This window comes from Cheilinus undulatus, linkage group 8 (assembly GCF_018320785.1).
Source record: "Cheilinus undulatus linkage group 8, ASM1832078v1, whole genome shotgun sequence".
Taxonomy (NCBI): Eukaryota; Metazoa; Chordata; class Actinopteri; order Labriformes; family Labridae; genus Cheilinus; species Cheilinus undulatus.
This window is the reverse complement of record NC_054872.1, coordinates 32,608,844-32,727,950: the sequence shown is the minus strand read 5'-3', so window position 1 is coordinate 32,727,950 and position 119,107 is coordinate 32,608,844. Positions and strand designations below refer to the sequence as shown.

General features: G+C 38.3%; 8 protein-coding genes across 11 annotated transcripts; 5 read left to right on the top strand and 3 right to left on the bottom strand.

Annotated features, from left to right (window-relative positions):
- The first annotated feature begins 4,991 nt into the window (after nucleotides 1-4,991).
- On the top strand, nucleotides 4,992-39,359 carry ptpn6 (protein tyrosine phosphatase non-receptor type 6). Of its 3 annotated transcripts, XM_041792396.1 has the most exons (17): nucleotides 5,221-5,264; nucleotides 5,561-5,630; nucleotides 7,081-7,203; nucleotides 9,368-9,562; nucleotides 19,889-20,072; nucleotides 21,152-21,268; nucleotides 23,817-23,945; nucleotides 26,637-26,733; nucleotides 26,872-26,951; nucleotides 27,050-27,196; nucleotides 29,080-29,211; nucleotides 29,306-29,460; nucleotides 33,974-34,041; nucleotides 34,150-34,301; nucleotides 34,622-34,686; nucleotides 38,494-38,614; nucleotides 38,993-39,359. In XM_041792396.1, exons 2-16 carry the CDS (start codon nucleotides 5,623-5,625, stop codon nucleotides 38,588-38,590), a joined length of 1,749 nt encoding a protein of 582 aa, XP_041648330.1. In that variant the 5' UTR covers nucleotides 5,221-5,264; nucleotides 5,561-5,622; the 3' UTR covers nucleotides 38,591-38,614; nucleotides 38,993-39,359. The 3 variants fall into 3 exon arrangements, with proteins under 3 accessions (XP_041648331.1, XP_041648330.1, XP_041648329.1); XM_041792397.1 differs by lacking the exon at nucleotides 38,993-39,359 and having other exon boundaries at nucleotides 4,992-5,228; nucleotides 38,494-38,774; XM_041792395.1 differs by lacking the exon at nucleotides 38,993-39,359 and having other exon boundaries at nucleotides 38,494-38,774.
- An 834-nt stretch (nucleotides 39,360-40,193) lies between these two features.
- rbp5 (retinol binding protein 1a, cellular) lies at nucleotides 40,194-46,187 on the top strand. Its single transcript, XM_041793632.1, has 4 exons — nucleotides 40,194-41,707; nucleotides 42,274-42,458; nucleotides 43,171-43,272; nucleotides 45,867-46,187. The coding sequence occupies exons 1-4, from the start codon at nucleotides 41,632-41,634 to the stop codon at nucleotides 45,918-45,920; spliced, it is 417 nt and encodes a 138-aa protein (XP_041649566.1). The 5' UTR covers nucleotides 40,194-41,631; the 3' UTR covers nucleotides 45,921-46,187.
- Nucleotides 46,188-48,473: 2,286 nt separating this feature from the next.
- On the bottom strand, nucleotides 48,474-65,310 carry LOC121513648 (tumor necrosis factor receptor superfamily member 5). Its single transcript, XM_041793531.1, has 8 exons — nucleotides 64,910-65,310; nucleotides 64,612-64,737; nucleotides 58,561-58,707; nucleotides 58,388-58,481; nucleotides 57,988-58,064; nucleotides 54,320-54,427; nucleotides 50,043-50,192; nucleotides 48,474-49,517 (listed from the first exon to the last, which is right to left on the bottom strand). Exons 1-8 carry the CDS (start codon nucleotides 64,974-64,976, stop codon nucleotides 49,327-49,329), a joined length of 960 nt encoding a protein of 319 aa, XP_041649465.1. The 5' UTR covers nucleotides 64,977-65,310; the 3' UTR covers nucleotides 48,474-49,326.
- Nucleotides 65,311-67,029: 1,719 nt separating this feature from the next.
- c1s.2 (complement component 1, s subcomponent .2) lies at nucleotides 67,030-69,866 on the top strand. The gene is given in 7 exon segments (XM_041793532.1): nucleotides 67,030-67,097; nucleotides 67,401-67,444; nucleotides 67,951-68,019; nucleotides 68,750-68,961; nucleotides 69,035-69,249; nucleotides 69,440-69,513; nucleotides 69,516-69,866. Coding segments are annotated over 7 exon segments (915 nt in total). The 5' UTR covers nucleotides 67,030-67,071; the 3' UTR covers nucleotides 69,791-69,866.
- A 2,375-nt stretch (nucleotides 69,867-72,241) lies between these two features.
- LOC121514155 lies at nucleotides 72,242-91,760 on the top strand. Its single transcript, XM_041794252.1, has 24 exons — nucleotides 72,242-72,359; nucleotides 75,116-75,314; nucleotides 75,392-75,572; nucleotides 76,362-76,487; nucleotides 76,713-76,906; nucleotides 78,550-78,700; nucleotides 78,787-78,899; nucleotides 78,993-79,065; nucleotides 79,175-79,309; nucleotides 79,405-79,479; nucleotides 79,562-80,340; nucleotides 82,545-82,612; nucleotides 82,951-83,164; nucleotides 85,827-86,010; nucleotides 86,096-86,230; nucleotides 86,686-86,891; nucleotides 87,006-87,153; nucleotides 88,961-89,079; nucleotides 89,192-89,270; nucleotides 89,397-89,531; nucleotides 89,766-89,840; nucleotides 90,636-90,847; nucleotides 90,921-91,135; nucleotides 91,314-91,760. Exons 1-24 carry the CDS (start codon nucleotides 72,343-72,345, stop codon nucleotides 91,678-91,680), a joined length of 4,200 nt encoding a protein of 1,399 aa, XP_041650186.1. The 5' UTR covers nucleotides 72,242-72,342; the 3' UTR covers nucleotides 91,681-91,760.
- A 961-nt stretch (nucleotides 91,761-92,721) lies between these two features.
- Nucleotides 92,722-101,788, top strand: tapbpl (TAP binding protein like). The gene is made up of 8 exons (XM_041793414.1): nucleotides 92,722-93,657; nucleotides 94,009-94,215; nucleotides 94,293-94,562; nucleotides 94,660-94,860; nucleotides 95,961-96,128; nucleotides 96,211-96,308; nucleotides 96,812-97,037; nucleotides 97,596-101,788. Exons 1-8 carry the CDS (start codon nucleotides 93,606-93,608, stop codon nucleotides 97,661-97,663), a joined length of 1,290 nt encoding a protein of 429 aa, XP_041649348.1. The 5' UTR covers nucleotides 92,722-93,605; the 3' UTR covers nucleotides 97,664-101,788.
- Nucleotides 101,789-102,381: 593 nt separating this feature from the next.
- LOC121513588 (synaptobrevin-like) lies at nucleotides 102,382-109,271 on the bottom strand. The gene is made up of 5 exons (XM_041793415.1): nucleotides 108,623-109,271; nucleotides 107,507-107,654; nucleotides 107,018-107,176; nucleotides 106,520-106,571; nucleotides 102,382-103,452 (listed from the first exon to the last, which is right to left on the bottom strand). Coding segments are annotated over exons 1-5 (378 nt in total). The 5' UTR covers nucleotides 108,625-109,271; the 3' UTR covers nucleotides 102,382-103,435.
- A 2,360-nt stretch (nucleotides 109,272-111,631) lies between these two features.
- mrpl51 (mitochondrial ribosomal protein L51) lies at nucleotides 111,632-115,657 on the bottom strand. 2 transcript variants are annotated; one of them, XM_041793895.1, is made up of 4 exons: nucleotides 115,399-115,657; nucleotides 115,181-115,277; nucleotides 112,851-112,958; nucleotides 111,632-111,966 (listed from the first exon to the last, which is right to left on the bottom strand). In XM_041793895.1, exons 2-4 carry the CDS (start codon nucleotides 115,263-115,265, stop codon nucleotides 111,770-111,772), a joined length of 390 nt encoding a protein of 129 aa, XP_041649829.1. In that variant the 5' UTR covers nucleotides 115,266-115,277; nucleotides 115,399-115,657; the 3' UTR covers nucleotides 111,632-111,769. The 2 variants fall into 2 exon arrangements, with proteins under 2 accessions (XP_041649829.1, XP_041649828.1); XM_041793894.1 differs by having other exon boundaries at nucleotides 115,489-115,657.
- Nucleotides 115,658-119,107: the final 3,450 nt, after the last annotated feature.

Here is a 119,107-nt window from a genome sequence, read left to right as displayed (position 1 = left end):
CATTAGTTTTATTCCTGTCAAAGCATCCAAAGAACTCTGAAGTGTTAAAAGTGTGTGATACAGTTTGAATGCCAACCATGATGTAATTTACATGGATGTAAATGTTGATTTTGTAGGTCAGTGAGTCTTTGCAGATGGAAGAGTTTTGGAGAAGAAGAACAAGGCAAGAAGAGGAGAAGAAAGGAAGGAACAGCCACATTTTGGCCAGTAGATGGGTCAGATAATTAAGAAAATTGTAGTAAATTGCAGGGCGGGAGGCTGGTAATGAAGCCTGATCTCTTATCAAAAGAGTTAGAAGCTAACCAGGAGTGAGGCAGAGAGGAAGTGAACTTCGAAAGTAGGAAAAAGAAGAGCAAACTTGGAGTTGATGTCAATGTAACCTGACTCTTTGTATGTTTGAACTAAACATCCTGACAGACAGCAGAAAGGACGAGAGACTAGATTCAACCTGTCACATTGTCCGGTGTAGGAACGCCAAGATTGCCTGAGAGCACCTAAAACAGGAGTCCTTATCATGTCTTGTGGGTGAGTATAAACTTATTTTACAGGTTTTGTAACCAATTTTGGAGTAAATTATGAGATGCAGAGTTAATACTTACATTTCCCTAAATTATAGCACCTGTGAGGAGGTTTGAACTGTTAAAAAAACAGCTGAAATAAAACGAACACCTCGGTATGACCTACAAAAGCAAATGAGACTTTAGGAGACTTTAGCAAATGAGCCCCCCTGCATCAGTGTAGAACTCAGACAAGGAGATTAACAGCACCAAAGAATCTTTGTCAACTAAACACAAGACATACCAATTTAAAAAATGGATGTGATTTTTATTGTACCAGTTATAGGACAAGATCAGCAAAGGAAGCATCCTGCTATGCTCATTAGTGGATTGTAGTGCTAGTAAAAATAAAACCAAAATTTACATATCTAATTAGATGTCATGGCAATAAAAGCATAAGTCCAGTGTTGTGTAATTTCTTGTTTTTAATTACCAAAAATCCAACAGAAAAACAATGTCTTTTGCGTTTTAGACAGTATGAGGTTGCTTGCCTGCATTTTTTGATGGACTCTCTCTTGTCCAGTTCACCTTTCTTATAGACAATGGGGTATTATTTTTTTTTTTTTGTAGGGATGTCAAAAAACAAAAACATTTTTTTGATAAATACCAGGATGTATGTAGTTAATCACAATTATCTTTTTGTTGAAGTTGGGATATCACTAGTTTGAATTTAAAAGTTTTTGATTCATTGAATATTTTTGTGCCATCTTTAATTATGTACAATTGACTCCTTGTTTTAAGACCTGCTTTTATTTTGAAGGAAATAAGGTGATAGGCAGATCAAAGGCTGTTAACCTTGGAGAAACATGCTTTTTATAGACTGAAATGGAAACCAAAGGAACAATAAGTAAGTATCGGTACTTTTGAAACCATTTTTACTAAACAGCAGTGATTTTTTTTTTACAAATGTGAAAAAAGTATTCAAGTATCAAGAATTCTGACAGACATATAATCCACAGGGGGAGCTAGAATTGACGAAACCGGGAAGTTCCTCATTGGAGCTTTACAAGACTTAGCTTGTTTTAAGACTGTTGGAAACTTTTAAACAGTATTTTTCAATATCCCTACATATTTTTCTTTATATTTGATAATGTCTACTGTTTTCCCCTAACAAAAAATTGTTATATTCTCAATAAAGGAAGCTATACTTTAAAACAGTCATGATCAGCAGGCATAAATATGGCTATAAAGGTTGAGCCTTCCCTTTCTTGCACAATGAACCTCAATCCAGCACACCAATTTAGCAACTCTTAACTGAAGAAAAAAATACAGTGATGTGCAGAATTTTTAGGCATGTTTGGGCCTGAAATTAAGGCTGAAAATATGCCTGTAATGGCAAGTAAGCCCGCCTGAGGGCACCATCAAGTGGGATGGAGGATTGACACAACCCAGGTCTGACTCTTGTTGTCTTCGCATATTACCAGGGGCATGGGAAAATAATCTGTTGGAAAATAACAACAATGAACACCTTAAGGGTGGAGTAAGGGGTAGATGTGACAAGTAAGCATGGCCCTGGTTACCATCCAGACGGGTGGTAGGATTATCACGAGCCCCTGAAGGTGCTGTAGACCGGAAAACCCCCAGCAGTCTCTGAGTGTCAACAGGGCTGAAAAGGCCAAGACAAAAGAAATGCCACTGAGCTTGACCTTAGCCATCGAGTGACACTCGTGTGTCGACATGTGGAGCTTGACCCCCCCCATCAGGCCCCATGTAGACTCCTTTGTGCCCTACATGCCTAAAAGTTATGCACATGGATGTATTTTGGACCCTTATGTTCCTTGGAAAAAAGAGGGCTTCCTAAGTATTAAAAATGAAGTAAAATGTTAATTCTTTAAGCCCAGTCATAGCAATTTCCATTATTGGTTAGCATCAAGCTAACAAACTACAATGAAGATTTTTGCTAGCAGAAAGTGGTCCCTCCCCTGGAGAATAATGCAATAGACACTACTGATGACAAGCCAGTTCAATTCATTGTTATTCTGAGCAAACCATGCTCAGAATAACATTTTGGAGAAGTGCAACTCAAACAGTTTCCAAGATGCTAAAACACCCTCACATAGCTGCTAATAAATTTATAGATAAAAAGAAAGAAGCAGCAGATTGTCATATTTAAGGAACTGTAAGCACTGAACATGAACATTTCTTATTATTTCTGGACCCTGTGTAGAGTCACTGTAAATAAGCATCTCTCTGCAGCTGTTGTTATTTAAGCTTCCATCTTTGACACCCTCTTTACATGTTGTTTATGTTCAGTCCTGTTATTTCCAATGCTGGCATGATTAACATTAATAAAATGTTGTGGCACAGACAAAATAAGGAATCATTTCTGGTCCACGCCCTGATGAAGACCCTGTCTTTTATTAGATATGCCCTGAAAAATTAAAGAGAGTGAACGTGCCTGAAGATAGCCTGGTGGCTTTTCCCTTTTTCAACAAAGAAAAATCGTTGCCTCTGTGATCAGTGAAAAAAAAAATGTGTGAGCGTATGGCTGTGCTTTTCATGAGAAAGGAGCTGCATTTGAATGGCAGAGAAGGAAAACCAGATTTAACTGTTAAACATGTCAGTGTGCTGCTGTGTAGAGTCGAATGCAAGCTGCTGTTGCTGCTGTTAACCACGATGAATTGACACCTGCAGTGTTGCGTTTGTGTGTGCATCAGTGTTGGAGTGCACTGTAAAAACTCATTTCATAGCTGGTGTACTTGTGCAATTTCTTGTCTAGAATATTTAATTACACAAGTTTAAATTCAAATCTTATTATAAGTTATGTAACACCAAAAAATCAGACCTGCAGAGGTTGTAATAAGTAAAAACATCTGCCAATAGGGGGAGAAAGTTTTACATTAGTGCATTAATTTATTTGGATGAGTGTATATTTTAGTTCCAGCACAAGGATTGTTACTGTGCTCATTCTGTAAACAAACATTTTGACAGGACAGTTTACTTATGTGACAACACTGTAAATTATCTGGTACATGGTGTGCCATTGTCATTCTTATCTGGGCAAAGTCAGCAGTACTTTTTATTTATCAGTTAATATATTGAACTTCATATCAATATCACAATACTGTAAAATGGTATTGCACATTACATTTTTCCACATACAGTGCAGGCTTAATGTAAAAATAAACTAGAAGTAGAACAAATTTAAATGTTAAATACAAATGTTATTGCCCATTTAAAGGCTATGGAAACTTGCTGTTTTTGAAACAACTTCCTCTTTGTTCATATCCCAAAATCTATTACAGAAAAAATAAATATTGCAGGGTCATTTTTTCCAGCAGCCTGTTGTACAGCTCTTGTATGAACACTGTGTGGAGCTAAAGTTTGCTGTGTATATTTTTGGATGTAAACCTGAGAAAGTATTCAGTTCCCATTCATTTTTTTTGGTTTTATGTTGCAGCCTGATGCTACAGTCGAAAAAAATTTTATTTACATAAATCTACACTCAGTACCCCATCATGACAAAGTTAAAATATAAGATTCTGTTTTCACTTTGTCGTGATTGGGTATAGAGTGTAGATTAATGAGGGTTTTTTTTTCTACTGCAGAAACAGGCAGCAACATAAGAAAACTAAAAAAGTGAAGAGGGTCTGACTATTTTCTGAATGAACTGCATCCTTTTCAGCTTGAAAGATCTTCTATTCCTTTACCCTAAAAAATGCCAAGCTTAAAACTCTTTTCAGCTCTTTAGAACATGTTGGGCTGTGGTAGCTCAAACATAGCCTTATTATCAAGACACATTTCCAATGTAAATGCGTTTGTTGCTGTTTATAGGTTGTAAAATGTTCAAACTTTTGCAGCATAGCCCTGCATGCTTCCTTATTGTATAGTGGAATTGTGTTGCATTGTGGGTAAACAAGTGTCTCCTGCAAGCCTCTACATGCTTCTTATGATATCAAAGTGAGAAAGCTTGCATGATTTGAAAGATTCATACCTAAGAACGGTCTATATGCAGTAGGTTAGCGTTTCTTCCTCGGTAATGTGATAATGAGTTCACAGTTGGAAATGGCTTACCAGCTGAAGCTGCACTCACTCACACAAACGTGCACACGCATGTATATATAGAGTGGGGAAGACTAAAGTGCAAATAAGGAAGTGTTGTGTGACTTTGACCTTTTTGTGTGAGCTCCAAACGCACACAAAGAGACACATACACACCTGGAAGTAGAGAGCAAACAGACAGTAGTAGCAGACAGGTGGGCAGATAGAGGGTAACGATTTGCATGAGCTGACTCAGACACAGTGTGGGCTTGTTTATGAAGACGGTTTTACATTTTGTGGATTTTTTTTATCTTTAAAGATGGTGGAAGTCCAGGACGTATGCTCTCGTTCATGATTCACCGCATCATTGAGTCATTTGAACCCTCTCAGCTGCATCATTCTTTGAGGATTTGCATAGAAAAGTGCGTGATGGAGCATCAGAAGACAAGCAACTAGCATTTACATGCACCCTGTTCTTTAATCTGAAGAGTTGGATGCAGGTCATTTTTTAAAAACAGCAACAAAACTCTGATTGTGTATCTGAGGAATTCCGGCCCTGTCAGCTATTTTGGTTCCTGTCTCGCTTTCACTATTTTGTGAAAGGAGACGTAAAAAGGAAGGAAGAGGAGAGAGAGAGAGAGAGAGAGAGAGAGGAGGACGCAGACGAATACAGTCAGAGCATCTCAACTGGTGAGTGTCAGTTGTTTTCAGAAGCAGCTGAGAAGAGTAAGTGTGAGCCTGCTTTTCTACTGGGACTTATAGTAGAGAGGGGTTGGATAGGAGGGTTGGGTGGAGGGAGGGAGAGTTTGACAGTTGTTTTGTTGATGTGAACAGATAAAGCTGAAGGTTTACATATTAGATGAATGCAAGTGAGAGTAAGAGGTAGAGTTTGTGTATTAAAGGGGAAAATGAAAGTAGGTTACTTTGTAAGTATATGGCTGTAAAATGAGATAGAAAAGAGGAACTGGTTGTTTCTGTTTAAAATTCAGAATAAAAATGCTTATACCTGTTAATGTGTGCAGGTAGAAGTGACCCGCACCGATCACTCTCCTCGCTTTGGTCCCTGAAGAAGTGAAGAGACGACATGGTTCGGTGAGTCAAGCCCTAAGCCGTACGACTGCAAGCTCCATTAGTCAACTCTTATTGTGTACGCTTTTTGTGCAAGCCGTGATGACAACTTCTCTGTTTCCATTCCTCCTTCTCTTTCTTTCCCCAGCTGTTGACTTGTCCTGCTCTCTTCCTCTTATCATGTGATTTCTGATGTGGTCCTCTGTGTCTGTTTGCGTCAGGAAAATGTGTCATAAATGATGTCTTGAATCTACGAATAAGTTTATGTACATGCTCTTTTAAGGTTCTTAACCTTCACTCTGTTCTTCTGTTGGATGAGGATGAACCTTAATTCCTTTTTGGATCTCTGCTGCTCCAAAATAAGGGCACATTCAAAAGCAACCTTTGCTTTCCTGCTGTTTTCCTTGCTCTTCCCAAAGTTAAAGCTTTGTATTATTTATAAACCCTGAAACTGCAAGAAAAACAGAAAATGCCAATTATTCATGCAGGTTTTTTAAAATAATAAAATGAGATATAAGAAGTAGAAGGAGTTGTAAGATGTAGGTGATGTTTCTTGTGTCAGTGGCACACTGCAGACTTATAATGCTTTTCTTTTTGGCCACAGAGATTGTTAGTGAAGCTTCACTATAGCAGGATTTTTCCATTCTCATAGAGCGCCACACAATGATAAAACAGCAATAACTCAGTCTAAACTGTCTCAATCATGTCACTGTAAGTCTGCCGTTTGAAGACTGTGGCTCAGATTTTCTTCTGAAAGTTTTTTTTTTACTCTTTTATGTTAAAGTTGTGAAGATATACATACAAAGTAGGGTATTTTCAAAGTACTGGACTCAGACTTGAAGACTGTCTTTGAATGAGCGGGAAAGGCGTTGATCAAGAAGTTATTGTAAGAGTTGATCAATTTTTTTATGGTAAAAGTGAACTAAAGAACATTTTAGAGGGCTATGGTTGATGCAATGAAGGATGCAGTTGTCCTAACTTTTGAAGAAAAATAATGACTGAAATGTTTCAATAAAGCAAAATGTTCATGAGAATTTAAAGACCACATGAATGTGTCCAAACTAACTTCTATAGTTTTCAAAAATCTGAAGAATGTAAAAAATAAAAATCAGTATTTACTTACAGTTTTTAACATAGATTATAAGTAGTAAGATATATAAGAATTGTAAATTCTACAGCCAGCTGTTAAAAAGATGAATGAATAAGATGATGGTTAAACGTGCCTCCCCTGTGACAAAGATTATATTTTTAACTAACAAGTTATTGTTATGAAACTGCAGATCAACTTTATTTTTTCCATTAAATAACTTTGCGTCCTAGTTCACTCATCTCAGTGTGTGGAAATAATCTTAGGTGTGTATAAGGGTGTTTCCTATCTGACATAAGTCTTATCTGTCGGTGAACTTAGTGGATACGTTGTGCACATATAATCAGATTGAGTTTATTTTTATTCTGCACATGTGTGCTGCTGCAGGTGGTTCCACAGAGACATCACAGGCCTGCAGGCCGAGGAGATGCTGAAGAATCGAGGCACTCATGGCAGCTTTTTAGCTCGACCCAGCAAGAAGAATGTTGGAGATTTCTCGCTTTCTGTCAGGTAATTCTGTCTACAAAAAACGCCTAAAAACTAACCGTCCTAACCCCACCACTAAGAAGAAATCACGCTTTATTCCTTTTAATTTGTGGTCTTGGCCCAACCAATTCTCCTCCACTTTAAAGCAGAACAAAATGACAAAGGATGGGTACAGATCAATTCTGGTAGCTTGTTTATATCTTGTTTAATGTTTTTCTCCTACATTAAAATTAAAATGAGTTTATTACAAAACTATTCTGCCGCTTCTGTCTCACTGTGCAGACGGAAATCAAACTTTCCACTGCACCTTGCACGTATGACTCTGCTTTTTAAAACATGTTATTGCTTTTCTTAAAGTTATTATATTTAAAAATGTAATTATTTTTCATTAATATGCAAAAATGGTGGTTGTTATTCAAAACCGAAATAAATGGAAATTGAAAGGATTTTTGCATAGATACAGTTTGTGCCGTTCACTTAAAACAACAGATATGATGTCTTTTGAACTTGCTGTTTGTCTTCTGTCAAAAATATCTCTATACTGCAGTCTGGACTTGAAGAGTTAGATGGTAGATATGTAAATGTGCTTCATCTGTACTTCTTAATTTAGCTCAATTGAAATATCTCAGCTAGATCTTTTACTGACATGTCATTTTTTAACCAGTGCACCACAAAGATAAACGTGCAAAATCTATTTAGTGAAACTGAGGTAACAATTTGCACTGTTACATTTATCCAATATTTTGAGTAATAAACAAGGGATATATACTCACATAAAATGGATATAATTTACCACCCGCAAAAATCCTTTTTTAGTGTACAGTAAAGTATAATACTTTATTTGTGCTAATACAGCTTTTTTGTTGTATATTTGTTACATTTAAATGCTAACATGAAAACAATAAGAGATGTCTACTTGTAACAAAATAATACTCACAATGAGTTAACGATTATTATGCTCTGATTTTCATATTTTTATGTCCCAAAGACATACATGTAAAGTAGACTAGAGCAGTGGTTCTCAACCTGGGGGTCTAGACCCACTCACGGGTCACAAGAAAATGAGAGATACCTTCAGAAAACTATTTCAGATTATATATAGTATATGCATAGAATTAAATGTTTACTATAGAAACATGGTCATTTGGTGAGATCTATGCTGATACAAAAGTAATGTTAGAAAAATCCTTAAAATGTAAGTCTGCACACAACTATTTTCGAATGTACACGGCTTTGTTCCATTATGCTTCAACCACCTGCAGGTACAGTGAGAGTCCACAGACTGGTATTGTTTTGGGGGTCTTTCGCTGAAAAGTTCTATAAACTCTGGACTAGAGCAGTGGTTCTCAACCCATATGTGGGTCATGAATGTGTGACTGGGAAAAAAAAATCTTGCAAAGAGACTATGGTTTACGTAAACCCTAAAATGATTTACAACCTTGCATTTTATTTTACAGGTTTTTTTCCATGAGTAAATTTGGGTGATTTTTTTCAAGATTTTGTGTAACTTTGTTATTTTTGGAAAACAAAGCTAATTTCCCAATAATAAGCATAAATTTCTCAAAATCTCAAAACAACAAACAACAAAAAATCTATGTTTGCTTTGTTCCGTCTCTTTGTTCAAAACTGCAAAATTTTTCTTTAAATATGTTTGAGTGAATGAAAATTTCTATGAATTTGGATCACAATGTGTCATTAAGGAGTAGGTGGTGGGTGCTAAGGCTAGACCGCTTGACAACCACTTCACAAGAGGATTTCAAGCGCTTCATTGTCTTAGTTAGCTGTATTAGCTTTAAACACCTCTGACATTTTCTCTTAAACTAAACAAACTAAAAAAAAGACCTAGACTAATTGTGACTCCTTTAGGTTTCCATGTACATTACTTGAATATTAGTAAGCTTACATAGATGTGTCTTGAACAAGTAAAGCCTCTTTAATCGAACAGTTTCTGTATACTCAGAGCAAAGCTGCATAATTTTTGAAACTAAAATAATACAGAATAATCAGCTCATTCATGTCCAACAACTAAAAAGTTTCATTCTCTCTCTTTTGAGGAAAAATACCAAAGTTAAGAAACATTATTGTGATGTTGAATCTTAACCTCCTCGGATGGAGATGATCTGTCATCAGGATGGTTAGTCAGGGAAATTTTGACTATTGGTGTGACTTTGTTGTTTTATCCCCTCAGGGTGGGCGAGCTGGTGACCCACATTCGCATCCAGAACACAGGAGACTACTATGACCTGTATGGCGGGGAGAAGTTTGCCACTCTGTCAGAGCTGGTGGACTACTACACAGCAGAGAATGGCATCCTTCAGGACAAGGACGGCACTATCATCGAGCTGAGATACCCCCTGAACTGCTCTGACCCCACCACAGAGAGGTGTGTACACTCTCATTACACACACACACACACACACACAATCATAAAGGGAATTCGATTAGGCGGTTGAATGAACTATAATCAGCTTTTTGACAATCATTATTTCCTCTTACAGGATGTTTCCTGGGGTAAATTAGTCTTATTTGTAGGTTTGATATTCCGCCATGTTTTAACATTTTCCTCTGGGGGAACTCTATTTTCATTTGAAACTGCTTTTTAATAATTGTGTCTCAAAGCATCTTTGTCGAGAGTGAGTCAGTGAATACAAACACCCACATTCAAGGCAAAAGGAGCCCACAGCTGTCGAGGCTTCAATCCGGTCTACCTCTGCTGTAGCCTGTGGTTTTCTTGGAGGTTTACATTTTGTTTGTATATATATTTTTAGTCTGCATTATTGACTGATTTTTTAGTGTAAATCAAAGTGAGAAAATTGACCTCTAAACACAATATTTATGCTGGAAAAAGCAGCTGGAAAAGATATTTTTGGCCTTTTTTACGCCTTTATTTCTAGAGAGGAGGACAGTGCATAGAGTCAGAAACAGGGAAGAGAGAGTGAGGAAGAGACGTGCGGGAAATAAGCCACAGGCTCCCCACGTACATAAGGACAACTGGTGTCAGAGAAGTCAGAGAACTTTTCAGCTAAGTAGCTTTAGTGGATTTAGACCAGCAAAAAGTAGGGATGCACCGATACCGATCCTGTTATCAGGTATCGGCCCGATCCAGCCCCTCAAAGCTGGATCGGGTATCGGTGGGAAAGGGCCGATCCGTGGTGCCGATCTAGGCAACCAGCTCTGAGCCTTTTGTACAAGGTTGTTTGCACTATTTTCTCACGGAATTGTCACTTTGTTTTACAATATGTGGTTAAAAACACTTGTGTAATACAGTTTTGTACTGGAATGTTACCTCTGATGCACTTTCTTTGTTTTTTGCTGCATTACCAGCCTACAGGGTATAAAAGTTTACAATTGAATAGTAATTTCTGTAAGTTCCATAGCATTGTTTTTACCAAACTACTGGTAAACATTTAAACACTTCATAGTTTAAATAAATATCAAATTCAGTAATCTATATGTACTCATTTTTTGCCTTTTAGCCAAAACAATTACCAGTCTTATCTTACAGTAGGGCATGCAGGTTATTCTTTTAACGCTGGTATCGGATCAGTATCGGTATCAGTTGATACCCAGAGCCCAGGTATCAGAATCGGTATCGGGACCAGAAAAGGTGGATCGGTGCATCCCTACCAAAAAGTGAGTTCTGTGTTTTTGGGGCAGAGCGAAACAGGGGGCTCAGGGGCACCCTGGGGTTCCTCAGCATAACCCTGCCCTCCCAGTACTACATCAACTTAAACACATTGAAAACCATATAGTTTTTAGCTAATTCTGCTCTCATTCTGCAAGACCCTCATTCCTGGATGCCAGAATTTGAAGGATTTGACACATTTTTGATGGATTAGAGAAGTCTTTCCTGGTAGTGGATGTGGTTTGGGTGGAAACAGCTATATCATCCCAGAGCAGAGATTACTGACATCATTAACGATTTTTAAACTTAGATCAACCGACCTAAACAATCCTTTATACCTTAAATTTAGCCATGTATTTATAAAACCCTCTTGTTTTATGAAGCTGCTATTCATGAGACGAAACATTTGGCCATTTCAGACAGGATGCATGACAGATGTAATGGCAGTGTCATGGCTTGATTTTTATTTTGCTGTGCATGTTAACAAGTCAGGGCTGTTAGACTTCCTGCATCAGTGCTGCGTCTATGATGCCAAGAATCTAGGGAATAGAGGGCTCTCATGTTGTTTTGAACAGTGCGTGTCTCGGCCAAAACAGCTAATAAATGATGGTCATATTTACCACGTTTGAGCAGAAATGTATTACAACGTTAGTAAAATATGTCTGTGTTTCTTGATGACCCTGACAAGGCGATAAGTCGAAACGTATCAACAGCATATGTTACATGGCAGATAAACATAATACAGTGGTGTGGCAAGGCACCAATGTTTCTTGAGGCAAGTCTTTGCATGATGTGGTAATTTGCACACCCATACATTGTTACTACAACAGTAATGAAAATGATTATTTTACACCTGTTTTGATGAAGAGAAGACCAATAGTTTTTAAACTGGAGACACTGAGAAGGGTTGAGATTGGCAGACATTTTTCTATTTAACATTGCTAATTATTGTCAAAAAAGGCATTAGAACAGAAAATACAGTGGACTATTGAGAACAACAATGGCAAATTTGAAGTTATGCAAAACCAGTCAATGGATCTTTGTGGATGTATTTGTGTTTTAAGACTAATAAGTGACTGGATTTAGATTGTGTGGACTCTTTCCGATGCAGCAGGTCACAATCCTGAGAATCAGAGCTTTCTGGTGGTGTAATTATGAGCAATCATTTTGTAAATAACTGAATAGGTGAGAAAAAAATCTGCTGAACCCCTGGTGGGCTCCTGGATTATTCAAACTAAAATGAGTAATGTTGCTTGTAGACATATATTGAGGCGAAACCTAAAAAGAAAGAAAGATCTGCGCAGCAGTGCACCATGGTGTGAATCATGCGCCGCAGCCATTAAACACAGAACATGCAGCCAGTCTGAAGCAGGTGTGAGTCTTTTACACCTTATTGAATTGGCAAAAGTGACTTGTCTGCTCCAGTTTCTGCTGTCTGTTGAACCATCTTTTAAAACACACTTCTGTTGCATAACAACAAAAACCTACTGGATCTGCTTTCCCCTTGTTGAAAAATCACAAAGCAAAGAAAATTCAAATATTGCCTATTTAAGAAGTTAAGCTGCCTAACACTGACAATGAGCAATTGCAACCTCAATTTCATAAACATTTTAATGAAAAATGGGGCAGTTTGAACCTGACATGGAACAAAAGGTGTAATGGAGCTGAGAGATGCAAAGTTTCCTTCAAATAAAATAAACATGATAGACTTTTTTGCCATGTTTCTTCCCATGCATTCATCAGCAACCCACTGGAAATGGCTTTGTGATCCACTTTTGGGACACAGCCACCAGTTGAGAACTAAAGCTTTAGAAAAGTGGATTTATCTATCATAGTGTGGATTTAAGATTTTTATTTTAATATCACACGCTCATACAGGCTGTGAAATGCCATGAAATGAAATACTCAAATATTACTCTAAAAGAATCATTGTTGTAAATGCAATATTTAACTTTTCTTTATTAAAGGGTACTGTAAAACACAGTCAACACAACCAGTTTCAAAAAAAGACAATGAGCATTAGAAAAGCAAGGCTCCAGTAAGAAAGTCCTTGACAAAGATAGAGGTAGAATAAAGGAGGAGCTGGGGTGGAGGAGGGTTGTAAAATACAGATTGCAGAGGGAGTAGCAAAGTGTAGACAGGCCTTAGATATGGCAGCCCAAGTACAATTTGCCAATAGCATGCCTAGAGTGCATAACATGCCATCAGCTGATGAGGACTTTCATTAGATCAGCTGATCTCAATTATATGGCGGCCTGCCTGAACTAACACTATATGCTTTACTGTAACATGTAAGAGGCTATTTTGTAAAGATATGGTTGTGGTGTGCCTTGAAATGTTGGTTTGCTCTAAGGTGTGCCTTCGGCAAAGAAAGATTGAAAACCACTGGTCTAAGACACAAGAGGTCACAGGAAATAAGTTACGGTGGCAAACAAGTAAACTGGAAGGCTAAGATTTGTTCACACTGTGAAACCGCAGGCAGGTAAATCAGTTATTGAGATTTTATGATTATATTGAATATTTCAGAATATGTAAATGAAAATATAAAAGACTGAAAAGGTGATGATGTGCACTATATCAAAGTGTGTGTGTGTGTGTGTGTGTGTGGGGGGGGGGGGGGGGGTGTAACATCCCCTGTGTTCAACTGGACTTGAAGAAGCTTGCGGCATTTACTAATGTCGTCCCCTCCTGTCAGTATCTTTGCTTGTGATGTGCTTACTCTCAGATAGTCATCACTTTGCACAACAGTATCTGCAAATGAAAATATAACTTTTATGACATTGTTAGCAATAACACTTTAATAAGGTAGCACATTTTCACTGAGAGTATTTTAAAAAAGAGTTTCTGTAATATTTCCATTTTCTGACACTATAGAAGAATTTTATTAATTATTATGCAACTAAAAAACTAAATTCTTTGCTTTTAAATCAACATATGCAAACAGTAAGATCAGTTTAAAATATTTTCAGTTATAATTCACTCTTGGTTCTTCTTTTAATAGCGCGATAAGTACTTGTGTCTCTGTTTGGTAAATGTAGCAGCATTGTCGCTAGATAATTTTATAAATATTGCCTAATGTCTGTTTTTGCATGCCGAGCCTCCCCACTTTTAAGTCTGCTGCTATGAATATGATCAAAATCTACTTTCTGTTTGTCAAAAGCGTGTTTTAAAATAATGTTTGAAGTTTCCAGCTTTATGTATCTTCTTGCACAGCTGCTGTAGGTGTTGTTGTGTTGATGAAGATGATGTCCCATCTGGAAACATTGTCCTTCTGTAGGCTGCTTTAAGTGGGTTAATGTCCAACTAGCAGTGATGAGTAGAGTTTTACTGTTACTCCTTTCCTTTGAGTCAAGGAGGGCACTACTTTCTACCGTATGTGCGTGAGTGCGTGTGTGTACTTCACTCTAGCTGTAGGCTCTGCCCCCCCCCCCCCCGTCCTTTTCTCTCTGTCAGTTGTCTAACTTCCCTTTTGTTGCTGCGGTTGGAAACTTTAAGTTTTGACACTTTTGAAAGCACTGGCCAGACCCTTCTCATCTTCCTCTATTGCACACTCCATCGTGTTCTTGCTCACTTGTTGTCTTCCTCATCTTGCCCTAATCTGACTGTAATCTCACTGTCGCAGCTTGGTAGTCAACACCTCAGCAGGTCAGCCTTTGGCACGCTGATCTTTGAAGTTGTTCATGTTTCTGACAGCTTATCTGTTCTCACAAAGAGATGAATATTCTCAGGTCATAAGGTTCTTTGCATGTTGGTTTATCTTAGGCATGCTTATATATATATATATATATATATATATATATATATATATATATATATATATATATGCATGCATAACCTTTTCAAAGCTTCTGAAAATCTGCAAGAACGCCACATTGTTAGCTGCTTTGCTTTGAGCAACCTATTGTAATTAAAAACCATCACATGTCAAATTTCGGCTAACTTCGCTTATGCTATTACACACACTTTATGCATTGCAATGAAAGCGTAAACTGCAGTTTAACAAGTAAATAAAACTAAGATAAACTCATGCACTCAAAAGTGCATGCAAAAGTCTTAACCAGAAGAGTATGTGGTGGAGGGAAAGGAGGGGAGGAGTCAGTGGTTCAGGGGGTATCTGGGTGGTGCATATAGAAGGGGGAGGTGAGGGGAGGGTTGGGCAGGCTATAAATACTTTGTCCTCTTCAGCCACGAAATCTGTCATCAGAAATTTTCCAACCGCAAAGCAGGAAGTTCAGCAGAAGAAATCGAGAACTGTGCCTAAAATTAAGTCACAGCCCAACCCCGTAAAAGGCTGCGTTCACTAACTCACACACAAACGCATTTGCACACAGACATGAACAGATAGACATATCACCTGAATGTCACTGCAACATCTTTACATGCTGTTTTTAACTGTTTCACTAATGCGCCTGATTTAGCTGTGGCTTTCTATCTCTGCTCACTGTTGAGTTCACACAGAAGTCCGCGTAGTGGCAGTGCACCACATCAGTGAGTGTCCAACAACCGCCTGATTCATTCATTAAAAGCTTTAACAGTAATTAGGGTCCTCGCCTGCCCTCCGGGCAAGGACCCTATTGTATCTGGTCCGTTTCTTTCTTCTTCTTATTATTCCCACGCCTCTTTGAACCTTAATTTGACCCCCTAAACATGCTCAAAAACTCACCAAAATTGGCACACACCTCAGATTCGGCGAAAATTTTGATAAAATGAAAAAATTAACCCCAAAAATGCCAAAATGTGCTCTCTAGCGCCACCTAGGCACACTAAAACGGCCCTCATGGCCAGTAGGAATGTCGTAGAGAGATCAAACCAACGTTGAAACGTTCGTCTCATCGAGACCCACAAATCACGCGCTGACACCCCTAACCTATCTCAAACAGGAAGCCGGCAATTTGCCTTTCAAAATAAAATTTTCCAGGAAAAAAGGGCTCCGAACAAAATCTATCTTCTCCTAGGCCGTAAATGGTATCGGCTTGAAATTCGCAGAGAAGACACACTAGACAATGCTGAACAAAAGTTCTGAAGGAATTTGTTGTTTCTCAAACGGTTTTCGAATTACAAGCCCTCAAAGTTGGTCAACCCCAAAGAAGCCCTCCCTGCTGCTCCCATTCAAATGAATGGGGTGACGAAAAATCTGATCCACATAAGCTGCAACGGTTGGGCCTCTACACAAAAAACCAAAGGTCTTACAGCTTTAAAAATGACATGGTTGGATTCCTGACAAAATTTACTACAAAACTATCTTATTTTTACAGAGATTTGGTCCAAATTGTGGCATCTGTGAGGGGAGATTCAAAAAAATTTCAGTCAATTTCACTCCTGATCAAGAGAGCAGTTAGGGATGATGTCATTCACTGATTGACAGATGAAAGCACCCGGAATGCAGGCATTAGTTACCATGGCAACCAGGGGAAGCCCCTTAATGAGCTCTGATCATGCACACACATGGAGCTGTTCCAATAAAGCAGCCCATTTAAACAAAGCTCTGGTCAAAAAGGGATGAAACCCTCAAAGTGGAGGTCAAACGGGCATGAGGGACATGCGACACGCCGAGGACCCGTCCAATGCTGCTTGCAGCTTTAATGTGATTTAATACAGTAAGTCAGATGCAGCAGAAAAGGAATTCAAGTATTTTGTGTGATTTTAGTTCTGTGTTAAAGCACCACATAGAAATATCTGTTCTGAACTCAAACAAACTCAAACTGACTTATGAACAGAGAGGATTTTTCTATTAGGGGCAACTTTTTTACACCAAAAAGCTGAGTTTAGTGTTATGTTGTTGAGAAAACCTGACAAGAGACAAAGTTCCAAATGATTATGCAAATGACATTTTTCTCTTATTTCCCTGAATATTAATGCAAATGACAGAATATTTTACAAGTCATCAGCCGTTAGAGCATAATTCAAATGTTTTTGAACAAACTTCATAATGATAACAATTTTCTTTTTTTAAATAACAACCTCAAATTCACTGTTCCACATTATTAAGCACAACAGAGTTTTAAAAGATTTTATAGGTTGTAAAGAACTGAAAATAGTCATTTGCTGAATTTGCAGCATTAGGAGGTCATATTTACTGAAATCAAAGGCTATTTTAATCAAAAACATCAAAACAGGCCAAGTTACAGTATATGTTAACATAGGAGCCCTTCTTTGATATCACCTTCACAATTCTTGCATCCATTGAACTTGTGAGTTTTTGGAGAGTTTCTGCTTGAATTTCTTTGCAAGATGTCATAATAGGCTGCCAGAGCTGCTGTTTTGATGTGAACTGCATCCCACCCTCATAGATCTTTAGCTTGAGGATGCCCCAAAGGTTCTCAATAGGGTTGAGGTCAGGGGATAATGGGGCCACACCATGAGTTTCTCTCCTTTTATGCCCATAGCAGCCAATGGCACAGAGCTATTCTTTGCAAATTGAGATGGAGCATTGTCATGCATGAAGAAAATTTTGCTACAGAAGGCACAGTTCTTTTTGTACCATGGAAGAAAGTGGTCAGTCACTTTTTGTACCATGGAAGAAAGCAGTCAGTCAGAAACTCTATATACTTTGCCGAGGTCATTTTCACACCTTCAGGGACCCTAAGGGGCCTACCAGCTCTCTTCTCATGAATCCGACCCAGAACATGACTCTGCCACCTCCTTGCTGACGTCATCCCCTTGTTGGGACATGGTGGCCATCCACCAAACATCCACTACTCCTCCATCTGCCACATCCAGGGTTGCACAGCACTCATCAGTAAACAAGACTATTTGAAAATGAGTCTTCATGTATTTCTGGGCCCACTACAACCATTTCTGCTTGTGAGCATTGGTTAGGGGGGGCTGAATAGTAGGTTTATGCATGACCGCAAGCCTCTGGAGGATCCTACACCTTGAGGTTGGTGGGAATCCAGAGGCACCAGCAGCTTCAAATACCTGTTTGCTGCTTTGTAATGGAATTTTAGCATCTGCTCTCTTAATCCAATGAATTTGTCCATCAGAAACCTTCCTGAATATGCCTTTATCTGCATTAACCCGTCTGTGCTCTGAATCAGCCACAAATTTCTTCACAGTACGATGATCACGCTTAATTTTTCATGAAATACCTAATGTTTTCACCGCTTATCTGAGGCATTCCACTATTTGATACTTTTCGGCAGCAGAGAGATCCTTTTTCTTTGCTAAATTGCTTGAAACCTGTGGCCTGCTTAATAATGTGGAACAGTGCATTTTAAGGTTTTTATTTTTTTTTAAATAATGGTTATCATTATGAGGTTTGTTCAAAAACATTTGAATTATGCTCTGACGGCTGATGACTGATGACTTGCCTAGGCTTATCGGCAATTGCCATTCCTAGATTGGATTTTTAAAACACACAAAACAAAATTCACATGACACAGTAATAACAGTAATAATAATAATAATAATAATAATAATAACAATAATAATAATAATTGTAATAAGAATAAAAGTAGTAATAATAATAGTGATCGTAATAATAATAATAGTAATATAGTAATAGTAGTAATAATAATTATTATTATTAATATAATAAATGTTATTTATGGGCACCTTAAACTTAAGGTCACCTCACAACAGCTCTATATCAGGTCTTGCTTAACATCAAGCAATAAAGGGAACAATCTACAGTAGATGGCAACAGTATACAGAGCAATAAAAGGAGGTAAAGGGCAATGCTACAATAAATAGGCAGTTCTACAAGGAAGGGTTTTCAGGAAGCATTTCATAGTATTGTGGATTGCTTGTAAGAGAGCGTCCCATAGACTAGAGGCTGCAAGGCTAAATGCTCAAGACCCCATTGTGTTTAAGCAGGAGGAGAAACAGTGAAGTGCATGGGAAATCAGGTGGCACAAGATCATACATGACAGTAAGACTGAGCCCTTTTTAAAAACCAGTTCAAGTTCTGTAGATCTTCCACCCATTAATCTTCTGAATAATTTGACAGTCAAGATGTATGCAACAGCATTGAACAGTCTGTTGGACGGTCCACATATGGCAAAGCCTGATCATCTCAGAGGAACTACAGTGTTACAGAGCACCTAAAAAACCTGATGATTTAAACATTTACTGGCAGATAAGGCAGCAAACAGATGAAAAGGATCCCGAAGGTAACAGGAGTCTAATCTGGTAATGACTGATTTAAGATAAGTGGGATTGGACATACATTTCTGGTAGATGAAAAAGAATCTGAGAAGTAATGCAACAATAGGACTGATTTATGTTTTTTTTTTTTTTTCATTTAATCAATCATATTATCAACATGCATAAAATAAATTTTAAAAACATTGATACAGACATTATTTATGTTTTTCTATATTTATTCATAAGTTTTCTTTATAGCTCAATAGACTGAACTTCAGTGTACACATGCAAGTGATAAGATGACTTAACATTAATATGTAAACAAAGAAAAAAAAACAAATAACACAATATATGGATGGCATAATCATTTGGAAGTACCGTAAATAACTTAAAGAAATGTGCAGGAGAAGCCAAAGAAGCCCATGTGTGCTTGCTGAGTGGCCCTTCTTAAAATGTGACACCGTGATTGACAATTTAAATAGTAAAATTGATGTTATAAATTATTAGAAATATGGAGTTCCGAACTTATTCACTGTTGAAAAATATCAAGGATATTTTTCTTTTGAACTGACAAGTTCCTTCTCCTCCTCCTCCTTGATTCCTCACTCCACAAAAGAAGTTTCCACTGCTCCACAGTCCAGTGTCAGAGTGCTTTACACCACTCCTTCTGATGCTTGAGGTTTCCACACAGCTGCTCAACCAAGGAAACTCATTCCATCAAGCTCCGGTTGCACTGTTCTTGTATTTACATTAATGTCAGCGGAAGTCCAGAACTCTTCAGCTACAGAATCAGCAGAGTGTTGGCAACTTTAACGCACCATGCGCCTTAGCAGTCGTTCACCCTGCTCTTTGATTTTATGAGGCCTTCAGTTTTGTGGCCGAGTTGCTGTTGTCCCCAAACTTTCTAATATCACTTACAGCTGATTATGGAATATCCAGCGTGGATGAAATTTCACAAAGCCACCTGCTTACCTACCCCTATGTATTTCTGTGTCTCAGGTGGTACCATGGCCACCTGTCAGGGCCAAACGCAGAGAAGATGCTCACTGCTCGAGACGAGTCGGGGACCTTCCTGGTCAGGGAGTCTCTGTCCAAACCTGGAGACTTTGTTCTGTCGTGTTTGACAGACGAGAAGAGCAAAAATGGAGGAAAGAGGGTCTCCCACATCAAGATCATGTGTCAGGTAGGCCTGCTACTGTTTCAGTGAGCCTGCATGTGTTCACAACTTATTTAAACATTAAATAAAAGGTTTGTTTTTGGTCTTTGATTACGTGAATTCAGCTTCCTGAAACAGATTCACATCATGGAGAAATACACAGGGGTATTCCCAAAGTTGTGATGTTGCATACTTTGAAAGGTTAAAGTCGCATTTCCTATGACTTATGCAATAGAAGACTGTTTCAGCTATTGTTCACAGCTTCACACATTGCTCTTTATTTTGAAATAAAGCCTTTATTTAAATCAGATAGTCAAAGATCTGAAACCAGAATCATCCTGCTGATGTTATGAGGTATTTATCCACACTGTAAGTGGGTGTTGAACAGCATCAGCCCTCTCTCATTTTCATAGACATCATCCCAGTGTTTGCATTTTTATTTTTAGCAGCAGTTCACCTCACAGAAAACACAGCTCAGGCCCCATTTAAACTGAGCCATTGTTTTTGTGCAGAAGATTAATGTGAGATTACTGGAAGGGTCACAAAGGCCTTTTTATGAGCACGTGGCAAAGATCAGGTGAGCCCCTGTACTCAGCGCTGGTTTCAGTCTGTTTACTGCTGCTGCCTCCAAAATAAACTAGACAGTATCACTTTATATTCACTCTAGTTACATGCAAGACATTAATTTTGTGGTCATTTTATTTGATACAAGTTTGAGAAAGCAGTTAACTTGGTATTACAATTTTAGCCTTTTTCCTCACACTGACTAATTTTTGTCAGCTTTTGTGTTGTTTTACACTACAAGAAGATAAATGAAGTCTCACAAAGCTGTCCAAGATGTGACTAACAGAATGCTCATCCAATCACACTCCACGTTTTTTTCAAAGGCTCTGCCCTTTCCCAAATGCCTATTATTAAAGGTTTTTCAGATGGATGTGTTTCACACATCCATCTGGTGTGTCAGGTTAGTCCAGCTTAATATGCTAAACAAAATGCATGTTAACCTTTGTCTGATCCTTATCTGTCTTGTACTTTTTTTCTAGGTTCTTAATTCAGAAAATTGTGCTCTGTCTCTTGACCTAATGATGTTTATTTTTTATTCTCAGAACGACAGGTACACGGTGGGATGTTCAGAGATGTTCGACACGCTGACAGACTTGGTCGAGTTCTACAAACGTAAAGGCATCGAGGAGATGTCGGGGAACTGGGTGTTTTTAAAACAGGTGAGCTGGATTATGTTTGCCAAAGATGTAACTCAGGAGCGTCCAAACTTTTTTCACAGATGGCCACAAACAGACAAATAAAAGCATGAGTCGGCCACCTTGATGCATATCATCTGGAGTTTGTTGAAGTTATTAAATCCAGTGTGCTAAAATATACTTAGTAATTTAATATACAGATCATATAAAAGCTTTCCATTAATGGGTAACAAGGTAATTAGCCAGTCATTGTCCAGGCTTTTGGCTTAGGCAACCAGATTTCGGGGGGGGGCTTGGGTCTGCCCACCACTAGATCCACCCCTGCCTGGTCAGGGTTAACATCATGCTCCATTCTGCCAAGAAGGTGAAATGCTAACAGCTCATCTCCACATTCAGACCCAAAACTAGTAATGCTCCTATTAATAATTTTACATCCAATTACTGCAAATGAAGATTAAAATCAGCCATCTCGTCTAACGTCAAGTGAACACATGCTATAAACCAACTCTACACTGTACTCTACAGTCAAGTTTCATATGTAGTGGTTTGAGGAAGACGAGGCGGCAGCTACGAGTGGGTTTGGCTGGCTGCCATTAGTGCAGCGATTATCTTGGTTGTAGCCAAGTATGGCAGCAGTTTTATCAGAGCTGGTCTACATTTAAGGAGAAAAAAACAGCTCTGAAAGATTTTTATGAAGGAAATATGTTTTGTTTTTTAGAGTTTGCGACCGTTACAGGTAGGCTTTGCCGGTCTATACAATGGCTACTGCTGTAGTAGCTTTTAGCAGGATGTAGCTCTTTAAGTCTACTGGACCACATTTCTTTATTAAAACAAGAGTGAAGAGCCAAATTTAAAGCTTGTCTTGGCAGAGAAGATGTTTTGACTTTTGACTTTGCCAAAACTCTGCCGCTCGTATACTACGGCAGCACTGGCCTGTAGCGCTCGGGTTTCAACTGCAGATGCGCATGCCTGACTGTCTCATTTTATCTTGTAGCTCTGATTGGCCCATAATGAATGGGATGGATAGAATGTTTGTCCAATCACCTGCTGAGAATTTTTTTTAAAGGTTTGTTTTAGGGCTTTTTGTGCCTTTATCGATAGAGAAGGACAGTAACCTGACACGCCAGATGGATTTGTTTCACAGATCCATCTGGGAAAGCTTTAATAGGAAACGTTTAAGAAAAGTCAGAGGCTTTGAAAAATCCTTGGAGTATTATTGGGTGAACGTTCTGTCCGTCACATCTCTACGGGCCAATCAGAGCAACAAAGCACGTGACGTAGCCGCTGAGAAAATGTTCCAACCCTAGGTGGAGCTGCACCCCTGAGAATTTTTTTTAAGTCCTGTGCTTCCCAAACGCTTTGTATGGCAGGTTTCCCAGATAAATGTGAAATATATGAGACGGTCTGTAAGCCTTACACAGCCTCTAGACGGCTTAATCCCTGTTTTCTGGATCAAAATTATTTTAAACTGCACTGTTACAATGAGCTGCTATCAGTTCACCGTTGTTTATGTCTGTTTATAGAGCTTTTTAGGAGCTAGGTAGTAGTCATTGAGCGAGCTACTGTGGCTACTAGTGGCAGAGAGCTGTGTGAATTAGATTAACCAACTCCTAATTCTAGTGACGACTACCAAGGGATCTAAATTTAACTGTAAATATCCCTACACAATACAAAAGTGGACTGCACAAAGCAGGCAAACTTTATAGGAGCATTGGCGCTTGTAAATGATAATTGTGATATGTTTCGTGAATTGGACTTTGATACAGAGCAGATAGAACAAATTTGTGTTGCTTTTTACGATTGCAACTCTTTTGTCGTTAGTTGTCAGGGTGTAATGAATCGAGATATAATTATTTTTATTGTTAAAATTTTTATCAAGTATGTTTTCGTCGTAATATTAGATATGACATAAAGCACATCAACAAATGTTTCTTGTCAAAATGTTTACAAATGAACACAGCAGCACCGCCTAGCATTGGAACAAAGAAGTACAATACAGTCAAGCACAAGCTACATTTTCGAATACCGACCATATTGAAAAGGTTATCCATGGACTGCAGTTGGCCCGTTGGCCATAGTTTGGAGACCTCTAATGTTTCTCTTTTGTTTACTTATTTATAACACTAACCTCTAATCTAATTGTTCATGCCACCTGTAATCAGACTACTTAGTCTTTTATCTTTTTACCCTCAGAGATGATACTTTATTGATTTTTTTTTAAATGTATAAGTTAGCTTTATTTATATCATTTTAGGTCCTGTTTTTATTTTCAGCTAACATACATTGTTACTGTCTGGATTAACAGAAAAGTTATTTAAATTGATTGATTGAGTTGATGTAATTAAAGTATGTCTGGCAAATTTTTAGAAAGTTAAAAATAAAATTCAGTCATTTTTCAAAAGACAAGCAGAACAACACACAGAGAGGAAATTTGCCATTCCTGAGTGTCTCTTAATGTGGGATTGGGATGTAGGGATTATTATGTGAATTCACTCACTGGGCTTTCCTCTTCTTTCATCTCAAACTTCAGATTTTCCCATTTTTAATATCTTGTTTTCTGTCCACTCTGCAGCCATATTACTCAACGAGAGTGAACGCAGCAGATATCGACAGCAGAGTGAAACAGCTGGATCAGACCATGCAGCAGCAGCAGGAGGGCGAGGGAGAGAAGAGCAAGGCCGGCTTTTGGGAAGAGTTTGACGTAAGATTTGACCAGCAGCCTTGTTTGTTTCCACCAAGGCTGTTTCTAATCACAATGATATCTTTGACTGTGGTCTTCTTATTACTAAATTATGTTTCAATATTCTCATTACTAACAAGTTTACATGTCCAGAAAGCTTTAAACTTCTTACTTTGGTAAAAACTGGAGGGAAGTACACCACCATGTGGTGGTGGAAAACTGAATGTCACACTTTGGTATGTTAACTTAAAAACATTCTTAGTAATGAAATTTAACATTTAATTTAATATATTTGCTATTTTTTTGACTTGGACGACTAGAATTCTGTTCGTACAACACAATTTAATTCAATGTACCTTCATTCAAAAGACAAGATAAAATCAAAAATAGATATGACAGCAAAATAAAAACCCACACAGCCTAAGAAATCAAAGAAATAAAACATGGGTAAATTGAAAATAAATCCTTAAATATAGATATTGCACAAACAACATTAAACATATGGACTCAGCTACATCACTGAGACACCTATGTTGCTATATATGAAGGGAGCAAGTGCAACCACCAGAGTATGCACACACACTCACACATACACACAATTCACCTACACAAAGACTCAGAAAACCATTAGTGGGGAAGAAACAGTGAAATATAAAAATACTAAAAGTAATCTGCAAAGGAAACTTGCAGGCATTGAGAAAAAAAATACAAGTTGATATTGAGATCTATGAAATTTGAGATCTGAAAAAAAAAAACCATTTCATTTCCTGAGAGTTGCATGTATCTTCAAACTTCCTTTTTTCCACCTGATCTGAATGTCCAACTAAAAATTTAATATTTTGTAAATAAGTATAACAACTATAATTCATAAATAACTTGCAGAAATTGTTGCATAGTTGTGGCTGCTTCTTGATACTATGAACAAAATCTGTTGAACCATTTAGAATGTATGCAGATGTAAAATCTGTTTATATTATATATGTTTATGTTATATTTTTCCTTAAATAAGGAGCTCTAATAATGGTATTAGATGATGTAGTGTGAGTTGGCCTATCTCGAGTGCACGTCACCTCAGGCGTTGGTACGGTCTTAATTACAAAACCATTCTGGGAAAAGTTCCCACCTACTTATCATGTTTCTTAATCTTAAAAGATGGAAATCAAACCTCTGTTCTCTGAATGTTGTGCAATTCCTTTTTTCTAAAATCTGTTCTGCATTAGGAAAGAAATCTTAAGCTTTTCTGTACCTACTGTAAGGAGCAATCTCTAGACTTACACTGCAATTGAAAAAAAATAATTCCCAAATATATGAAATCAGTGGTTAAATCTACGGATTTGTGGCTGTCTGAACATATGTTTATCTGACTGTTTAAATGTTACTTTAACTTTGGTATGCGCTTTGTAGTTTAAAAGAGTTAAAATCAAAAAGCAATGACAGCAGCAGAATACAAACAGGAAATAATCTGCATGTGTAGAACTGTGGGAACATGGTCTGCGTGGTGGTTCCTGTTCTGAACCAGTGTGGCTTCTTTATTAAAGAAGCTAAAACTGGTTCATGCCTGCAATGTCAGTGATATAGCACAAATAAACAGCACCATTCTTTAACTTTACAGCGACCACTGTATGCTTGTTTTATGCCACTGAAACGTTGCAAAGAAAGAACCCTCAGAATCACAAAGCTGGGGCTAGTGATTGGTTTTAACTTTTGACTTTTTAAGAATGGCTGAAATAATCAGTCATTGAAATCATTTTAACAAAAATATCTTTTGATCAAGTGATCAATAATCAAGGAGTTTCCTTTCCTTTAGTTATGACACAGCCCTAGAATTTCATTGCATTTTATATATCAGGTGTTTTACTTGTCGTTTGATCTAATGTCTTATTTTTTCAAGTACTTCAGTATAATACTTTTATTATTGCTCCAGTCTCCCGCTACTGGTTTATTTCCTTGTGTAGTATACATGGTTGAAAGTTAAATTCAATTACATTGCCTTTACTGAGTACTGCCCCATTTTATTGCCTTTATCTTGTTTTACTCTTTCAATTCCTGTCACTGCTCTCCTTTTATCATAGTGATTAACCTTTATATTACTTGTATATGTTTTTATTTGATTTTATGCCTCTCTGTCGTTCTTATCTCTCTTGTTTGCTAAATCTTCTTACATCCTCTGCTCCTCCTGGTGTCAGGTCATTGGCTCTTGTGTTGTCTGGGCTCTTGTTGGTTCTTATGATGGCTGTTGTGATGGTTGGGTTAATTATGGCAGTTAGGTTTTTTTTGTACGGGCTCTCTTGCTGTTTTTATGTTGCGTTCTTTTTTGTTTGGGTGTTCTTCTTTGTTGCTTTAACTTGTAACCTGCATGTCCAAGCATTATATATATATATATATATATATATATATATATATATATATATTTTTTTTTTTTTTTTTTTTTTTTTTAAGTTTATGTATTTTATTTTAATGAAGCTAAGGATTAGATCCTCCATGACATGGAAGTCATTGCCCACCCGTGATCAGCTGATGGCTAGCTGGTCCCAGTTATTGCTTCCCAGCTCCCAGAGCCAATCACAGCTCCTTCTCTCAACACAGTTGTCCATTTAAATACAACATCCTTCTCACTAACCCCTGCTTGCATTAAAGCTGCAGTTAATGATTTTTTTTAATTTGATATATGGACACAGCATTTATCACGCAGCTGTTTATCTCTGCACTCAGGCTCTTCAAAAGATGGAGGCAAAGGTGAAAAAGAGCCGAGAGGAGGGTCAGAGGCCTGAGAACAAGAGCAAAAACAGATACAAGAACATTCTTCCATGTGAGTATTTTTATCCTAAATCTTCTAAACAACCAAATCCAATGAACGATCAAACTTTTGATTAGACAGACTTAAACATTATGTTTATTTTCTGCCTCTCTCCCATGCTTTATCGCTCTGTCCTCTCGTTTCCTCCAGTCAATGACACCCGGGTCATCCTGCAGGACGCTGATCCAGATGTTGTGGGTTCAGATTACATCAATGCAAACTATGTCAGAGTGAGTCTGCAGAGTCCCTTCATAAACACAGAAAATTATCCAAATACAACATTTAACTCACTGTTTTTCATACAACTATCATTGCTGTGTGTTTGTAGAACACCCTGCGGGAAACTGGAGGTCCCAAAGTTTACATTGCCACCCAGGGGTGCCTTGCAACAACCGTCAACGATTTCTGGCAAATGGTTTGGCAAGAGAACACAAGAGTGATCGTTATGACTACCAGAGAGGTGGAGAAAGGGCGGGTCAGTATCAAAACAGGAGCAATAACAGCAGCTCTGAATGCTCAGTGTTTTATTTTTTGTAATAACCTAAGCTCATCTTAAAATGTCAAAAGAATGTCAAAATATTACCGTTCTTATTTAACACCTTTAACGACATTTCAGCCTGAGATAACTTCCTTCTTTAAAGAGTCACACGGTTGTTGTCTCAGTCGATTTAGGGGTAATGTCTACCCCGTAGTTCCCTGTAGTATTTGATTTGGGTCTACTATAAATATCAGACTGTCCGTCTCTATATGTCACTGCACGTTCTTCCACAAAACATCAGAGCTGACATTAAGGCCTTCTTCTCTGAAAAGCTTCAAATGGCTCCCACCCACGGTTTATATTTACATAATTACAGTTAAAAAAGACAAATTAAGAAGTAGCAAAGCTCTGATCATCTACTGCTTTACTATTCAGAGGAAGTAGATGGTAACATGTTAGCAACATGAATGTCAGCTTTTAACCTTTCATGTCAGAGCCAGATTACTTCTGTACAAATGTCAATCCTACCAAGTGGGGGGGGGGGGTCTTTTTGCGCTTTATAGATTTATTTTGTGCCTTTGTGTGGAAAGGACGGTGACAGTGAGTAGATTAGGAAATCAGGGAGTGATAGCAGGAAAGGAGCAGACCTGAGTCTAGGCTTTTGTTTGTATCCCATGAAAGCAGACATTTAAGGAAAAAGGGATTTACCATGATATGAAGCATTGCTGCCCAACAACCCAACCGTTTGGAGCGGTGTTTTCCTTGGAGCCCCCCTTACATGTACCTAAAAAAAAAAATGGAGCCCCCCAGGACCCAAGAGGGAAGAAAAAGGGATACATTGCTGCCAGAAATCAACATAAATTTTAATTGTTTCACTGATAAAACCCTTAAAAAGGCCTATGTGTGTTTTTCTTATCAAAAGATGGTTTAGAGCAGTGGTTCTCAAGTGGTCCAGCCTCAGGACCCACCATTATCTTTGAGGAAAAATCATGACCCAAGTTTTCACCAATAAATAACATCAATGCATGTTTAGTAAGACAAATGTTGCACTTAAGCTCTTGGAGGAACAGAATTTATGATAGGAAAAAGACACACGGCAAAACTGACATGTTTAACACTCCTACCTATTTTCCAGAGATCTTGAGAAATGAGTTCATTGTCTTGGTAAAAACAACTCTTTTATTGCAAGAAAAGGAAATAAATGAGTCTAAATGTTAATGAAACATTTACATTTACCCATTATCAGAGTAAAACAGAGTAAAAGTAAAGATATGGATACATGTTCTTTGCCACCATTTTTTTCCAGACACAGGGTCGTGATTTTTTTTCATGACCCAGGAAAACCTCCCTGCGACCCACGTTTGGGTCCCGACCCACCACTTGAGAACCACTGGTTTAGAGAATGGAAAAGAGCCACCTTGAACAGCTCTAAATGCAGGAATTATGCTTGTAATTGAGTGTTTCAATATCATAGTATTGTTTTTTTTTTTTTTTTGCTAAAATAAGTTTAAAAAAAAAGAAGGAATGAATATATGAATATTTTCTACAAATCTGATGCCTGAACCTGCCTGAAAAAATGAGATGGACCTTCAGAGTTTACTTTTATAGTTTACATTGCTGTAAAGTTAGTTGCATTTCAGTAAACAAGCTTGCTCCACTACAACATTCATCTTTATGAGTGTAACTTAAGAGTACAAACGGGAAAATATCCAACAGAATATAAACATGTTGATATGAATCTATAGGCAATGTGAATTAAAATGTTGTAAATTAGAGGTTAAAGCCAAAGAAAAAATAAGGGAGGCAGTGTTCAGACATTTGTGCACATGCAGAAGATCTAGCAGATAAGTTAAAAATTTCTTCTTTTTTCTTCTGAGCAGAATAAATGTGTGCCATACTGGCCGGATCCTCAGGCCTCCAAAGAATGTGGTCAGTACATAGTGACGTCTGAGTCAGAGAGAGAGGCGACTGATTACAAAGTCCGAGTTCTGGAGATCGCTCCTAAGGACAAGGTAACCTTCAAGCCACCTCTCAAATCACAGCTCTGTCATCTTTAACCAGGAGTTTTCTCATTTAGTTCTCTTGTGTTTTTGTTCTCTCCCATAGCCCAAACTTTCTCGAACCATTTGGCACTATCAGTACCTGAGCTGGCCTGATCACGGAGTTCCTCAGGAACCAGGTGGTGTCCTCAGCTTCCTCACTCAAGTCAACAGCAAACAGGCCGAACATCCTGATGGTGGACCAATGATCATCCACTGCAGGTATTCACATGGCACCGATTACCCATGGGACAGGAAGGGCACATCACTGAACAAAACAGATTGTTGATACTTCTTTGATCCCATCTTTTACTTAGAAGTTTTCAAAGGTACAGAAACTAGTAGTTAAAACCCTCTCACAATCAGTCTTCTGTTTTTTTTTAATATTGATCAGGCAATCAATAAGATGTCTTAGAAAAGTGGAAGATTATCCAATTCAAATGGCTTATTTAGTCAGAGTAACAGCAAAATCCAAAGGATATTAAAAAAAATCAGAAAAGTATTTTCCTCCAGAGGCTTCAGCACAAAAATATTAAGGTTTTTTATCCTTCTCTCACCCAGGCTGCTTGATCAGGGAAGAAAATCATATTCACAAATATTTTGATTGCTACTGAGATAACTTGTATTAAACACCATTAATTATTGATTTGACACCTTAATCACATGTATATATTAAACTTAAATACTGAATAAATTCATGGAAAAAAGTAAACATTGTGACAAATAGCTAACTAGAACCCAGAGGCAGAGCACAAGCCAATGTTGAAGGTAAAAAATGACTGCCCAGTACTCCTGCCCCCCCAACAAGCTTTCAGTGAGAGGAAATAAACAAAGAGCCTCCTCTACAACAACAACAAAAAACAAGAAAATTTTAAAATCTTAAAACCACAGGAGATCAGACATGACAAATGTATGAAAATGATAACATGGGTAATTATTAAATGAATAGAAACAGATAAAATGTGTTCATCGGTAATTGCTTAATCTCAATCGTTTAGTTTTCACGATGTGGGGAACAAAAGTTATACTTAAAATAAAAGTTTGATGAATTTCCCAGCATGCTATTCAATGCAACACCTACACGTGAACAGTAAACTGTCACAGTTTAAGTTAAAGCAGATGGTTCATTGTGGATGGGGGGCTTTTTCACTTTGACGATATGTTTCCCAGACGGTGCCTCTCTCCTCGTGTCAGGGCTCGTAAATCCTGATGTCGTTCTTGGGAAAAACATTCATTTTAGTGTTGATGCTCAAAATAACAACATGCTTAGGTTTCATAATCACAAGTTAGGTGATAACTCTCAGACGTTTCAGATTAAAATGATCATATTTTCAGGATTAAGATTAGTAGAAGCTGAACAAAAGCTTTAAAGTTAACCGACAGGTTATCCTTTTGGAATTTGTCCCGTGTGATGTGAGGGAGTCTGAGGATGTGTGTGCTTTTTATAATAGTTGTTGGTTGATGTTTACATCCTGGTTGTTTGAGCATTTATGGTATGTAAACATGTTCACAAAGCTGCAGAACGAAAATATATTCTCACAGGCTTTCCCTTAGCATAACTCCTGTTAAGACATTTGGCATTTGACCCCAGTTTTAACTTACAACCAAACATCACAGGGCTCACATGTCTGAGCAATATTTTCATTCATCCTTTATTTTAGCAGGGAAAACCCACTGAGACCGAGGTCTCTTTTTCAGGGGTTCCCTGTAGCAATACAATAAAACACTGGTTTCCAAACATTTTTTTCCTGGAGACCCCCTCCTTATATCTAAGAAAAGCCAAGCCTCCCCAAGACCCACACAAACTAAAAAGTGATCAGTTACTGTAAAAAATCAACATCAGTTTTAATGTTTCATTGACAAAACCCAAAGAGAGTAGGTTTAAATATAATCATACTATCAAAAAACATCTGTATAAACTATTTAAGTTAAGTTTTGATCTTAGATAATATATGCCAATCTAATCTTGACAATCTCAGAGCAGACAAAGCCTCACACTCCCCCTGAGATCCCCCCACCCCTACCCCAGTGGGTCGTGGAACCCGGGTTGGGAACCAGTGCAATGAAAAGACACAATAGAAAAAAAATGTATTTTAACACGATTCACATTTTAAATAATATGTAATCACCCCACTTATATAGCTCAGTATAACATCTTTAAAATTCCGTATGATTTCAGAGAGGGCGATCTAGATGTAATCATTCGACATGATGGGTGCAGCAACACTAATAATAAGCAGAAGGATGTGATTTTCATTTAACTATCCTTTTTAGACCTTCTGTTACTATGTGATATCAGTCCGTTAAAAAGCACCAAAATAAATAAATAAGTAAATAAATCTTTATTTATTTATTATTTATTTTAGTCTCATACTCACACCCCATTAAATTTACAGAAATCTTCATAATGGGCAGCATGTGTGAATTCAAACAAATTTTTTCCCCAACTTTATCTGGAATTTTTCCTGCCCACCCCCTCATAAAATTTCTGCACAAAGTTGGGAAGAGCCAACATATAAATACAGCAGAAAATATTCTTGAAAATTCATTGCAAGTGAATGGACAGGGTTTATATTGCTGGACGTCTACACAAGTGTTCTGTCACTGCTGCATGTGATAAACCAGTCTCAAACTCTTCTCTGCTTGACAGTTTGTTTATATTTTCCATTTTATTTATACTGTAAATATGTCTAAGAACATGTAGCATAAATGTAAAGGCAAATATTATCTTATCATCAGACATTTTTGATGTGTCCACCATGTCTGCCACAGTATCCTTTTTACATAATGTCAAGCTTCACCTGATTTCAAATGTTCAGGTCTAAATGGGTGAAAAAATCCCTTGTTTCTAATCTTTTAATCATCTAATGAGCGCTCAGAGAGAGCTCTGTGCTACAGCAGCATGGTTAGCTTTGCTGTTAGTGTCCTAAAACAAAACTAGTTTGGTTGCTGTGTAATGTTGTGGTAAAATCATTATCTCCAAGAGGACAAACCTGAATGAAGTTATCGGTTTCAGACTTCTCCTTCTCTGAGGGTCACCATGAAATTCACATTTGTTTGAACTTTTTCCAAATTTCCATAAACTATATTTCCCTGTTTTGCTACTTTTTATCCATTCCAATCATCAGACCTAAATCTGTTTTTTAATCTATTGAATATCTGGAAATCAGATTCAGACCTACTTCATTTATCCCCAGGCGGACATTTGAGCATTGTAGTTGCATCTATACAGAATATGACATGAAGATATGAAATCTAAAAATAAATGAGACTGGAGCGACATGCAGGAAAGGAGCTGCAGAATGAATTTGAAACCAGATCCCCTGCTTAAAAGACTATGGCCTCTGTATGCAGAGTGTGATCCAAAAATAGTCGGAACATAAGAAATAAGAGCTAAAAGCAATTAGTACAAAAAGCAGAGAGTACTGCACAGTTGAGATATAAACTTATGGGTGAACTTTGTTTTCTTTTCTGTAAATGGACGGTTAAAAGCATATTAAAATTATAGCTTAATTTTGTAAACATGGCAAATACTGCATCTGCTTTACATCATTATTAGCATTTTTATGCCTGGTCTCTGAGACCAGAGAGGAGTCAGTCTACAAGTTTTTTGGGCAATTTCAGTTGTTCATACATAAAAATCTGACTGGAGTTGTTGCAAATTCCAAAAAATTTGTATATATCAAACATGTTTTTATATGTGGAGGTGGAAATGTTTGCACAACAAAGGAAAGAGGACACACAATTATTTAATAATCGATGACTTGTCTAAATAACACACTTAAGTTGTCACATGGGGCTGTCACAAGAACTTGTCCAAGAGCACATAGGATTAGAAATGTTTAAAAACTGTAGTTCCTCAGATAAACCCTCCTTCATTTTGCTAATCTCTTCTCTTGCTTCCAAAGGCAGTCTTCCTGCAGGCCCTTCATCTCTGACAGACACTCACACAGACAGTTCATCTGAGATGCTCTTTATCTCAAAACGGAAATACACGCTAAAACCTTTGAAATAAATAGGATTAAACCTCCATTTCGGGTTAAGGGAAAGGGTTAAGGTAATGCTTAGAATACCAAAAAAATCTGAGCTGCAAAACTTAATAACAAAAACTTTATGAAGCCGAGTAAACAGCCTGCTTACAGGAAAAGCTCAGACCCCATGAAAACACTCCCGCGTAGAAAACTTAAATTACATACAGTAGCTTCATTTGCTTCCTACACTACGTAGAAAGCATAGCTACATAGCTGATGTTGCTAAATCTAAGCTCAAAAAGCAGCTATTTAAGCTATGCATCTAAGTAGCTAAGTTAGCTGTAGCTATGTTTGTTAAAGCTCACATTGCTGAAGCTAACCTAGCTACATTGGCTCTGCTCTAGCTAGTGTAGCTATATTAGCTTGAGCTAAAACTAATGAAGCTTGATCAAGCCACTGTTGGTGTAACTACTTCTTAAACAGGTCTATACTTTTTTTTCTGTTTTATTTTGAAATGTTGTTTTGTCTGTAATGTTTACAATGTGGTTATTTCATGAGTGTTACTGCCAGACTTTGTTTATGAATAAAGCTGATTTTTAAAAAAAATTATATTCATTAGCATTCAGCACAGCCTGACAGACTCAGACTCTACTGCTGCCTGGCCATACACTTTTAGTTTGATTAGAACCTTTTATGATGTTCTCATAAGGTTTTTGACATGCAGACAGCTGAAATAACTGAGTTTTCTGTGTGTATCTGTGCAGTGCTGGGATTGGTCGAACAGGCACCATCGTGGTCATTGACATGATCATCGAGACTATTGACACAATTGGTAACAACTCTTTGTTTTCTATTTTAGATATAGAATAAATAAAACAAAACCTTTCCAAAAACAGAGTAATCTAAGGTGTTGTGATCTGATGTTTACTTCTCTCTGCAGGTCTGGACTGTGACGTTGACATCCCCAAATACATCCAGATGGTGCGAGAGCAGCGCTCTGGTATGGTGCAGACAGAGGCTCAGTACAAGTTCATCTATCTGGCTGTGTCTCAGTACATTCAGACTACCAAGGCCAAAGACTGCGCCTACATGGTAAGGTGGACAAATTGAAACATAAATAGAATAAGTCTTTTTTTGTCTAAAATATAGATTAAAACAGACAAAACAGGAAGATGTTTAAAGAAAACAAACAGAGATATGTATGTCAATAGGCCTTTGCACTTTTGATTGCTGATCTGAACACCAGAGCCACCTTGTTCAATGCTAACAGAATGATATGTTATCAGACAGCAGCCTGTGAAAGATGAACATTGACCCAGGGACAAAAAAACAAGAACCTGCAAGTAGACTAAACCAGCCATGTGACCTTGCTCTGTGTTTGAGAAGTTATCTCTTTTTCTGTCTTTTCTCAGGAAACCGACACAGAGTATGGAAATCTGCAGCTCAAACATCAACCAGCCAGCAGGAAGGTCTCAAAGTGAGTGAACTGCTTTGTGCGAAAGGGCCTTTATATAAAAATGCGTGTGTATGTGTGTCCATAAACATTCACAACACTCCTCTAAACTTCACACAGCTGCCCTACTTTCTTTTAAGAAATATGGCTTAGTCAGCGTCTTCATTCTCTTGTCAGCAGACGTTTTGAAGATAGAGGGAGCATGAACTCAAGCTACAGCTAGGCTTCATTTAAGTCTCCTTTTAAAGACCTAAATTTAAGAAAGCTAAATCATCTTGACATGTTTTGCTGTTTAATTAGGTCTTAAATAACATTTCTAATAAGCAGATTCCACCTTTAGACTCCCGGCACCAAAGAAAAAAACACATCTAACCTGAATCAATCCAAACTGTTGCATAAAATCAGATTACTGTAAGAACCACAGTTTTTGCCGCACTTTATGAAGGAACCAGTTTGTACAATTTCTTTTTCTTTACAGGAAACCTAATAAGCAAATTATTCAGAATGTTTAAGTAGTAGTGCCATAACGATAGCAGAAATTTAACCTTCAATACAGTATTAGTAGAACTTAAACTTTAACAATACTGTTGTAATTTACTGAAACACATCTGCCCTGTTTAAGAGTGGCCTGACCAATCAGCATCATTTAAGGTGAATGAGGTGGTAGCTATAGGAAAGGTTTAGTTGCCCAGTCTATGCTTTGGGTCATTGTCTTGCTAGAAAATAAATCTCCTCCTAAATCAGCTTTCTCTTGCAGACTGCAGAAGATTGTCCTGTAGCATTTCCCTTTATTTTGCTGCCTTCATTTTACCCTCTATCTTCACAAGCCTTATTTGGCTGGCTACAGAGAAGCATCCCCACCGCATGATGCTGCCACCAATCTTCACAGTAGGGATGGTGTATTTGTGGTGATGTGCAGTGTTTGGTGTCCGCCAAACAGTGTCTTGTCTGATGGCCAAAAAGCACCATTTAGTCATATCAGACTGAAGACCTTTCTTCCACTTGACCATGGAGTCTCCCACCTGCCTTTTGGTGAACTGTAGTCAAGATTCCTCAACAGTGGCTTTTCTCTTTGCCACTCTCCCGTAAAGCTCTTACTGGTGAAGTACCCAGGTAACAGTCTCTGTATGCAGAGTCTCCCCCATCTCAGCTGCTGAAGCTTGTAACTCCTTCTGAATAGTCATAGGTGTCTTGGTTGCCTCTCTTACTAGACCCCTTCATGCATGATCACTCTGTAGGTGAGGATGGCCTGGTCTAGGCAGATTTACACATGTACCATATTCCTTCCATTTCTTAATGATGGATTTAACTGAATTCTAGGAGATGTTCAGTGCCTTGGAATTTTTTGCATGCAACCCATGACTTGTACTTTTTCTCCGAGTTGCCAATTGTGTTCTTTTGTCTTCATGGTGTAACGGTAGCCAGAAATACTGATTAGCCAGTGACTGGAACTTCTAGACATTTTACCAAACATATTACATAAATACATCTGTTTTCACTTTGACATTAAGGCATTTTTTGTGTTTTTTTTTTTATCAGAAAAGCCAAATGATATTGACCATGACTGATTTATAATTTCAATAACAGGGTAAGAAGATGAACACTATGAATGAATTAATGTGTTGTACGGGCTGTTGCCCCGATGGATGTAAAATACATCTCATGTAATGGATATGAGAAATAGTCTATCTGGTATATCAGGTTATTCTTCATTGCCACTCTAACATAAATTGAAGTTCAAGAATTTTCTTGTTTTCAGTTACAAAAAAAATCTCCAGGTAAACTTTGGTCTATCATACATACATCTGTTGTATTTTTGTCCTGTTTAGACAGTGTTTGGTAATGGAAGTATAATTGATGAGCTGTACTTTTGAAAGTTGTTTGATTTAATTGAGAATTTAAAAAACAGATTGTATTGTTTTGAAATGCAGCATCCAAAATAATCAAAATACCAAAAAAAGACCGACACATCATCAAACAAAATGTAGTCTGTGTACTCTGAATCCAAACCCAGCACAGGTTTATTTATTTCTTTATTTTCAAAGTACATTATTCAGCATTTCTGTTAATATGCCAGTGTAAGCCAGCTGACAGAGTTTCCACTACAGACCTTTGTCCCGATGTTTTGAAACCAGTAAGGTGCTTAGGCTCACATGTATTGGTCCAGGACAGCAGGGCATCTGAGGCAATCTGAGCGTTTATCTTTCTATGGCAACTCTCAGCCCTGGTGAAGAGTTTGAATTACTCCAGAGGCAGAGTGGGGAAATGTATTGTTTCTTTGATGGCAATAAATCAGTGCTATAGTGAGTTATTATGAGACTTCAATAAATATGGATGACTCATTCATAAGAAAAAGATTTAGTCCTGTAATAAAGTTCTGCTGGTAGTCCTGCTGCCTTTGTACTTTAAAACTGGACAAATGAAGAGATCATGCTGCTTTAATAGTAAGTAATTTTTTTGCAGTCCTACTTTTTGGTAGCAAAAGAGGCAACACATGCAAACAAACAGTCTGACCTTCACACACTCACAGGGTGGTTCCTCCTGTCCTGCTGACTTTTGCCTCTGAACTCTATGAATCTTCTTAGATTTTGATTTTATTTTTGTAATTTGTAATTTATCTTACAAGGTAGCTTCAGTGAGATTAAAAATCTATTTTACTGCCTTTGTATCAGCCATTAAATCACAGACACATTAAGAAAATTGAAGTAACACAACAATAAAAGTTGTGAAAACAACTACAACTGGCTTCATCACTACTTTTCAATGGCATTGGCACCCACAGAAGGCTAGGGGGGTCCTAGAAACTTTGAGGGAAGTGAAGAGAAAATGGACTATTAACATTGTTTGTGACACATAAATTTTAATATTTGTCTTGTTAGATGTTATTTATCACTGCCTGTAAAAGATATGTGGTCTTTTGTTCTATGACAATCCTTTAATTCAAAGTAGTACACACCACTCTAGCCAATCAGAAGGAGGTAGGAGCTTCAAGTCACATGGATATGTCAGAAAGTTTTTGTACCAATGAAAACTAGCATCTTAACCTCAACTTTTAAAAGGAGAAAGCTAGGCCACCAGACAGAGCATGACTCAGCTATAAAGCAGCTGGATTGGGCTGTTGAATCCCATGTTAAAGAATGAAATGTACTTACCTGTGACTTAAGTGTTTGTTTGGTACATTTTATGGATCTGTAATTATCATAGCAAAGCTTGATCAAAAGCAGTCTTTCTATTTGGTGTCCAAATCTTTGCCACAACTGTCAGTGTTGATTTCCAATGTCTCGATGCAGATGTCCAAGCTGATTTATTTTTTCAACACCTCATTTTGGAGACAAATCTTTGCCAGAAAAGCCAGACACCTTGTTATTACCAGTTATTCCTTTTGGATAAGATCTTCCCAGAGAAAATAGGTAATCTGAAATATAGATATCTCTGATATTCTTTAATGAAAGTAGAGGAGGATAGATATTTTTGAGTAAATGAGAGAAACTCAAGACCTCTCCTGACTCTGGTTTCTGTTTGTAAAATGTTGTTGTAACCTTTGAGCCAGGACACCCCTCAAATGAAGCAGTCAGCAGAGATAAAACACTGGACAATTCCAACATTGTAAACTTTGACCCACTTGTAGGCCTGAATAATTGTCCACCAGCTTTGAGTGACTGATTTCCGCTCTATTGGTCTGTTTAAATCGTTCTGGAGCAGATGGCTCGTTCATTAACCCCCACAGTGTCTGTGATTCACTTTTAGCTAAACTGTGTCTAATTAATGATGACTGCTTTATAATGAAACACAGGAGAGATAAAAGCACTAATCAGCCTTTTCTATTTCCAGAAACAAAGAGGACGTGTACGAGAATCTGTCAAAGGGAAAGAAAGATGTGAAGAAGCAGAAGCCGGACAAGAAAAGTGGCTCAGTGAGGAAGAAATAGAAGAGATGGAGAAGTTTTACCTAAGTATGTCATGTTGTTATATTTATACAGGCACTGTTTTTGGAGGATTTTTACTCTAGTGGAAAACAGTAATAGGTTGTAAAATCAGAGTCACAGTAATGTTATGACACCAGATATGTCACATGAATGTTCTGATAGTTTGTTAAAAATAAAGCCAAAATAAGTGTCAACTCTTTAAACTGAGTGATTGTCTTTTTTATCTTAAGTTGTTTAGTCTTCTAATCTAAATTGTCAAATTTAGCATGGATTAGCCCCCCCTTTAGCAGCTATAACAGCCTCCACTCTTCTTGGAAGGCTTTCCACAGGATTTTGGAGTGGTTTTGCATAAATTTGTGGTCATTCATTCTGTAGAGCATTTATGATGTTGAATTTCTGTTCCAGATCATCCCAAAGGTGCTAGATGGGGTTGAGGTAAAAGCCAGTCAAGTTCTTCCACACTGAACTCATCAAACCATGTCTTTATAGTCCTTCCTTTGTGCACATGGGCACCGTTGAAATAGAAAAGGGCCTCCCCTAAACGGTTGCCACACAGTCGGAAGCATAGCATTGTCCAAAATTTCTTGGTATGCTGAAACATTATGATTGCCCTTTATTGGAGACCCATAACAGCCCCATACCATTATCCCTCCTCCACCAAACTTCACAGTTGGCACAATGCAGTCGGGCAGATAACGTTCTCTTGGCATTCACAAAACCCAGACTCACCCATCTGACTGCCACACAGAGCTCCACAGCCCAGTGTCAGTGTGCTTTACACCGCTCCCTCCGATGCTTGGCATTGGACTTGGTGATGTGAGGCTTGCATGCTGCTGCTCTGCCATGGTGCTTACATTAATGCCAGTGGAAGTTTGGAACTGTTCAGCAGAGCATTGGTGACTTTGACGCACCATGCACCTTAGCAGTCGTTGACCCTGATCTGTGATTTTATGTGTTCTCCTGCTTTGTGGCTGTTGTTCCTAAATGCGTCCTCTTACAGTTGATCATGGCATTTCTATGTTTAACAAACTGTCTTATTGCAAAAGTGGCATCCATCACAGTACCACGTTTGAAGCCACTGAGCTCTTCAGAACGACCCATGATGCATCACAAATGTTTGAGACTGCATGGCTGTGTGCTTTATTTATACACCTGGGTCAACGGGTCTGATTGAAACACCTGAACTCAATAAGTAACAAGATATTTTTTTCCGTATGTGTGTAAAACCTGTGAAGAACCTTCTCCTGCCTCTCCTAGCGACCAAATCGCTTACTGCCAAACGTTCCTGTTAAATGTAAACAAAGGCTCCTCTGTTTTGTGGCAGTAAATCCCTTCATCTGGATCAGACCTGATTACAGCACTGACAGCCATGAACTATTTTTTGCTCTTGGAGGTCTTACAGAGGCATCAGAATTAGATTGAGACTGTTTCATAACCAGTTTAAGACTTCACAAAGCAGGTTTAAGAACTTCAAAACGGACATGAATGTGCATGTGTTTACATCTGGAAATATGCTGTACCGGCCAATTACTGATCTGCGGGGGTGGGGGAGGGGTGGGGTGGGGGGGGGTCTGAGATCTACAGTTTGTATCCAGACTGTCTTGAAGGATCTTTAGATGAATGACTTTATCAGTGATTTATCATGATTTTAGTTAACACATGCAAATCTTATCTTGACAACCTCAGAACACACAAAGCCTCACACACCCTGCCCCAAGGGGGTCCCAGACCGCAGGCTAGAAGCTAATGCCTTAGGTCAGGAGTGTCCAAACTATGGCCTGGGGGCCAAATGTAGCCCTCGGCCCATATTTAATTGGCACTCTGCAAATTCTAAAACAAAAATTAAAATGTTTTCTTATTGACAGGCGAGTATAGTTTTATGTTACCTTGGGGGCTCGTCCGGCAAGGTAACATAAAACTATACTCGGCTGTCAATTAGAAAACATTATAGTTTGTGAAGATAGAATGAATTTATTTGGATTTGCGTATGTTTTACTTTCAGCTCTAGGCCACACTACTGTGCTGATTCTGTAAACAAACATTTTGACACAACAATTCATTGATGTCCTTTTTTTCATGACTTAACTTTAACACATATCAAATCACTTAGTGTGTCTTTTCCTAAATTGGACTGGATTGACTTACTTTGATGTCATAAAGGGGAGGTATATGAAAGTGGTCCCACCATCCTTGAAATTTTCTGTATGTGGCCCTCTACGGAAAAAGTTTGGACACCCCTGCCTTAGGTGGACACATTGTTTTAATTCTGTTTTGAATAAGTAGAGGGGTTTCTCCCCCAAATCCTTCTCCTCCAGCCATTTTTAGCAGTTCACATATGCAGTTAATCATTTCCCCTGACACATAACCCGCAGCAGTCATGTCAGGCTTTATAACAATACTCAGTATAAACAATCAGTCATGTCAATGATGGTTTTGTTTGCTTGAGTAAGTCATAAAGAGGCATCACCATTCATTTCAGTCTGCTTCATAACCATGTAAAAACTCCCAAGAGGAGCTTTAATATCCCTTTAAGTGCAGGACAGTAAACACAGCATGTAAGGAGTTAAACGTAGAGGGATTGTTGTCACAAAGGGAAGCGATCATATAATATGAACACTATAACACGGCTGTATTATGTTTGCATTTAATCTTCCACATCTTCAACCCCACCCTCCACATGTTTCATTGTCCTGAATTCCCGCCCCTCCTGCAACTGATCCCTGTGAGTAAACCATCAGAGATGCCTGATCCTCCCCCTGCATGCTCTCCTGCAGAAAAACTGGGAGCCACACTGACTCACAGCTGACTGGAAACGCTCTCACAAACTCAGTGTGGAGGTTCCACCAGAGAAGAAGGAACAGAGAGCTAACGAGCCTCAGAAAGCGAGCAGATTAAGACGCAGGCTCGTTTAACGCTCATTGTCTGAAGAAGTTGCGTAAGTGCAACAAATACCAAGGCAGGCGGCAGCAGATCTCTGGGGATTCAGACTGGACTCGAAGAAAAAGTTCAAATTTCAGCCTGCTTGGAGTTTTGATAGGCTCAAAATGTCGAAACCGAATTTCACCGGCACGTATCATATGGTGGAGCAGGAGAACATGGACGCATACCTGTCTGCTTTAGGTAAGACTGCACACACAGCTGACACTACAAAGAGGGAACTGTTGGACCTACTTAAAAATGCTTTGGTGGTTAAGTTTTTTTGTGAAATTGTTTTCCTGCAGAATTAAGTGGATTTAATGCTAAGTAGGTGTCAAAAGCAAATAAGTTGTGTTTTGGGGTTTTTGTAGCAACACTATGAAACAGAGTGAAAACATTACTATAATATGCATATTTTATACAGCATGAGTATGCTGTATTCTTTCATAAGACGCATGAGTGTTCTTCATAAGACATCCAGATTTTCCTTTCCCTTCATTTTGAGTTGCCTTTCCTCTGATTTGCATCTTTTAAGTTATTGTAAAGTAATCTTCAATCACTGATGTCATGCTGTGGGACATCCTCTCCTGCAGCTGCACATTAGACTGAATGAAATCACCACCTTGTCCTTTGCATGACCCCAAACACCCACACTCATGGGAGTATTCACTCTGCCTGCACTCAGTGGGATACCCTTTATATGCAGACATTTCAAAGCCCAGCACATTTATGTTCATACTTTTGCTGTTTTTGATTTTTTTTTTTTTAAGATATAAATTTTGCTTTGAGGAAGATTGTGTGTCTGTTGAAGCCCACCAAAGAGATCACCCATGACCCGAGCACGGGGTCCATGAGGATCCGCACCATCACCACCTTTAAGAACTTCAACATGGATTTCACCATTGGGAAAGAGTTTACTGAAGATCTGGGGCCGGTGGACGGCCGAACCTGTCAGGTATGAACTTTTGTTTTGGCCGCTTAATTAATGCAGGAATTGAAACCTTCATAATGATGGAAGCAAAAGTCAAATTGCATACAAACTCCTGCACATTGTCCAAGTTGCACAAAAAACTTGAAGCATTTAGTACCAAAATAGTACCCATATTTCTTTGTCGTTTACACAGTGTGCACAGTTTGCCTGCAAATTCTGATGGATTAATTCCTCCCTCAAATCCCTGTCTTATGATAAAGATGTTTCTAAATATAAGAGATTGTGACATTCTAAACAATTGGTATTAAAAAGTATCATCGTGTTTAAAATTTAGTTAACCTTGCTTGCTTGGACCTGCATGTTTCTTCTGATATAAGATATCAAAACTTGTTGCACAAGTTTGCTTTCTGCATGCCAAGAAAGCAGACCCTCCCGCTGCTGTGATTGTGTGTCTGTACCCAACCTCCTGTTGCTTGATCAAACAATAACCCATGTTTGTGAGAAAAAGAAAGCAAGGAACACATTAAGACCTCTTAAAGAGCAGGAATCCAAATTAGTAACTTCATCCTGACGTGTATACAAAGAAAAACTCAGGAGAAGGAAGCAAAAAAGTGGTTCCCTGAACTCATAGCCAGCCTTTTGTGCTCCACAAAGCCTGTGTGCTCGTACTTGAGCGCTACTTTACATACTAATGGTCTCACATGGTGATGCAGCATCCCTGTGCCTTTTTCTGCAGACAACAGTGAGCTGGGATGGAGCGAACCTGGTTTGTGTACAGCGAGGAGAGAAAGAGGGACGAGGCTGGACTCACTGGCTGGAGGGCAACAAGCTGCATTTGGTAAGGATGTGTGCCGAGGGAGGAAAATGGAGCAAAAAGGTGGGTGGGGTGGGGGGGGGGGGGGGGGTAGAAGAAGTGGAAGAGGGAAAATGGAAACATGAAGAGGGAAAGATGATAAAATAGAAATGCTAAGTGAAGGAAATCATGCAAATCAGAGGGTTTGATCATTTTCATTGGCTTAAATGGTTACACTTTGTGGCCTTTATGAGCGGAAGTTATCTTGAAGAGTAAAAAAGTCCCAAACAAAAATAGTGAATATGGAAGCCCTGAGCCTGGAATGTCCGGACTCTACATCCCACGGTACATTTTTGATTGGCAAATTCTAAAAAGAAAATTAAATATGGTCCAAATTAATTTATGAAGCTTGTGCTTGACTGTGTTGCTCTTAGTTTCAGCACCAAGCAATGATACAGTTTTAATTCTGTAAAAAAACATTTTGACAAGGGGAATTTATTGATGTACTTATTTTGTGACAAAATTGAGGCAACACTGTAAACAGCAAAATATTGCCAACCAAAATAATAAGGATTTCTTGATTTATAATGCACTTATTGATTATGGCAGCATATATCAGTACCAGCAGTGTTCCAGAGGCAGAGCTTGGATTTACTAACTTTAATATCCTCTATATGTGGCCCTTAATAGAAAAAGTTTGGACACCTTGCATTTTATTTTCCTCCATTTTCTCATGATATTGAGTGTTATTTTCTCAAGATCTCGGTTTAGTTAAATAATTTCCTGGATAACAGTGCTGGTTTTCTATGAGTTACTGTAAAATCAGGAAGTTAAGCTGTCCTGGTGTATAAATCGCAGTCTGATTTTTGGCTTTTCCCAAAGGAAAAAAAAGCTTTAAATTGTTCTTGCATTTCATTCTGTGTAGTTTCTGTGCAGCTGTGCCACTCTCTTTAGTACCATCCTTATGTAGTTTGCACTTCTATTAGCTATTATACAGTACTTTAGCTCTCAGGCTGCAGTAATTGTTGTGAGAAACACTCGAAGCCCTCAAGTCACTCTGCCCACTTTCACCTGAGACTTTGTCACCTTGAGGAGGGTTGTCAGTCACACCAGTGCTCCATGTTTTTTTTTTTTTAACGCAACTCTAAACTCCCTGTATTCTGTAAATGTGTTTTGACATAACAAGCAGTCAAAAAGTGGTGCCAACCCTTGTTGGTCTGGTGTCTGTCATTATAGATTCCAGCTAGGGATATTTCCAAATGTATGCACACCTTTTTTAATGTCAAAAACAATGAGTGTTTCCTGTGCAGAGAGGCTGGGTTGAGAGGGGTGGGGAAGTTAACAGTCTGGTAGATGTGTTATATTTGGGGCTTCATTCATAAAGTTGGGAGCTCACGGTGAGCTAGCTTAAGTGTGCGGCACCCTTTGCGACCATCTACATCTGATGGTACAGTTGTACATTTTTCCAATATATGATTTGTTCTGCCGATGTTTACAGTCAATATGTCAGCTGTAAATGTTGGTATAAATTTCCACTGCACTCATTTTAGCTTTTTAGACTGATCTACTGGTCGCATCTGTATATAAGCCTCAGCCAGCTGTCTAGATGGAAAATAGGTTCCTAAAGTGTAGCTTATACACCAGGTTTTATGGTAATTTTTCGAGATCTCAGTATAAACTAGAAAAGCACTCAGAGAGCGCAGACCTCCACGATCAGCCCTATCTCCCAATAGTAAAGAATCCTTTAAAAAAATTCCTGGATCAGACGGTGATCCGGATCAGTCCCAAAATCTAATCAGTTATTCCTTATGCCATTTCTGACATTTCCTGAAAATTTAATGAAAATCCATCCATAACTTTTTGAGTTATGTTGCTAACAATCTAACAAACAAACAAACCCTGCCGATAACATAACCTCCTTGGCGGAGGTAAAAAGCAGTTAAAGTGATCTCCGTTGAGATCTCTTGCAAACTACCCAAATATACTTCTAATTAGAGGAAAATTTAGTGAAATAAATTACATTGGTGTATGTCTGCTTAGGGCTTCCGTATCAGAGAACTCCTGAATGTTCGTTTTTATAATGAAGTGTTACCAGACCTCAGGACCAAAGGAGAAAGGATTTGCTCCCCTCGTTTAGGTTGTAAAAGAGCTTATAGATTAGTTTGTCAATGCTGATTAAGATTTGAAACAATCAGTATTGTTCCACTAAAGCGCTCTGGCGGGATTTTTCTAATTCCTCTGTGGCACCCCGGACAAAGAGACGCGTTGTCAATGTCCACATTCAGGAGACTATTGGGAAAGAAATGCCAGCGAGGATCAGGCTTCAACAAGGTGGGGTTTTTTTTTCCAAAGGTTGCACAAAAGCACAGGGAGGCTAACGAGGAATGAGTGAGAGGGGGGAGTTAGAAGAAGAGAAGAGGGGAGGGAGAGGGGGAGACGAATGACGAGGTCAAAGGCGGAGAAACTGGATTATGTTTTGGATACAATTCCAGGTTTGTGTATCACTCATTGAACTCTCCTTTGATGTGACAGACTCCATTATTGATTCTCACTCTTCAGTTATGTCCTCTCCTCCTCCTCTTCTTCCTCCCCTTTTTTTCTTTCTCTCCCCCTTCTCCCCTTTCCTTTCTTCTCCGCAGGAGCTGAGAGCTCAAGGCATCGTTGCCAAGCAAGTCTTCAAGAAGGCTGAGTGAAGCATCTGAACGTGCTTTTTAATGAAGACCCTCAATTTATTCTGAATAGAATATATCTGAGAAACTGGCTAAAGCTTTGATTTATGTGTATAATTTTTTTTTATTATAATCAGCATTATTTTGACTGAATTTCTGTACATTATTAATTGTTTCCATCTGATGGTACTAACTGAGAAAAGACCACAGAGACTGTGTAAACATCCCCAGCGTACATCCTTATATTGCACTATCTATCTCCAATATGTCATAAACAAATCATATCCCGTTCTGCTGGGCGTCTTTGCTGCATCATTACTACACCATGTTCCAGATGTTCGTGGCAAGTTGGTGGTTTTTCTACTGTTAATCGGTGGATTTAGTTTTTAAGGGTATTTTCACACATTTAGTTCAGTTTATCTGGTCTAAATTATGGATCAATTGTTGCTCTATATTTGCACAGAGAAATATGCAAGTGGGGAAAATGCTCTCTAATTGATTGGAATTTCTTGCAGATTATGAAAACAAATACAAAGTAAATTGGTGTGCAACTTTGTGCAACCACAAATGCATCATATAATATACCGGATAAATTTGAGGAATAAAATTCCATGAACTAAACAACAGCAGAAGATGCCACTAGATAGGAGAGCTCAAAAACAACCAGTACACTTGTACAAGAAACTTTGAGCACAAGCATTTTCAGGTCTGCCTGTGGTTTTAACACATATTTGTCTTCTACAGTAGCTCAGTGCTGCCTGAATAAGGTCAGATCAAGCTTGGTTCATGTTCTCACTACAAACAAACTACACCAGAGTATTAAAGTAGACAGAGACCTGCTTTTTTGAGCAGTCTCAGTCCAGTTGTTTGGTTTGAATTCAGTTGACAGCTTTCACACCGGCACTGACTACAGCAAGGTTGGCCACATACTTGATGATTTTTAGATTACAAAGACCATTTTAAATGATTTGATTTTATAATCCTCTGATCAACACAATAGGCAAGACCGTCTTAACACACATCTGCCGTCTGGCAGTGAAGAGTTCTCACAGAAACCTGCATGATCACATGTGACTTCAGGAGAAAACATGGAGGATGGTTGAAATCCTCAGCTGGCTGTTCAGATAGGAGGAAAAAAACGTGGGTGAAATCCAGGCTGAGATGAAGGTCGGCCTGTAGTTGTGTTTATGATTATGAGCTATAAAAGTACTGAACATCGATTTGGTTACACTGCTTGGTCTGTTTGCTCTCATTAATTGTTGTGAATTTTCCTTCAAAAGCAGTCAAATCTAAAATCATAAATATAAAACATGTTTGCAAATCTGGCCTGGAGTTGGGCTTGAAAATCCTGTCGGGAATGGCCAGCCAAACTCAGCAAATTGACAGGTTAGGTGTGTGAGCACATTAAATACCAGTGTGTCATGAGCAAAACTTGCACTAGGATGGAGTTAGAAAGTAGAGATTCTCTGACAATTTTTAAAAAGTTTTTTGTACTTGTATTTATAGAGGACGGCAGTGGATAGAGGTGGAACCAAGGTTGAAAGAGTAGGGAGGAGATGTGGAAAAGGAGCCACAGGCCAAACCTAAACACAGGTGGCCCGGGTACATGGGGCGTCCTAACCACTAGGCCATATTCACCCCAGTGTTTGAGTTTTAATAATTATTGAACATTAGTAAAGTCAAAATGTAATTTACTATTACAGGTGCATTGTTTACACTGTAATAATGATTGTTGACCAATGCAATGAATTGTCCAACAGCCCAGTATGTTTACAGGGTACTAAAAAGTTAATTTGTCATTTTTTTTTGTCTGTAAATAACTAGACTTTCAAAATTCATGTAAACATGTTAGTCTGAAATCATAACTACCAGTTACCGGTTGCGTTAGTTTTTTGGTTTCCAACACCCCTAGGGGGATGCCAAAGATATCAGAGCCATGTCTGCTCTGACACTGTCAAATTTAGATGTACAAATATTCTTTTATACAATGATTAGGAACATATGACAGGGTATTAGGGCCACTCTAAAAGATTAAAAGAATAAAAAGAGAATGTTAATTTTTTAAAGAAAAAAATCTATATTTCTGAGATTATAAAGTTGTGTATTTACAAGAAACCAAACTCAGAATTCCTGTTTAAAAAGTGATAAATCTATGGGCAAAACTCAATTTTATTTTAAAAGTCACAGATTATAATATTAAGTCAAAATTCCATTTTAAGTCACAAATTTTTGACATTGTAACATTAAAAATGATGAGAAACCAGACTGAAAACAGCAGTTAGATAACCCCAGTTTACAGAAATGTCTATTCTAAGTCAAGAAGATTCTGGGCTAAAATCACAAGAACTTTATTATTGATCAGTCCCAGTCAAAAGTATAATTTGATTAGGCTCTCGACTGCAGGACTTGTGGGAGAAAAACGGCTTCATCCTTTCCTATCCTTTACTTTACAATCTCAAAAATGTTAAGTTTTGTTTGAGAACCACTGGTCTAGAGAAGAGTTTCTCATCTTCTGTGGTCTTAGAACCAAACACCTCCTTTATGAGAAATTGTGACCAAAACTTCCAAAAATGTCCATACACTGAAAGCTGTTTAATGAAAATATTTCAGATTGGATCTTAGATTGAACAAAAACACGATCAAACAAGGGACGAGACAAAACCAACCGTTTTAAAAGTGCCTCATTACAGACATGCATGTATGTTTTATTTTACTCAGTGTTGCTGTGATAATATGTAAATTCTGGTTATTTTCTAGAGCTCTCAAGTAAAGTTCACATTATGTTGATAAAGGCAGCTTTGTTATTCTGAAATAATTGGATAAAGAAGCTGAGATCTCAAGTTAAAAGCCAAAATTTACAAATGGTCACTGGCAAGTGGAGTTATATTACTCTGTATGGATGCATGGCATCTTAGGGTTTCCGTACATTGTAAACTATTAAAATGTTTTATTTTCCAGGCTCTCTTCTGAGGCCCACTGAAAACAGCTGTTTGTTTTACCAGCTGAGAAGCACTGCTATGTAGGAACAAGCTACATCTGGCTGCTTAGACATACACACATCTATGTAATATTTGTTAAAAACGGTAAAAAAAAAATAGATATGAAAACAAAAGACATGCAGCCACATATGACAGACACATGAACAATTCCCTTTTACAGGGGATTCTTCTGATTCTATCTCACATCAGAAGAAAAGGCATAAATACTGGACATTTTCATGTCTATTTTTTAACTGTAAGGTACATTGTAAATATAGAATAATATGAGCTGAAATTCCATTTATCATCCTGGAGGGGGCAGCAAACTTTATTCCACCATTTTGCTCCCAAAACAGAACTTGAACCTCTCCACTTAGAGAAACTTTCTTTTATAGTATAAATAAGTTCAGTTTAAAGATTAAAAAGTCTCCAGAGAGGGACTCTGAGCTCTGTTACGACACTTCTGTCCCACACCACTCATCCTCCTGTGGCTCTGAGGGCGTCCTGAGGAAGTTTCCAGGACCGTACCCCACATTCCCATTGACTTGGATCGGTTCAGCGAAAGAGACCGAAGCCTTCAGTGGAGTTATAGGAAGGCTGCTGCTCACACTGTCTTCTGTGCAGACGTTGACCACATTATCATCTGAGGAGGAGAATAAAATCAATGATCAGTGTGACCATCCTTCAAATTAATGTTTAACTCAACATGCATTTTGCCCTCTGTGAGGCCTACTTAGTGGAGCTGAAGCTTTTAGTGCGCTAATAAAGACCAAAAAGGGAATATATTCATCACACGTAATACACAGTTTACAGAAAAATCCAATATAAAATGTCTCAGCTCACAGTAAGGCTGCCACAATCTGCTAGAACAGCTTCAGAACTGATTCTCAGAAATATCTAAAGCTAACAACAGTTTTTATCCTTTATTATCAATCTGTACACTTCATTTCTTCATTATCTAGTATGGTAGCAGAAGAGAACAAACAGAGCACCCATGTATGTTTAAATATATGTTTTGGGATACTTCTGTTGCATTTAAAAGTGCGTGTTTTGGCTTTAAATATCATCAGCATAGAAATGCCAAATATCACTGAAACTCAAAAACATGACATTTAATAGTTTAAGGCTGGTCTTTGCCAGCATGCAGCAGAGTTTAAAGATTCTTTACCTGGAGTAAACAGCGGTAACTTGCAGCTCTCCTCCAGACAGCTCTCTGTACAGTGACCGTTCTGCTCTTTGGATGGTAACGGCAGCTCGAAAGGACAGGGAGGTTCTGCTGGAGTCATGTCAATAAATCTGACAGGGACTGTGGGACTGGCTGTATCAAACACAAGATATCAGAGAGGGTCAGAAATTATATTCTAGTGTGATAGTTACATCAAGGATCAGGCTTAACAACTTAGATTAATTATTCTGGAGTGACCTCTTTGCGGTGATTTTTTTGTTTGGCCTGTAGGTGGCAGTAAAGCCTCTAAAAACCTGCATATTCGGCACCGTCAGTCAAATCTGACATGTCATCTTGATAAATTGCTGTGCTGGACACGCCTTGCAACTTTGTGTTGAGGAGACAATGTTCATACCATATTAACCCTATATAGGGCACATGTTGAAAAAGGGGGAGGCCACAAAGGATGTTGACTGAAGTGACCATATATGGTCCCGTGTCCCATAAATGGTTTACAGCAATACCACAGCTCAGTTTAGGTTAAAAATAACAATGTGATACTCCTCCCTAAATATATTTTTCTGGTGTAAATACCTCACCTTTACAAAGGAGCTATCAAAATACATTTCGTCTTTGTTCAGATTTGACTCAGCAGTGAAAACATCTCTCACTGGTGTCATTTCTTAAAGTCCTATAACAAGCCAAGCAATTTCCAAACAAATGTTTAATTAACAAAGTACAAACAAATACTAAAAAAAGATTCTTTAGATGTCCTGGAGGTCCACATGGGCATAGCGGTTACCAGCGCCTGGCTGGTTATCCAGTACCTCTCTACATAGGTCTGCCAGGCTGATATGACATATAGCAGTACAGAGGAAGAGAGTTTGACGTCAGTTAGATTCATGATGGTTCCAAAAGTGGAAGTACAGACAGTGAAGAGGTGAATCACACTGTAGAGGTTGACTTTTTTTTCCACCTTAACTTCAAGGTGTGCCCTGCGTCACAGCATCATTGTCCGACTTGTCCCTGATCCCTGTAAATGCCTTGTTAGGCCTTTTTAAAATATTTTTTGTGGGCTGTTTTCCCTTATTGTGATAGGATATTTGATAAGACACAGAAAATATGGGGAAAGAGAGTAGGGGGAGACATGCACCAAGGATATTCCAAGATCAGAAGTTCAATTCTGCAACTTGTGTGTTGAGGACTGTAGTCTCAGTGTATGGGTGCTGAGCTAAACCAGCACACTGTTGAGACTTGTCTGAATATAATGGAATCAAAAGTCATTTCTGTTTGTAAAACTTGTAGCCATTTTAAAACTGTTTTCTCAGTTTTAGCTATAGGCTTTAGAGTTCCTGTAAGGACTTTTTTTTTTAGCTTGTTATGAAACTTAAATGTTAAAAGCTATGGTTTTCTATGATCTTTAAACATGACCTTCAGTATTAGATTTACAATTTCCATTAAGAAATTTCAGTGCTTGTAAACGCTGCTTTAGGGCACATTTCTGGCAAGGAGAGCAGAAACTTTGTGGTTGGAAAATGAGGTGTACAAAAAACTGCAGATCCAAAAGTGTCTACTCGAGGCTGCATAAACACCAGGGGTCACATTCACACCCATGTTAAATTCAGATTTTTAAAGTAGAAATAAACACATTTACAGCCTGATGGGCATGGGCATCTACAAAATTAAATATATATGTTCTAATCCAGTATTAATGTCTTAAAATGTATGTTGTTTCATAGTTACGTTAATGCAGCATAGTTGAATGCTTAGTGGAGGGTCACCAGTTAATTCAGCACCATTTAAACCACAACACCCATTCTGTGCATCAGATAAAATAAATGATTTAAAGGGACATTCATTTTAAATATTCTGGATGTGTTTTTTTGCTTCATGGACATGTAATCAAGTATTTTATCATCTTTTAAAAGTTCATTTTAATTTTCAAAAATATGTTATAGGTTTATGTAACGTATAAGGCCTCTCAGACCCACACTTTGGGAAGCACTGCTTTAGGGGAACAAATTTTTAATCTATCTGCTTTGGTTTTTAAATGGTACAAGTTATGCATAATTAAGGGTATAGCTGATAAGACTGCAAGCCTCCATGGAGTAGCTGTTTATCAGGAGGCTTAGACCAGCCTCAGCTTCATCTCTTGGTATGGTTCTAGACTGACCCAAAGTTAATTTGAGACATATATATAACCTTATAATCCTATACGGGTTATTGGTGGGCTGCAAATATGGATCCCGTGTGAGTTTGTCTGCAGGTTTTATGGTTGTCTCACCTGTGATTGCCTTTAAGTGGTATCAACTTGGGGTTTGGGTGGGGCATTTTATAGAGACCCATGTAGGTCCCATCTCTAGAGAGCCCAGGTAGATCCCACTTGAAGTCCACATCTGCAATCACAAGTGAGGCCACCCTAGAACCTGCAGACAAGCCCACGTGGGAAAGCCATACACCAGGGGTCATCAGCTCCATTCACACAAGGTCCAGCTTTTTCTTGACAGATGCTGGGGAGCTGGGCATTGAAATAATCTAAATTACAATCAATATTTTTTTCTAATTAGCATATTCTTCTAATAATATTATTTATTTTTAAAATGAATGTAACTTTAAGCTTTTAACAGTGAGGTAATATCCTTGTCACCTCTTATATACTTATCAACTACACTGCAGCCAGCCACAAGGGGGCGATTGAGATATTTTAGCAACATATTTTTGGAGCCCTCTTGATGTCTATGCTAATAAGCTGTGCCGTGATCAGTCAAATACACTTGAAAGAAACAGATCTTTTGCCAGTAGATTCTCAGAAAGGAAATCTGCACTCAACGAGCCTTAAAATATATAGCTTTAATCAAGACGGGAATGATAAGTATTTCATTACCATGCCAGATTACTGAAATACAAAACCTATCTAAACTTTAAGAAAAAAAAAAGTTACACAATAGCATGCCATATTTTTTCCTTCTGAAATTTTCTGAATTTAATTATCCTCTAGGGGCCGGATGGGAAGCCATGGGGGGCCTGATGTGGCCCCTCAGCCTCCAGTAGATGATCACTGCCATACACTAATGGGCATTGTGGCTGGGCATGGATTGGCTTCAAAAGCCCCCTTCTGTAGCCAAATGTCTAACGTCAACCAGACTACAGATACTAAACATTTTTAAAGACTGACATGTTTTTGAGGGGTGTAATCAGAGGTTCAGCCTTGTCAACAGGGATCGCCCAAATCAATCCGTACTGAAAATTCTTCATAGGGAGCTTAAATCAGTACAAACTTGTGATAATATGCTGCACAAACCAGCATTTATTTAGCTCTCTTTGTGTTGATATTATGGGGAAAAAACTCTTTTACACTGATTCAAACCTCAGCCAAGAAAATTGAAACTTTGCCAATGAACTCCAGTGGCTCTTGAAATCTAGACATACAAGTTGATGGTAATATAATTCCAGCTAATGAGCTGAGGATAAATGCTCACACAATATCTTCGGGAATTTACAAAAATGATCATTTGCTGCAAATGAAACCAGAATTCTCAGAAACTGTCTCTAAAAAAACCACCACCTGTTCTGAGGCACACATCTACCTATGAGGTTAGCAAAGCAAAAATGTTCTTCCAACCCAATCTTCTCAGCAGTTGTATTTCATGTGTAAATTCCAGTATCTGTATGTAGATTCACTGGAAAAACAGTAAATGATAGTGAAATTCAACACGTCAGACAAAACAATCATTTATGGGACAATGTTGCACACGTAACACTGGTTTCTCAGTATGACTTAGATACCTCTGAATTGTGCGTCACATCAGACCATGTAAGTGTGTCAGTCTGAATATGTGCAGGATGTGGTTTCCTCAGTTTGTCATTTGCTGGTGAAGCATTACACAACTTAGCTGCTTATGTTAACTGGTTTGCCGAAAATTTTCATTAATTTTCAATTTTCTGACCAAAAAAAAAAGAAAATACAGAAATGACCAGTGAATTTTGCTCAATCTAAACAAATCTGAATTAAAGATATTTTTTTTAATCTCATTGTAACGGAAACAGTGGGAGGGTATGACTGAAAGTGATAAGCTGTGACCTTTAACTGTATGACTTCAAAGCTTTAAGCGTCTGTTGTGGCGAAAAGCATGCATGGTTATCATTGAGTAGGCATGCCTGAGCGTTGCTTCGTCGCCTCTACAGGAAGATTTTTTCAAAAGTTGAGAACAAGTTTCAGAGAACTAACAAGAGTGAAAAACAGTGATGACACACACCTTTAAATGTCACGTCACACTCACCTGTTCTGGATGACTTGCGTTTCGTCCTCCAGCAGATGAGACCAAACAGGATGAGTGCAGTCAACACCAGTCCTGACCACAGGCCCGCAGGAATGATCCAGTGACAATCTGATCAACAGAGAGAGACATCCAAATACATTTTAATAAGGCTTTAACACAAGTAGCTTTTGGGAAATGAGGGAGATTCACTTTATGCACTGATAGTACTACAAAGACAATGAGTTTAGCCCCTGACGACAGCTTTGTGAGTCAATACGCATTTGTTTTTTTATGATTTTATTTGTGAAATATGTTCAAACGACAAAGCAGCTACATTTAGTATCTACAGGGAGAGGGTAACTTTAAATCCATAGTGTACAATGTTGCAAGAGCAGATCATTAAGATCATCCATTGATCTGCTGCATTTACTGCATATCTAACAGTGTAAGCCCAAAATGGAAGTCCTGTAGCATCCTACATTCAATCTTAAACAGTTAATTATCTTTTTAACTGTTCAATCTTGATATACATTTATAAGCAAAACTTTAAAGATTGCTACAAAAAACTTTATTCTTGTTAATGTTGTTTTAGCCATGTAAGGATTCACTATGGGCCCAATGTGCCACAGCCTGGAGCTGGAGGAAGTGGGGGGTCAAGGTTGACACAGGTCCTCACACATATTTGTCAAGGTCAAGCTCAACGGCCTCTCTTTTCAGGTATACGCCTGGAGACTGCCAGTAGTTTTCAGGCCCTTGGGACATCCAAAGCACAGCCAGGGGCTCATGGCAACCCTACTACCTGCCCAGACAGTACCCTAGGCCAGTGGTGCCCAACCTTTTTTCCATTGAGCCCCCCTTCACATATCTAAGAAGAGCTGTGGCCCTCCACGAAGAAGTGACTTATTAATATTCGCCAAAAAAAAAAAAAAAAACCCAATTTGAACTGTTTTCATCATTTAATGCCAAACAAAACAGTGTTATTATTGTATGATTGATCATGATTGTAGATTGTTTGAATGACCCTAATTTTAACAACCTCAGAGCGGATAGACTCTTTTATTTGAGCACAAGTCTTACCTTATCACTGTGGTATTGTTCAAAAATTGCATTCATTTTATGCATATATTTTTACAAAAAAGAAAAAAAGTAAAATATGTACAGTTTGAAATAATTATAGGCTATAAGAGATATGGGTTTGTTTCAGTCACTGAGACAAACTGCAGTAGGTCTTTAAACCTTTAGAACATATGAAAGCTGGAAATGTCTATCTTTTACAAAAAATTGAAGAACTGGAAAAGTAACTTGTAGAGAACTTTTGCAACAAAGTCCAAAATCAATGCAGTCGTTCAATTTAAGTGTGAACTTTTTGGGGAGCTTGAGGTGTTGCAAACAGTTGGCGTGGGACCACTTCCTGCCAATACTTCAATTTTACAGAATGGCAACAAACATTTAGTGTGCGATTAAAGCTGAAGATAAATGATGGAGTGGGGGGGGGGGGTTAGCTTTTAACATGGTTAGCTTCATTTGCAAATAGCTGTGTACAAAGATTAACTGAATCCAAGATGGAGTAATGCCCAAAATGCTCCACTTTTTTCGTTCCTCACTGACTGTTTCTTCATTGAAAAATATGCTGAATGTGAAATGGAAATATCTCCTGGAGTAGGAATTTTTGGATGCCTTGAAAACGTAAGTCTAATATTTTCTCTCTTTTTGCTCTGTTTGGTATTTGTTGAATTATTAGAGAAGACTTTGCCTCTTAAATGTGTACGATATAAAATTTAGCATTTAATTGGCAGTACATTTCTAAATTAATTGTTGCACCTTAATCTCTGTTGTTGAAATGGACACGTCTACTCTGCGGTAAAGTGAGAGGGCTTATGCCATGCTAGCCTCAGCTTCAAAATTTATGTGTCAATTTTAGGAATCGTGGTACAAAATCACTTCATGTTTCAGCAACTGGTTAACAGTTTTTTTTTAATGTTTGATCAGATACTTTAAATGCATTTTTATTTTCACTTGCTCTGGACCTGTAGATTTAAGGAAAAATTTACTATCTTGTTTTTTAGAAAATGCAAAGGAAATGTTCTCAAAATGCATTAGAATATTTTGTTAATAGAATCATATTATTTGAAAAATTCTAAATAGGTAACAATAATGTGTTTTAAAAGATTTAAACAGGGTCAGAGAATGAGGGGCATGTAGAATGAAAGTCTTGAGAAAAAAAACAATTTGGCATTTTTCAAAATAAGATGTTAAACATGTCAAAGCATTCACATGTCACATTTGTGCAGATTTTCTCTTTACTTTTCTTAAAAATAATACGGTAAATTCTCATGAAAGTTGGCATGGAATGAGCTAATGAGATGTGGAATAAGAACTGATTGAAACATTTTTGTCACCTTTCAGCAAATTTAAAACATACAAATTAAGATATAACCATATTATCAGGATGTTTTAATGCAATTTGAGCAAATTCTCCCTATTTTTCTAAAAGGCGATAGTAGGATCATCACAGAAATGCCAGGATCAGAGCCAGCAACAGGAAATATTCCCACCACCAATTGAAAAGCATCGAAAAAGAATTTTAAATCTGAATAGATTATCCAATGCAGTTTGAGCAGAATTTCCCTTTGATTTTTCAGCAAGATTATAGAGAATCTTCTCAGAGCCAGGGGCATGTAGAATTCGAGTCCTCTGCATGTAACTATTTCAGATACAAGGATTTCTCTTTGAATTTTTTTTTAAGTATGAAATAAAATCATATTAGAATAAAAATAAATACAAATGAATTTTTAAAGTTTTGCAATCCAATTTCTGTAGTTTGACTTGAAATTTTCCCAACTACTTCATATACAAAACGAAATTAGCAGTTTTTACACTCATTCACTCAGGTGATTCCCAACTACCTTTCAATGTCAGTGGCAGAATTTACATACTATTTGTTTAAGTGGCTCCTTTTCTGCACTCAGGTAGAGTTTCTACATTCACTCAGGGGTAAAGGAGCTATCCTTTTGCTGTTTTGACTGAAAATAGCAAGTGCATTTAGTTAGGACTGTAAACTGACCCTCTCCTTCACTAAAAGCTAAACTCAGAAAACAGAATTCTGCCATGAAAGCAAGGTTTTTATACAACCAATCTACAAATGCAATCAAAATTTACCTTAAAATAAAAGCTGAATGAAAAAAAAGTGTATGCCCACTCACAAGCTGAAGATTTAGCCGTAGTGTTAACAATGGGAGCACATTTAAAATCATTTAACACTCAAGTTTAAATGAAATGGCTCACCAAAAAGCCACAAATTTCATATGGACTACATAAAGCCTCAGGCAGCAGGCTTCTGTTCTCTTCAAGTGAGTCCTTCACGTTCCCCCGTTGTTTTTGGCGTCATTCGATTTATATAAAAATATAAGTCAACATAGACTTTTAGAAATACTCTAAGTGAAATTACATATTGCAGCTCGTAGCTCAGTCACTAAACTAATCACTTCTCCTGTATTTTAAACATGTTTTTCATCCTTTTGAAAGATTTCCTGTCAGCACTTCCTTTACTTCCTCTCTTAATATCCTGAATATTCAAAAACAAAACCTGACGATCAGCAGGATTTCACTGAGCCAGTCAGAAAGAGTAAAGGGATTTGGGATAAAATGAGTCTGAAACAAAAGCCATGAAAGTAAAGATGAAGTCTCACATGATTTGAAATCACCACAGACGGCGTCTGCTGTCCGTGTTCCTGGAGTTTTCACCAACCTTCCCAAATCTTCACATCTGAAAACAAAGACAGACAACAAATCATCCGCACACTGCGTATTTAAAGTAGATTAAAAACAGAAGTTCACTGATGTTTATATGCACAGGCTACTGAATAGGATGTTTCAAAAATTAAAGGCCTGAAAAAATTCCCTACAGTGTGGATGAAACAGACATAGAAAGTGTGATGTGAGAGGTTTCAAGTTTGCAGATGGAGGATCGCGAAGGAAAGCTCATATTATCTGCTTGTGTAGAGGAATGACTAATAAAGATGGTTTCGTCACATTTGATGGTGTAGCATCTTCATTGGGCTTTTGAAAGATAGAGGAAAACAATCTGACCTTGTGTGAGTTTGACACGGAGAGTGGAAATCTGTCACGTTGCTGAACGTCCCCTCTTCACAAACGCCACAGACTGTGTCATTTGTGCGAGTGGCTGCAAGGAGAAATAAGGTATTTACAGATTCCACTTTATTCTGGTGATTATCTATTTTTATTCTATTATGATAGCCTACCTTGTTTTTTGACCCCTTGACCAAGGCTGCAGAACTTCACTTTCTGGCAGTGGTCACACTGTGTGTTACTACAGATGAAACCAGGCACACACTCACACACTGTGTCCTCCTGAGCCATACAGTCCATCACTTTCCTCTGGTTCTTATCTGAAAGAGTCAAAGAGACAGTTTCTGTTATCTCATGTTGATACATCTGTCCCTCCCGTTACCAGAACTTAAACTGATTAAGCATTTCAAATTATTCACTCTAGTGTGGGACTGGCTTTTTATTTCATGTAGGTTTGTTGCCTGTAAATTCTGCCACAAGGCTGCACAGTGGTACAGTGGTTAGTGCTGCTGCATCAAAGCTAAGCTACTTCTACACTTCCTCCCACAGACCAAAGACCTGTTTGTTAGGCTAATTACATACTTTAAATCTATGATAAGTTGCAGGTCTTTGCGTCTAGATCAAAGTATTTTCAAAGGGAGACATTATCAGCACTAATGGTTAACCCATCAGTTTACCTCAGACATCATGTTGTTTATTGATTTATTTTTTAAAATCTCAAAACTTGCTGTATAAACATTCATCACAGTGTTAACTGTGTTGACTAAAATGATTATTTGTAACCTTTATTCCACTAAGGAGGCCGGACAATAAGGAGCTAAAAATCAGATGGAACAGAAAGCAATAGAATAGTTTTCCTCAAGAAGACTGAAGGAGGCTAAAACATGAGAAACATGTGAATTTGCCACTGTGTATATAATCAGAACATGTAATGTCAAAACACATGGAGAGATTAGGTAGAAAGCATTCAACGTATGTCAGTATTTTCACCTGTTTATTTCAAAGCAAGCAAAGTTTTGGTTGTGCATAGAATTCTGGGTAAAATTAGTCAAAAACACCTGACCAGGAACACCATAATTAAGCTTAATGCTGTGTTTGAACTATTTGGATTACAAGCACAAACACTGTGTCTTTAGAAAAGTAACACTCTGAAGTTTCGTTCTCACCTGTCAGACTCACTGTAGCTGCTACTGGTACTGAGTAATACAACAACAAAAAAATATCCCCATCTGAATTTGTACTATAAAATAAAGGCCTGAATATGACTATAGCTATTAGCTGGGAAACTCAACTGGACCAAAACAGCCTAGCCATAGCTAGTTCAGGTTTAAAGTTTATAACAATAGAACTGAAAATGAGTATTTTACGCTTGTTTTTATGAGGAAGTGACCAAGTGTTTTCAAACTTACGACTTCAAAAAGGATTGAGGTTGGCAGTTTCTATATTGCATTGCTAACAGTTGCCTTGAAAAAGACATTATAGCAAATACAAGGGACTACTGAGAACAACAGAAAATCTGAAATAATACAAAAATAGTCTCTTGATCTTTGAAGATGTAATCATGTTTTTGGACTAAAATGTGACTGGATTTACATTTATGGGAATCTTTCTGATGCAGCAGGACTGTTATGATTGGGAGAGTACAGGAGAGCTTCTAATGGGGAGCTGTGTCACTTTTATCATCGTTTGTTTGTAGCCTGACAAATGCATTGATTGTGGCTGCCATAGGGTTTTATCCTGGAATTGTTAACATGGTCATAATCCTGAGAATCAGAGCTTTTCTGGTGGTGTATAACATGCGTTATTGTTACAGATAGGTTTGGGGTCTTTTCTCTTTCTCACTTTTTTTTCCCCCTGAAACGGTATTAAACAGAGATGCAGCAGCCGTGTGTAAATATACTGTCAGGTAAAGCCTGGGAAATAAAGACTAAAAATCCCAGCAACACAGGTCGGTGTTGGGAGACGTCACTTCCGGTCTGTGCGTTTGAAAACCAGTTGATTGTGAAATTGGGGACACCTGTACATAGAGCAGCAGGGATTTGCAGAAGTGGCAGAGCCATGATAGAGACGCCATAAAGAACTACTTCCCTCTTACATCTGATGGACAAACATGTGAAGTTGTGTGGTTCAGCCCGCACTGTGCTGACTTAGCTGCATGAGTTTAGCCCACGCGTTTTTAAACCTGCACCACCGTTTCCACCACAACACAACAAAACCTGAATGAAACCAACCAGACGGGGCTGGCAGCTCGTGGGAGCCAAAGACTGTGCTTGTCGGGTAATCGAGGGAGGACACTGTGGGCGAGGTCCAGTCTTCACACCAGGTACACTCAGCTGCCATTTATTCGCCTCTGGTTTACTGCTCAGCTCATGGTTGTGTTTTCACATTTGGATGCAGTGACCGCAACTCCATTAATTGGGGTTGTCTAAGTTGCATTAGCATTAGTCATTTTGTAAATAACTGAGTAGTATAAATAAAATCTGCCAGTCTTCCAGTTGGCCCTCATATAATGACTAAAATGTGACTAAAAATAAAGAAAATTTTTTATCTAAAGTGTGAGAGTGAATTTAAAATAGATGCCAAAATTAACACTGATTTATCAGTTCTTGCAGGGGGAACCAAACCTCCTGTCCATCAAACTAAACCAACATGCACCAGTATCTTCTGACTATCTTTGAGTCAAAAACATCTTCATCAATTCCAGCTGCTGCAGAGACAGTTATTCTCCTCACAAAGCAGCTGTAGTGAGCACTCCTACAACTTTATGGCTAGTTCTCATTTATACCAGCTTTTGTCACGATACTCTGAACAGTAGGTGGTCTGTGTTTAACTCCACGAAATCAACGTTGTAAACTCTTCAGCTGACCTCAGAGCAACAGTGTTAATTTTGGCAGCTATTTTCAATTTTAGTCTTAGTTTTAGTCACATTTAAGTCATTTCTATCCCTTTCAGTTTTAGTCTTGGTTTTAGTTTACATAAACTCAAAACATTTTAGTCTAGTGTTAGTACATAAGAAGTCCTCACATTTTAGTCTTTACTTTTAGTCCAAGCATTTATTTTCTTGCCTAAATCTGGTACCAAATCATGGTAGTGTGTTCTGTGCACTCTGCCAAACCTGGGGTCCCTGCTTTGTACAGCTGAAAGACAGAAGAGATACAGCTGCATTGTTTTTTGACAGACTACCCACAGTGGAGAAATATCACGGATTTTGAACGTTCTACAAAAACTATAAACTTAGTTCCTGTCAGTCATCACAGATCTATTTTTGTTAGTTTTAGTCTAGTTTTCGTCATGGAAAAAAGGCTGTCGACAAACATTTTTAGTCATAGTTTTAGTCGACAAAATTAATACTAGAGAGCAGCAGGTAAACACAACAGTCATGGTAATAGTAGATGACAATTTTGCCTCTTTTAAGTTTAACAGTCAGACATGCAGCTAGTGTTTCAATAACAGACAGCTGGACCTCTGACGAGCACGGCTCATCTAAAAAACAGCGTTAAACTCGTCTTCTCTTTGACATACTGGGAGAAAATAATGCTGAGGTTCTGAAGTCTGCTATTACTGAATGGGGGCTTGACAGGGAAAATCGCGGCTATTGTCATCACTAACGCACTGTGAATGTTGCTGAGAGTTAGCCGAACTGGCTCATCTAGTGTTGCCTGCACTCTTAATTCGGCCACCCAGGCCGGTCTGCGTGAATGCCGCATCAGTAGTTTACTTGGACGTGTGAGGCAAGAAGCAGCTTTCTACAAACAGCTCAGCAGCCACTGCTGTACTTACATCCAGCATCCAAACAGAAATGTTATTGCCCTCCCGCAAGCTAATCATGAATGTAGCAACGCGTTGTGTAGTGGAGCTGTCCACTCAGGTGGAGAGAAAATTCTGCTTTACCAGAAACTTCTGTCTCAAGTAATAGAATTTATTTAACTGCAGAGGACATTGTGACTGGTAAGACGTGTCAGCTTCTGCTTGTGTATATAGATATGCTGATAAAATGTGTAAATTCCAAACCAGGAAAATAAGCTCTACTGCTGCTATTTAATGGGAATTATAGGACAGTTACCTTATATATTGCTTTACTTTTTATTTAACCTTTGTTTAACCAGGAGAAAAACCTCAGTGAGATTAAAAATCTCCTTTTCAAGAGTGTCCTGGTCAAGACTGCAGCAGCAAATGAAGTTCCAGACAGACTAAAAAAAGAGTCATATACAAACAACATAATACAAGATATGTAGTCCATATGCATGAAAGGTACACACACAACTATTTAAGCAGCAACTATCTACCAGAATCAGCCATATTTGTGAATTAATCAAAGCATCTGCAGCCAGATGTGTCTGCCTCCAAGTCTCTCAACTTTCTCTTAAAAGTGTTCAACAGGATCCGTTCATTATGTTATTTTAAACTCTTTTTGTAGATCACTCCATGCAGAGGGATCAGCAAATTTAAATGCTTTTTTTCTCCATTTCAGTTCTGACCTTGGGGACAGACAGTAAGTAAAGATCCTGTGGACAATGATTATAAGTTCCTGTACTCTTCTGACTGATGTAGGTCTGAAGGTGGGAGGGAAAAAGGCCAAGATTAGCCTTGTAGACAAGAATATGCCAGTGTTTTAGTCTATGTGTAGACAATGAAAACCACCCCACACGATCAAATGAAAAACATTTGGGAACTGTTTCAAATGATTTTTTTTTGTATTTTAAAAGAGACATTCTTAGTTTAACTACCTCCAAGGTAATAAATACAAAACATTTGCAGGTTTGGGGGTTTTAGAATCAGAGAGTAAAGTTAGAAATTAAAAAAGACTAATTTGTTAAAAACAAACAAACAAACAAAAAACATTTTAATACAGCACCCCTAATACCAGTTATATTAAAATGTATTATCATTTCATGTTTCAAACAAACAATTGAAAAGGATCCTATAGAGGTGCACAAATATTTTTTTTCCAGACCAAATATGAGTACTTACATTTGGGTACTCCCTGATACCAAGTATAAACATTTGTACTTAATAATACCATGACTGGTCATGAAGTTATTGTAAAAGTTTGTTGTATTTTCATCAGAAGTTCCTCATCTCTCCTCATGACACATTATTGATGCATAGTTTTCATTCTCTTCTTTTTTCATCTTTATTTATGTTAAAATATCAACAAACTGCAGACATGGCTCAAACTTTGACAACATTATCACATAATGAGAGGCAAACATGCTTTAAAGTAATATTGATACAGTATCTGTAATGTTTTATAAGTAAGAGTAATTTAGCTTTGTATCAGCACTGATACCTGATACCGGCATCGGTATCTGTGCACCCCTAGTGGCATCAAAAAACAGGACTCGATTTCAAGGAGAATCAGCAATTTCAACAAACACCATGCTTTTTATTCCTCAAGGAAGTATAATTACTTTTCCTATTGTTGAATGCAGGTTGTTTTCAGGAAAGAAACTGAAGTTTTTGGATCGTGGCTCTTGTACAGTATCTTTTGTCAATGTGGCTCCTGAGTTGGGCAAGATTAAAAACCCCTGCTCTAAATGGTCTGTAGGTGTGACTGTAGGTCTGAATGCTTGTTTGTCATCCTTGTGATGACTGGCGACTAGTCCAGGGTTTACCTTTTTTCTAACCCACTGGCAGTGTCTCTAGCTTCAGTACCAAAACTTTGTCACTGTATTCATGCAGTTTAGACAGTGCCCTCTACCTTTTGTAAGCGACAAATGTGTTACTTTATCTTCTTTAACTAACCCCTAACTTACTAAAGAAACACCTACTGTATATTTACTGATCTGAGGAATTTTAAAGGACCATAGCTGCTGTCTCATGTTTCTCTTTATATATTGTTGAAGCTTTTTTAGTCAGATCATTCAGATAACAGAGATTGTATTGTAAAACGTGATTTTAAAAGTATCAGTGTGTCAAGTATTTTGGCAAACTAGCTTAGACAATACCCTAGATCTCGGGTGACACATTGCATCATTCAAAACTTAAAAGACTTATAAATGATGCTCAAGAGGGTCTGAAAATAAGTCTGGCTGCAAAACATGACTTGCATAGTGACAGATCTAACAGTAATTTTATGGGTTAGATGTAAAAAGAGAAATATCTTACAGATTTATGATTGTACAGACTATCAAAACTGTGTCTCTAACGAAAAAGCAGTGGAGAGAAGAGGAAGGAACTGCGCCTGCTGAACAAAGTACGTGCGTGTTTGCAATGCGACTCACGGGATGTGCAGCTTCTGCAGCCTCGACATTTAGTCAAAAAATTCGGGGTGGCCGTGAAGTGCCCACGAGCACAATCGGCACATTCAGTCTTCTTTGTGTCGTCGCATTCGGCTCGAACGTAGCTTCCTGAGGAAGAGAAAACAGAGACAAGTAAAAATTAGATGTCAAAGGGAGGGAAAGTTGAATAATTACACAGAACAGACACACAGTGGATGGCCTGTCGAGGTTTTCACAGTCCTACAAAGACGTTTGTGATCTGTAGAGGAAACAAGTGTTTAGAAAAGTTATGTCGACTGACCTGCAGGGCATTTATCACAGCATCTCCCATCTTTAGTGGTGTATTTATCCTCATCTGAACAGCTCATCGTTGTTTCCCATTCACTCCACTGGACTTTAAAATGTCTGAAGCCACTTCCTTTTAATCCTAACCTTTCACTGTAAAACTGTTTCACTTAGCACAGCTGTGATAGCACGACTCGAAGGTCTCGCCTCTCTGTGTCGGCCTCACTATCTTCTACCTCGACTCTTTCTCTGATCTGCTTGTGACTGAAAAAATGTTTCCCTTCTTCACTCTGCCTTACCTACTTCTCGTACCTCTACTAATCCTACACGGTGGAAAACCCCGGTGACCCTTCACTGCTGTCTTCCCCTCTCTGTCTCTACATTTCCTTCCTGTGCTAACCCTCTAACAGTGAGCTAACTTGCATGTGTTTCCGTACATGTACAGTTTAAAGGACGCCTTTGCAGCACAATGAGACATTTCCTCTCCCCCTCTACACCCTTTCCTTTCTCTCCATCGCCATTGTTTTCAATTAACCTTTGGTACAGTGGCGCAGGGAAATTCAGGGCTAAATATGCCTTAATATTTTTTGATAAGTTTTTGAAAAAGGAGGCCCAACAAAGTATTGAGTGCATAGAAATGAACATACTTTTCAGAACCCTGACATTTCTGTTTAAAATATCCCTTTTTTCATCATGTAAAATTCTAATTTTCTGAGACACTGAATTTTGGGGTTTTTATTATCTGTAAGCCATAGTCATCAACATTTCAAGAAATAAAAGCTTTAAATATTTCACTCTATGTGTAATGAGACTATAATATATGGGGTTCACTTTCAGAAAAGAGTGGTAAAAAGTATTGAACTTTTTCATGACATTCTGATTTTTTGAGATGTAGCTACCACTACATGGTTCCTTGCCTGTTAATTCCAAAACTAAAGTTTTTCCATAAAGTATATGCATATAAAAATGTTATTTATATGAAAATAAACACACATTAAGTCGAATGAGTACTCACTAATACATTTAAAATAAATACTAAATATTTATTCTATACATAACTATTTTTAAGATGCATAATGACGCCTCAAAGATGAATCAACATGCTGCTTTCCCATAAAACTTAGGACATGGTACAGAGACGAACCAAACCAGACAGAGCTATCTGAAATAGCTGCAGAGCCTCCTGACAAGACCAAGGACATCAGAGTTGGTGAGATTGTTTTCAGATTCTGACCTCTTCTGGAGGTAAGACATGGCTGGCCTCAGAATACTGTATCAGTAGCAAAGTGTGTACACTGGTCAGATGTTCCCTGACTCTGGCTTTAAAATCTCCTAAACTAATGTAACGCTCAGGTTTAAGATGACCCTGTAGTTCAGACCAAGATGACGAAGCAAAAACAATAAACTCTTTTGAACAAAGAGTTTGAGGAATCTCATACATGATGAATCCATGAAAACAAAGGCTATAGCTACTGATAGCAGTTAAGAACATAGAAGGTAATTCATGTAAAATAGCCTTTTAAAGAAAGATATACCAGTATTCCAGCCTGCTACTGTACAAGTAAGACCAACCAATGTTCTCATACAGAACACAACACCACTGGATCACCGCTGGTGCCCACGTGTTGTAGCTTCTACTAAGTTAACTAAACCATTGAGCTGACCAGCCTTCTGAAGGATGTTTGGGCCCTTTTTGTGATTAAAGTAACATGTTTTTTTTTTAATTGTGAGGCTAAAATTACAAACTGCTTCAACCAAGCTGCTGAACCCACAAACAGATCTTGTGAAAGGTTTCTTAAATAAAGTTAAATAGTCCCCAGATGTGGCTGGATGAGGATCATCTATTTGTTAACAATATAGGGCTGAAAGCAGTTAAAGAAAGAGAATCTTTTTGATAGCAGATGTGTGTTAACAATGTAATCATAAATATTAAAAGTGTAGTTCATAAGATGTTCTTAAATGGGTGTGAGAGGACTTTTTTCACCATGACTATTTCTGCAAAATTTAAGGTCATGAGTTTAGCTGAATTCGCCAAGATAAATAGATGGTATTTACACACCGAGTTGCTCAATACTGGAAAATATCGACCTCATGACATTAATGTGTCACCTGAATGTGAGAGACTTACTCTTCCAGAAGTGTATCGCATCACTGAAGGATTCAGGATTTGATGCAAAGATGGGGTGGATGCCATGCGTTGTTTGGTTAGCTTGGATGGAATTGAAACATACTTTTCTCTTATTTTCACAATGTTTGTCATAAAGTTGTGGTTTGATTTTAAATTTTGTGCATGCAAGTGCAAACATGGACACTTGTAGGTTCCTGCCGTACAACCATTGCACATCCATCAGTAGTTTTTATAATGGCAATGATTCAGATTTAAATCCTCAGTAATATTAGAGTAGATTGTTGCACTGAGTTTTCTGATGTGTTTGTTCTTCTTCTGTTCGCATCAACTTTGGACCAGCAGCTCAGACGTCCATAAACAAATCAAACTCTGTTTTCAGGTTCTTGGATGTGTCAGTGAGTGATTGCTGGGGGCTGCCTGAAGGTGAGCTTCCACTGTATGGGGGTCTAGTCCCCCCAGAACTTACAGTCAGTATACACTTTCCTTTTTAGTCAACGTCTCGTGTCCCCTCCCTGCCAGAGTGCTCCAGCAAGTTTGCTACTTTTGAACTCAGACTAAAGATTCTTTACAAAGTGTTTTGTGATTCACACTCAATTAAATTCTCTGGATTGTTTTTTTCTCACAGAGTAAAATATAAGCATATTTTTGGTTGCCTGTGCAGCGATCGATTGTGGAGGACCTTAACCTTTACTGAATGGAGGGGTGACCTTTGTGTCTGGCTCTCAGAATCAGTACAGCTCACCTACCTAGGCGTATCAAAAATGTTTTATCAGTTGTACCTTTGACCACACCCAGCAGTGATGGGGTCAAAGGTACAACTGACTAGTCCTGATTTACACGTCTGCATTACCAATGAAAGAAAATGTCTCTTTCCCTTTTGCTCTTTTTTTAACTCTTCTTTTTATTGTCTTCTTTTCTCTGTTCTTCAGCTACCTTCACATGTGAAGCAGATGGAAAATGGAGATCAAACAATACTGTTAGTCCAACATGCATGCCAGGTATCACCCTTTTTAAGAACAAACAGTCATGGCAAAGGAGAAGCATAAAGTTAGAAGCTCATCAGAAATGGAGGACCCTTTTGTGGCAAACACATGAGAGTTTATATGTGTACTGTAAAACACACCACAATCAAATTGACAAGAAGAGGACCAAAATTGCATGTAGCAGGTAGCTAACAGTTAACTACATTTAGCCTGTTAACTCTAAAGTCAAGTTTGGCAACACAATATTTGGAGTTTTGAAAGTGGAGACTAGCCTTTGGTGAATGAACCTGCTGGTGTCAGGTGTATGGTTGGTCATCTCAACACAGTATAAGATTAAAACAATCGAATCTGCCATTTTTTTTTTTTTATCATGTATGGTGTCTCACATTCTAAAAATCAAATAAGATTTTAAAACTCTAAGTGTGTGCCATGCCAAAATTAAACACATCTGTCAGCATTAATTCTGCATTAGTACAAGCCAGATCCCTTCAGCTCATAGTCTGGCCCTAAATTGTGTCACCAGTACAGTACTACTTCATCTTCAAGACTGGCCTTTAATCTATACAAGCAAAGAATCTAAAGTCATTAGTTCAACATAACTAGTAGATGTGGATTTTTTTTTTTTTTGCACAAGAATATTCAAATATCTAACTGCCACATAAAACCCCAGCCTCACATATTAGTCCAAGAAATTATTTTTGATCAAATAAGAAATCTGAATTACTGATGAATGTTTGTGTTCCAGTGTGTGGTAAGCCCATAGCGCAGTTTTTTGGCATGGACATTCAGAGGATCCTTGGAGGAAAGGAGGCTCCAGAAAACACCCTCCCCTGGCAGGTGTTACTGAGCTGGAATCAAGGTAGAGGAGGAGGCATGGTGATTGCAGACCACCGGGTGATGACTGCAGCTAACAACCTTCAACAACGTGGAGTGACATCATCGCCTGGATCTATTACAGTGAGAGAGCTGCTATTAGTTTTCTCTTAATTTTTACTGCCTGTAAAGTGACTTATTTTCTTCTTGTCTGCAGATTTACATGGGGGGTAATGATGCAAATGTGATAATGGGCTCTCCCATGAATTCTACATCTGTCCATGTTCATCCTGATTACAACAATTCAGACAGTTCAGACTACAACAACGACATCGCTCTGATCAAACTGGAGGACCAGCTCACATTTAACTCGTCCATCATGCTGATATGTTTGACTCCAGAGGGGGCTACATACATCCCTGGGGCAATGGGGTAATGAAACATCTGCTGGGCCTTATTTTATTATTAAGTCTTTGTAAAATATGAATTCTTATTTCAAAGTTTTATTGTTGTTGAAATGTCATTTCATTTCAGTTTTAAAATATGCTTTTGTCCCTTGCTTTGTATTCTTAAGTTGGACTTTCCTTCTCTAGCCTACTATAACTTTCTTCTACTTTGACAGAGTGGTGTCAGGCTTTGGTGTAGAAAACACCCAACACGGATGGATGTTGACAAATAAGCTGAAGCTCCCAGTGGTGGGATATGCCACACTTCGATCAATAACATTAAAAGAAAAAATATGAATAAAGCTGATCTGACAGATAATATGTTTTGTGCTGGACTGCCTGAGGGTGGGAAGGACTCTTGTAATGGTGATGCTGGAGGCCCCTACGCCCTGATGACCAGTGGAAGCTACTGGACTGCTGGGATTGTCAGCTGGGGAATTGGCTGTGGAGTCAAAGGAAAATATGGAGTCTACACCAAAGTTGCCAACTACATTGACTGGATCCACAAGACCATGAAGGAGAACTGAAGTTTAAAGCTACCAATTTAAAGTGTTGATGCAACAAAGTAAAACAGTTGTTGAAATAAAATCATACTGACTGCAAATCCAGCACACTTGATTAAATCATCATCCTCATTCTTTCTGTTCAGTTGGCTAGTTATCAAGACACTCCTGGCTCTTTTTTTCACATAATCAAACTTATTATTTCTGTCAAGACTTAAAACATTGCAAAGAAAAAAAATGAAACTTTTGGTTGTTTGCAATAGATCTCAAGAAATAAAGAGATAATCCCAGAAAAAAACAGGCTTGTGAGGGGGTCAAAGGCCACAGGCATCCAATGCCAGTTTTCAGCCTTTCCCCTTACATGCAGAGATTTCTACAGATTCTCTGAATCTTTCAATGATAAGGAAGACTGTAGATGGAGAAACCTCTCAGTTTCTTGCAGCTGCACATCGAAGAGCGTTGTTCATAAACTTTTGAACTACTTGCCCAGGCAGTCTTTCACCATGTAGAGAGCTTATGCTCCTATTATACCCAATCATGGTGTTGTCACGTTTGCAACTAACCTACTTACCAGAGGAAAGTTCAAGGTGTTTCTGGGCAATCTACAACTTTCTAATTTTTTTCTTGCCTGTGTCCCATCTTTTTTTGAACACACTGGAGGCATCAAAATCAGAGAGAGCAAGTATGTAAATATTATCAGCGTGAACACTAAATATCTTGTCTTTATGTTGCATTTAACTGAATCTAGATTCAAAGTGTGTTTGTTTTTATTCACATTATTGGCTCCTTTTTTTTTTTAATGGGGTGTGGAGACAGGCACTCAAAGAGCGTATGTGTGGAGCACTATCGACATGCATGGATTTCTTGTTAGTCTGCAGACATACAGAAGAGAAAGCAGATTCAGTAAAAAGACAACTCAGTTCTTTCAGACGTCAAGGCTGCAATAACTAATGGAGATTATTAGAAATTAGACAAGACTCTCTTAATAAGCAATAGATCGCAAACAGAAAAAAGAACCACAAATATTGCAGAATGTACAGTTATGCAAAATTTTGGGAGATCAAAAACTACAAGTTTGTCTGACAAATGAAGTCTATTTTGAGAAGAACCGAAGGAGATGCTGTTGTAAATTCAGGAGATAGTAAGAAGGTGTAGAATGCATTTGATACACAGTATATATACTGATTTATATATATACTGTATATAAATTTAGAAAAGAAAGACCGGGGCTTTTTTTTGCCTCAGTTGGTGGAGTGGGCACCCATACTAGCGCATCTAAAAAAATTAGAATATCATGAAAAAGGTTCAATATATTTTGTCACCTATTACAGAAAGTGAAACCCATATATTATATAGACTCATTACACAGAGTGAAATATTTCAAGCCTTTATTTCTTGAAATTTTGGTGACTATGCCTTATAGAAATAAAAACCGAAAATTCAGTGTCTCAGAAAAATAGAATATTGTGGAAAAAGTTCAATATTGAAAGTCATGGTGTCACACCCTAATAAGCTAATTAACTGAAAATGCCTGCAAAGGTTTCCTGAGCCTTTAAATGGTCTCTCAGTCTGGGTCAGTAGGCTACACAATCATGGGGAAGACTGCAGACTTGACAGATGTGCAAAAAAACAGTCATTGACACCGTCCACAAGGAGGGTAAGCCACAAAAGGTCATTGCTAAAGAAGCTGGTTGTTCACAGAGTGCTGTATCCAAGCATATTCATAGAAAGTTGAGTGGAAGGAAAAAATGTGGTAGGAAAAGGTGCACCAGCATAAGGGATAACCGCAGCCTTGAGAGGATTGTCAAGCAAAATCCATTCAAGAATTTGGGGGAGCTTCACAAGGAGTGGACTGAGGCTGGAGTCAGTGCATCAAGAGCCACTACGCACAGACCAATCCTAGACATGGGCTAAAAATGTGGCATTCCTCATGTCAAGCCACTCCTGAACCAGAGACAACTTCAGAAGCGCCTTACCCTGGGTTGTGGAGAAAAAGAACTGGACTGTTGCTCAGTGGTCCAAAGTCCTCTTTTCAGATCAAAGAAAATTTTGCATGCCTTTTGGAAATCTATGTTTTCCACAGTGGAACTTTTTCATGATATTCTAATTTTCTGAGATACACCTATATACAGACGCTGCAGCCCTCATTGCACTGGCACTGCTGTTTGGTGCATGTCTTCTCTTACTATATTCCCTGTCTCTCTTCAACTGTCCAATCATAGGGAAGGCAAAAGCCCCAAACATACAGTAGAATAAACTCAAAATAAAGGCTTTCTTAAGTTAAGATGAAAAACATTTGTAAGTTTTTAATTGGTGCTTAAACTGCTAAAACAACTTTGAATCATCTCCTGTTAAGTCTTTGGCTCAGTGTGTTCCTACTTTTCCGGTTACCCTAGATAACCTTCTCTTCCCATAATCACATAAAAAAAAATCTAGAAATAGATTTATAAAATGCTGAGGTTCACATATTCAGCAGAGAGAGAGAGGGTGCGACTAAGGAAGGGAAAGAACATTATTGAGGAAAGAGGAAGGACAGAAGTTGATGCAGTTTATTTGTGAGGAGATCTGATCGGATCATGATGCTACGATTAAGGTTGGTTTGAGTAAATGGGTAACTATTACATCACTACACCTAAAGACGATTATGGATTAAATTGTATGAGGAATCCAGTTTTTTTTTTTAGAGTAATCTGACTCTCTTTGTATGATTAAGGGAAAGTCTAGTTAAACTAAAAACTTAAGCGTAACACTGAAGATTAGACTAGGAATTGTTGTTTATCAGAATGTTGTACTCTGCACTGCTTAACTCTTTCTTCATCTTCTGCTTTTGTGTTTTATACATTGACAATGATGTTATATCTGCTGTTTGGTTTTTATATTTGATGTTTTAGTCACTGTGCAGCACTCTTCAAGAACTTCTTCTTGTTACGTAGTGTGCCATATGAATGAGTCACTTGGATTGGATTGGCATGCATATGAATGAACAATAATGCTGATATTTAGTACAACAGTACAACCTGGAATTCAATTTTGTTTTACAAGCATGATTTAATGCTAAACAGATTCTGTAGACAGTTCTTTTATGCATGTGCAAGGTTTAACATCACACTCCCTTGGCCTTTGTTACTGTTGTGGGAAAAATTAAACTGGTCAATTTTAATCCCCCTCTGATTCTGATTCAACAGCAGCATCTTGTGGTTGAGTATGTGATGCAATCCACATGGAGAGAATCTGAGAATCATTATTCTCAAATGGAAGAAGTTTGGCACAACCAGGACTCTTATAAGAGCTGGTCACCCAGCGATAGTGAAGGGGTTGGGTGAGAAGAGCCACTCTGACTGAACTCCAGAGATCCTATGTGGAGATGAAGGACAACCATACTGTAGCCCTCCACTGAGCTGGGCTTAAGACTGAGTGGCTAGACGGAAGCCTTTCCTCAGTGCAAAACACATTTTTTGCAAACTCCAGGCATTTATGTGTTTTGCACTGAGGAAAGGCCCTGTAAAATTTCAAGGGTTTTACAAAGGTACTGAATACTTAAGTCAATGTGATATTTTAGTTATTTCTTTTTGGTCAATTTTAAAAATTATGTTTCACTTTGTCATAATGGGTTACTGAGTGTAAATTAATGAGAAACAAGAAGTTTTTTCTGATTGCAGAATCAGGCCAACCTGATGGATTTGTTTCACACATCCACCTGGAAAATCTCTCATAGACAGCATTTGGGAAAGGGCAGAGCCTTTGAAAAAAAAACCTCAGAGGGCATTTGAGGGAAAATTCTGTGTGCCATATCTTTACGGGCCAATCAAATTAACAAGATACATGAGGTAGCCGCTACCGAGGTAAGCCTACGAGGAGTAAACTCCATAGGGAACTGCTTAACGCAAACCATGGCGACTGTAGACATGTCAGTACATGATTTTTTTGTCATTTTTGAAAAGAAAACAATAAGGTGCTGTTCTTTGATCTGCTATTAATTAAAAAATGTCGTTAAGTTCTGATAAAACTGGCGCTTTATGCTGACGCTAATGTCTTCCGCCATAACTGCACTGGCCTCTTGTTGCTGCTTGCTTACGTCACGACTCTGCTGTGCCCAAAAATACTGCCCCTCCTTGCTGATTGGTCTGTCACTTTCTAACTGGGCCCAAACGGTTTAGACGGGAGCTTTGCAAGATGGATTCCCAGTGAGAAACACGGAAACAGGCATATCCATCTGCTTCGCAAGGTTAGAATCAGCCTGCATCAAATTGAAAAAGTGATGGGGTTCTGAATACTTTCTGAATGCACTGTTGGTGCAATATGGCCCTTTGTTGCTTCATTATATTTAAATTAGATTTTTTATATTTTCTCTAACTAGTTACTTTTTAGTTCATCTAATTTGTACATGAGTATATTTATTATTTAATTAGTATTTTTGTAACATTGTGGGCCCCTGAGGTTCCTGGTAAGGAGGTGGGTAGAGGACTTGAGTGCACCTGGATGCACCAATGCTTTTCTGTAGCAGAAGCCTATTTCCTTGTTCTTTTGTGTTTTTGTTGAAGTCCCTGTAAGGTGATAAAAAAAATCTGTAACTTAGGTTTGTTGTATGACAAACCACTGTATTATGAACCACCAGGTAAAATTTCTGTCATTAAAAACATCTCTAAGTTTATAAAATCAAGCTACAAAATCATGAAAACTGAGGCAGTAGTATTTGCTCTCAGATGGTGTGGGCGTGTCTGTTGAATGAGCTGAAGCCACGCCCAATCATGAAAAATACAATCCTCTCAGAAATGGAAAGAAATCTGCTGACCAGAGCACAGCTGACTGAGCAGAGAGATAGAAGTTGGGGATTAAATTTACTATTTTCTGGCACAATTCTCTCCATTATGATACTTTTGATGACCCATAATCGATGGTGGCTGATAGATTTGGGAAATTTACCTCACAATAAACAAAAACACAGCATGTAACTTGCTGCTAACTTTAAATGAAGACTGTGACATCAGCTAACAACAGACCGTACTGAGATGAACTGCTCTGTGATTCTATAGCATTATAGCGTTAGGGGGTCGGGGTCATTCCCCATTAAGACAGGTGATGTCATGGGCTCAGATTTTGGCTCCGTTCAAATAAAACCAAGCCGGGAAAGAGGTGAACAACTTTCTAACGGTCTAAACCAAATCCAGTCACACATATATGCACTACTGTAGCCTATAACACCACATCACCATGGGGCATAAATGCCCATTTGATTATGTCTGATTTAACTTTCATTTATATGTCAAATAGATACTACCCAACTGCTGTGTAGTGAGTACCTTTCTTTTTTACCTTGATCCTTTTCTTGTGTTTCAAACTTTCCTTCAGTCTTCTGCTCCTCCTGCTGTTACACTCCGCTCGCTCGAGGCTGCTGGGTTGGGTGGAGTCTCCGAAGTATCCCACCGGTTACCTGCCACATACTAGTTTTAACTGGAGCAGGTGTGCACCCAAAGGTCACACTCTCTCCATCAGACTGATCCACCTGGACCTGGAGGACAGCCAGGACTGTCAAAACGATGCTGTGAAGGTCAGAACTTCAGATAAAGCCTCTGTTTATAACTTGTGCCAGTACAGTAACACTCTTGTGTTTTTTCCTTGTCCCAGGTCTTTTCAGATGGAACCCTTATTGCTGTTCTTTGTGGCAAAAAAGAGTTTGAGGAGCTTCAGTCCACAGTAAATCCTTCACTCATCTCTGGCCCTGGTGGTTGTCTCTCTCTTACTTTTCACTCGGACTTCTCAAACACAGAGAGACACACTGGCTTCAGAGGGTTTTATTCAGATCAAGGTGAGATAGACACAAGAAATAGAGTTAAACAATTCCCTCCAAAGTCTGCTGTGTCCATTTTATTTATTTCCCAATATTTCCTGTAAGAGCTCAGTTAGTACTTTTATGTACTTCTGCTTTTTGAGAGCTATTGACTAACTGATGAGAAGTTGATGTTTTCAGGCATCAATTCAAAGCAGCTGTACCCGTTTATGCCAACTGTAAATCAGTGGGTTTCTTTTTTTATTTCATACATTAAAAAAACGTCAATAATTATCTTGTTAATTAAGCTGCCTTTTATTGCAATTTCAGTCATGTTTGAAGCCCAGCATTTAAGCGCCAGTTTCTAATGCCTTGTCACAATCGATACTGTCAAGTAGAACCAAGCTGCAACCTCCAAGGTTGAAAATGAAACTAAAGTGGAAGTGCAAAAAAACTGTAGCGCTTGGCTGGCTAGTGGCTACAGAAGCAACAAAAGTCACATACACACCCCATGTTAAAATGCTAATTTTTACAGTATAAATAAAAGGGTTTACAGCCTGGTAAAAATGTGCTTGGATTAGTACGTCTTTATGGGAGCACATTGGATCTTATTTATATATATTTATTTATTTTTAAATAACTCCATTTTGTTTCAAAAGACCCCCTCTGCTTCACCTCTTTTTCTATGACTTGGTTGATCTAAAGTTAGTAGAAGACAGTGATTTCAATTTGACTGCTGACGTGGCTCAGCCTCAGGAGCCCCCATCAGTAAAAAGTGAATGCTGTACTATTTTAATCTAATTATGACCTTTAATTAATTTCCCTCAGACTTTGATGAATGTGAGGGAGACCCGGACAACAGCTGCACCCAGTTCTGTCACAACTTCATTGGAGGGTACTACTGCTCTTGTCGCCATGGTTACCAGCTGGCCAAGGACAAGCACACTTGCACTGGTACAAGTTCATAAATGATAAGTAAGAAGTGTTCAAGTTTAGAGGAAGACAAATAAAGGAAGACTGAACAAAATTGAAACATGAAGTGAAATAAGAAAATAGGGAAGTTAAAAATGTGGGGGAGGAAACAGGAGGGGAATAAGAGGACAAAGAGGCTGACTGGGTAAGACTCCAGAAAATTTTGATCATAATGATCATAGAAACAAACTTGTCTGTCCCACACAGTGAGCTGCTCTAAGGATCTGTCAGGGCTGGACAGAGGGGACGTCTCCAGTCCATCCTGGCCAGATACATATGCAGAGAACTCAAACTGTGTCTACACCCTGTCTGTGGAGGAAACCCTGCAGCTGGAGCTCCACTTCTCTGGGGATTTTGATGTGGAGGAGAGCTATGATGGTCAATGCATAGACTCACTGAGGGTAGGTAATGAGTCAGAACATGTAAATACAACATGGATATACTGTATGTCCACCTAGTGGACTCTTTACTGCAGGAAACAAAGAGGAAGTTCACACAGAAGTGTTGACATCCAGTTTAAGCCTTGAACAATGTTAATGTCAGAAATAGTCAACCACTGCAGTTTGAGGAAAAATGGAGAAGCCTAAGTGTATCAGATTTGAAAAAAAACAAACTACCCTTACAAACTGCTTTAGAAGCTGCCTTAACCAAAAATGTGATGAAATGGGTTATAAAGCATGCAATTAATGAGATTTAAAACAATTATTACATTAATTATAGACCTTTATCACTTTATGATTATTGCATTGCTGCTGACAGCCCTTGCTGCGATAGTTTGAGATTCTGGGTGTTTTATTTTTCTGAGCTTAAAGCTGTAACCGTCAGGATAAAAAGAAAAATAATTAAATAATTTAAAAAATTTACTCTTTGTCTCATGAAACTGGAATATATACAGTGCTTAACAAATTTTATTAGACCACCTGTCATAAAAACGAGACAACATAAATATTTTAGAAATCTTTCAAAAACTTGTTTAAAATTAAAAATGTTATTGTTATTTATTTGGCAAATAACAAACTGAAAAAACTAAATAGTCCTTTTTCACATATAATGACAAAAAAAACCTTCATATTTTGTATGGCCTCCTTTGGCTTTGATAACAGCTTACATTCTTGCTGGCATTGTTTTTATGTACTTTTCCACAGTCTCTTTTGTTATTGAGTTCCACATAGTTTTTGGCTGGTCCTACAGACTTGCTTTAGGTGAAACTTTGTGCCATCAATCTTTGAATCTACTAAATCCCAAATTTGTTCAGTAGGATTCAAATCTGGACTTTGACTTGGCCAGTCCATCAGTTCCAGTACTCCAGATTCCTTTTTTTTTCTTGGTCAAATGGTCTCTGCACAGCTTTGAAGTATGCTTGGGGTCATTGTCTTGTTATGCCTTGTCCCGTCAGTCGTCTGCTTATGGTCATTCTGGAGACTTTCTCAGACTCTGATCTAGAAGCATTCATCTCTGCCTGGAGATCAGCAGTGCTCTTCCTTCTCTCTCTAATACTTAAACTCTTGAGGTGTCTGACATCTGCTTCAGTTAACTTTGGTTTCCTGCCTCTTCCTTGGCGCATTTTGTAAGTACCACTTTGGCAGTTGACTCCAAAGCATACTTGACCAAACTGTGAGAACACTTTATGTCTTTCCCTATTTGTCTCAGAGACCATCCAGCTTCATGAAGTGCTTTAATGCAGACACTTTTACTTTCAGTGAGCTCTCCACGTTTTACCATTTTGAACAGGAATGGGGAATTTCAAACTGAATTCACCTTTTTATACCCAAATTTGAGCTGGCTCACTGGGCTTCTCTGAGAAGTCAGAAATTAATAAAGCATAACATTCAACTAAAACTAATTTTTCTGTTCAGGAATGCAAGCAAATAACTATAATTTGACATATTAATAAAGAAATATTAATGTGCTTTACTATTTTTTCAGGTTTTTTTGTAAATCAGTACATTTGAAAATTCATGGATAACAATTTTAACAGTTTTTCTATTAAATGATATTCTAATTGTTAGACATCCACCTGTACCTTGTATTGCTCTATTTGCAGGTTGAGACAGCCTCTGGGATTTTAGGTCCCTTCTGTGGGAAAAAGCCTCCTCCGTCTCCCCTCCTCACACACTCCCATCACGTCCAAATCCACTTCGACTCTGATGGTTTTGGTGACAATAAAGGCTTTTCTCTTCACTTTGAAACCAGAGGTACTCACCTGTAAAACAACTGGACAAGAATGGTTGTGTTAAGTTTGATTAAACTATCAAAAACATGATCACTTTGTGTTTTACAGCTAAGGTCTGTTTAGCGGTGACACCACACTCCACTCTGTCTACTCAACAAGCAGAATATCTTCCAGGTCAAACTGTTACAGTCACTTGTGACGTCGGCTATGTGGTGAACACTGTGAGTACGAACATAGTTAATATACAGAGCACCTTTGTTATCTATGCATTGAAGCCCCATTGAGGTTAATACTGTTTTCATGTCTCCATGTAGCTTGGCATTGAAACACAGTATGAGACAACATGTCAGGTTACAGGCATATGGACTCCCAGTTACACCTGCAACCGTAAGTTTGACTTTTAATACTTTCTTTTTTTTAATTCTAAAGAATTCTTCATGGTTCTTAAGTTTTTAAACATTTTAACAATGTCTATTTCTATATATCGTCCATGTAGCTGTAGATTGTGGTCCTCCTAATATCCCAGAAGACAGCATCCTTCAGCTAGTAAGCTCAGATGACACAAGAACTCAATACAACGACCAGATCAGGTTTAACTGCAGCTCCAAATATTACAAACTGCAAGGAGAAGGTGATATTAATAAGCATAAATTAACTTTTGATATCTGGTTTACTTTATCCACCATGTTTTTAATTTTGTTTTGTTTTTTTTCTTGTATATTTCAGGCACATACTCTTGTGGTGCCAGAGGTGAATGGGTATCATCTGAAGGACAGAAAGAGTTGCCAATATGTGTTGAAGGTGCAGCTTTGACTTTATAATTTATAGTATAATCTATTTTTTCCTTTTCATATGAATTTTTGGTGACTTTTGTGCATTTCAGAGTGCGGGATAAAATCTACTGCAAGTGTAGAGCGGATCATGGGAGGTAAGGATGCGAGACAAGGACAACTGCCATGGCATCTTTTAATAACGGAGCCCTCCAGAGGAGGAGCGTCTCTGATCACTGACCGCTGGGCTGTGACTGCAGCTCATGTTGTGGAGAATGTGCGGGCAGGCGCTCTGCGCATGTATGGTGGACTTGTTAGTGGTCCGGCACAGTCAGACAGGTTTCCCTCTGAGGCTGAAATGATCGTTGATCAGATCATTCCTCATCCTGACTTCAGGACTGGCCAAAGAGAACGCACCAATTTTGACAACGATATTGCTCTCATTAGGTTAGCTTCCAGGGTGGATTTAGGCCCAAACCTCCTTCCTGTATGTCTGCCAAGGGCAAACACAGGCTTGGCAGAAAGACAACAAGGCACAATATCAGGCTGGGGGGTGGCAGATGTGGGACAACGTTTCCATTTGTCTGATAAATTAAAATACGCTGATATTGGGGTCTACTCGCTAACTAAGTGTCAGGATACACCTTACACTCCAAGTAAAAAACGCACCATTTTCACTAACAACATGTTCTGTGCTGGAGAGCAGGGAAAGGACAGCTGTCTGAAAGACAGTGGAGGTCCGTTTGTAGTGCCCTCAGTGGGTGAAGAGGGGCCACATTTTCTGAGGGGCATCGTTTCCTGGGGACCACCCTGCCGTTTGAGGCAGTACAAGGGTTACTACACCAAGGTGGAGAATTATGTAGACTGGATTAGAGAGACTATAGCCACATCTTAAAAATCTTAGCCTGTAGAAGGATCATAAAGAAAATACCTTAACGACAAATTACAACGATGCATGCATTTCAGATTCTATGCACACCTCTGCAATGAAAGAAAACAAGAAAATAAAGATTTAAATCTTATAATCAAATGTAACAACTTTCTCAACACTGTTCTCTCATTACAAATGTCTTCATATTTTACTTTGTATTAAAGAAATGTGTATCTCAAGTGCATTGTTTTTTTTAACTATCTTAATAGACCGCTATTGCAGCAACTTACCATAAATTTACACATGTTCACACTGGCTTTTAGGACTTTACATGGGAACAAAAAAAAAAAAGCCATAACAGTTAACTCTGTTTATGTTAACTTTTTTTTTTTTTTTTTTTTTTAATTCACTAATAAGTGCATACAAACAAATATATGTGAACAGACAGATAAAGGTATCACTTTGTGGTGTTGATTTACAGAATTATATAAATAATAAAAGTTAATAGGAGACAAATTGACATAAAAGGATACTGTTTACGTTTACAAATGTGGGAGTTGATGCCTTAAAATGGGAACATTATGAGTAGCATGGTCAGACTAAAGACCCATTTACGTGACTTCAAGTAGTTTTTAGCAACCAGGACCAGAAGATATATAGGAAAAAAGTTTCACAATATTGATTAGCTACTCTTTTTTTACTAGTGATGTGATGGCAAAATGGCAAAAGAATACAAAAATAAGTATAAAAAAATTTTCAATGCAGTGTGCTACCACCCAGCCCAGCAACAAAGAACTTGGCCACATGCAGACCAAGTAGTAAAAAGTAACTGGCTTAAAATATGTAAGTATCAAATAAGTAATGTGGTATGTAGATATGAGAAATCAGTCGTGTGTTCATGGGTGGTGTGATTGTGGTGATAGGTGCCTAGCAGAAGAAGGCTGAGATGGATGCAGCTAAAAGAGTGAGAATCTCAGTCAAGCCTTTTATCTTGAGATCTTGTAACGGTTGACGGATGCATACTGATGCACTATGCATCCTTCAGGGGCTCCTAAAGCCAGACAGGAAACCTAACTAAGTGGATAACTTCACTCATGGCCCAAAAACATCCACAATCCACTAGAAACATGAGCAAAAGAACCCTAGCAGGGATCACTGTACTACAGGAATTACCCAAACATTTTGAAACATTAAAAATAGAATTTATCACAATTTTCTTAAAGATAAATTTAGATCAAACATGGACTAAGACTGTACATTTTTGTGTAAAGACAGAGGACCACACTTTCATCAAATCCACCACATATCAGCAGTCATAACCTAATTCTGGTTATTTGATTTCTCTCATTTGTAAAGGGACACTGTACAATATTAAACAGAAATGAGGCCATTTGATGAGGGTTAGGGTTGGTGTTAATGTACAAGCTGAGGATATCTACACATAAATCCTGTGATTTTCATTAATGTTTTCTTTTACCTGTTTAATCAGCCAACTTTTATAATAAAGTGAGTATTTTCTGCTTTAAAACATGGCTCTGGTGTCACTTTTGTATGAGGATTTTGCATATGAAATGATGCTGTACTCTCACTTCATGGTGTCAAAATTGTATCAGCACATTTATTACTCTATATTTGGACTTAAAGGTTAAGATGAGGCAGGAGTTTGGTATTTAGGTCCATTTTTTAAATCACAGTAACATAGTCAAATGTTTTCTTTATGTAGTTATATAGATTCAGAGAGGTTAGGAGCACTGTGTGCACAAATTTCTCCTTCTATAAGATTAAGTGGCAAAAACCTATCAACAGCTCCAGCCACTATTGTAGTTTGGTAAAGGCTCTTGTGTTGAAGGTTCTCAGTCATGTGTTGTGACTGAACATCCCCAAAAAAGTCTAAAAGCTCCCTCTAGTGGCACTTAAGAGGACTGGATATGTTGAAATGCAGGGGTGCAGCCTGAATGCTGTTTAAAAAAATAAAATCTATTTGATAGTGTATGTGTCAATAAAATCATAAATGATTTTTGTCAGTGTTGTTCTTAAATCTGTGTGTGAGAGGGTTTTTTTCACCAATACTTGTTTCTGTAAAACTGAAAGTCAAGAGTTTAGTTGAATTAGCCAAGATAAACAAACATATTCCTGGCATTTACACACCGAGTTGCCTCATACTGGAAAATACAGACTTCATGGCATTAATGTTTCACCTGAATGTGAGACATTTGCTCTTCTAGAAGCGTATCGGATCACTGAAGGATTCAGGATTTGATGCAAAGATGGGGTGGATGTCATGTATTGTTTGGTAAGTTTGGATGGAATTGAAACACATTTTTCTTATTTTTGCATTGTTGTCATGGATTTGTAGTTTTTTCTTTTCAATTTTGTGCATGTGACTGCAAACATGGACACTTGTAGGTTCCCCCCATACCACCATTCTGCAGCAGCTGATCACTAATTTATGTGTTGACAATGATTCATCTTAGTGCACACCAAATTCAGAGTCTCTATATTTTATGGTCATACTTCTACGGTCTGCTGATGGTGTGCTTGTGTTTGTTCTTCTTCTGTTTACATCAACTTTGGACTAGCAGCTCAGACGACCACAGACTGATAAACGGATCGAACTCTCTCTGTTTTCAGGTTCCTGTTTGTGTCAGTGAGCAAGTGCTGGAGGCTGCCTGAAGCTGAGACTCCAATGCACGGGGAGGTCCAGTCCCCCCAGTTCCCCCAGCCCTACCCTCCTAACCTGCTGAAGCAGTGGGACCTTAGTGTGCCCAAGGGGTACCAGATCAGACTCACCTTTACACACCTGGACATCGAAGCTTCTCCAGACTGCCATTACGACGCCCTCACAGTCAGAGCAACATTTCATCTCCAAACTTACAAACTGTTGTCATAACTCTAGCTTTAGTTCCTACCAAATTTTCTTTCTTTGTCGTTCTTTATTAGGATCCCCATTAGCACTAGCAAAAGCATTGGCTATTCTTCCTGGGGTCCAACAGAACTGTACCATTACATTTTTTAGACACAACTATGGTGTAATACACTTTAGTGTGTCCTAGGTTTTTAATGCATGAAGGCATTATTAGAAACCTCTATTTTCTCCTTGCAGAACAAAAATTTAGTCTTGCTTGGCCTACAATGGCTCAGAGGAACAACAAAACAATGACTTGTGTGATCTGGGAAATCTAGCACTTAACATTAGGTAATGCATGACAAACAAATTTTTTAGTTTGAACCCACACTACTCATTAATTATAATTATTATCATTATCGTTATTGTTATTATTATTATTATTATTATTATTATTATTATTACTATCATTATCATTATTGTTATTATTATTATTATAGTTGTTGTTACGATTATTATTTTTGTCATTCATCTTATTATGATGATGATGGTTATTATCACTATTAGTATTAGCATTATTATTAGTATTAGTATTATTGTTGTCATTTTTCTTATATCTATTATTATCATTAATATCAATAACCAAAAAAGGCCTCATTATATGTTAATGTGATGACATTTTTCTTATGAGATGAGGTTTTGGAGGAGTACATGAGCTTACATTATGGGTGGGAACCACAGGGAAACTCATGATGCCATTTGAAGTATGATACAATAACACGGTAGGTCGCCGTTGCAATGATATTGCAAAGCATTGGTACTGCAGTTATTAATAGATTTTTAATACAGTTGGATAATAACATGTTATGATATTTGATTAACTGAAGAATATTAAATGCTCCTTTAAAAATTAAAGTGGAAGTTTAATGTGTAAATGTGCTACGATTGCCCTTTAATGCTCTTTTTTCTTTTAATTGCTGTCTGACATTACCAAGGTGTTATCAAGTAGTGAAACAGTGAGTCAAACTGGCTGTGACTGAGGAGGACTTACTGCAGTGTTGATATTTTGTCCCACCTCTTCCTTAAATGCTATAACCTTAAGTTAAATAGTGTCATGGACAGGATGAAAATACAACTTTTGCTATTTATCACCAAATATAAAATAAAAGTTTGTCTAATATTCAAAATGATCTCTAACAGCCAATAAAATAAAATAAATGTCTGATCGTCTAACAACTCATGTTTAGTAATGTTTCTGCCAACCTTTTATTAATGACAGGACTTGGGACTTGTTGACTTTGTTTCGTGCCAAACAAAAAGGATTGTTGAGTGGACTTTGGCTCAAGCTGGCTTATATAACCCGACTGCACAGTTGTAGTCAATCAGTCTTCTTTAAAATGTATACAATTTTGTTACCTTTTAGAATTTGTTTAAAAATGATAATAAATCAAAATAAATCTTAATCTTACAAACCTAATCTTAAATATAAATCCCAATTCCAAAACAGTTGGGACATGTCGTAAAATGGTGAAAAAGCAGAAAATGGGGATTTTGAAATCCCCTTTAACCTTTATTCAGCACAAAGACAAGATAGTTAATTTTCAAACTGAAGGAACATTATTTGTGAAGTTAATAAACACACTTTCCGATTATGGCAACTTGTTCCAAAAAAGCTGGGACAGAAGCATTTACCACTGTGTTATATTACCTTGTCCGGCACTTAGTGCAGGGTTACCATTGTCATATTTGGTGTTTTAGAATTGGCCATACATTTGCAATGGGAGACAGGTCTGCACTCTTTTACTGTTGTTGTAACTTGTGCAGAATGTGGCAAAGCATTGTCTTACAAGAGAATAAATGCTTGGACTAAAAGTTAGACTAAAATGTGAGGACTTTTATGGACTAAAACTAGACAAACTATAAAGGGTAGAAATTACTAAAATGTGAGCAAAATTTAAAGACACTTAAGTTAAATACTAATCCATCACAGAATGATGCCAGTTTTTAATGCAGTGCTGCTTGAGGGACTGAAGATCATGGGCATTTAGTGATGGTTTTCAGCCTTGCCCATGTACTGAGATTTCTACAGGTTCTCTGAACCTTTTGAGGATATTATGGAATGAAGATGGGGAAATCTCTGAATTCCTTTAAATTGGACATTTAGGAAATTTGTTTATAAACTGCTGGAATATATGCCTACACAGTCTTTCACAAAGAGGACGTCCTTGGGCCACTGTTGTCTGTGAATGACTTTATCTTTCAGGAGTGCTTCTTTTATACTTTACCATGGTGCTATCACCTGTTACCAAATAACCCACTTAACAGTGGTCTTACAGGTGTTTTTAGAGCATTACATAATTTTCTGAATCTTTTCTTGCTCCTGTACCAACTTATTTGGAACATGCTGCAGTCATGAGATTCAGAATGAGTATATTCTTGTGGAGTTTATCAGTTTGTACATGTAATATCTTCTCTCTGTGCTAGTAAAATTGAATGGAAGTTGACAAGAATTGAAAATCACTGTTTTCCGTTTTGATTCACATTCTATACAACGTCCCAACTCTTTTGGAATAGGGGTTTATACTCTGCTATGCTTAATATGGTTTAGACATATAGTTCTGTCTTCCCTGGGATAAAAAATTCATCTTGTTTGACTCCTCAGGTCCTGGATGGAGAAAAAGTTTTGGGCAAGTTTTGTGGTCATGAAAACTCTGCTGATGGGCATCACCCTGGCAATCACCCAGTGCTGTCTCCAGGCAATAAACTCAGCCTCATTTTCCAGTCAGACGATGGCAACCCCGAGCGGCACCAGAATGTAGGCTTCTCTGCTCATTACCAGGCAATAGGTAACTTACACCCACCTTCTGCCTGCTCCCCTGTGATTCTCTGCTCTACCTTCTCCAGCTCTCCTAATCTCTTTCTCCTGATCAGACATAGACGAGTGTTCAGCACCTGCAGACCGCTCAGGTCCACTCTGCTCTCAGATCTGCCTCAACACCCTCGGCTCATACCTCTGCTCCTGTTACCATGGCTACGAGCTGCATTCAGACCAGCGTACCTGTGTGTGTGAGTAAACAGCAGAAACAAGTACATATTATATAAATTAGAATAATGTTAACACACAAGACCAATCACAAAAGGACTTATAATGCAGGAATGTCGACAGTATGAAAACTATTTTCATTTATGCACTTAATGGTTGGGGCTTCATCTGCATGGATTAATCCATATGGCTTAGCATGGAGGCAATCAGCCTGTGGCACTGCAGAGGTAATAAAGTCTGATAGCGGCTGTCAGCTTGCCTAGATTGTTCTATCTATGGTGTTCAGGCCAGACTAGAGGGCTGGCTAATCAAGCACAGTGATACCATGATCACTAAATCAGATGCTAGTAGTTCTGGCTTCACTGAGGGCAGGTGCCAAGTCCTGATGGAGAAGGAAATCAGTAACTTTATAAGAAGGTTAGAGTATGAAACTTCATCTACGCTTTTAACTGAATCTCTTTCTTTTGTGACATACCAGTGGCCTGTGGCAGTGGTGTTTTTGATGAACCAGAGGGACATCTGTTCAGTCCAGGATATCCAAACCCTCCACCTCATGGTGTGTCCTGTCAATACATCATTTCAGTCGAGTCTGGCTTCATGGTCTCTCTTAACTTCACTAACAACTTCCACATTGAGAGCATTGACACTGAGCAAGGCCCAAACTGTCTCTATCACTGGCTGCAGGTAAAAAAAAAAGCTTCTTATCACAAAATACTGGTGTGTTACTGTAAATAAAAAGAAAACTTTAAAGATTTGTCATATAATTATGAGCTGTATGAACCATGTCTCTTCATAAAGGTGACTGTTCCAAACAAAGAACCCGTGACACTGTGTGGTGGAAAGAGTCCAGGTCTAATTGAGACATACTCCAACACTGTGAAGCTGGACTACCACACTGATGGTGACGGCCTGAGCCGAGGCTGGAGCCTGGACTACAGCACACACAGTGAGGAGGGAGGGGTTAGCCATTAAGAGATTGGACTGAAAAACATGTAATCCAGTTTATGAACACCAAACTGACACTCGATGAAACATGTGTCCTACCCCACTGTCTGACTTTAACCCAAAGTATTTGTAGATTACAATGAAGTTATGAATATATCAAATTACACAGTTATTTATATTTATAAGTACTGATCATAGGCGGTATTAAAATGATGAAAAACATGACAACTCCAACTATTTTGAGCTCCCCCTGCTGGCTAGTTGCAACACATGCTGTAAGCTCTGTGACCTCCATCAGATGAGGCATGGCTGAAACTATAAAATCAAAGTAAATGTCAAGTAAATTTTCCCAGATCATGGTTTCTGTTATTGTAATTGCTTAGATTGTAAATTTTCAGTTTTCTCCATCATTGGTTGTTAATTTCGATGTTTTACCATGTCATACAAGTGCCTGATTCACAAAAAAGCTTTCCATTAATTACAAAGTTGGTCAGTCATGTTAAAATTGGCCTAGATAAAACCAATTTTTTAATCTTACTCACATCTTAAGATAATAAGTCTACTGAAAAGATATGGCCATGACATTTTAATTCGCTATGAAAGTGGGATTTTCTGGGACTTATAGAGCCATGAATCCTGGCACAAAAGTACCCTGTAGCAAATTGAGAAAATTGATATGATTATTGTAGGTGGGCATGGCTTATTGGCTCAGTGGCATCCCAACAATTTTTTTAAAAATTCAACCACAGCAGTAGGTTTGACCTAGGAGTTTAAATATTGGCGGGCATATCTGTCATATCAGGTCCTGTCTCTTTCCAGAATGAACTCCTCTTCTTGGGTACATCTAACCCATTTCAAATGTTGTTTAGAGCCAGAGAAGACTCCTTCAATGGACATTTCTCTAGTTCTTGCCCAGAACTCAAAGAGCACAGCAGTGACGGTTTGTCAAATTATGACGTCCAGTCATTAGACTGGCATATTTCTATCACTCAAAGTCTACTTTGTGTCAAACTATAATTGCTTGAATACAGACCTCTCCTGAACATTTCTCATTGACAACATTTTTGTTTTCATTTCAAAGGCCAGTTATGTTCAAGTCCCAGTACTATCTGCATTAGCTGCTTCTTTCATTTCCTGCTGGGTATAACAGATAAAACTTGTTTGAGAACAGTGATATTTCAATGTCTGATAGATAACTTAGTTATAGTTACCTTTTATCATTCTGACTTATCCCCAAGCCTTCACTTTTTAGAGAAGTTTGCTGTCAATGTTTTATTTGATGCTATCAAAAAGGGTTAAAACTCCATGACTGATAGCTCTGCTGACCATAGACACAATTACTGTGCCACTAGTGTCCACACACTTCTCCCGAGCATTTATTGTTGCTAGATCACAAAAGTAGACTTCTGATTTCCTCAGTAGTGTCTGTAGGGTCATGTTTAAATAGCTCCAGACACTCAATGGTTAAATTTGTTGAAGAAAATATTACAAAGAATACATGAAGACAACATGAAGGAGTCCGGCTTTGGCATTTGCAGCAGCTTGGGAGTTGTATACCCAATCGGACGTGTCTGATCAGTTTTCTTCTGCTCTTATTTACAAAAATGGTATCAGAAGTCTTAATTTTAATAAGGGGAAATTGACAAGCACAGAGGATGCTGAAGGCGCTATTGTGCTCCGGATGCTGAGTGCTGAAAACACAGGACTACATTGGTTTTGTATTGAAAATGAACGCTGCCCATAGAAAAAAGCAGCAGCTGTGGACACAAGCTCTTAATGTTCCACGTTTGCCTCTTTGTTGTTTTCAGGAGTAAGGTGTCAGTTCCCGGGTAATGTTGTAAAGGGCAGAGTAACTCCTATGTTGAGTGAATATTTCTACAGGGACTACATCTCCGTGCGCTGTGATCAAGGATACAAACTCATGGTGGTGAGATACGCTATTTCTTCTCTTCTTTTTACACTATTTAAAAACAAGAATGGGCACTTTCTTTTCCCTAATCTGTGCAACATAAACAGTTGTCTTCTTCTCTCTCTCTAAGGATGGTTTTGAGATTGAGAGTTTCTCCACAATGTGTCAGAACAATGGACAATGGCACCTCCCTCTGCCAGAATGTCATAGTATGTTTGTTACTGTTAAGATCAGAGAAAATATCCTTTTATAAGAATTAGATTTTCAATTTTCTTAATCTTTTCCCAAGTCTGTTTGACATAATATGAATATGTATTTGTTTGTCTCCTCTGCAGTAATCGATTGTGGAGAACCTGAGCCTTTACCAAATGGTGGAGTGACTTTTATGTCTGGTTTTCAGAATCAGTACCTCTCTGTTATTCAGTATCGCTGTAACGAACCTTTTTATGCTCTCCTCGGGGGTGTCACTGGTAAGAGAGTGAATGTTTGACTTCCGCTGACCAACATTTGTATCTCCCATAACATAGTGTATTATGATTATGTGGTAGTGCAGTTTAGGTGCAGACTGAGTTCTTCTTCTTGTTGGCAGTTTTAATATGTAAAGTTTCAAAGATATATAGAGAATAATAAAGACCAAACAAGGCCTTGAAAATAATGTATGAGCCGATTCAAATACCCTTATTGTTCTTCTCTCTGCTCTTTAGCTACCTACACCTGTGAAGCAGACAGAAAATGGAGATCAAACAATGATATTGTTCTTATTCCAACGTGCATACCAGGTATCACTTTATACACAACAGTGACACTTTAAAGCTACAACATTATTTTACGTGAGTTTTGGCCAAAATAATATACTTTAATTATTGCATATCAAAAAATTTGAACTGAAATGTTTCTCGAAATTTGTGTTTGATCCATGCCTGTTAAAGCCCTCCTCTTGTTTTTAGTTGTTCTTATTTTTTTTAGAATATTTTTGCTATTTGGCATCTCTTGCCAAGTTAAAAAAAACTAGTCTGAATCAAACAACCAATAGAAATGGCAGTATTTCTGTGCCCAACACTTAAACAATATAATAAATGGACAGACAAGAGAATTTTTAAAATGCAAATTTGATGATAGTCACAATTGAAATAAAAAAAAATTCAACTCTAATTGAAATACATCAAATTATTTTTTCTCAAAGATAGTTTTTAAAGTTAGTTCTTAACATGCTGATTTAATGTCAATCTCACTGAGAAGTAATGTTTAAATTAACTATTTGATTAAAAAAAGGGGGCTATAATGTCATGATTGACAGCTCTCTATGTAGACAAATGTGGGAAAGTACAGCAAAAAACATAAATGTTTACCCAAGAGTCTTTAATTTTCCTGTAACTGTCTGCTGTGCATGTTTGGTGTGTCATTTGTTGGAGTGTGCTTTGCTGAGTGGTTCAAGGTAGCAGATAGAGGCAGAAGTGTTTTTATGAGGATGTTCATGTTGCTTACTAAAGCCTGACTCACAATACTTCTTGATCAAACATGACATCTGTCATTACAACATGACATTTTTGATATGCAGTATGCTTGTGTTCCAGTGTGTGGTAAGCCCACAGTGCATCTTGATAGCATGAACATTCAGAGGATCTTTGGAGGAAAGGAGGCTCCAGAAAACGCCCTCCCCTGGCAGGTTTTACTGAGTTTGAATGACAATAGAGGAGGAGGCATGGTGATTGCAGACCGCTGGGTTATGACTGCAGCTCACAACCTTCAACAACGTGGAGTGACATTATCACCTGGATCTATAACAGTAAGAGGGCTACTATTAGTTTTCTCTACATGCTTCTTGTCTGTGAAGTGATTTATTTTCTTCTTGTTTGCAGATTTACATGGGAGGTATTGATGCAAATGTGATAACAGGCTCTCCCATGAATTCTACATCTGTCCATATTCACCCTGATTACAACAACCCAGACGGTTTAAACTACAACAACGACATCGCTCTGATCAAACTGGAGGACCAGCTCACATTTCACTCTTCCCTCATGCCGATATGTTTGCCACCAGAGGGGGCTACATACGTCCCAGGGGCAACAGGGTAACATGCCTTATTTCATTATTAAGTCTTTGTAAAATATGAATTCTTATTTCAAGGTTTTATTGTTGTTGAAATGTCATTTCTTTTCAGTTTTAAAATATGCTTTTGTCCCTTACTTTGTATTCTTAAGTTGGACTTTCCTTCTCCAGCCCATTATAACTTTCTTCTACTTTGACAGAGTGGTGTCAGGCTTTGGTGTAGAAAACACCCAACACGGACGGATGTCGACAAATAAGCTGAAATATGTGGAGCTCCCAGTGGTGCAGCCAGGGACATGCCACACTTCGATCAATAACATTAAAAGAAGAAATATGCATGTACCCGATCTGACAGATAATATGTTTTGTGCTGGACTGCCTGAAGGTGGGAAGGACTCTTGTCAGGGTGACAGTGGAGGCCCCTATGCCCTAATGACAAATGGAAGCTACTGGGCTGCTGGGATTGTCAGCTGGGGAGTTGGCTGCGGAGTTAAGGGAACATATGGAGTCTACACCAAAGTCACCAACTACATCGACTGGGTCCACAATACCATGAAGGAGAACTGAAGTTAACAGCTACCAATTTAAAGTGTTGCTGCATCAAAGTAATACAAGGATATCTGAAATAAAATAAGAGAAGCGGTCAACTTTCTGATGTGCAGGTTTCTTATTAATGCAACACACTGTCTGTAAGGCATGTTGTAGCTGTTAGTCAGGAGGCATGGGGCCAGCCACAGTTGCACCTCTTAGCTTTTTAAAAGGTTGACCAAAGCTTTGTGAAAATGCTGACCCACAGTGAAGTGGTGCCCACAGTAGTGGGTATACTCTTAATTTATGCCCCACATACTTATAGTGATGCATCCACCAATGAAAAGACTGCCTATGTTTTTAGACCAGGGGTTTTCAGAGTGTGGGAGAGTGAGCCTCCCCCAAGAGAAAGTAGTTTATTTAATGGACCCCAACCCTCATAAAAAAAATATGATTTAAACAACTTTATTTTCAAACATTTATTTCTCATCTTTAAACAGTTTTGTTTTAACATTTTTAGATTTTGGTCAGCATGTGTTTTTAAACATCCACCTTTCACAGGCAATCAGTTATTACACTCTAATTTAGTTGGAACTATGATTTTGCATCCACACAACTGATGCAGGATTGTTTAACAGCCTTCAGCCTTGCCTGGTACTTGCTTTGATCATTGTTGGTGCCAAAAACCTGCACTTGCACAGGCTGTGTTAGTGTTTAGGGCGCTGAATGTCTCAGATACCTTCAGTGACCAAAATTCCTTTTACTTCTTATCAAAAAAATTCCCTAGACTTAGTGCTTTTCTCAATATGAACCCAGGGTTTACACAGCTTTATCCTGTCATTAGGTTGTACATCTTTGCTAATTAAATCATTGGCTACTGAGCATCATCAGAAACAAAGTAGGAAAATCCTAATTTAATGGTCGACTCTAGGATAGTCTCTTTCTTCTAACTAAAATCTGTCTAATCTGCCCCATGCACAGCAGAAGTTAGCAGAGCAAATCACCCTTTTTTGGAATATGCCCCCATTACCCCGCGCCCCGCACACACACACACACACACACACACCTGTACTCACCTATAATGTCCGGTTGTACAGCACAGTATCATCACTTCGGCGAGGCAAAAAGGCTGGGAAAGTGCGTCGTTTTCAACCAGTATCACAAGCTTAAGTTGGCTTTAGCTTTCTAACTGTAGGACACGGCGAGAGAGTAAAAACAAAGCTGGGTTGGAGCACTACTCTAGTTCCTCAAACAGTAGCCGTCCGTTGTCCGCTGCCACCTACAGTCAATGTTTGATAAGAGTTAATTTACCTTCGGGATATTCGTATGTAAGAGCACGTAGACAACTTCAGGAGAACGACATAAAACTTCGACTGAACTCAACACACCTGTGATACATCACGTCTCTTGAAGCAAAATCACTCCGCCAACCGTAACCCTGAGCAACCTTAAAGACAAAGTGCGCCACATCTGTTCTTTCCTTGATGACCATTACGCCAAATAAAGACGACATAGGGTGCGCTGCACGGTTTAATAATACAGAATCGAATTCGATAGATAATCATATGTTTCCATAGAAACCGATGATCCACTCCCTGCTTCTCCGTCATTGGACGGTCCTGCCATACGATTTAGTATCGCTTTCGCTCCTTAGCCTCAAAACGCGCATGCTCAGGATTGCGAGACAGGGTTACAGCCTGTGTCTGACTATATTAGGAGTTAACTATTAAATTGTATTTTATTATTTTTGAGAGCTGACCCAGGTTAAACTATCGATGCTGTCACCAGGCTGCGTAATACTAAACACCGTAGAATTTCAGCGAGTGTTTGTTAGGTGCTGAAATCAAAAGCGAAAGTTTGGAGGTAGCCTGCTATCAGACGTTATATTACTTTATATAGGGCTCTTTTCAGGAAGTATTTGTCTCTTAAACTGTAACTTTATAAAACTTTGCATTCAAGACTGCATGGGGATGATCGAAGTTATTTTATTTGGATGTTTCCTGACGAGCGTTTACGGTAAGAGCATCACTCTTAAAGACTGACTTACAGATATGAAGCACGCATGCTAGTAATGTGGGAATTGGTCTTTGAGTTCCCAATAAAGGTTTCTAAATATCTTCCCCTTCATTATTTGCATGCAACGTGTACCAATTTGCTTATTAGGCCATATCAGGGAGCTTTCAAGTATCCTTAATGTATAGTATGAGCTCACCTTTTTCTGTTATTTGCTTCGGATGCAAGGTAACTTTTGCAGCTAAAGGTCGTTAACACTTTCCTCTATCTTTAGATTAAAACTTTTTTCAGAAGAGAAACTAACATTTTAAACTAGATCTTGATGAGTGTAATAGTGTTTTCCTTGTGTCTCAGCTGATGCTGTCGCAGATGTGGTCCTCTCCTGCACCCTGGTGGAGGAGGGTGTGGGAGGAATGGGTGGTCGTTCTCTGTTCAGTCGGACCCCAGCCACCCTTGTCCTAAGAGACGTTGCTGTTGGTCCTGATGAATCACTGGAAACACTCACCCCCTTTGTCCCACCTTCGATCCCTGATCCAGACGCCTACCTGTTTGAAGCCAGAGGTTAGTCACTAACATCTCTGCAGATAGTTTGTGGTTACTTTAACATAAAAACTTACCGTTTTATCCCTTTGTGGCAGTGTCATCAGCAGAGATCCCAAAAGCAGACGTGTTGCTTCATGCAGACTGCAATGAGCAGGAGGTGACGTGTGAAATGAGTCGATATATTCCTCAAGGATCCCAGGAGAGTTCAGATGCAGTTTATTTCATGGTGTCTCTAGATGTAGAGGGCGTTGAGTTCAGCACTGCATTGATCCTGCAGACTGAGACGGTGAACACAGATGGGTCAACACTCATACAAAACAAACTTGGTCTGCCTCTTAGCCAATCAGGGACTCTTCTGACTGAAGGTGGGACACTATTCATCTGTTTTTGTTTTTTAATGACATCAAATTACATCATTCTTACTAATCTTCTCCATTGATGTTTTTGCTTTCTTTCCTCCAGTGATATTTGTGGTGTTTTCCCACATTAAGGCTGTATCTGCTCAACTGAGAGGTGATGTTCTTCTCGACTGTGGCTTCAGACAGAGAGAGATCCCATTATCACAGGAGGTGGCCATTGAATGGCGACTGCAGCACAGAGGAAAAGGGCAGAAAGTGTTAGAAATGAAGACGAGGCTGGATGATGCAGAGGGGAGTACATCTGGTAAGTGCTGTGTAAGCATATGTCCCTGTTCTGATCTGGTCTTCTCTGAGTCGTAATGAGGATTTAAACTCTGAGGATGACTTCTGTTGGTTCTGAGGGTGTTGAGGAAGATACTTCCTGTTTCCTCCAGAACTGGCAAAGTACAGTTTTACGTGTATTTTGGTCCAAAACAAAGGCCCTCTAAAAGAGGCCAGAATCTAAGGACAACCTCAACATGTCTTGTAAAATGAATATTTCTAATCTAAATATTTTTTAATGTGAAAGTAAATACTCAGACTCTGTATGTGTTTATTTTTCCATTATAGCATCTTTATATGCATACACTTTATGGATTTTTTTTTTTTCATGAACAGGAAAGAAACCATATATGGTCACATCAATGACCTTGATTTTCACCATAATAATAAAAAAAATTCTATATATTAGCGAATGTAAGAATTTTAAAAGTATGTGTCCACCAATGATATTCTAGGGCTTACATTTTGAATATCCAAGTACTTATGTGAGTGCTCTATAAAGGGTTAACACCAGTCAAAGCACAACAGGTCACAGTAGATTAGATGGGGCCCACATAGTCTAGCCTGACCCTACCAGAGACCATGCACATTCTCTCTGAAGCCCAGCTGTATTTAGGGGCCTGAGCTTGATTTTAACCTAACACTGTTTTGATAAGTTTGGCTTTTGTATTTAATTTTTGTAAATGACAGCAATTTGTTCAGATGAGATTTTAATAAAAGCACTGCAGAAGCATGTATTACAGATGTGGCTCATCATTGCCCATCACTTTGAGCTGCAGTAGAATAGATGATCAAATGATCTGTTTACTTCTTTTCCCTCCACCAGAACAGTTTTTGTTGAAAGCGACCACCATTAAGTGCCAGAAAAATCCTTTGATTCTGTCTAATTATGTTAATAATTTCCCTATTTCCAGAGAAAGCCTAAAAAAAGTACCTGGAGGTCTGGCTAAGTTCTTCCTTTACAATGAACCATCAACCTTTAAATTTAATTGAACATAACTACAAAGCACAAAGAACTCAAAAAGTCTGCTAATGGAATGTTTGATGTGATTAAAGTGGAGATTTTGTTTGACTGTCTGTCAGTGCATGTAGAGAGGAAAGGATCAAGCGTGGATGCAGCCTTGGTGGTCACAGAGGGAAATGCCTCTATGACTCTGACCACAGTTAAAGTTCATGATGAGGGGGCGTACATCTGTACTGTCAGTGTCGGCCTTTTTCACGCACAGCAGATCGTTCATCTCAACATCCTTCGTGAGTGTCAACCTAATTTGTCAATACTGATGAATCCCCACATGATCACCTTTTTTAATGGGATTTTTTTTTTTCATTTCAGAGGCCCCTCAAGTGTCTCTCTCAAAGGAGAAATTGGTTGTGAAGACACGGACAACACTGAGTTGCCACTGTGCTAAATATTACCCCCTGGATACTCAGGTCTGTAGCTACTATGTAGTCAGACTCAGGGGCGGTTTTAGTTATTTGGAGACCCTGGGCAAAGATCAGTATGAGGTCCCTCCCCATTTTGACTTGATTTCACAAGTGAAACACTTTGTGGCACTTACTGATGTTGTTTCCTTCAGTCTAGAGCTTTGCTTGTGTTGTACTTTTGCTTGGATTTACATCACTTTGGATAAAATGCCAAATGACATTGTAACACTGTAAAAGAAAAAAAGCAACAAAAAAACTTCTCTCCCTTTACTCAAAAACTCTTTCCCTCTCCACTGCAAATAAATCAAAAAGACAATTCATGAAGACTCAAGGAGCAAAACAACCAAACTAATAAGAAGATCTTGTCATTTTTAAATTAATCTGTGTCTTTTTCATTTGATTTGGATCTGTGCTCTCATGGCAGTTGTTTGGATACATCTGAAAGCAAGATGCTGTAATAAAGTCTGACTGAATGATTGCCTACTCTCTATTCTCTTTTGTCTTCTTAGATGGAGTGGTTGTCCCTCTCTCCTTCAGACTCAGAGTCCTTAGTGTTTCCAGATCAGGGCGCTCTGTCCAGCCATCGGCAGCACGGAGATGGGACTTACTCGCAGTCCTCTCACCTCACTGTGCCCTCTGATGTCGCCCCTGGAACTAAAATCATCTGCAGGGTGTCACATCAAGCCCTGGACTCTCCGATCTCTGTCAGTGTGGAAGTAGAAAGTCCACAACTAGGTATTCTTTTTTGTCCCGTTCTTGCCAGTGATATGCCCTAAATATCAACATCAAACTCATAGAGCTTTAACTAAGCTACTTTTAGCATCACATTAGCTTATCTTAAATACTGGAAACAGATGTAAACTGCCAGCCTGATTTGTCTAGATTGTTTCTGAACAAGTCTAGCTCAAGATCCACCACTTACTGAATGACAAACTGCACCCAGATGTCCAAAAATATTCAACCACACAAAAGTATTTAATGAAATGTTGCATTTTGGATTTTAGATAGAAAACAACTCAAACAGAGGCCTTGGGAGGATATGCATGCAAACATTTTATTATTAACATTTACAACCCACTTTGTGGGCTTGACACATGAATCCCACTGATCTCCACAATTAAATCTTTTTACTTTAATGTAACATGGCACCCCACATTATTTCAGACATATTACTATAAAATCATGTCTATTTTGTCAATGAAACCTTGTTAAATATATGTTTATCTGCATGATATTCATTTTACTGTAATTTCTTCTTGTTGATCCATGTTCTCTTTGTCCTCCACTCTACAGACTCTTATTGGTGGTTTCTGGGTTTCTTGATCATCACCGTGCTTTTCTTCGTCCAAGTCATGAGATAAGTAAGATGGCAGTATTCTCAAAGATCATCAAGACTTGAGCCCGAGCCTTTAAGGGCTGCTTTTGTGTTATTTGTGAGAAAATTGTAACTGTTTTTCTTTTTAGAAACTGTGACAGGTTCTTCTAACTCTTATAGCCCTCTAATGCAGTGGTCCCCAAACCTTTTTGGGACATGGACTGGTTTCATGAAAGACAACACTTTCATGGACCTGCTGTCAATGTGTGGGGGATAAATCAATGAAGTAACATGATACAAAAGACATAAAAACAAAGTGCAGAAAACATACAACTCATCATGATGCCAAATTAGTGGGTGTGCGAGAATCACCTGTCTCAATACACAGGTATTTAAAGTTGGGCTCCAGGTATTGTCTTTTACATTCAGCTCTCTTTTCTTTCTCCATCTTGTGGGCTTAAGTTTTGGGTATGACAGACAAACAGACGACATAACAGAAGAAGATCTAATCATTTTTTAAAATAAAACAGCTTTTAATCTCTGATAGTCAGTTAAATGGAAATAAAATAAGTTATTTATTCTACCTGTGCGGCCCTGTAAGAAATGACCCACAGACCAGTACCGGTCCGTGACCTGGGGGTTGGAGACCGCTGCTTTAATGAATAGAGAAATACAAATGAGAGTGAAACTGCACTTTTTGTAAGTGTATCTTTGTTTGTTTTTGAGTTGTGATATTGGATTACTTGTGTTATGACTTTACTGAGAACAGTTTGCGCTTGATTCTCTCATTTTTTTCACATTGTATTTTATTTGGCATTAAAAAACAATTTAGTCTCATGAAGTCAATCAAAAACAGCATTCATCCTGCACAGGTAGAGCAGCTTGGAGAGATTACATTGGAATGATTGGTTATACAGCAGTGAGTACCAGAATCAGCAAAACAATGAAAGCAAGGTCTGATTTTAAATGGGTTAATGATTTTGTAACGTAGGCCGATGATTGTCTGCATAACCTTTTGTAAATGCTGAAAGACTTCTAGCCGAAGTTCTAATGATTGGTCTGAATTTGAAAACAGTACCATGCACTATTATTTTTATATCTTTTTACTGTAAAATTTGATCAGATGATATTCTGTAAATCTGTATATTTTGCTAAAGCTATTTAAACTTTTCAATTGCACTGTCGTCAGTCATCCAAACATTATTTAACTGACAATCCTGCCATTTCTGTTTTAAATTCTAGTGGCATGTTCAGAAATATTGATACACAGATACTTTAGGTCAGGTTGATTTTTTTATACATGTCCAAGACATGCATGGGCTTGAATGTTTTTTTGTTTGTTTTGTTTTGTTTCTGTAGTGCATGATGAAGCAGCTGTGAAAGGTGAATGGCCGATTTACAAATAGTAAAGCCAATGAAGGGGCAAAAAAGGGGAAGGTGTCCATATTAGGGCCTCTGCACTCACCAACCACTCTCTAAGTTATACCTCCTCAGCTTTTTATTAGGGCATATTTTTCTAATCAGTCAGTCACATGGTAGCAACCAGTTCATTTAGGCATGTGGCGATGGAACATCTGTTCTTGTATAATTTGTGCATCAGAATGAGGAAGAAGGGAAATTGTAACTTTTTTAAATGTGCCATGGTTGTTTATGCAGGACAGGCTGGTCCAAGTATTTCAGAGAAGAATGACCGGACTGGTTCAAGCTTCTAGAAAGGCAACAATAACTCAAATAACTATTCATTACAACAGAAAAGCATCTCTGAATGTATACCACATTAAACCTTAAAGCAGTTAGACTACAGCAACATAAGACCAAACCGGATGCCACTCTGGTCATTTAAGAAGAGGAGGTTGAGGCTACAATTCAAACAGGCTCACAAAAACAGGACATTGAAAGATAGGAAAAATTTTGGCTGATCTAATGAGTCTCCATTTCTATAACATTCAGAAGAGTCAAAATTTGGCATAATCATGAAAGCCTGCCAGACTACCAATACCCACGGCACATTCAAAGTCATTTAAATCACCTTTCTTCCTCCTTCTGTTTGAACTCTGTTTGAACTTCAGCACATCATCTTGACCATGTCTACATGTCTAAATTCACTGGTTGCTGACATGTGACAGACTGATTAGATATATTTGTGAGTATGAGCAGCTGAACAGGCATGCCTAAAAAAGTGATCATTTAGTATAGTTTATGTTAACAGACAACATCTGGGGCCAGACTTTAAAATAAAAAATATTTATATTTTTAGCAAATAAAGGTATTTTTGTCTTCCAGAATATGTTTAATTTATAACCCCTCGTTCACCAATACTGCAGCTTACTGTATGAGGGCGATTGAGATATTTTATGTACATGTTCCTGGGGCAGCTATGTTGTCCATTGTTGAGTTTGATGCTGTGTCACAATTGATGAAAAAACTTTTGTTCTGGTTCTGCAGCAGGGAAAAATGTACTGTTAAAGATCCTGAAGTGGAAAGCTGATGTAGAAAACCAGAGTTTTTAATCAAGAATGTACTGCTAAGTATGTGTCATCTCCTAGCTCACAGAAATTCTAAGGAACCAGAAAGATTTAAGTCATTAAAGAGGATTTGTTTCAGCTTTGATGATTCTTGTCTATTTCTATTCAATGCACAATAAAGTGCATATTTGAGAGCTGTAGCTTGCATTCCTGAGTTAATAATGGCAGACAGGCTGACATTGTTCCTGAACAAATGAGAGGGGTCTGACTGTACACCGCTACCTACAGACCGTTCATCTGAGACGCTATCTCTTTCAAAACAAAAATATACACTAAAACTTACTAAATAAAATTGGGATTACACTTACATTTAGGGTGGGTTAGGATACAAAAACGTAAAGGTCAGAAACCTGACCTCTAAAACCTAATAAAATGTTTTTGATAAAGCCTAGTAAGCAGTGTGCTTACAGGACAAAAGTTTGTCCTCCATGAAAACACATTAACGCAGCAAACATAGCATAATCAGCTGCATAAGCTATGTAGCTACATAGACAATGTAACTAAAGCTAAGCATACAAAGCAGCTACGTGAAATACATAGGTACATTCTCTGTGTAGCTATGTTAGCTTAGCTTCATTTGCTAAAGCTCACCTTGCTAAAGCTAACGTAGCTCCATTGGCTTGTGTAGTAACTTTGATTATGTAGCTAGCCTAGATATGTTAGCTTTAGCTGAGGCTAACGGAGCTAAAGTGAGCCACTGTTAGTGTAACTACTTCTAAAAAGGTTTGTACATAATTCAATCCCATATTAGACCTCTGGCCTTTTTCCCTGTTTAATTTATGAAATGCTGCTTTAGTCTGTAATCCTAGCAGTGTGCTTATTTCATGTAATTGACTGTTTTTTCCTAAAAAAGTTGGATTAAAAAAATAGAATCAGGGAGTGCACAGTCTAGCCGTCTAAGGCGCTACCCAAGTATGCAGGAAGCCTGGGTTCGAATCCGGCCCGTGGCCCTTTGCCACAAGTCTTTCTTCACTCTCTCTCCTGTTTCCAACTCTATCCACTGTCCTCCTCTATAGAATAAAGGCACAAAATGCCCCCCAAAAAAACCCAAAACATAGAATCCAAAACATTGTACCAGCAAATTTCAGCACTACTGTTCTGAAATATATTGCATGTCAGATGAACAGCCTGTGAGAGTGGCTGTCAGAGAGGAAGAGTCTGCAGCCAGACTGTTTTGGATAAATTGCTTCCATCTCAGTTGTTTGTGGGATTATATATTGAAAAGATAAACACAATATCTAAGATAAAGCAGCATATTTTAACTCATCATATCTTCTGAATATAATATTCTTTTGGGAGCAAATGGGAAGCTATGGGAGGCCTAATGTGGCCCTCGGTCTGCCAGCTGATAACTGCTGCTCTAGTTATCAGCTGTTTGGTTTTTGTTCAATTGGTACTATTCTGAAAATAACATTAAGACATGTTCTGACTTGTTTTGTGAGTTTTGTTGATGTTTCTTTTACAATGAAGAATATTTTGGCTCAGCAGCATTGTTTGAGATCCTCAACTTGATCAATGCAGCAACTTCTTTTCAATAATACTTGTTTCAGCTGGAGTAAGTCTGTATGGCTATTGTGAGAAAACTAGTTATTTAAACAGTTCAAACTGAATAAAAGTGTTCAAGAATAAAAGAATATACTCAGAAATCTTGGTGATTTGTTTATTTGCATCAGCAAAAGTGTTAAACATGCATTTGTTTTAGCAGATCCAGTTGCATCTCACTTCATTTTCAGGTTGTAAATCACATCTCTCTGTATGTTTGGTAATTACCTCCTGATATTGTCAACCAGTATCATCAGATAGTTATGTCTAACTGCTACAATTGTGCAACAATGCATTTTGCACATAAGGTTTTTTTATCAACTTGAAATCAGAGAAGAAAATCTTTAAGCCCAACCCCCTAAAACCCTGAAGAATTTATAAAGACATTTTCAGGAGCATAGTCTGACAGATGTAACTATTGTTCTACCCATACAATACTATGTGGTTTGAACAGTTCACTATAGTAGCAGCTGTTTGCAGTCTCTGAATAATTATTTTTCTTTCAAAAGCAAGTGGATTCAACAAAAAAAATCTGGCAAAATCTTGAGCATCATTGCATTGCATAAGCAGTAATCATTAGATCAGAAAGACATTATACACAGGCCATTTAGACCACTAACAAAAGAACATGTACAATCGGCAGTTAGATTCAGAAATGGCAGATACACAGGTCACACAAAGAGGCAAAACTATGGACACCGTTTGCCATGCAAGTTAGAAACAAACACCTCGGTTTGGCCGTTATCATGACTGCAAATGACACGTGAGTCTGTGTTTATGTGAGTGAGGCTCGGGGTTTCTAAAATCATGTCATTTTTCTTCATTTGCCTTCTTTTTAAAGGTTGTAACAAATGCTTTGTCTAAAGTTGAACCTGTTTAAAATGTGACGTGACACATTCATCTGTCTATGGCTGAAGTCTGAGTTCAGAGACCTTTCTCTTTCCTCATGAATACAGGAGATTGTCTGTTAGTGGCAGAAATAAAATGCTGCTACCTTACCCTGAAACTCATCTTTCTTTTCTAAAACTCTCCCACCATATCTTTCCATTTTATTTTGTTCCTTCCACTATTGCTAAACTGAAAATGAGTGACTAAGAAAGAGAGCTGAGACGGAAAAAAGGTCACAAATGAAAGCCTGTCAGCAAAACTTAAAAATGCTGTTAGCTAGAATGACTGGATCACAAATACACACAACAAAAATGTTAATTTTCTTGTTCTACCTCTGTGTTAGTCATTAGCAATGATGCTAGCAGTCGTGATGGAAGGAGTGTTAGTTCTGTATCAATTTACAAATGTAGGACTTTCAAAAAAGGGAAATATGGACAGGCTTTGGCGTATCTGGGATAGAAAGGACGACTAACACTAGTTTTATCCTGCACACATTCAACCATCTGTACACTGTACATTTCCCCCTGTAGCTTCGTACAGCCCCCGTGTATTCCCGTGTCTCCTTCCCTTCCTCCCCCCTCCACTCAGCCTGCTGCGTCCTTCAATAAAACATGAGGTGCGGAGACAGGAGAGAGTGAGCGAGACCAAACCAGTGGAAGAAAGCCATGAGAAGGGAGGGAAAAAGAGAGCAGAGACACCTAGAGATGCTACTGTCATGTTTAAGTGCAGAATGGTTTGATGGAAGACTGTGTGAAGAGAGGAAGGAGAAGACAGACAACGGGGGGGCGCTTAGTTTTCTTTTTTTTCCTCTTCCCTCTCGTGTCATTCCTAAGTCCATATCCATCTGTAGTGATGGGCTGAGCTCAGTAGAAGAAGTACACTGCCAGTGAAGTAGAGAGAGAGAAAGAGAGAGAGTCATTAGTCTAATGGATATGACAATACATCAAACTAAACAAGCAGAGGCAGCTGAGCTCTTCCTCCTCTTCTGTTGTGTTAACAGGTTTGTTTTTTGTGCAAAAAAGAAGTTAGACTGGTTTAATATAAATAATTTACTGTGATAAGGATTCATGAATCATTTACAACCATTACAGAAGCTCTAACAATTAGCTTGTAAGAGCAGAAAAAAAAAACAAAAAAACACTGGTGCTGCTTTGTACCTAACCAGCATTGTTTAGCAAAGTCAGAAGCACCCTCTGTTTATGTTCATTTTTAGGCAGAATTAAAGCTCCAATATAGACTTTTTCACTGGTAATTAAACATTAACATTAATGATGCCTCTGTGACATACAAAAACAAACAAGATCATCAGGGATAAATCAGATTTTTTCTGTATAGTTTTATTTTTCTCATTAAAAGACAAGAACAAGATCAGCAAATAGATAAATGCACATTTTGACCACAGGAGGTGCTAAAATTGATGCAAACTTAAAAGTCCCTCACAGGAGCTTTAAACAGATTATCTTCTTTGTCTCAGCAATATCACATGAGAGGAAGTGATCTACTGAAAATCAGCACCACAGGGATTTCAGTTGTAGGCAGTAGCTACTGGCAAGTGCCAAAGGTAATCACAGCAGTGCCAATATCCATTACAACATCACAGCCTCAAGTGCTTTTATACAATAGTTACACAAATACATATGACATAGTAAAATGCTATAAAACAAGAAATGTTATTAACACTGCTCTTTATTATAATATTAACACTGATCTACTATAATAGGCCACAGTACAGAGTACGGTCTAGACCTGTCCTCTTTGTAAAGTGTCTTGAGATAACTTCAGTTGTGAACTTGTGCTATACAAACAAAGATTGATAAGATTAGAATTATTTCAGTCAGACGACTCATGTTTGTAACCATTTCAGCAGCGAAGTATAATGTCAGTTTGGTGCCATGGCTCTGACCTCATCACTTGAAACAAATTTATTCAATGTGCGGAAATTCAGGAGTGATAACATATCTAACACCCCCAGTTAGAGCCTGCCAGTGGATTGTGGGGAGATTTTAAAGAACAGTACTGCTATGGGACAACAAAGAGAGGTAGAAGGATGGACTGAAAATGTAGCAGTATAAATAGGCTACCATATTGGGCTGGCATATTTTCTCTTGTACCTCTCCACTTTTTGCCTTTCTTCATCTCTACCCCTACTTCTAGCCCTTTCCAAACCCCAGCGCAGCTTCAGCAGAGGGCTGTCAACATGAGTCTGGTCTGCTCAACAATCCTGCCCATTGGAGGGAATGTAACGGGGCTAAATGCTGATAGTGCTTGCTTATGGTGATTAACGCTTGTCTTTATTATCATAGGGTAAAGTCTTTACTAAAATATTAATTATTAACACTAGTCTACTATAATAGGCCACAATAGAGAGTATGGTCTAGACCTGCCCTCTTTGTGAAGCATCTTGAGCTTACTTTGGTAAAGAATTGGCACTATACAAACAGAGCTTGATTGATTTTTAAGACACATGATAGGAGAAAGTGAGAATGATGTATGCTGAGCATAAATCAGTGTATCTCCAGTTGTCTGCCTGAGGCTTTGTTCTATTGGCTTTTGCTACTCTAAAATCTACACAAATCAATTGAAACTGACCTGCCGCACATCAACTCAATCATTCTGCTATAGTCAGCTGTTTGTACATATTTTACAGAGCAATTACTTTGTTCTATATATATTTAGCATATTTATTTAAATGAAGAGTGTTGCACTGCAGTGTCTCCCTACAGCCACAGTGGTGTGAATCAATGTCTCATTTTACCTGAAAAAAAAAGCTCATACACAGCTCAGTGGACAAGTCAAACGTCATCTGCATATTGTATTATCAAACATCTACCTTTAAACTGTTCACCTATTTCCTTTTCAATGCATAGCAAGTTCTTTTATTTAATAAGTTCATGTCACAACATTCACTCTACCTAAGGCTCCTATTTAAAAAAATAAAAGCTGTGGGGCCAGCAAGATTAATCCTTAAGATTATGATTAACTACCATCCACAATTAGTGCACTAGTTTTGTTTTATTGCGATTAATCTCATGCTTTATTGTCCCTTAAAACACACTTTAATGAAACCACTGCAGTGCCTCCCTGCTGCCACTGTGATCTAAAGTGAGTCCACCACTGCTTCTTATCTCATTTCAGTCTACAAACCTCTCAGGCAGCTCAGTGGACAAGCCAAAAGTCATCTGGACCTTGTGTTAAAACCTTTTTACTGTTTCCTTATTTCCTTTTCAATCCATAACAAGTTCATTTTTACATGGATAAGTTCATATATCCATATAGGAAGTCAGTCACCCTTAAAGACAGTCGAAAAATCAAAATGACACAAAAACTATTTCAAATGCAAAATAGTGGAATTTTAGGTTTTTTCTAAAAAGGCTCTGATTAATCGTGACTAACTACAGAAATCCTGGGATTGACCATGATTAAAACATTTTTGACAACCTTAAAAAGCAGATCAATATCCAAACAGGAAGACAATCACCTTAGTTTAAGACTACAAAAAATCCAAAATGAAACATGAATAGTTTTTAATGCAAATTAGTGGAATTTCAAAATTAATCAGGACTAAAAGCAATAAAAATGTTTTAAACATCTGACAGCTCTAATTTATATACCTGATACAGCTATTTAAATTGTGGTCTGTTGTGTGATTTAAGGTATCAGATTGGTTTATTAATATAACTTTGTCTGGTGTAGTGTTAATTAACTTTATTTAGAACTCTAAGGCTGAGTCGGAGTGATACATATTGTGAAAAGTCCCAGTGATGTTCTCTCTATCAACACTCATGAGATGCCTATGTCCAATCAGATTAATAACAACTGTATACATGTTTAGACAATAGTATCGGCTTCAGACAGTAATCATCTACTTTAAAAAATATATAACTTGTGTCATCAGACAACTTCCATGTTTACATATCTGCATTAAGACTGAATCATCTTTTACTTACAGAAAATGATTCCAACCACAATGACTCCAATGATGCCCATCATGATCATCATCTGCAAAAGAGATAAAAACATTTACTATATTGACAACACAATATTTAAGACAGACTGTATCTTTTGAAAGCCTTTTGGACATAATGGATTCTTTGGATTTGTTGTGAAGCAGTCTTTGTGTATTCTGTATACTGTGGGGGATTTCTTCCATAAGGTTCACCAAAGCATCTGTTTATATTTCCACAGCAGCTCATTAACAAATGAATATCTGGAGTATGTTTGCATCAGTGCATCTCAGCAGGAAATGTGCTGTATACTGTAAAATGAAGAGCTAAATATCTTATTCAGACTTTTTCAAAATCTCTGTAGGCCCCATCTACATTTTCAGTCTCTTGACAACACTGTGAATGCTAATAAGGGGGTATTCTTTACCCAGACTCAGACTACATTAAGAGTATCTCTCAGTAACAACAATATGTTTAATGGAGCCTCACTAATGTGCCCACCTTGCAGTTCTTCCACCAGTACTTGTTCTTTAGCTTGGCTGCACAGCTTTCAAACTGGGAGGCTCCGGCTTGGAGAGCATCCGCTCTGTCATCCAGCTCTGAGAGCTTCTGGTCTCTTTCCAAAACCTTGTCCACATTCACCCGCATGATATCCACCACCTAGAGCACAGTGGGGACGATGACGGAGGGTTTGGCAGAGGAGGGGACAAAGAAGATTAAAGGAAAGCATCTAAGGGAAAGAAGAGGTTATAGAGCATTATTGTGGAAACTAGGTAGTTTCATCCTTTAAGAAACTGCAGCAGAGTGCATTAAATCTTAGAAATAGAACATAAAAGCATATGAACGGGGAAAAAAACATTTTTGATGTTTGTTAATCTACAATCCTACAAAATCATACTTTCTTTAAGTCTGTATATTTCATTATTAATATCCTATAACAGTAACATCAAACTCTGGCCAATAATTTCAGTCTGGCCTGGCCCAGCTCACCTCCTCGACTTGGGCCTGTGTCTGTTGTAGCCTGCGGTTGCTGCTGGTGTTGGGTGGGCCTGCAGGTGGACCTGCAGGGGCTCCATCTGCACCAGGTGCTCCTGGAGCGCCAGGGGCTCCAGCTGGTGCAGCAGCATCGGGGGCAGACCTGAGACAGAATTGAGAGAGTAAAGCAGACCATTTGATCGTTTGATATTGGATGTATGTTTAGGGCCTGCAGAAAATACTAACTTTGACCTCGCTGGAAGGTTAAGAGTGAGTAACCATTAGACAGAAAAGTCCCAACAGAGCAGAAGAAAAAGAGCAGGGGAGAGCAGAAATGTAGGGTGAGATGAAGGAGAAGGGGGGGAGAAAGAAAAAAAAATGAGCAGGTGGTGGAAAAAGGGGGTCAATGAGAGAGAAAATGCAGAAGGGGAAAGAAAGTCCAGGCCCCAGAGAGGGACATACAATAGAGGTTATGCCTGGGCAAAACAGTGGCAGAAAAATATGGGAGTGGATTTTTAGTGATTGGGTGGGGGAAGTTATTTGGCTGGGTGAAGTGATGTGTGGAAAAAGGGAAAAGGGTTCATGCAGAAGGGGGCAAGCTGAATGAGCACAGAAGGTTGCAAAGTGAGCAAACATGCTCCTCAGGGGAGCAGAGACTAAATCCTACAGGACAGTTTACAGGGACTGCAGGAGAAAAGCATCAACTGGATCAAATAAAATGTCTCAGTTTAAAAGCATCTATCATTTACTATTGATGTTGCTACATTTTAAGTGGGTGATGATGGGGACCCCAAACTCTGACCAAACAATAAAACTAATAATAAACAAACATATGCCGTTAAAAACAATATACAACAACTCAGTTCAAGCCAGCTATCTCCATTGTAACTCAGTGTGAGGCTGTTGAGAGGCAGCAGTCCACCTCTGAATACATTATTCAGTGATGCTGTGACGGATATTTTCACTTGCGTCAGCAAAAAGCCATCAAGCTGAAAGAAATCAGTTTAGTCAAGACCCCTACCCCCAGAAAAAAACATGCAAGTAAATAAACTGATTTGAATTTAAAGTTATGCAGTGCATTTTGGACGATCTTTTGCATTATCGCAGAAAAATCGCCGCATAAATACTCACATCTTCTATGCAGCTGTTTGAAGTGACTCACGGGCAGCGGAGGAGGAGGAGGGGTGAGAGGCAGGAGAGGGAGGGTCTGAACTACAATAAAGAGATGAAAAAACTGCAAGATTGGAGAGGAAGAGAGATGGGATTGTTCTGACAGCTAGCGGTCCTAGTTTAAGTCCAAAATTCTCCAGGAGAAAAGTGATACAAGTGCCGTGCGAACAGTGAAGAGAGGAAAGTGGGGGTCGTGGCGCAGTGGAGCCAATCTTCTAGCGATGCATTTATAGGCTACTGCAAGTCGTCAGCAAAAGTACCGCAATACCGATGCACGTAAACGAGTAGGTGATAATTCACCGGAGAGCAGGAAGTGAAGCAGGAGAAAAGTACTTCTGAATTCAAATCCAGTGAAGAGAGACAAATCCAGCGGTGTTCAGACTCCTGCTCCTCACAGAGTCCTCAAAGAGATGCAGCTCTGATTGGCTGCTTTGTTTTAGTTGCTTCTTCTTGAAGCTTCTGGTAATTTCAAAATAAAGGTGGGGTTAAAGGGAAAAAGTCCAGTCATGAGAAATGAGCTGTCTCTGTTTGATTTCTGTCACCCCTCCTCTCTTTCTCTCTTGTGCAAAGTGCTGTGGCTCTCTACGCTACTGCAATAATGCGTCTCTCCTCCTGCCTCCTCCACTTGGACTCGCAACGACAGTGCGGTACCCCCCCCTCCCCTCTCATCCCCTCCCCCCTCCTCTCTCTCTCCCCCCTCACACTTTGCAGTACTGCAGCTCTCTCTCTCTCTGTGTGTCGGATAGGGCGGCAGGAAGACACTGCGGTACAGTGGATGCTGTACAGTGTTGACTCAACTGTTTCCTCTCTGCCTGACTGGGATTCTCCTGATACACTCCTCCTGCTGTAACATTTACCTCTGCAAACACTCTGCTTTAACTCTTTATAGAATCAATTATTTCTAGCCTAAAATCTCTTGTTTCTGTCTTTTCTATTTCAGGTGTGTGCGTGTTAAAGGGAGTGAAGTCAGTCTTTAAAAATAGGAGAAAGTCTCAGGACTAAAAAGCCATTAGAGGAAGTAACAGCTTTAGTAAAATATTGTCCCGTAAAGACGAGATTAAAAGGTAACATTAAAAATAAACTTATTGGTCTTTAAAACGGATTTAAGATCCTAATGTTACATACTTTGGCCTACATACTATCAGAAAGTAAAAGTGCGTTTGTAGCTTGGGCCTGTAGACTGGACAGCAGCCATTGTCTCAGTGTGCACGGGGAATATCGGTAGACTCGTTCCCAAGGATGTGACTGATGTCCTGAATATCAGGATGATGCCTCCTAGTGGCCTCCTCCTTATTTTGTTACTTTAAGATTCACTAGTTTGATAGTCACTCCTACCATGACCAGCTGTTTCGTGAAGGAAGTCAAGATAAATTTTTCAAGCTGGTCAGGCTGCACACAGACGCCTTTTATCTTAAAACGGAAGTACGCGTCAAAACTTTAGAAATAAAATTGGAGTAAACATCTGCTTAGTAAGGGTGAGGGTTGAGGTAATGGTTAGGCTACCAAAAGTGATCTGCAAAACCTGATAACATAATGTTGATAAAGCAGAGTGACAGTCTGCTTGGAGGCAAAAAGCCCATGCTCTATGAAAACACTCCAACTCAGCCAGTGTAGCTTAAGTTGCTCTGCTAGCTGCATAGCTAACGTAGCTTACATAGCTGAAGCTAGGCTCACTTGCAGCCTTGTAAGCTATGCTGGCTATTTAGCTAAGTTAGCTTTAGCTACATTTGCCATATTGCTAAAGCCAGTTTAGCTGTAGGGAACAGAGCTATGTAGATAGGTAGGTAGCAAAATAAAGCCCTGTAAGCAGCTATGGAAGATACATAACTACATATCTAAGTTAGCTTAAGCTATGTTCTTAGCTTTAAGGTATGAATATATTTAAAACTGCCAAGAGGATGTTATAGCACTTTATATCCACTGATAGTCATGCTTGTTCATATCAAGCTGACTAATGTGACTGTATGTAATGTAGCTCTATTACTATATTTAAGCAGAATGACATGCTACTGACATGATCGCTAACCTATAAATCCCTGTTCTCAACCCCATCCAACAACTTTGGGATGAACAGGAGACAGAGCCAGGGACTCACTGATAGTCTTGTTTCTGAGGGGAAACTGATCAAAACCCAATGTTTTCAGATTTCCAGTACAGTGTTTCAAACAATACAGTCTCCTTTATGGTGCTGTAATGACTGGCAGTTTGAAATAGTACAATGACTAAAAAAAAAGCTGAAGATCTTCAGTCATATCTTCAGTCATATCTTCAACTGTCTAAATTACAAATATTTTGACACATCTACTATTGGCAACATTTTTTTGTAAGCCCTTGCTGACATATTTGTGCAATTTTGACTGATTTTTGCTGTGGGTTGGAAACAGGCATCAATATTGTTTGATTTATACAATTTTTTCACTGTTTGATGTTTTACCAATTTTACCATGGCAACTCTAGCTTGGTGGTTTTTTGAAACAGCGTTTTGGAGGGTCCAGAAAAATGTGGGAAGACTTGACTGAAAGATAGAGAAGGGTGTTAGAGAAGACTACATCAGGATCAATTGTTTGCATTTGCTCAAATGTTTAGATATTGTTGATACTAAAGATTTTAAGAAAAAAAACATTAAGGACTTAACAGTTACAAATTTGGAAATGGTCTCACTGAGTTAAAGAAGGATGAATATTTATTTGTAACATTAGAAATAAAACCAACCTTTTATGACCGTTTTATCATCCAGTTTTTACTTTAAGATATTTAACATGATATTTAACATGATGGTGTTAGCATTCATTTATATTTGTCAGCAAAACAAAGGCTTTCTTGCGCTAAAAGAGTTTGTAATAAAGATCAAACATGGAGTATTTTCCAGTTTGTCAGTAAACAGCATTTTCAGCCATTTACAGTGCAGAATTTTTTTCAGGAAAACTGGCTGTTAACAGGATAAAAAAAAAAAAACTAAGCAGAGGTACAGAAAGTTTGAACAGATTTATAAAGATGACGAGGAGAAAGTGGATACAAACATCATTCTTACAATATGAAACAATTCAACAAGGCTCCAGCAGTCCTTTAGGATAGTCAAAGGTATCTCCCAGTGCTGCATATTAAATTTCAGCGATGTTTCCCATAACGGTTGAAGCGTCTGTAGAGGAACTTTATCCTCTTCTCCAAGTTATGTTTGTCCAATGTCATCATTCTGTCTCCCACCATTCTCTTCTTCCTGATCAGACGTTGCAGCTCGTTGCCTTTGAAACCTTTCAGCCAGGTGGGAGCAATGATGAGGTCTTTGGGATGAGCTTTAAAGTCCCCTGCAGACAGAAAGTGAGGACTTCAATGAAAAACGTGTGTGAGTGTGCAAAAAATAAAGTCTGTGTAAGGGTGTGGAATGGGGTTAAGATCAAATCTGAGGGGGGAAAAAATGGTGTTAAATTTTGACTGTTTTTATGTCTGATTTACCTTGTCAAACAAACTCATTAGTATTTATTCTGTAGTTTTTGATAATTTACAAAGATCAACACCTCCTCACAATTAAATCTGCCTTTTACTGATAAACACGACTTTGAGCCTTTCCTTAACATAAAACTATCCTTTTGTTTTTGGTTCTCCTTGGATTTCTGGCACATGGACATGCCTTTTAGGAACAATTACATAACAAACAACTTATTCCCTACTAGAGCAAGAAAATAAAAGATGTGACTTAATCATTAACAGCCATATAATACTGACGTTTTTACGTTAGATATAATATTTGTTATAAGATTTAGGTTAAAGCTTCTTTTCCAAAAAGTGCACAGAAAATCAAGCACCAAAACCCTGATAGGTATAAACATAAGTGTGTTAACCTTTAATATCCCAACTCAACTTAATTTGAGGTAGTAAATAGATATCTAGGAAGAGATGCTGATTGGCATTGCACACTTTGGTTGCTTTTAACTATTGTAAGCTGATGACTTAACTAAAATTAGATTATCCAAACCTCTCTCATGGTGCACCATACTGAGTAGGACATTACTTTATACAACATAATAACTGTGGTGTATCTTACCAATTCCACTAGAAGAACACATGAAAAAAATTTGAACCCCTAATTTTGTATCATATCCACTGTCTTAAAAGCTGGGATGTAAAACCCAAAACAGCTGAAAACATGGAGCAGTCTCATAACTGCATTTTACTGGTTGTGGACATTTACCTAGGATGCCGATGTTGTCATAAACTCCAAACATGCTTCGCTTCTCAGTCCATCGGTCCACCTTCTTCAGTTCAGGGATGGCATGCATCCTGATTTGGCAACATGTTCCTAAAGACAGCGTGTTGTTTTATGTCAGTATCTTTTGTCAATGCAACACATTTACTACTACAAGTAATAAACATACCTTTCAAAGCAGAGCAATATAAAATCAATCTTTTTCAGTTAATCCATTGTTTGATTCATTTGTCATGCAAAAAAGCAACATTTCAAATACTCACATATTAGTGAGACCTACTATGTTACGTCAAAAGGTGTTAATTGAGGTATTTCATCTAATTGCATACTGTATATTTGGGCGTTACCCTACCGTGGGAATGGTATAAGCATATTCTAAGAATGTCAACATTGTTGACATGGAATTGGTATTAGCATATTGGTGTTAAACCTTCAAGCATATATTTATCTGTTTTAAAACTAAAAAGACTGTCACAAAAGAGTAGCAGCTTAATGCTAGTACAGGTACATCTCAAAAAATTTGAATATCATGAAAAATTCAATAATTTTTGTCATTCATTTCAGAAAGTAAAACCCATATATTATATAGACTCATAGAGTGAAATATTTCAAGCCTTTATTTCTTGAAATGTTGATGATTATGGCCTACAGATAATGAAAACCCAAAACTCAGTGTCTCTGAAAATTAGAAAATTGTGAAAAAGTTCAAAATTGGAAGGTCATGGTGTCACACCTTAATCAGCTAATTAACTCAAAACACCTGCAAAGGTTTCCTGAGCCTTTAAATGGTCTGGGTCAGTAGGCTACACAATCATGGGGAAGACTGCAGACTTGACAGATGTCCAGAAAACAGGCATTTACACCCTCCACAAGGAGGGTAAGCCACAAAAGGTCATTGCTAAAGAAGCTGGTTGTTCACAGAGTGCTGTATCCAAGCATATTCATAGAAAGTTGAGTGGAAGGAAAAAGTGTGGTAGGAAAAGGTGCACCAGCATAAGGGAGAACCGCAGCCTTGAGAGGATTGCCAAGCAAAATCCATTCAAGAATTCTGGGGAGCTTCACAAGGAGTGGACTGAGGCTGGAGTCAGCGCATCAAGAGCCACTACGCACAGACCAATCCTGGACATGGGCTACAAATGTGGCATTCCTCGTGTCAAGCCACTCCTGAACCAGAGACGTCTCATCTTAGCTGGGCTGTGAAGGAAAAGAACTGGACTGTTGCTCAGTGGTCCAAAGTCCTCTTTTCAGATCAAAGTAAATTTTGCATGCCATTTGGAAATCAAGGTCCCAGAGTCTGGAGGAAGAGTGGACAGGCACAGAATCCACGTTGCTTGAAGTCCAGTGTGAAGTTTCCACAGTCAGTCAACGCAGCCATCTACCAGGAAATTTTAGAGCACTTCATGCTTCCTTCTGCTGACGAGCTTTATGGAGATGCTGATTTCATTTTCCAGCAGGACTTGGCACCTGCTCACACTGCCAAAGGTACCAAAAGCTGGTTCAATGACCATGGTGTTACTGTGCTTGATTGGCCAGCAAACTGGCCTGACCTGAACCCCATAGAGAATCTATGGGGTATTGTCAAGAGGAAGATGAAAGACACCACACCCAACAATGCAGATGACCCGAAGGCCACTATCAAAGCAACCTGGGCTTCCATTACACCTGAGCAGTGCCACAGGCTGATTGCCTCCATGCCACGCCACATTGATGCAGTAATTCATGCAAAAGGAGGCCCAACCAAGTGTTGAGTGCATAGAAATGAACATACTTTTCAGAAGCTTGACATTTCCGTTTAAAACATCCTTTTTTATTGATCTTATGTAATATTCTAATTTTCTGAGACACTGAGTTTTGGTTTTTCATTATCTGTAAGCCATAATCATCAAAATTTCAAGAAATAAAGACTTGAAATATTGCACTCTATGTGTAATGAGTCTATATAGTATATGGGTTTCACTTTCTGAAATGAGTGACAAAAAATATTGAACTTTTTCATGATATTCAATTTTTCTGAGATGTACCTGTATAGGAGTGACTTGACGTTTTGATGATCTTTAGCAAAAAAAAAGAGAAGATTTTCTATACTTGTATTAGCAAAAATAATACAAAATAAAGGCAAAAATCCAATACTAGGAACCCCGAGTTTTTCAACAGGTCATCAGCCCTGTTTTACAGCTAACTGGCGCACATTTACAATGAGAAAAGCAAATACAAGTGGCCTGACCTCAGTTATTACTGTACCTAATTAATTCCCGATGGTCTCACAGGCAAATCCTGACTTGGTTTAATGGATTGAAACCTCAGTTCTTACTTACCCGTATAAATTGTCCTGGCAGTGTTGAGCAGAATCCCAGCAGACTGACAGATGGACCCTCCAGCTTTCAGCAGTCCTCCCAACATCTTCTAAGGTTTCTACAATTACACAACATATTTTAACTTCACATTAAGGATAGGCCAGTTAGCTCAGGTAAAACCGTTGTTAAAATTTTACTTTTCTACTGGTACGCTAGTCAGAAGTCTCACATGAACTCACCTTTCAAATATCTTTGCATTGACCCTTAGCTTTAGCTGTAGCTAGCATAGTCGCTATAGTACATGAGGTTTTATGATAGATACCACTCACCGCGTCCAGTAGCAGTCCCGTGCCAATAATGTAATTTTTTACAAAAATAACGAAACCTAAAGTATGGTCATTTGTGTGGGTATGTCTAGTAAATTGTTTGTTGATGAGACTTCAACACGCTCGGGGTGGCCGCTTCCATCTTCCTCCGTGTCCCACAATGCATAGCGCTGTTACCGTATTATCACTAGGGTGGCGCAAAAGCAAAACATAAAAGGTATCTTTACCACTTACAGCTTTTTTTCTAACCAGCAGAGGGAGGTAGTGGGTTTGGGGGACAAACCCCATCCAATGAACGGTAATGAAAAGGAAATTGCTTTTTTTTTTCTATTAAATTGGTCAATAAATAAATTAATCAGGTATCTTGTACCTCTTGATCACTCACTTTGACCCTAACCACAATTAATTACAAAAGTAAACAATATTAGTAGAATAACAAATGGAAAATAATTTAAAAAGAGTAAACAGAATCATGTTAGGGACTTTTCATAGACTATCTTTCATTTTGTACATTTTATGTACATTCAAGCTTTAGTTAAACTTAAATGATGACCTTTTGATAAGATAAGATAACCTTTTTGATCCCCTGTTGGGGGTAATTTGGTTATCACAGCTCAGCAGTAGAAGACAAAGTAACCAGCCGTATATAACAAAGACTAAGGGGAAAAATGTGCCTACAGTATTAAAATACATGATAAAAACTTAGCAATAGTAATAATAGTAGTATTATTTACATATTTAAACATGTACACCTTCACAGGTGGAAGGTAACATTAGACATGTGAAAAAATAATAATAATGACAATAATTATAACATGCAGTTAAAGATAATGACAAGGTGAAAACAGATTATGGATTTTTTTTTTTTTTTTGCAAATTAATTAAACAAACAAACAAACAAACAAAAAACTTTATCTCAGGTTCCTCCTACTTCGCTGGATCTTTGCTGAGATGTTTCTACACCTTAATCAGACTCCACCTGTGTTCAATTAAATTGATTGGACATGATTTGGAAAGGCACACACCTCACAAAAGTCCTCACAGCTTACAGTGCATATCAGAGCAAAAACCAAGCCATGAGGCTCAAGGAAGTGCATCCAGAGCTTAGAGACAGTATTGTTGCAAGGCACAGATCTGGGGAAGGAAAAATTGTGCTGCACTGAAGGTTCACATGAGCCTCCATGATTCTCAGATGGAAGAAGTTTGGCACAACCAGGACTCTGTTAAACACACAAAGCCTGCTTGGAGTTTGCAAAGAGCTCCATTTGAAAGTCAAGTGGGCTTTCATGTGTCTTGCTTTGAGGAGAGCCACTCCACCATAAAGCTCAGATCAGTGGAGGGCTGCAGTGATGGTTGTCCTGATGGAACTTAGTTCCATGGGCATATGATTACCCAGGCCCACAGTATTTATTTTTTGTTAATAATCAGTGTCATTATCAAATCAAAAGCCACTAAATGAATCAGTCAACAGCCTGTGAGAGTAAAACACAATATCGGAGGGCCCCTGCTCCTCCCTTAAAATGTCCAAATGGTGTGGTACACCGCTGAAAAATAATGCAAGTACATTTAATTTAACCATAGTAAAAAGATTAATTATTGATGGGGAAATAAAGGTAAAAAAATATATTTAAATTTATAGATATCTGTAAAAATGATGCAACATTGGTTGCTTGGCTTGCTGGTTAAGGGGGGCCCTTTGTTGTATTTTTTCTGGGGGCCCAAAATCTCTAGCTATGCCCCTGCTTAGTCCCATTTCCACACAGGATCTCTGGAGCTCAGCCAGAGTGACCATCGGGTTCTCAGTTACCTCTCTCACTAAAGCCTTTCTTGTTTGATTTGGACCGGCAACGGGCTGCTCTTGGAAGAGTCCTGGTTGTGGCGAACTTCTTCCATTGAGAAATCGGGAGGTCACTGTGCTCTTGGAAACTTTCAGTGCAGCAGATATTTTTGTAGCTTTCCCCAGCTCGGTGCTTTGCAACGATCCTGTCTCTGAGCTCTGCAGGCAGTTCCTTTGACTTCATTGCTTGGTTTTTGCTCTGATATGCATTGTCAGCGAGGCCTTTTATATAGAGGTGTGTGCATTTCCAAATCATGTCCAATTAATTTAATTTCTATACTTTGATTGGTAGACACCAATCAGGGTATAGAAACATCTCAGCATAAACTGGGAGAAATGGGAGGCACCTGAGCTAAAGTTCAAGTGGTTTTAGAAAACTGAAAGGCCTGAAAACGTATGAAAATGTGATATTTTTGTTTTTTATTTATTGATTTTTTAAAGATTTATTTTTGGGCATTTTTGTGCCTTTATTTGATAGATGAGGACAGTGGATAGAGTCAGAAACAGGGCCGAGAGCAGGGGAGAGACATGCAGTAAAAGGCCTCAGGCCGGAATCGAAACCGGGCCGTTCACGTATATGGGGCGCGCCTTTAACCACTAGGCCACCTACACCTCTAATTTTTTTATTTTTCAATGACTTTGAAAAAAATTCTAAAATTGCCTTTTCACTTTGTCATTCTGGGGTACTGAGCGTAAATTAATGAGAATAAAAATGATTTTTTTTCTGTGTCATCAGACTGAAACATAAAATTAAAAAATGTCCTTTTTCCTTTTTTACATCTTCACCTGTCATGGTTAAACTGTTTTATTGATACAGAACTAAAACATGTTATGTTTCATTTCAACAACTCTGCTACATTTTAATATGCAGGATTAGTGTTCAAACCTTGAGGTAGAAAACTTGCAACCCTACAGACTCTTGTCAGTCTCTCTCTCTCTCTCTCACACACATACACACAATCTGATACTTTCAGTTTTAGTGTTGAAAAGAACCGAGTGGAATATTTTGTTATTTTCGAAGAAATAAGGGCACCCAGACCGATGGTTGTGTATTTTCATTCTTAATAAGAAAACGTCAGTAAGCTTGTGGAAATTGAGATGAGACAAAATATTGTATATGTGAGATTCCACTCAGCATTAACATAACCACACTGAATGACCTGTGCAGAGAAGAGCTGCTGGTTTACTGTAAAAGAGCTTATTGTGCATCTTTAAATTAGACTTAGACATTATTCTGCAAGCAGACAATGATGACCCTTTTGACATTTGCACACACCCTCTGCATGCACATAATGAACAAATCAAGAGTTAGCACCTAAAGAGAAATGAGTTACTAAAAAGGGAGTATTTCTCCCTCCATCATTATTTCCAAAATAAACACATATAATGCACTGCTTTTGTATAAATGCAAAGCCATGTTTCCATGTTAACTTCACAGCCTTGAACAAAACGCTGACTGAGCAAAATGTAGAAAATTCTCAGCAGAGCAGCGCTTTTTCTGTCTGTGCTCTGCTTCCTCTGCCAGTAACACTCAGTGGAACATTAGATTTCATCACCTACAAGAATTAAATGATACAATCGCATCAGTGATTGAAATTAAACCATTGCTGGGTTTATAATAAGTCTGATGCCTTAATATGAATGTGCTGTGCTGCCTTTACATGTTAAATTGTATCAATAAAAACTCTGAAAAAGGAAAAAACTACTCATTTTGCTCTGATTTTACTATTTTCCAAGCACACCCTCATTAACATCATCTTTTGCATTCCCTCAAGCTCAAAAGCT

Coding starts and splice junctions, on each gene's coding strand:
- ptpn6 (XM_041792396.1), top strand. Junction 27,197..29,079: donor GAGAGGTGGAGAAAGGGCGG/GTCAGTATCAAA, acceptor TCTTCTGAGCAG/AATAAATGTGTGCCATACTG. Junction 29,461..33,973: donor CCAATGATCATCCACTGCAG/GTATTCACATGG, acceptor GTATCTGTGCAG/TGCTGGGATTGGTCGAACAG.
- rbp5 (XM_041793632.1), top strand. CDS start 41,632: ATGTCGAAACCGAATTTCACCGGCACGTATCATATGGTGGAGCAGGAG. Junction 41,708..42,273: donor CGCATACCTGTCTGCTTTAG/GTAAGACTGCAC, acceptor TTTTTTTTTAAG/ATATAAATTTTGCTTTGAGG. Junction 43,273..45,866: donor AGGGCAACAAGCTGCATTTG/GTAAGGATGTGT, acceptor TCTTCTCCGCAG/GAGCTGAGAGCTCAAGGCAT.
- LOC121513648 (XM_041793531.1), bottom strand. CDS start 64,976: ATGAGCTGTTCAGATGAGGATAAATACACCACTAAAGATGGGAGATGC. Junction 54,428..57,987: donor CTGTGGTGATTTCAAATCAT/GTGAGACTTCAT, acceptor TCTGTTGATCAG/ATTGTCACTGGATCATTCCT. Junction 49,518..50,042: donor GTTACCGCTGTTTACTCCAG/GTAAAGAATCTT, acceptor TCTCCTCCTCAG/ATGATAATGTGGTCAACGTC.
- LOC121514155 (XM_041794252.1), top strand. Junction 78,900..78,992: donor TCGGCTATGTGGTGAACACT/GTGAGTACGAAC, acceptor GTCTCCATGTAG/CTTGGCATTGAAACACAGTA. Junction 79,480..79,561: donor GTTGCCAATATGTGTTGAAG/GTGCAGCTTTGA, acceptor TGTGCATTTCAG/AGTGCGGGATAAAATCTACT.
- tapbpl (XM_041793414.1), top strand. CDS start 93,606: ATGGGGATGATCGAAGTTATTTTATTTGGATGTTTCCTGACGAGCGTT. Junction 94,216..94,292: donor CTACCTGTTTGAAGCCAGAG/GTTAGTCACTAA, acceptor CCTTTGTGGCAG/TGTCATCAGCAGAGATCCCA. Junction 94,861..95,960: donor TGCAGAGGGGAGTACATCTG/GTAAGTGCTGTG, acceptor ACTGTCTGTCAG/TGCATGTAGAGAGGAAAGGA.
- LOC121513588 (XM_041793415.1), bottom strand. Junction 107,177..107,506: donor CACAGGCCCAAGTCGAGGAG/GTGAGCTGGGCC, acceptor ACTGTGCTCTAG/GTGGTGGATATCATGCGGGT. Junction 106,572..107,017: donor ACTGGTGGAAGAACTGCAAG/GTGGGCACATTA, acceptor TCTCTTTTGCAG/ATGATGATCATGATGGGCAT.
- mrpl51 (XM_041793895.1), bottom strand. CDS start 115,265: ATGTTGGGAGGACTGCTGAAAGCTGGAGGGTCCATCTGTCAGTCTGCT. Junction 112,959..115,180: donor TGCCAGGACAATTTATACGG/GTAAGTAAGAAC, acceptor CGCTGTCTTTAG/GAACATGTTGCCAAATCAGG. Junction 111,967..112,850: donor TGACAACATCGGCATCCTAG/GTAAATGTCCAC, acceptor TTCTGTCTGCAG/GGGACTTTAAAGCTCATCCC.